Source organism: Microcaecilia unicolor, chromosome 5 (genome assembly GCF_901765095.1).
Source record: "Microcaecilia unicolor chromosome 5, aMicUni1.1, whole genome shotgun sequence".
Taxonomy (NCBI): Eukaryota; Metazoa; Chordata; class Amphibia; order Gymnophiona; family Siphonopidae; genus Microcaecilia; species Microcaecilia unicolor.
Window position 1 is genome coordinate 309,841,184 of NC_044035.1, and position 144,179 is coordinate 309,985,362.

General features: G+C 43.2%; 1 protein-coding gene across 1 annotated transcript; it reads left to right on the top strand.

Moving 5' to 3' along the window:
* Nucleotides 1-28,911: 28,911 nt before the first annotated feature.
* Nucleotides 28,912-91,917, top strand: N4BP1 (NEDD4 binding protein 1). The gene is made up of 7 exons (XM_030204363.1): nt 28,912-29,324; nt 59,037-60,796; nt 75,577-75,707; nt 76,610-76,706; nt 78,601-78,708; nt 82,744-82,851; nt 90,976-91,917. Exons 1-7 carry the CDS (start codon nt 29,037-29,039, stop codon nt 91,304-91,306), a joined length of 2,823 nt encoding a protein of 940 aa, XP_030060223.1. The 5' UTR covers nt 28,912-29,036; the 3' UTR covers nt 91,307-91,917.
* The last annotated feature ends 52,262 nt before the right edge of the window (nt 91,918-144,179 follow it).

The window sequence follows — 144,179 nt, forward strand, 5'->3', positions numbered from 1 at the left end:
TGTGATCAAGGTGCAGTGTTCAGCTAGCGTGTAGTATTTGTAGTATTTGCAGCCCTTTTTATTTTTTTCACTAGCTTGTGTACTGGTGTTTTAGAGCCCAGTGTAATTACAGTGCTGGCTTTCCATGCATAAAGTTGTAGCTCGTCCTATCCTTGTAATTAGTGCTGTTATGGTTTGGTAAGGTTGTGAGTGTGTTTTTGTACAAGTTTGTGTATAGTGTTTTGCAGTGGAGAGATTGTGTGTTGGCCTTATTGAGCTGGCACCAAAACATCAGAAAGGGTGTACAGCCTAAATCATGAACACTACCTCTTGAAGGATCTACATATGGTTGTTAATAAAAAGAGCTCATTGTGAACACTATCCACCCTAAAAGGGTGTTTTGTGGCTCTACATGAGAATTGTGATATTATGATCCTTTGTTTCATATAGTTGACGGTCTGCATTTTCCGTATGGGTGGTATATTGGTGTATTAGGTTCTGTCTAGTGTAATACTTATGGTACAGAAAGGTTCTGAGTGTGTTTTTGCACAAAGTTGTGCATAGTGTTTTGCAGTTGAGCGATTGTGGTTAGTTTATGCTTTGAGCAACCACTTTATTCTTTGACATATGATACATATCTAATATTATTAACATTTGTATAGTGCTGGAGGAGTGGCCTAGTGGTTAGAGTGGTGGACTCTGGTCCTGGGGAACTGAGTGAGATTCCCACTTCAGGCACACCTTTTGACTCTGGGCAAGTCACTTAACCCTCTATTGCTCCAGGTACAAATAAATACCTGTATATGTAAGCCACATTGAGCCTGCCATGAATGGGAAAGTGCAGGGTACAAATGTAACTAAACTAAACTACCAGACGCATGCAGCGCTGAACACCTGACACAAAGAGACAGTCCCTGCTCAATAGAGCTTACAATCTAATATCTAAATTTAATAAAAGGTATTAATTGTGACTATTTTATTTTTACTTATTTTTTTTCTGTGTGTTGTCAGACAATTATGGAGGTAAGCACCGCCCCTGGCCCCGCCCCTAACCCGACCCCCTTTAGCCTCCCCAAACAGTTGGGCCACCGACCGCCTATGGTGTCATCGTTGATGATACGTTGAAACCCTCTGCTCAGTGTGCTGCGGCGGCTAAGAAAGCAAATAGAATGTTAGGTATTATTAGGAAAGAAATGGAAAACAAAAGTGCGGATGTTATAATGCCTTTGTGTCGGTCTATGGTGCGATCGCACCTCGAATATTGTGTTCAATTGTGGTCACCGCATCTCAAAAAGATATAGTGGAATTAGAAAAGGTACAGAGAAGGGCAATGAAAATAATAAAGAGAATGGGACGACTTCCTTATGAGGAAAGGCTGAAGCAGCTAGGGCTCTTCAGCTTGGAGAAAAGATGGCTGAAGGGAGATATGATAGAGGTCTATAAAATAATGAGTGGAGTGGAATGGGTATAAGTGAATCGCTTGTTTACTCTTTCCAAAAATACTAGGACTAGGGGGCATGCAATGAAGCTACAAAGTAGTAAATTTAATACAAATCAGAGAAACTTTTTCTTCACTCAGTGTGTAAAATAAACGCTAGAATTCGTTGCCAGAGAATGTGGTAAAGGCGATTTGCTTAGCGGGGTTTAAAACAGGTCTGGACAACTTCCTAAAGGAAAAGTCCACTGACCATTATTAAATTGACTTGGGGAAAATCCACTGCTTATTTCTGGGATAAGTAGCACAAAATGTATTGAACTTTTTTGGGATCTTGCCAGGTATTTGTGACCTGGATTGGCCACTGTTGGAAGCAGGATGCTGGGCTTGATGGACCTTTGGTCTGTCCCAGTGTGGCAACACTTATGTACTTATGTAGGTACCCTCCAGGCACCTAAACATGCATGCACTCTTATAAAATTACCTCCTTTGCATCAGTGGCGTTCCTAGAGGGGCTGACACCTGGGGCAGATCACTGATGCGCCCCCCCCCCCCCCCCCGGGTGCAGTGCGACCCCCCCCCAGCGAAAGGACACCCCCCCCAATGAAAGAACCCCCCAGGTGCACGCCACTGGGGGTGGTGCCGCACGCATGTCCGCTTCGTTCGTTTCCCTGCTCCTTCTGCCCCGGAACAGGAAGTAACCTGTTCCGGGGCCGAGGAAGCACAGAACGAATGTAGCGGACAGGCGCGCGACACTCCTCCAGCAGCGTACACCCGGGGCGGACCGCCCCCACCCCCTTGGTACGCCACTGCTTTGCATATGCTTCAGTTATCACTTTCCTCACTATCATGCTTGCCACTCACCCCAAAAGAGTACAATACTCATTCATAGTGGATGAGTATATATAGGGCTTGATATTCAGCCGGCAGGTCTCAGCATTTTGCTACCACCATGTCCGAGCTTCAACATTGAATTTATGGGTTTGTAGAGCCAGCAATCTCATAGCCATTTAAGGTTTTCTTTTACAAAGCTAAATCGGGACTACCGCTAGCTCAACACGGCCCAAGCATGCGACATTTCTGGGTGAAAAAGAAAACCTCGGAAATGGCTTGCACGGCGGTAACCCAGCAGTAACTGGGCATATCCGCACACTGCCTAGTTACTGCTGAATATATAAATTTTTTACTTTTCACATATTCTATATGTATTAATACTCAAATTTTTAAAAAGATGTATGTCAATATTTTGCTCTGTCAGATTGTCAAAAGCAGTGTTATCGTATGGTGTGATATAGCAGTGGTTGGAGCCATTTTGGATCCAAATGAGCAGAAGGAGAGCCACCAAATATCTTCCTATGCAGGACTGCGAGACTGCTGGCCAATGTGTGTTGATGACATCCATCCCTTCCATCCTGCATTATCCTCAAGGAGGTGCACATTTCTAAATGAATTCTCTGCGTCCCTTTGAGAAATGGCTTGCTCTTCAACTATGCGGCCCTTCATCCCCATCTGTCGTGAGCTTGAGTACAGAAGCAGTGATAAATGGAAACAAAAAAAAAAGAGAATGATGATGGAGACCACTACAGAGGTCTCCAGGGGCCGCCATTGGTCCCTGGGCCTTGCATTGAAGAACACTATGATATAGGAATAGGCTAAGAAAACTTTAAGATAAAACTTTAAGGTACTTCTTTTGTTCCCTAAAAGGACAGTAGCTGATGATACATTTGTGCTACTAGTAACCCAGTTCACTATAGGCCAATTTAAATCCTGGAAATTCAGCAGAGTTCCACATTTATTATATTGCCATGTTAATTTTAGACTTGCAAAGGAAGATTTACACTTTATTATAGAACAGGAGGTCCCCAAACCACCTGCATTGTTCAGTTCTCTACAGCGTCCCTCTGTCCTTTTTTTTTTTTTGCCTTAATCTACTGGGCAGAGCCCAAATCTCACCATTTATCTCAGAAAGAAATGAACAGCCACATCAAATTTCTGTTTCTCTTATCTCCAGCAAGGAGACCATTGAATGAGTAGATAGTAACAGAGTCACCAGTGCTTTATGCCTCAACTGTTACAAGAATACTCCAGTATTTAGTAGATTCACCTACAGTGTGATACATCAAACGGCTATCCAAAGTCTCTTAAATTATAAACTTCTGAGTCTGCTTTAGACCTTTTTTTAAACTTACCTTTTCCATTTCCCCTTGTGCAGATAGGACATGGAAGGTCCCAAAAAAACACACAGGCAGGCGGTCTGCAAGATCCAGAACAGCAGAAAAGAAGAGCAGACCCACGTGATGAAATAAAACAAAATTTATTCAACGCAGATGAGTACAAACAACTTTCCTCTAACCGCTATGTTTCGCCCTCTCAAAAGCTGCATCAGGAGCTTAACATAAACCAGCAGGAACGTCGGGAATTCTTTATACACGCTGCTTGTAATTTTTGCAAATCTAAAGTTTCTTCTTTCTTCGACAGAGCTGCGAAATGCTGGCCACGTCAGATGTGTTTTCCTTGGATTCAACAGAGAAGAGTGACACTTTAAACAACGGAGTTTCAAAGATAAATAATAGTTTTAAGCCACATTTTGATGTTGGACATGAAAATTCACTTATGTTTATAGACTGTGATTGGTGTTTGGACATATTTTATGGAAAAATAATTTTTGCTATTTTTGATCATTAAAAGAGGATTTATTTTTGAGCCAATAAATGAAAAGAAGGGGGCAAGAAACCATGCTATGGTGTTAAAAGCTACCCATTTTTTTCTGAGGATTTTTCTTACCCTAATTAAGGGGCCCTTTTACTAAGTTGCAGTACAATGGACCCTGTGCTAGCAGCGGCAACCATTTTTGCCGCGTGCCAGGGCCATTTTTACCACAGTGGGTGAAAATAACCAAAAATGAAATGGCTGTGTGGTAAGTTCGCACTTGATGCATGCCATTTCAGGGGGGGGAGCACTTACTGTCACCCATTCAGATGACAGTAAGGGATCCCAAACTAACCCAGCAGTAACCCCCTGCAGAAATGATTTTTGTCAATATTTCTTCTAGCACCAGAAATAGTGCATGTGGGGGGGGGGGGGGGGGGGGAGGATCTACTGCCAGCACCCGCTTTGAGCAGGCAGTAGTTCTGGGTTGCCACGTGGCAACCCTTTAGTAAAAGGGTCCCTAAATTGCGCTATAGAGAAGAATTAGGAATTTATGATTAGTTAAAAAGATTACACCTGTCCTATGATTACAGTGGTACTTGGATACTATTGGTTGCTTTTATAAAATACATACATAATTCAAAGATTCTACTCAAACTCTGCCCCTGAGCACACTTACAGTGGCATAATCGAAAGAGAAGGACGCCCATCTTCTGACACAAATCAGGAGATGGGCGTCCTTCTCTCAGGGTCGCCCACATCGGCATAATCGAAAGCCGATTTTGGGCGTCCTCAACTGCTTTCCATCACGAGGACCACCAAGGTTCACGGGGGCGTGTCGGCAGTGTACCGAAGGCAGGACGGGGGCGTGGATAACAGATGGGTGTCCTCGGCCGATAATGGAAAAAAGAAGGGCGTCCCTGACGAGCATTTGGCCGACTTTACTTGGTCCAATTATTTTCACGACCAAGCCTTGAAGAGGTGCCCGAACTGACCAGATGACCACTGAAGGGAATCAGGGATGACCTCCCCTTACTCCCCCAGTGGTCACCAACCCCCTCCCACCCAAAAAAAAAATTTTTAAACATTTTTTTCCAGCCTCTATACCAGCCTCAAATGTCATACCCAGCTCCATCACAGCAGTATGCAGGTCCCTGGAGCAGTTTTTAGTAGGTACTGCAGTGCACTTCAGGCAGGCGGGCCCAGGCCCATCCCCCCCCCCTACCTCTTATACTTGTGGTGGTAAATGGGAGCCCTCCAAAACCCTCCCGAAACCCACTGTACCCACATCTAGGTGCCCCCCTTTACCCTTTAAGAGCTATGGTAGTGTTGTACAGTTGTGGGTAGTGGGTTTTAGGGGGGTTTGGGGGGGATCAGCACACAAGGTAAGGGAGCTATGCACCTGGGAGCAATTTATGAAGTCCACTGCATTGCCCCCTAAGGTGCCCGGTTGGTGTCCTGGCATGTGAGGGGGGACTCAATGTGGAAACTCAAACGCGTGAAACCATTCTTTCCAAGGGAAACATTTCGCAACTTGATACAATCAATGGTACTAAGCCATGTAGACTACTGCAACGGAATTTATGCGGGATGCAAAGAACAAATTATAAAGAAACTTCAGACCGCTCAAAACACGGCAGCCAGGCTTATATTTGAAAAAACGCTATTCAAAAGCGCCAAACCCCTCCAAGAAAAACTGCACTGGCTCCCAATCAAAGAACGTATTGCTTTCAAAATCTGCACCCTGGTTCATAAAATTATCTACAGCGAAGCCCCGGGATACATGACAGACCTCATAGACCTACCAACCAGAAACACAACAGGATCAACACGAACATACCTAAATCTCCACTACCCAAGCTGCAAAGGACTCAAATACAAAACAACCTATGCATCCAGCTTTTCCTACATAAGCACACAACTATGGAACGCATTACCAAAAGCTGTGAAAACAACTTATGATCACCTAAACTTCCAGAAATCATTAAAAACTAACCTGTTCAAAAAGGCATACCCTACCGACCCAACTTAAATGCCTGTACCCTGCAACACAATGAAACCAAAGCTCATAATGGACATATAATAACTCTTCCTCTCTATGATTCTCTTCCTCTCTACGATTCCCTAATGTGTCTGTAAACACGAACCTTATTCTACCACAACATAACTGTATTTGATCATACCGGAATTGGCGAATGCCTTTACGGTACTATGTAAGCCACATTGAGCCTGCAAATAGGTGGGAAAATGTGGGATACAAATGTAACAAATAAATAAAATAAATATAGGAATCCTATGTATCTATCCCATGCATTTTTTAATTCCATCACTGTTTCTATCTATACCACCTCCACTGAGAGGGCATTCCAGGCATCCACCCACTACTCTCTCTGTAAAAAAGTGTTTTCTGATGTTACTGCTAAGTCTACCACCCTGCAACCTCAAGTAATGTCCTCTAGTTTTACCACTTCTCCTTCTCTGGAAAAGGTTTGTATATAAATGAATAATACCATGCAAGCATTTAAACGACTGTATCATATCTCCTCTCTCTCTTCTTTCTTCTAGGGTATACATATTCAGGTCTTCAAATCTCTTCTCATACGTCTCTTGGCGCAATCCTGATATAATTTTCGTCACTGTCCTCTAGACTGCTTCAAGACTTCTTATGTCCTTAGCAATATATGGGCTCCAGAATTGAACACAATATTCCAAGTGAGGTCTCACCAATGACTTGTACAAGGGAATTAACGTCTCCCTTTTTCTGCTGGTGATTCCTCTCTCTGTGCAGCTCAGCATCCTTCTGGCTACGGCCACCACTTTGACACATTGTTTCATAGCCTTTAGATCCTCAAACTCTATCACCCTAAGGTCTCTCTCCCAGTGCATGCATATCAGCTTCTCTCCTCCTAGCAAATACAGCTCCTTTGGATTTTTACTCCCCAAATGCATCACTGCACTTTTCGTATTAAATTTTAACTGCCATATATTAGACTATTCTTCTGACATTTGCAGAGCTCTTCTTATGTTTTCTATTCCTTCCAATGGGTCCACTCTATTGCAATTCTTCGTATCATCTGCAAAAAAGATACACTTTTCCATCTAACTCTTCAGCATTGTTACTCACATATATGTTGAACAGAATCGGCCCCAATATTGATCCTTGAGGCAGGGCCGCAGAGAAACAAAGCTGGACCCGAGGCAAAAAGATCATCAAGCCCCTCCCCCGCTGATGCCCCCCTGACCACCACGCCCATCACTTTTACACCTCACCACCACCGCTGCTCTCCCCCCAGCCACTGCTGCTTTTCTCCCTTCTCTTTCTCCTCCCCATGGTCTTACCTACAGCTTCCTGCAGCTGGCAGCAATTTGCAGTCAGAGGCCATCTCCGTGGCCTTTCTTCTGCTGTGTCCCGCCCTCTCTACTGCAACTTCCTGTTTAGCATCAAAACAGGAAGTTGCAGTGGAGAGGGCGGGACGCGGCAGAAGGAAGTCCATAGAAACAGCTCTGTGAATCACTGCTGGCTGCAGGATCCTGTAGGTAAGACCTGCGGGGATGAAGAGATGTTTTACTATGGGAACAAAACTTTTTACCATTCCCGTGGGGCAGTAAAAGGTTTTTTTCCTGTATCCATGGTGATTGTTGGCACCCTTGAAGACCTGGTGCCGGGACCCCCTTGAAGACCCAGGTCTGGAGAATTTGCCCCCCCCCCCTAGGTAGCCCTGCCTTGAGACACGCCACTACTCACCTTTCTTTCCTCTGAGCAAATTACATTTCCCACCACCCTGTATCGCTGCTTATAAAATCAACAATAGTATATTACAATTATAGCAAATTTTAATTTCAGGAAAACAGTCAATGGGTCACCATGAGAGTATTGATGGAATTTGTGGATTATAGAAACTGAGCAGATTGTTTATAAATGTATTGTTGCTGGATAATGCATGTTCTTAATATAACCTGCTTACTTATGAGCAACCTAGAAGTTTTAAAAATAAATAAAATGCAAAAAGGGCCATCACCTACATGACCTGTCCTTATGTGGTAAGTACGTACCCAAACTCAAAGAATGCTTTCAGCATCATTTAGAAAGGTGGGCTAAAACTCTCAAAATTATACTAATTATTCCTATTATATGATGCATAGCCAAATCAGTGGTTACATTGTAATTTAGCTGATGAGCTTGAAAGGAGACTGAACTGTCATAGAACCCCACCCTTTGCTAATTGCACATTAACAGAAGGAAGCTGGACTGAGGAGGAAGAATGAGGCCAGGAAGAAATACATGAGAACATGCAAGAGGAAGTAGGGTTAGAGTGTATCCACTGCGGAAGCAGCAGTCCCTTCTACCACATAACAATCTAACAGTCAACAATGAAGTCTTCAACTGCTGCACTAATTTTTTTTTTTTTTTGTTACATTTGTACCCCGCGCTTTCCCACTCATGGCAGGCTCAATGCGGCTTACATGGGGCAATGGAGGGTTAAGTGACTTGCCCAGAGTCACAAGGAGCTGCCTGTGCCTGAAGTGGAAATTGAACTCAGTTCCTCAGTTCCCCAGGACCAAAGTCCACCACCCTAACCACTAGGCCACTCCTCCACTAATTAGAAAATATCTACTTGAAACTGATGGATATTAAGAATATGAGGAACTTTCTCAAAAGCTTTCTGAAAATCTAGATACACTACATATTGACATGTTTATTCACACCTTCAAAGAACTGAAGCAAATTGGTCAGGTAAGACTTCCCTTGGCTTAATCTATGCTTACTCTGTCCCATTAAACCATATTTATCTATGTGCTCCATACTTTTACTCTTTATAATAGTTTCCACTATTTTGCCCAGCACCAAAGTCAAACTTAGTGGTCTGTAATTTGCTGGATTACCACTGTAACCCTCTTTAAAAATCAGCATTACACAGAGGGCCGGTCCTAGGGTCTCTGGCGCCCCCCAGCTGACTATGAGTTGCCCCCCCCCCCAATCTCCTTTCTCTCTTCTCCCACCCTGCCCCTGTCCAGCGATTCTCCTTCGCCCCATCCCCCGCCATACCGCGCCGCCCTTGATACTTTAAATCTTTAATTTACCTCCGTTCCAGCAGCCACGTCATTTGAAAGCCCTGCCCTGTCTCTAGCCTTCCTTCCCTTCGTGAGTTTGTTCCCTCAGAGTCCCGCCCTCAAGGAAATGATGTCAGAAGGCGGGACTGCAGAACGAACTCACAAAGGGAAGGAAGGCTAGAGACAGGGCAGGGCTTTCAAATGACGTGGCTGCTGGAACGGAGGTAAATTAAAGATTTAAAGTACCAAGGGCGGCGCGGTATGGTGGCACCCCCCTGCGGTGCTTACCCTGTTTACCGGGTTTGACCGGCCCTGATTACACATTGGCCACCTTCCAATCTTCAGGTACTATGGACAATTTTAATAGCAGGTTACAGATCACTAACAGCAGATCAGCAATTTCATCTTTGAGTTCTTTCAGTATTTTATCTTATTTTTTGTTACATTTGTACGCCGCGCTTTCCCACTCATGGCAGGCTCAGGGTGGCTTACATGGGGCAATGGAGGGTTAAGTGACTTGCCCAGAGTCACAAGGAGCTGCCTGTCCCTGAAGTGGGAATTGAACTCAGTTCCTCAGTTCCCCAGGACCAAAGTCCACCACCCTAACCACTAGGCCACTCCTCCACCCTAGGATGCATGCCATCTAGTCCAGGTGATGTGGAGGGGCATAATCGAACAGCGCCGTCCAAATAGCTGGCCAGCCATCTTCGGGGCCGGCGCCATAAGCGGGCGGAGCCAACCGTATTTTCAAAAAAGATGGCCGGCCATCTTTTTCTTCGCTAATACAGTTGGACCCAGCCAAATGTCAGAGTTCGCCGGGTTTGAGATGGCCGGCATCGGTTTTCGGCCATAATGGAAAATAATGCTGGCAATCTCAAATCTGGCGAAATCCAAGGCATTTGGTCGTGGGAGGAGTCAGCATTTGTAGTGCACTGGCCCCCCTCACATGCCAGGACACCAACCGGGCACCCTAGGGGGCACGTCTAAAAATAAATAAAATAAAACTAGCTCCCAGGTGCGTAGCTCCCTTCCCTTGGTTGTTTAGCCCCCCCAAATCTCCCCAAAACCCACTCCCCACAACTCTACACCATTACCATAGCTCTAAGGGGTGAAGGGGGCACCTACATGTGGGTACAGTCGGCTTTGGGTGGGTTTTGGTGGGCTCCCATTTACCACCACAAGTGTAACAGGTGGGGAGGGATGGGCCTGGGTCCACCTGTCTGAAGTGCACTGCACCCACTAAAAACTGGTCCAGGGACTTGCAAACTGCTGTCAGGGAGCTGGGTATGACATTTGAGGCTGGCATAGAGGCTGGCAAAAAAGGTTTTTTGGGGGGTTTTTTTTGGATGGGAGGGGGTTGGTGACCACTGGGGGTATAGGGGGAGCAGTGGCGTACCAATGGGGGGGCAGTGGGGGCGGTCCGCCCCGGGTGCACGCCGCTGGGGGGGTGCCGCGCGCCTGTCGGCTCTTTGTTTCCATGCTCCCTTTGCCCCCGAACAGGTTACTTCCTGTTCCGGGGCAGAGGGAGCATGAAAACGAAGAGCCGGCAGGCGCGCGGCACCCCCCCCCCCCCCACCCCCAGTGGTGTGCACCCGGGGGGGGTTCTTTCGCCGGGGGGGCGTCGCGGTGTTCCGGGGGGGCACTGCACCCAGGGGGCGGGGCGCATCGGAGATCCGCCCCGGGTGTCAGCCCCCCTAGGAACGCCACTGAAGGGGAGGTCATCCCCGATTCCCTCCGGTGGTTATTTGGTCAGTTGGGGCCCCTTTTTGACGCTTGGTCGTGAAAAAAAAGGGACCAAGTAAAGCCAGCGAAATACTCGTCCATCCTGGCTTTTTTTTCCATTATCAGGCGAAGCCGGCCATCTCATGATCATGCCCCTGTCCCGCCCCATCCCACCTTCACTACTTTACTGACACGCCCCATTGATGTTTCGCCGGCTCCGTGACAGAAAGCAGTTGAACCCGGCCAAAATCAGCTTTCGATTATACCGATTTCGCTGGGTTCAGGAGATCGCCGGCCCTCTCCCAATTTGTGTCGGAAGATGGCCGGCAATCACTTTTGAAAATGAGCTGGTTACTACTCTGTCAATTTAGCTCAGTACTTCTTCCAGGTTCACACACATAAACATGCTAAGTGGATGATTTTAGTGCTACGCTTTATATTTCCACTTCATTTTCTGGGGCTTGCCTTGAAATGGCAAGTCAGGCTATTTGTTGTGGTTACAAAATGAGGTGGCAGAAAGTTAAAGAACTTTTCTGGTTTCCTGTTTAGAGAAAAGTGCCAGAGCTGAATTTTCTGGTGTTGCCCAACCTACCCTCACTCACCTCATGCCCTTCTACCTTTCTTATACTGTTTGCTTCTGGAGCAAACATTGATTTTTTTTTTTTTTGGCTGATTCACCAATTAGATAAATTTTGATTTCTTGCTACTCTCCTCAGTTAAGCCTCCTCGCCCTTAAATGACACTTCCTTGTTTAAGTTCCTTCTTACTGTTTCATAAGATTGCATAAATCACTTTTTTGTACCCAAATCTGGTCTAGGTGCCAGTTACTCATGATAGCTGAGGCAAACTTAGAGCCACAGCCTAATGGTTAGAGCAATTACCTACGATAAATGGGGCAAACCTTTTACATTTACTTGTTTTACTAAATGAAGTGTGTGTTGATGCAGAAAGCACCACATTAGATCTACTGATTATATGGCTTCTAATGTGAGCTTTCCACAAAAAATTACCTGTAGGATGCAGTATTTAATAGACATGCAAATTACTGATGCATTAAAATCTATACTTTGCAGTTCATTGTAAAATGTTCCCCTTCCTGTCAAAATGTGAATGGTAATTGGCTCATGCACTTACAGGAACAGGGACATTAAAAAAAAAAAAGCTGCCTAGGACTGCAAAATACCCGGTAATCTAGCAGCCCCCAACACAACCCGATCCAATCCCCTCCTCTTCCCCCTGACATTTAGCTTTCTGCATCAGCCCCCAATCCTTCCTCCACCCAACATTGAAAAATGCCCTGGTGTCTAGCAGCACCCTCCCCCCCCCCCCCAACTTGGAAAATAGCAGTGTCTAACCCCTCATGGTACATCCTGGGATGCACCAAGTGAGGTTATTCCCACTCATTGCATCCCAGGATGCACTCGAAGGAGTTAGGGACAGCCATTTTCTATGATGGCGGCACTGAGACAGAAGCAAGGCATTACTCCTGCCTCTTAAGGTATAATAGGGGGGGTTGTGGACCCAGGAGGAGGGGGTCAGGGTTGGGGGAGCTGCTACACACCAAGGATATTTTACTTTTAAACTGGGGGGAGGGTCGAATTGAGTCAGGGAATGGGATGTCACTAGACACCGGGGACTTTCAAAGTGGGGGAAGAGTCAAGGAGGGTCAAAGAGGGGAGGGGTACAGCTGGGCCAATGTAGAAAGCTTTGTCTGGGTGGGGTGAGGGGATCAATGGTCTATCTTTACCTTTCTATGCCAACTCAGACTTTGTGGTAGATCTCTCACATTGTGCTTGTTTGATAGACATCAGCGCACAGCTCTGCATTGCTCAGATTGATAATTGAATATGTTGTGTGGTGATGACTATCACACAAGTTAACTGTAGCATTTAAACTCTGACTACATGGTTCAGCCAGTAACAAGGAAGTAGACTGCTCATTAGCCATGTACTTCTGCCCACAGTAGCTTACTTCATCAGCCACTGAAAGATTTTGTGCTTGCTTGCTTACAGTGGATAGGAATAGGCTGATCAGTAACAACATGTGTAACCAAGAGGTCTGGTTAGTTATATTTTGAGATGGTGGTTCTGTTCTGTGTTTTGATATGGGATATTGTTGATGGGGTACAGGTTTGTTGTTGTTTTATGATTTATTTTTTAGCATGATTGATTTATTGTTTTGAGTGTATTTATTTTATTCTCTGGTGTTTTTAAGATTTTGACATGTTTATTTGCCTTATTGATTTATGCATATTTAGCTATACTCTACTTAGACATTTTTGATGAGTGGTTTATAAATCCTTTTAAATAAATAACTAAATATTACAAGCTTATATCAAAATCCTGAATAATCCCAGCCTATAAGCACCCACTTTCAACCTTCTCAGTCATGGCTTACTATTTGCCCTGTATGTCTGTCTGTATGGAAAAGCCAAGTAAATGCCTATTTAGGTGCCTATACTCCCCCAAATCCAAGGCAAAACTAGCAAACATACATATCTGCCTCCGAACATGCCTATACCCAAGTCATGTAAAAGAATGTGCATTATCATCACACATACTTTTATACAAAGAGTAATTTTTTAAGAAACCTTTCATGCACATATACTGACAAACGTGCGAAAAAAGCCTGCATAAAATTATCATGTGTATACAGGGCTGCATGAATTGATATAGAAACGCATCACCTAGATAGGATTTTAGATAGTGCTGAGGAGCAGCTGGCTGTCTTGGTACATGTGGGTACCAACGACATAGGAAAATGCGGGAGGAAGGTTCTGGAAGCCAAATTTAGGGGTCCTTTTAAAAAGATGCGCTTGCGTGATTAGCATGTCCTAAATGCTGGAGACGCCCATAGGAATATATGGGCATCTCAAGCATTTAGCATGCGCTAAAAATGCTAGCGTGCCTTTGTAAAAGGAACCCTTAGGCTCCTAGGTAGAAAGGTGAAGTCCAGGTGCTCCAGAGTAGCATTTTCAGAAATGCTCCCTGATCCACGCACAGGACCCAAGAGACAGGCAGAGCTCTGAAGTCTCAATGTGTGGTTGAGACAATGGTGCAGGGATGAGGAATTTAGATTTGTTAGGAACTGGGCAATATTCTGGGAAAAGGGAAGCTTGTTCTGAAAGGATGGGCTCCACCTTAACCAGGATGGAACCAGGCTGCTGGCGTTAACATTTAAAAAAGGAGATAGAACAGCTTTTAAACTAAAATGGCAGGGGGAAGCCAGCAGTCACCCAGGAGTGCGTGGTTCGGTGTGGAGTATCCTTGGAGGTTACTTTTGAAACAGGATCTTAAGGGAATCCCAATAGAGAGGTTTGAACAATGGTGAAAGATAACCAGGAGTGTTCAATGGGAGAACAGAGTAAAGGGTGCAAATTACCCCCATTAATTTCAAAGCAGTCTGTAAATGCAAGAAAAAAAAGACAATTTGAAGTGTCTATATACAAATGCTAACAGAATTGGAGTATCTAGCACTATATGAAGAGGTAGATCTAATAGGTATTTCAGAGACCTGGTGGAAGGGGGACAATCAATAGGATACGGTGTTAGCAGGGCAGGGGTGTGCTGGTAAATTTTTAACAACAGGCTCTTTCTCCGGACGTAGCCAGCTCTGCAGTTGGAAGGGCCAGAGGTGGCCGGGTGGGGGTGGGGGGGGAGCAACACTTGCCTCTCTCTCCTCCCTCCCTTCGTAAGGGGCACGCTAGGCATACCTTTGCTGGCAACCAATAAATGGACTGCCACCACTCCCAAGGTCTTGCTCTGAGCAGCATGCTGAAACTTCTCACACATACTGGAGAAGTCCCAGCCTGCTGCTCAGAGCTGGAAACAAGGAGTGGGGAGCAGCAGCAATCTATTTACTTGGCTGGCAAGGCTCAGCATCCCCACCAGCAAAGTAAAAGAGAATTCAGCAGGGGGCCCAAGCCCACATTTTGGGAGCCAGTTGTTAAAGTAGCCATGGAGGGCCCTACTTTAACAACCGGCTCCCAAAATTCTTAAAAAACTTAACAACCGGCTCTTGCGAGCCTATGAGAGCCTGCTCCAGCACACCACTGTAGCAGGGTATAAATTATATTGCAATGAAAGAGTGGATCAAATTGGAGGGGGGGGGCACTATATGGTAAAAAGGGAATTGAGTCAAACAAAATAAACATTCTACATGAAACAGATAGCAGAGTGGACTCTTTATAGATTCCAGGTGTGAAGGGAAGGAATATGCTGGTAGGGCTGTACTACCGTCTGTCAGGACAGAACAAACAGACAGATGAAAATATGTTTACAGAAATGTAAAAAGCTGGTAAATTGGGCAACATTATAATAATGGGTGATTTCAATTATCCTAAAATTGACTGGATGTTACATCAGGAAGTATTAGGGAGGTAAAATTTCTAGGGGGCCCCTTTTACAAAGGTGCACTGAAAAATGGCCTGTGGTAGTGTAGACGGATGTTTTGGATGCGTGCAAAATCATTTTTCAACGTAACTGTAAAAAATGCCTTTTTTTTTTAATTTTTGCTGAAAATGGATGTGCGGCAAAATGAAAATTGCCGCATCTCCATTTCGGGTCTGAGACCTTACTGCCATTTATTGACCTAGCAGTAAGGTCTCACATGGTAACTGGGCGGTAATGGTCTACACGCGTAAAATGACTGTTTTTTGAAGCAACTAATCCAGGAACCAACAAGAGGGGGAGCAATCTTGGATCTAATCCTTCGTGGAATACAGGGCTTAATACGAGAGGTAACAGTGTTGGATTCACTGGCAAACAGTGATCATAACATGATCAAATTTGAGCTGATATCTGGAGTGAAGTCACTAAGAAAATCTATGTAGCAGCTTTTAATTTTCAAAAGGGAGACTATGACAAAATAAGGAAATGGTTAAAAAGAAGCTGAAAGGGCCGGCTGCATAGGTTAGGACTTTAAATCAGGCATGGACATTGTTTAAAATTACCATCGTGGAAGCCCAAATCAGATGTATTCCATGTATTAACAAAGGTGGGGAAAAAAGAGCAAATGACAGCCAGCATGGTTAAAGGTGAGGTGAAAGAGGCTATTATAGCAAAGAGAACATCCTTCAAAAATTAGAAAAAGGATCCAAATGAAGAAAATAAGAAGCAACATAAGAACTGTCAAGCCAGATGCAAAGCACTGATAAATATGAAGAAAAACTTGTTGTGGAGATGAAAACTCATAGTAACACTTTTTTCAAGTATATCAGAAGCAGGAAGCCTGCAAGGGAATCTATGGGGCCGTTAGATCAGAAAGGAGCAAAAAGAGCACTCGGGGAGGACAAGGCCATAGCGGAGAGACTGAATGAATTCTTTGCTTCAGTCTTTACGGAAGAAGATGTAAGTGATCTGACTATTCTGGAAATGGTTTTCAGGGGTGACAATGCGGAGGAACTGAAAGAAATCTCAGTGAACTTGGAAGATACACTGAGCCAAACTGACAAGTTAAAGAGTGATACATCACCTGGACCGAATGGTATACATCCGAGGGTATTGAAAGAACTCAAACATGAAATTGCTGATCTGCTGCTAATGATCTGTAACTTGTCGTTAAAATCGCCATAGTACCTGAAGACTGGAGGGCGTTCAATATGACGCTGATTTTTAAAAAGGGTTCCAGGGGTGAACCGGGAAATTACAGATTGGTAAGCCTGACTTCAGTGGACTTCGGGTAGGGAGGGGGGGTGCACGGATGGGAGGGAAGGGAGAGAGATAGATAATGAACCAGGGGGTAGAGGGGAGGGAGGGAGAGATGCTAAATAATGGGAGGGATAGGGGAAGGACCTGGGAGCAGGAGTGAGGGAGATATTGTTCCTTTAATGTGTGTTAATTGTGCAATTAAAAATGTTAATGAAAATGCAGCCCTAATACAAATATTTTACTGATTAAAGAGGCAGATGCACCAAAGCTAAATGAGCCTTTAATGACCCTCCAACGAGGAAAATTTGATCCGTTGCATGCATCAAAGGGCTTTTACCGAGGAAGCCAGCAGCTAACGAAAACGGAATGGAGATGAGCAATTACTGTGAAAACCCCATTGAAACGACATGCACTAACCTTTTCCGATTGCCTTTACGCAGGAAAAAGGCAGGAAATCTAACGAGAGGTCTGGACCTCTCGTTAGGACAGCTCTGTGCCAGGAAAAATCATTAAGTGAAAAAATAAACAAACTTTGAGCCAATCCCAGCGCATTAGCAGAGCTAAAAGCGCTGTGATTGGTCCAAAGGACGTCAGAAAACACATCAAATAAAAAAAATAAAAAAAGGATCGGGAGGGGGCAAGGGCGCTCATCAGGAGCGTCCTGTATGGACGGCCTTGCCCCCCCCCCCCCGCTGCTCCCCACTTTCCACCGCTCCCCCCCCCCCCCCCGAAAAAGCAAAATGCTAGCTGCCCCGGTCCCCCTCCCTTCCTGTTCCTGTGTTCTGCAGAGCTAACTCCGCCTCCCGTCATTCTTTCGCCCCGTGCCCCGCCCCCGCTGCCCCCCCTGAGGTCGACTACGCCGCTCCCCCCCTCCACCGAGACCCCCCTCCCTATTAACGACCCGAGCAGCGCCTCTCACCTCTTTCTGAAGCGCTGCACGGGCAGGAAGATCTATTGTGTTGGTTGTAGTCTCCATGACGTCTCTTCTTCCCTGGCCTAGGCCCCGCCTCCTTCTGACGTAAGTAACCTACGTCAGAAGGAGGCGGGGCCTGGGCCAGGGAAGAAGAGATGTCATGGAGACTCTACAACCAACACAATAGATCTTCCTGCCCGTGCAGCGCTTCAGAAAGAGGTGAGAGGCGCTGCTCGGGTCGTTAATAGGGAGGGGGGGAGCGGCGTAGTCGACCTCAGGGGGGGCAGTGGGGGCGGGGCACGGGGCGAAAGAATGACGGGAGGCGGAGTTAGCTCTGCAGAACACAGGAACAGGAAGGGAGGGGGACCGGGGCAGCTAGCATTTTGCTTTTTCGGGGGGGGGGGGAGCGGCGGAAAGTGGGGAGCAGCGGGGGGGGGCAAGGCCGTCCATACAGGACGCTCCTGATGAGCGCCCTTGCCCCCTCCCGATCCTTTGTTTTGGATTTTGCTGACCAGGTAGCCACGTGTATGTGTTGTGGCTTTTTTGTTTGTTTGTTTTTACGTTTGCAGCATGCGCAGAGCAGCCAGCAAAATGCTTGGCTACTCTGCGCATGATTTAGGGGCCGATTACCGATGTGTATTGTGATTCTTTGATACATTGTACGTTTGAATACCGATCTGAGCATGTGTGACTTTTTTTTTGGTGCATTCTTCGTTTTTTAAAAATCGTTAGGGACTTTAACGATTTTGAATTTTTTACGTTTGGTTGCTGCATCTGCCTCTATGTTAGACAGATCTGCTATACCTCAACACAGAAACAAACTATACAACACACCAAGAATTGCCAGTCTTTCAAACTTTTGTTAAAAAGTATGTTTGCCAAAATATGTACAATATATGTGTTATGATTCCCCTGTGTGTAATTATAATCTTCATGCATCCGTGCGCTTTGCTGTTCATTTGGAGACTAAAGCCGCACTGAAAGTACTTAACCAGAAGATGGCACCAACAACAGTCTGGAAATATGTCTGCCTTAACCTTCCTCACTACTAAGAAGAGGAAACACAAATGTCCTTCAGAAAGGCAGCATTGAACAGTTCATGTAAATGTACGCATGCCTACAAAGCATTTCTAACTATAATAGAAGGTATTTTTTTTAATATCTACTACATACTGGGAACAATTTTCAAACTGTCCACATAAGTGAAAGGGTCTCATTGATTGGAACCATGGAAATTTGCACCTGCCTTTTGTACAAATAAACTTTCAGCTGCGAATACAATTTGGGAACATAATTTTCTGATCGTGCCTAAAGCACATCCCCAGAAATGCCTCAGTCCAATAAAAGTGCATGCACTATTGGAAGTCCAAATGTACTTTTAGCTGGATTCAGAGAGGGCAGTTTTCAAATGGCCACCTGAGACCACACCTTTGAAAACTGTCCTCCTTAAGCACAGGGTAGTAGTAGACTACAAGTTGCCAAGAATGTGGGGCTTTGTACTGAATCTTAAAAGAGACAGCCGGCTTCATATAAAGTATGCAATGATGCCAAGTTACCCAGCTCCAGGCTGGAGATGTTGAGGCTGTACTGGATTTCTGACCACCCCATCCTAGTGCATTATGACACTTATAGCTCTGATTTCTATGGGCAGGTTCAGGCACTACAAATCCCACACTGCTTTAGGATGCGATTCCAAAATTTGGACTGGCTAAAAAGTCTCAAGCCTAGAACTGGGTAATTTAACAGCTCTGGATATGCATGCTAAAAGCACCCATGCACTTTGCATCTGTAATCTGTGCAGGCCAGGGCAGAGAAGAGTAAAACAGCATGGGGAGTTAGCCGGGCTGCCTTCTATGGTCAGCGATGAACCCAGAAATTCAACACTAGGCTACATCTGGCAACTGGCATTGAATTTCTGGGGGGGGGGGGGCACTCTGCATATAGCCGGTTACGCCGATATTCATTGGCTGACCAGCTAAGTTATAGAAGCCAAAGACAGACCTGCTATTTTTGTGGGTTTATCCGGACACTAAACTTAGCCAGTCAGTCAATGAATGTTGGTGCTAACCGGGCTAGCCGCTAAGCGCTAATATTCAGCTAAGATATTTGGCTGGAGCAATCAACACATAACGGAGGTTTCTTTCAGCAGAGACATCGGATAAAATACTTATATCCGGTATTACGTAACACCAATATATCACAGATAATAGAATATACAAAATCAGCTATACACTATAAGACTCCTGAGGAAGGTGCTTTTTAGCGCCGAAACACAGCTGTGTCGAGTTTTTCACTGTGTAACTTGGAATAAAGGTTTGGTTTACAATATACGTCTTCCCCGGTTTCTTGGAGGAGCCTTCCCTTCCTACTCCCTGCTGTGTTCATTTATTTGTGACATTTAAAACCCACATTACCCCAAACAAGTTTTAGTTCAATGTGGCTTACACAGTGGCGTACCAAGGGGGGGCGGTGGGGGCGGTCCACCCCGGGTGCACGCCGCTCGGGGGGGGGGTGCCGCGCATCTGTTGGCAACGCTCATTCCCTGCTCCCTCTGCCCCATAACAGGAAGTAACCTGTTCCGAGGCAGAGGGAGCAGGGAACGAGAGTTGCCGAGAGACGCGCGGTACCCCCCTAGCAGGTAAAGATGCACCCGGGGGGGGGGTATCCGTCGTTTCACCGGGGGGGGGGGCGCATCGGCGTTCCGCCCCGGGTGTCAGCCACCCTAGGAACACCACTGGGCTTACAATAAACAGTATAGGATACATAACAAAGAATAATGCATAAGAAAATAATTTGTTGTAAGAATCCAATTTTACAATACAGTATCATAAATACACTGGGATAACTATGGAAGTTTAACATTTAGAAAATCTATTATGAATGAGAAATTGTACATGAAGCAAAGAGAAAGTTAATGGTAAATACAGTAGAGTAATAACCAATTCAGGTAATAATTAGTTGTTTGAGATATGGTTGTTCTTTGTGAGGGTTTGTTTGAATAGGAACAATTTGAGGATTTTATGGCATCTAGTATATTCCTGTATATATTCTTATTTTGGGTGGTAAGGAGAGCCACAATTTGGTTCCTAGGTAAGTGAAGTCTGCACAGTGGACAGTTTTGTAGATCACTTTTTTGCAATTTGGGAGGTGTAGTCTGTGATAGTTTAGTTGCCTCATATTTAGTGTTTCTTTGAGGTAAGTTTATTAATGGTACCAAGTTTATTAATGGTCTGGAGCTATGCCATTTAGGATTTGAAAGATAAAGGTACATAATTTGAAGGTGATTCTTGTTTTTGATGAGAAACTAGTGTAATTTGATTAATAAAGGGGAGGCACTTTCAAAACGAGAGATTTGGTATATGAACCTGGCTGCAGTGTTTTGAGTTGTTTGGAGTTTTTTCAACAGGTACGCTTACAGCCAGCATATATATTTATTATTTACCCTATTTAATATAGCGCCATTTCTGAGCACAGGTCACAGAAATTGTATGACTTGTTTATTAGTCATACAAGAAGTTTCTTGTATGATTAATAAAATAATTAGTCATACCAGAAACTGAAAAGAATTTCATTTAAAATAGGAAAGGACACGTTCAAACAAATTATAAATAAGGTAAAAAGAACAAGTCAGAGGTTGTACCAATATACAGGCCAACTGGGCATCACCCTCCAGGGGTTCCAAAAGCAGACTGGAAAAAGTGTGTTTTAAAAGGGCTTTGAATTTTGCCAAAGAGACTTCTGCAAGAATACGTGGCAGTGCTTATTCCATAAATACGGGCACTAGGAAAAAGAAAGCTGAATTTCTCATTGACTTGAAATGAGCCCATTTGGGTGAAGAAAGAACCAACCGACAGGCATCCATAGAATGCAGGGCACGAGATGGAGCACAGGGAATTGTCAAAGAAGAAAGGAAAGGTGGTGAACCTAAATGAAAAGATTTGAAAGCAATACAAAGAACCTTAAACATAGAGGAGTGGCCTAGTGGTTAGGGTGGTGGACTTTGGTCCTGAGGAACTGAGTGCAATTCCCACTTCAGGCACAGGCAGATCCTTGTGACTCTGGGCAAGTCACTTAATCCTCCACTGCCCCATGTAAGCCGCATTGAGCCTGCCATGAGAGAAAGCGCGGGGTACAAATGTAATACAAAATGAACAATACTTAACGGGCAACCAATGTAACTGCATGAAGAGTGGTTGTATTTTTTTGCTTTATATTAAAAAATGTGCTGCCAAATTTTGATCAGTTTGTAGACACTGTATTTGATAAGAAGAAATACCATAGTATACCGTATTATAGTCAGGGCTTTTTTTGAGGGGGTACTGAGTGCCGGCACCTTTTCTATTGTCTGCTAAAATTGACCCATGGTCCCCAAGTTTCAATGAAAGAGCTCAGGCTCTACACACCAATTCTGCCTTGTCATAGATTCTGTAACTGGTTGCAGGGGGTCTGGCTATTATAGGTGGGTGCCTCAGTGATCACCCCACCCCTGAAAAGTAGCCTAGCATTTGAGTACCGGCACCGTTTTTGCTAGAAAAAAATGCACTGATTATAGTAATCTAGGTGTGATATAATAAATGAATGAATCAAAGTGTATAAGGAAAGAAAATCCAGGAATTTACTGATAGAACGAAGATGATGAAGCCAATAAAAGCCTAGTTTGACCACTTGAGAAATCTATTTATCAAAAGAAAGATGAGAATCAATAACAACTCCAAGGTAGTGAAATGAATCAGCAGGAACAATTGGTATATTGAAAAGTATTGGTGTCAAAGTGGGTATACAATAAAAACCAATAATCCATCAAGCAGTTGTTTTAGATGGGTTTAGAACCAATTCGCGGTCAATGAGCCACCTGGAAAGGAAAAGAAGACTGAAGAGGAGATAAGTCTGGAGAAATGGAGGATACAAGGAAAAATCAATAACATGTCATGCTGACATCTTAAATTAATGCAGCCAGAGAACTCATAAAAATGTTAAATAGGAGGAGAGATAGAACAGAGACCTGTGGGACATCACAAGTCAGAGAGATATCAGCTGATCTAGAAGCAGGAGTAGAGACTTAAAAGATGTGGTTGGTAAGGTATGAGGAAAACCAATTAAGAACAGATCCAGCTAAACCAATAGAGTGAAGACGGGCAAGGAGAGAATGATCCATCAGATCGAAAGCTGCTGAAAGCACTAATCATTAGCGCATGCTAAAAACACTACCGCACCTTTATAAAAGACTCCCTAAAAGAATAATGTTACCAGCATCCAAAGAAGAGTGAAGATCACTAATATGAGTTGTAATAGTGGTTTTGGTACTGTGATTTGAGTGAAAACCAGTTTGACAAGGGTGAGGTATAGACAGTTGTTCTACATGACAAAGAAGTTGATTGAAGACAACTCTTTATGCAATTTTATTTATTTATTTATTGCATTTGTATCCCACACTTTCCCACCTTTTTGCAGGCTCAATATGGCTTATAATACATCATGAGTGGTGCAAATACATTAGAAAATAAACATCCAGTGTTACAATAGGATCTTGGGCAACAACACAATGAAAAAAACATGATAGTAGTGTAACAAGAAGGATCTTGGGCAGCATGATAATGAAAAATGTGATGGTAGTATAGCAAGCAGATAATGTAAGACAGTTCTGAATGTATGTGGAGGAGTTGTGTACATTCACATTGGTTGATCTTTGTGGTATGCCTTGTTAAAGAAATGGGTCTTTAGTAGTTTTCGGAAGTTCCTTAATTCGTAGATTGTTTTTAAGTTGCGCGGCAGTGCATTCCAAAACTGTGTAAGTAAAGTTTGACGCGTGCATTAATCTGTATTTTAGACCTTTGCAGCTAGGGAAGTGCAGATCAACAGGGCCCGATTCGTTTCACCCATAACAGGGCTTCATCAGGAACCACTCAGTTGGATCATACTGACAGGGGTATCGGTCTCAAGCTGACTAAACTTCTCTAAGTTGATGCATGCCATGCTGTAGCTTGAACAATTTTTGTTACTCAGTTATCTTTAATATTTGTGCTCTAGTATGGGCCTCTTTGTATAAAAAAAAATTGTGCTCTATTATGGGCAATTTTGCATGATGCTCCTGTATGGGCATTTTTGAATGAGTGGAGTAGGGAATATTTACCCCATGAAAGAAACTTGATCACGGGCACAAAGTCTTTTATAGATAATAGTGTCTTGTTGATTAGACCTTGGCAAAAGCCTTGGTTTCTGAGGGTATTTCCCACTTTCCTAATTTCTTTACATACATTCCACACAACCCTTTGGATTGTGTTTGGCTGTTTTTCAGTTCTCTGGGGTTACTCCCAACCACCACAACATTACGGTACATGGCCGAGTTATGGGGCCGCCCCTTACCAGCCCCGACAATCAGCCTTCTTGAAGGGCGCTGCCTCACTCCCATCGCCTGCATTGGTCCCGGGTACTCCTGACCCTGGCTACCTGTATCCCAAACCAGCTGTGGAGGGGAACAAACAGGCACCCAACAGCAATCAAAGCAGTGCCCCCCCCAGGCCAAACCCCACTGCAAATGAGCAAGGGAGAGTCGCGAGGCTTAACGGAGAACCCAGAGTGGAGATACCTCCCGTTGACGGTAACCACAGGTACGTCCAATGGGACTCACACGCAATACGATGCAAATGTTAATGTAAATGCTGGTGAGGGTGCAGGATGGCTCGAAGGGCATAGCGCAGCGATATTGGGAGCACTCATGGCCAAGGCAGACATCGAGTCGGCCTTCTGACTCCTGCCAGTACACCCAATTTCCCCATACTGGGCTTCGAGTTTGAGGGTCAATACTATTACGACAAGTGCATGCCCATGGGTTGCTCGGTGTCCTGCTCCATGTTTGAATGTTTCAGCACATTCCTGCACTGGGTCGTAGAGCGGTCCTCGGGGAGTAAGAACATCATTCACTACTTAGATGACTTCCTATTCATGGGGCCGGCAACCAGCGACGCATGCCAATCCACGCTTAACCATTTTCACGTGATAACAGAGTCATTCGGTGTCCCACTAGCAAAAGAAAAAAACCTGGGGAACCATGCACGCGACTGCAATTTTTGGGCATTGAGCTGGATTCCCGCGACATGGTATCTAGGCTCCCCATCGATAAACTTAATAAGCTAAGAACTCTCATAGCTGGGGCTTTAGAGAATGAAAAGGTCACGCTACGAGAAATGCAATCACTGGTGGGTAACCTCAACTTCGCGTGCAGAGTTATCGTAATGGGCAGGACATTCCTGCGAAGGCTATCCAGCTGAATGTCAGGGGCTCGAAAACCTTTCCACCATATTAGAATGACGAGGCCCCTGAAGGACGACCTCAGGGTGTGGGACATGTTCCTGAGCAACTTCAATGGCAGAGTAGTGTGGCTAGACGCCCGGATATCCAACGCCGATTTGCAACTATATACGGACGCAGCCGGGGACATCGGTTTTGGAATTTATTTCCAGGGAGCCTGGTGCACCGAAGTATGGCCGCCGACTTGGAAAGAAGGTCCCATCACGAGAAACATCACATTCCTAGAACTCTTCCCAATAGTAGTGGCGGTGTCCATATGGAAGGAGAAGCTAAGCAACAGGAGGGTAGTTTTTTGGTCTGACAACAGGGCAGTGGTAGACATAATAAATAGGCAATCTGCGCGCTGTCCCCAGGTAGTTGATCTGACGCGCGAGCTGGTACTTTTGTGTTTATTCAACAATATTTTGTTATACGCAAAGCATGTCCCAGGCGCAAGCAATCCAATTGCCGATGCTCTTTCTCATTCCAAGTGGGAAGTGTTCCGGAAATTGGCCCCGTATGCAGAGGCGGAAAGAGAGACTGTCACCGAATACCTTTGGAGTTTCGGAGCCCCAAAGCCTGGCGATTGTTGAGACATTCACTTGCGCCCCAAACATGGACGACCTACGCGGCCGGATACCAGAGGGTCAGCTCATTCCTATACACTCAAGGATGGCGAGGAGGCCCGGTGCCCAACAGCGCGATAGTAGAATACATCATACACGCCAAAAACGAGGGAGGGTCGCACGCCTCTGTAACCAGACACCTGACAGCATTTTCCTTTTTCACCAAGATAGCGGGGACCCAAAGAATAAGTTTATGGTCAGAAAGCTACTAGAAGGGTGGCGACGGGAGCGCGGTACTAGACCAGATAGGAGACTACCAATAACACATGACATACTGCTGGGAATCTGGCACGCTTTAGTGCTCTTGTGCAAATCACAGTACGAAACCCGATTATTCCGGGCAGCAATCACACTGGCCTTCTTTGGGGCACTGAGGGTATGCGAATTGGTAGTCCCCTCCAAGAAATCCCCAAAGGAGTGCAGGCTCCTGCACAGCAAGGTATCGCTGTCCGGAAATACCCTCCGGCTCGTCATACATAGATCCAAGACGGACCAGTTGGGCAGGGGGCAGGCCATCACGCTAATACAGGTAGACGCACTCCAGACTTGTCCGGTAGCAAACATTAAAGACTACCTAGCATGGAGGCCCATGGGCAGCGAAACTTTGTTGGTGCACCAGGACAGCTCCCCTTTAACCCTCTTCCAATTCTCAGCAGTATTACGCAAATGCTTACTTAAGGTCGGGCACGACCCAAGGAATTTTGGAACGCATTTGTTCTGGATCGGAGCCGCCACATGCGCAGCGGCTTTAGGTTTCCCACCGCCATCCATCAAAAAGTGGGGCAGATGGAAGTCAGAGGCGTACAAGGTTTACATCAGGGAAGGGCTCCCAGGTCACCCGAGTTACATTTAACCCTATCAACCACTATTTTATATTTGCAGGGGGTGACGCAGGGACTAAAAGTGTATGGATTGTCGGCCACTCGTTTATCAAATGGGCCGCTCGCCGGGCACAGGCAAGACCATATGGCTCCCACCTGGGCCTCGCCACAAGAGGCGGGCGAATACACTGGATGGGAGTTGGAGGTATGAAATGGGCCCAGTTGGTCCCATTACTCCAGCGACAAGCGGCCAACCTGGCCTCCCCAGTAGCCATGGTCATACACCTAGGCGGGAACAACATCGAAACCTTTCCCTGCATCGAAGTGATCTGTGCCGCTAAGCGGGATCTGGCCACAATTGCTAACCTATTTCCCCATACCATAATAATCTGGTCCGACGTAATTCCTAGATGGTGTCACAGACACTGGAAGCTGTGGGGCAGGCCTAAAAAGAAAGTGAATAGACAAATTGCGACATGGGTCATGGCCATGGGCGGTAGGCAAGTGACACACGATTGGGCAGAGGAGATGTGCGAAGGGCTCTTTCAGAGGGACGGGACCCACCTATCTGCTATCGGAAATGACCTGTTTAATAACGATTTGCAGAACGTGTTAGAAACTGTGATTTCGGCACAACAGGCCGCAGCTGATGGTGGGGGTGGCCCGGGGCAAGCTTTGCTATCCCGGGCTGGTGGCGGGGTACCCAAGCCTGAAGGAGTAAGCTAGGCAGCCGGGATAGCTGTGCTTACGGTTGAGCTCCCTTGCTGTGCAGCGGGGAGCTCTGTAGCTAGTTGGCCAGTCTTGCTAATAGCGGCGGACTGGGTCAGCTAGTAAGCCGGAAGGCTGATTGGCTTGGGTATACCCAGGGTTATTAATGTTTGTAATGAAAATAAAGCTGCGGCCAAGTTATGCCATTTCAAGAAATACCATGATTCCTGTTGTTATTTAATGTAACAAATACCATTAGACCCGAGGGGTCTCGGCTGCCTATGTTAAAGCAAGGCACAGTGCCCCCCTGGGTGCACGGAGCCGCCACTAACATGGCGCCGTGCCCCGAGGGCGCATGCACAAAGATCCCAGCGGGATGCGAGCGGGAAATTTTCCCGCCACACGACTGCACCCCGCTGGGGTGGGAGGGGAAACGAAAGGGTATATAACCCTAAAACGGAGCCCGGATTTCCTCTTTCGGCATCCAGGCATCAGACGGCACCCAAACCCCCCTCCCCAAAAAATAAAGTTGACGCGATCACATATGTACTATGTCGCAGCTTTGGCGGGGTACCCAAGCCTGAGGGAGTAAGCTAGGCAGCCGGGATAGCTGCGCTTACGGTTGAGCTCCCTTGCTGTGCGGCGGGGAGCTCTGTAGCTAGTTGGCCAGTCTTGCTAATAGCGGCGCACTGGGTCAGCTAGTAAGCCGGAAGGCTGATTGGCTTGGGTATACCCAGGGTTATTGATGTTTGTAATGAAAATAAAGCTGTGGCCAAGTTATGCCATTTCAAGAAATACCACACCTCTCTACTTAAGAAATACCATGATTCCTGTTGTTATTTAATGTAACAAATACCATTAGACCCGAGGGGTCTGGGCTGCCTATGTTCTTAGAGGTATGTTAATCAGGAGCAATTAAGAAAACACAGGGCTAGCAGGCAGCTCAGTTCTTAGTTTTATAACAGTGCTGGTCTGCTGGAGCATTTTAAACACTTTAAACATTTGATTTAAAAATCAAGAAATGTATTACGTTATGTCCAATAAAAAAGGTATCATCTTATTTTCTTTTCCATGTTTTATTTTGTTTGATTTCTATTGATAACATTTCAACTAAAAGGTGTCAGTGCTGTTGCTGGGCTGCCGAGACCTCTGTACCTCCCTGTCCTCTGCAAGACGCCTCTCCTCTCAGGTAAAAGGGGGGAAGGACGACAAGGTAAAGGCTTCTTTTTTTTCTATATTTACATCATCCTCCCTGATTCCTGAGGGAGGGGGAGAGTTATCAGAAGTCAGAAGCTGGTTTAATATTAATCTAAGTATGTCAAGCTGGTTTCATATTAATAAGTATGTCCAGCAATACTGACCTCCAGTAATCCTGACACACCTCCCCCCCCCCCACCCCAAATAAAAAAACACCCATCATTTTGAAAAATTGGCACCTACGACTGTCCTAAGCTAACCAGATGGCTATCCGGAAACTTCCACTGAATATCAGCGATGCCTCGGTAACTCCCAGCTGTACCCTAACGTCATCTCCAAGACCACCCTAGAAGTAGCCAGAGTGCTGCTGAGGCACAGTCAGATCAGAGCTTCAGCAGTACTTAACTAGTGAACAGAGCCTCTCTCTTGCTCTGTTAATCAACTCGTGCAATTGGCAGCCCTGGAAATTTAAACCCAGAACTGTTGCTGATTTACTCCAAAGTTTCCCAAAGTGCTTTGAATATCAACTTCCTTACAATATCGTACTTAGCACTCCCAGCTGAACCACCAGGACTCCAAGTTTTACAGTAGATGCCCCCCCCCCCCCCCCCCCGGTACTCTTATCTCAAAAGGGACCCTCACCCACCCTTGCTGGGTGTCCACTAATGTTGTGTCGAAAGTTTGGCAATGCTAATGTTACATCATATACTCTAACGTTCCGGGTTGTATCCCATTAGTCCGCCGGAGCCTATGTGCGTCATCATGTTTCTAACGTAAAAACAGAGACCTGGACCAACCCACTCAGCGTCAATCAACTAAACTTCCTTGGCTTGTGCGCTTCAGGTCTGGGTTATTTTACGTCGCACTGTGATGACGTACTGGGACTTTCCGAATTGTTGTCTTTTGATGTACAAGTAAGGCGGGGGAGAGAGCCATGGCTGGGGAGAGACCTGGCGGAAGCGGTAGTTGGAAGCACGGCAGTGCTGCGGCGTTTGACCCATGAGAATTCGATGCCCGGAGTGGGCAGAGCAGGCCGCTGCTAGCCACAGCATGTCCGGCGTGACCAGTGGCATCAGTGGGGCGGTGGAGGATGAGTTTGCGGTGCCCGCTGACAGGAGGCAGTACCTGGAAAGCAGCAAACAGCAGATAGAGCGGCTTTTCCAGGTGGTCTTCACAGTGCTTGGAGCCCTTGACCATTTTCCTGTGGGCAGTGGGGAAAGCAGCCAAAGCTCGGAGTGGATTTGGCTGAAACTGAAAGGGACGAAGGAGGCGGTTCGCAAGGCCAAGGTATAGTATTGGGAGCCCCCAGGGTCAGGAGAGGCCTATCAAGGTTCTGGGGTGGGGGAATGGACAATGCACAGAAGCGGGGTACGGAATGTATCTTATTGAAATGTATATTAGGGTGGAGGCTTGGAGGAAAAATCGGTTTCGTTTTGGTAGAGTAGAATTCAGCGGCTGTAAATAACACTTCTCCAGGCTTTTCTTCAGACCTCCCTGATCTGCTGAAAATCTGTAGGTTCATAGTTTCATTTATTTGATTACCCACTTAGACCATCAAAGCGGATTACATACAATAAAAAACATATATTGGAAAGAAATGACTTTGTACAAAGAAAAGTAAACAACAAAGTATCTATACATCTCTATTTCTGTTATATTCCAGTAGACCACAAAGTGAAAGCAGACTACACCTTACATACAAAATCTGGTGGTACCCCACTGGTGCAGGCGCTATTTCTAGCTCTGGGAACAAGTGTGGGGTGCCAGTGCATACTGAGCACCCCCAATATTGAGTCTTGAAACGAGTATTTTGTATTATGTTTTGCACCCCTGATAATTATGACATGTTGGTGTGTGTTCTGGGTCCTACTAGTGGCACATAAGTTTTGTTGTCATCCTTGGTTTTTGCTTTAAATACATGTTCTTTCTCTCTAACATTTCTAACTTGTAATACACAAATTAATTTTGTGTGTTATGTTTGCTCTTTCTCTGTAACACATAAACTTGAATTTAATACAAAACACATTTGTATTACATATTCTTTCTAATATTTCTAGCTTGTAATACACTAATGTGTTTTGTTTATAGTTATTAAAATGATAGGAAGAATTTCTCAGTTTCATGGTTGCTTAATTTAAATTTTATTAAACCCAGCATCTTAATGGATTGGATCTCAACACTCAAATTATTTTTCATGTAATACATGTGGAGTTAAGTAGTGTGCCACTGTGTCCCTAGTAATGGGATTGCTGCCATGTACGGATTAACACAGATGGCTCATCCCCGTTTCACATGGTGAGGATGGGAATATGTGGCATATCTGAAACCAATGCTACTGGTATATACTGGGGATCAGGTATCTTTGTCATAAGGATCAGATTACGGCAGATGTAGTAGTCCCTATTGTCTGTGGATTTGTAATTTCAATTTTTGTAAGAAAAGTAGGTTTAAAAGTACATAAATAATCTGATCAAGATAATGGTCATTTTCACCTGGTGGAACAATAAGTCATTATTTTATAAAAGTTGGAGTTAGAAAGTACAGAGAATGGCAACGAAAATGATAAAGGGGATGGAGTGACTTCCCTATGAGGAATGGCTAAAGCGGCTAAGGCTCTTCAGCTTGGAGAAAAGACTGCTGAGGGGAGATATAATAGAGGTCTATAGAATGAGTGGAGTGGAACAGGTAGGCGTGAATCGCTTATTTACTGTTTCCAAAAATACCAGGACTACGGGGCATGCAATGAAGCTACAAAGTAGTAAATTTAAAACACATCAGAAAAATTATTTCTTCACTCAACGTGTAATTTAAACTCTGGAGTTCGTTGCCAGAGAATGTAGTAAAAGCAGTTAGCTTTAGTGAGTTTTAAAATAGGTTTGGATAACTTCTTAAAAGAAAAGTCCATAAGCCATTATTAAGATGGACTTGGGGGAAAATCCACTGCTTATTTCTAGAATATCTAATAACAGGTGGCAAAGTTCTACTAAATTATGGTGATAAACCTCCAAACTATGAGAGTAGAATTTGTACGGTGTATGCAATCAGCAAGGTGTTGTTTTAGCAGGGGAGTCTCATAAGTCGCTGAGGTTAATTTTACTTTTTACAACCTTGTTTGCGACAGTTGTAATCATCGGCTCACCCTGCCAACCTCCTGCACTGTTTTTTTATAGATAATTGTTATAGTTTTTATCTTTAACTTTTATCAATGCTTAATGTAGCATACGCATTAGGAGCTACACAGTGAGACAATCTAATGCCAGGACAAGGCTGTGAGCATATTCAAAAATATAATTTGACTTAGCTTTTGATTTGAAGTGCGGAACTCTCCCCGACAGGTGCCTGTTTTGCACACTCTGCTTTCTCAAGGGGTTGTTGTTGCACCAATCAACGGGACAGCCTGTCTATGTTGTCTTAGACAGGCTGTCCTGTTGATTGGTGCGACAACAACCCCTTGAGAAAGCCGAAAACAGGCACCTGTCGGGGAGAGTTCCGCACTTCAAATCAAAAGCTAAGTCAAATTATATTTTTGAATATGCTCACAGCCTTGTCCTGGCATTAGATTGTCTCACTGTGTAGCTCCGAATGCGTATGCTACATTAAGCATTACAATACATCAAGCATTGATAAAAGTTAAAGATAAAAATTATCTATAAAAAAACAGCGAAGGAGGTTGGCAGGGTGAGCCGATGATTACAACTGTCGCAAACAAGGTTGTAAAAAGTAAAATTAACCTCAGCGACTTATGAGACTCCCCTGCTAAAACAACACCTTGCTGATTGCATACGCCGTACAAATTCTATTCTCATAGTTTGGAGGCTTATTTCTAGAATAAGCAGCATAAAATTGTACTGTTTTGGGATCTTGCTAGGTACTTGTAACCTGGATTGATCACCGTTGGAAACCTGTATGGTGATGCTTATATTATGTTCTAAGAATAATCCGAATTGTAGTTACCTGATGCTAGGGTCTACCTTGGGAGTCAGTACCCAAGAGAAATATCTAGGTGTCGTCGTAGACAATATGCTGAAATTTTCTGCTCAGTGTGCGGCTGTGGCCAAAAAAAGCAAACGGGATGCTAGGAATTATTAGGAAAGGGATGGTAAATAAGACCAAGAGTACTATAATGCCTCTTTCGCTCCCATGGTGTGACCTCGTCTTATTGTGTTCAGTTCTGGTCACTGTATCTCAAAAAAGATAGAGTGGAATTTTAAAAAGGTACAAAGAAGAGCAACCAGAATGATAAAGGGAATGGAACTCCTCTCATATGAGGAAAGGCTAAAGAGGTTAGGGTTCTTCAGCTTGAAAGAGAGATGGCTGAGGGGAGTTATGATTGAGGTCTACAAAATCCTGAGTGGTGTAGAACGAGTAGAAGTGAATCCATTTTTTAATCTTTCAAAAATTACAAAGACGAGGGAACAAATGTCCTCTCAGAAGACATGCTGGTAGCAGGAATGCATAGGATTGACCTCCTGTGCAATGTTTGGCCAGCACTTTTGCTTGTTTCTCCAAAAAATCATCTCTATCACTTGAATATAAATAACTATCTAATTCATTATCAACAGTCTTCAAAGGGAGGTATTGTTTTATAAAAATCACTCATAAAACTGCTAACATCCATTTTCAATTTGTTTTTTTGTAGGGGTGGGGGCTCTTCCATTGATGTGGTGCTTTCTGGGAATGTGGGTTGTGGAGGATCCTGAGTTGTTGGTATTGATAGTCTCGAGCCTTCCATTGTGATCTGGTTTTCATACAACCTTCTCAAAAGATCTGGTTGTCTGTGTTTTTACGTCATCTGGGAAGATAATTGGAATGTCTTTCAGACATGGTTGTAGAAGAGAACCAGCCTTGTGTAGTGGATGAACAGGAAAAGAAGTGTCAACAATGGATGAATCTATTGTAGTAACAAGTAAGATGCTTAAGCAACTGGGCACATGATGGAAGGATATTACAGATGGTAGGAACCTGTTCAAGGCTAGTCTCAAGCTATACATCTTTTATTTCCAGAAAGGGTGCAATTTTAATCAGTGGTTCTTTATTGATACGGGTGCAAACCATCTATTGTGTACAAAAACGCTGACTAAAATTATATACCATTTTTGAGTATAAAAACATTCATAATGATAAATGAAACATACTTATCAGAGACTAGTTTTGGGGTGCACTTAAGCTTTTTCTGGAAGTGATTTATACCAGAACTTTTAATAAAATCATCTCAAGCCTGAAAGGTGAGCTAAAATTCCAAAATTAGTATTATAATTGTCACATGTGAGTAATTTGCATACAGCTGAAAGTTCTTTCCTCCTGAATGCACTGAAAGTCATGACTAGCTTGCAACTAAAAAATATATTTAACTCTACTTCCTCTCGTTTTCTGATAAGCGAGTTATTACTCAGACATTAACAGTAATTAGTAAATCCACTTCCTTGGGTTTTTTGTTTTAATCATTTAGTCTTCATTTGGCTAAAACTGCTGACTGTAAGATATCTCATGCATTACTTGCAAATTCTTTTGTTATCAAGGTAGTTGTTTATCATAGACTTTCTAATTCAAGCACAAGTCTGTTTTAGGTAGACAGTGGTTTTATATTCTTCAGATTGTGGTTTTCTGTATACTAATCAGAAAAATTAAGACTATCAGATTTCTTGGATTTTCTTTGATGTTCCATTTTTAATTTTCAGGGTGGCAAAGTAGCATCATTATGTCATATTGGGTTAGTACAGTATTATAGCATATTAGCAAATTTACCTCATTCCCTTTGTCATTGCCAGACCAGCCCACAAATAGGTTATATCCCTTCCTGCCTTCAGATGGAGAGAGAACAAAACTGCTTTCTTCCATGTATACATAAGCAAAACTTTAAAATCAAGCATGGTACCAAAAGATTGGAAGATGGCCAATGTGTAATACCAGTTTTTAAAAAGTGTTCCAGTGGTCACCTGGGAAATTATAGACTGGTGAGCCTGACATCAGTACTGGACTAAATGGTAGAGACTATTATAAAGAACAAAATTATTGAACATATACATAGACACGGATTAATGGGACAAAAGCCAACATGCATTTAGTCCAGGGAAGTCTTGCCTCAGCAATCCGCTACATTTCTTTGAACGGGTGATTAAACGTGGATAAAGATGAGCCGGTCAATTATTGTGTACTAGTAAAAAAGGCCCGTTTCTGTAGGCAAGGAAACGGGCCTTAGGCGGGCAATTCCCCCCCCCCCCCCCCTTCCGCGAACCTGTCGTTCCCGCCGCCGCCACCACCGCCGTTGTTGTGCTACCTTCCCTTCCCGTAGGTTCCTCAATCATCTTCTTAGAAAGTTTAACTCCGTGCGTCTGACGTCAGACGCACGGAGTTAAACTTTCTAAGAAGATGATTGAGGAACCCACCCGAAGGTAGTGCACAACAGCGGCGGGAGGGGGGGGTGCGGTTTTCGGCGTTCCGGGGGGGGGGATCGACAGGTTCGCGGGAGGGGGTGGGTTTTGAGGGGGCCATAGCGCGGGGGGGTGACAGCTGATTCCGAGGCAGTAGGAGGAGTAGGGAAACACGCTGCACGTGTTTCCCTACTCCTCCCCTTGCCTTGGAATCAGCTGTGTTGACGTCAGTGACGTCCGTGCGTGTCTGCCTCGCAGACCACTTGCAGCCAGGGAGCCATGGTCCCAAGCATAGAACGTTGTAGGTGAGAATTATTATATAGGATCTGGATTTCAGAAGGATAAAGTACATCATGAAACACTCCTGAGGAAATCGGGAAGTCGTAGGACAGGAGGCAGTGTCCTATTATGGATTAAGAACTGGTTAAAAATAGAAAATAGAAATGCACAATATGGAGAAAGGTAAACAGTGGGTTCCCCAGGGGTCTATGCTGGGACTGCTGCTTTTTAACATATTTATAAATGATTTAGATACAGGAATAATGAGTGAGGTGATTGAATAATTTTGTGTTGTCAGCAAATTTTAAAGTTGTTAAATCATAAGAGTGTGAAAAATTGCAAGAGGACCTCATGAGACTGGGGAACTGGGCATCCAAAAGGCAGATGACATTTAGGGGGTTGTTTACTAAAGCTTAGCTTGTGCTATCTGCAGCAGGGCCCTTAGGAATAAAATTGGCCTTGCTGCAGATAACGCAAGCTAAGCTTTAGTAAACAGGGGGGTTAATGTGAGCAAGTACAAAGTGATTCATATAGGAAAGGAGAACCTAGACTATAGAGCTACATGATGCAAGGTTCCACATTAAGAGTCACTGCCCAAGAAAATGATCTAGGCATCATTGTTGATGATACATTGAAGCCCTCCGTTCAGTGTGCAGCAGCGGTTAAGAAAGCAAATAGAATGTTAGTCGTCATTAGGAATGGAAAACAAAACTGAGACTATTATAATGCCTCGAATGCTGAGTGCAATCCTGATCACTGCATCTCAAAAAAGATATAGTAGAATTGAAAAAGGTAGAGAGAAGGGCAGTGGAAACGATAAAGGGAATAGGACAAATTCCCTGTGAGGAAAGGCTAAAAATGCTATGGTTTTTCTACTTGGAGAAGAGATAGCTAAGGGGAGATATGATATAAAATACTGAATGGAGTGGAATGGGTAGACATATTTTTGGAGCGAGTAAACAAGCGATCCACAAGGACTAGGGGCACACAGAAGCTAAGTAGGAAATTTTAAAACCAATCAAAGAAAATATTTCTTCAATCGACGTGTAATTAAACTCTGGAATTCGTTTCCAGAGAATGGGTTAAAGCAGTTAGCAAGGTTTAAAAATGGTTTGGATAATTTCCTAAAAGAAAAGTTCATAAACCATTTGTACCCCGCGCTTTCCCACTCATGGCAGGCTTAATGCGGCTTACATGGGGCAATGTAGAGTTAAGTGACTTGCCCAGAGTCACAAGGAGCTGCCTGTGCCTGAGGTGGGCATTGAACTCAGTTCCCCAGGACCAAAGTCCACCACCCTAACCACTAGGCCACTCCTCCACTCAGGAACTTGGGAAAATCTACTGCTTATTTCTAGGGTGAGTAGCATTAAATCTGTTCTTATGAAGCAAATGATGGTGAACTAGGATTAGAAAAAACTGACCAATGAAAATAAATCACTGAGATTGAATAGCATACACCCTAGAGTATTAAAACAACTAAAATGAAAGGGCCCCAGGGTGATCCAGGAAGCTATAGACAGGCAAAAATAGTAAAAGTTAACCTGAAGAGTACAATTACTGACTGTATGGATAGACACAGATTAATAGAAAAGAGCTGATATATAGTTAAGGGAAACCTACATGGCTGATGTTTTGTTGTTGTTTTATAGGCATAAATACCTTTTTGGGCAAAGTTGAGTCTGGATGTAGTGTATGTGAATTTTCAGGTGTTCGATGAAGGCCCTCACAAGAGATGTCAGAAATTTAAAGTCATGGGATAGTGATCCACAACACGACACAATCTTCTAACTGGCTAAAAGATAGGAAACAGAATAGAACTAAATAGTCATTTTCCCCAAAATTATTCAAAGTAGTTATGTCAAAAGTCAATTATAAGAAATTTACAGGAGGACATTGTAAAACTTAAATTTAATACAGACAATTTTACCCCCTGTTGTATATTATGGGTATTATTATTACTACTAGTAAAAAAGGCCCGTTTCGGTGAGCAATGAAACCGGGCGCTAGCAAGGTATTTGATTTCTGCAATGATTGTGTTGAAAGAGGTTTATTGTATAATTGTGCAGGTTTTTTTGTTTGATTTTATTGAATTGATAGGTTGTATGAAGGGGGCTTGGAGGGTTGTTGATTTTTTTTTTTTTAGGGGTGTGGAGAGTGGGTTTTTCCTGGAATGGGTTTTTTTTTTTTTTGTAATGTATTTTTTTTGTGGGGGGGGGGGGGGGGGGAGGTGGTTCGGTGAATGTCCCTTGCTTGCAAAGGTTTTTTTTTTGTTTGTTTTTTTTGTGTTGTGCTGGCAAAGTTGGAGGAAGTGTTTTTGAACTGAGAGGGTTTTGCAGGGGGTTTGGATTTGGGTCAGCGTGTGTTTTTTTTACCTGAGCTGTGTGAGAGAGAGAAGTGCAGAGTCTGGACGCTTTGGACTGCTGCTGCCATTCGCCGTAACAGCGACAATGGAGGGATGGTGCCTGCAAGTGTTTTGGAGGGACGACGCAACGACCCTTGGGGGGGGGAGGAGGGTGGTGTCCTGTACGTCCGGAGGTGTATCGTGACGGGAGGGCGGAGGGTAGGAACGAATTGTTCGCCGATTCGAGAGGGAGTGTGTGGGGGAGAAGGGGGAGGTCCGAAGTCGTAGAGGAGAGGGCGGGAGCCCGAAGTTGAATGAGGGGGACGTGGTGAAGTGGCACCTCGGGAAGGCCGAGAGACAGAGGTTTGGGGGGGGGGGGGGGCTTACCGGCACTGCTCTTCTGTTTTAGCACCGTTGGCGGGGTTTTTTTTGTAATACTTTTTTGGTCCGCCGTGACTCCGCCCTTGGCGTCATGACGTTTTGACGCGAGGGCGGGGCACACAGTCATGGTGGAATTCCGATCTACACCATGACGGAAGTTGGAGATTAGAAATTTGGCTTCATTAGAATGTTGGAGTTGTGAATTATGTCCGGAAGGGGCATGGCTGAGGGCGGGTCTATGACTGAGGGTGAGTGGTGCTGACAGCCTAGCCTAGGAAGAGTAGATTCAGTGCTTCACTGAACGTTGGAGGTGAGAATTATTTATATATTACTATTACTATTATCATTTCTATAGTGATAGTTATGAACTATGAAATAGGACCCATGATTAAGACCTGTAAAAACAGGCCTTGAGTGTCTCTCTTAGTTGACCTTTTCACTGAATCTAAGCTCATGGTCTGCTAGCACCTAAGTAAACACTATAAACTTAAGTTGTCCACCCTAGAGCAGAGTAAAATATGAGGCCCAAGGACTTATGATCTGATAAGACATTCCTATGCGCAAACTGGCCTGGGAAAGGTGCAAGTAGGGATGAACAGAAGAATGTGTGATTTAGTGACGTGGGGATAGATGGTGAGAACAGAAAACAGAATGTATGCTGGGAGGAATAATCATGATGAACTATCATTTCTCTGTCTCTTGTGTTATTACAAGCTTAATTTTCATCTGGCAAAATAAGGGAATGATTTCATTGTTAATGATTAAAATGTTTAAATTTTGTGTATTGCATAGATATAACATTGAATACAATTTCCGTTGCTTTATAAGTGAGAACTAAACATCTAAAGATAGTAATTTTGTAAGAGGGTGCATATTTTAAGTGGTAAAGTTTACACCCAGTTCAGTGTATTGTGGTTGTTTGCATAAAGATGTGGCCATATACCTTTTATAAATATCGACCGCAACACAACGAAACCAAATCTTGTAATGGACATTTCCTTGTCATCAAGCAAATGAAGCCATTTTGTATGGGTTGTGTCCATCAACCAGCAGGGGGAGATAGAGAGCACTCAACTTTTCACAGTGCCTCATGGCCAGCTAGCTCCACTGCCTCTTCAGTATTCTCTGTCTCCCCAAGCAGGGTGGCTGCAGCTTCTTCGAGCTCCATCAAAATCTGCCTGGGGGTGGCTCCTGGCTTGCCAGTTGTTAGCTGGGGTGTTAGAGGCTATAGCAGCTTCACTTTGAAGGCACACAGGTCAGCCCTTTCCCTGCCTTACCCATGCCCCCGTGGATGTGGACATATTAGCTTGCTTTTCCCTGTCCTTTCCCACTCAGTGGATGCAGGCACATTGGTTCGCCTTTCCCTGCCTTTCCCACTTATCTGAGCCTCCGGAGTGTTTTTATTTACCTCTTTTGCCTCTGCTTTCCTCACAGCGTTAAAAATAAATAAATAATGAATTAATTAATTAAAGTCGCATCGTGCTTCAGCGCAACGATCTTGGGAAAGAGGTTTTTTTTCCTGAGATTCTTCTGCAGGACCGGAGCTGTGATACTCGATCTAGTGAGGTAAAAAGTGTTTTCTGACTCCTCCGGGGTGGACCCGCGATCGGGAAGTTTTTGGCGCGAACCGCCATTTTTTGAATTTACTGCCGTTTTCGGCGATGGCTGCGGACACTGTAAAGCACTGTTCTAAATGTGGCAAGCGCAAATCAGCAGCGGGGCTCTGTAATTCGTGCTGTACAGACGGTAGAGCCGGCCCGAGCATAGCGAGCGGCGATCTTTCGCGCTCTGAGCTGGCAGCGGATGCCATTTTGGATTTTCCACATGACGCGGCCTCCGTTGCGATGGAGAGCCCTGAATCCGGGGGGGTCCTCTGAGTGAGGCTAATAATAGAGCTGAAGCCCTGGGCAGGATCCGGGCGGTCAGGGAGCGGTTTCTCCCCTGATTTTGTTTTAATGCTGCATAGGGCATACGTGCTTAAAAGAGCTCTTCCACAGGGATCTTCGGACCCTCTGCCTGCCCCCCCCCCCCCCCCCCCCCCCCCCCCCGGTGGATCCTGGCCTTTTGGAGTTGGCTTTGCCTGTTTCTTATCCTCCTGATAAACGCAGAAGGATTCTAAGGGGTCTGGCAGAACTTCTTGGGCTGAGGAGCCAGAGTCGGGTGCAGAATTGCCACAGGAGCTTGATGATCGTCTGCGGTGAGGATTTCCACCGCGAGGAGCTGCCAGCGCTTATTTCAGATGCCTTACAAGCCCTCTCGATTGAAGATCCTGGGAGTGGCACAGCCTCCTCGGTTAATCCAAGGATGGCTAGTACCAGAAAGCCTGCTCGAGCCTTTCCTTTGCATGACTCCATCCAAGAGCTTATTTCGGCTCAATGGGCTAACCCCGAGGGACCTTTGAAGGTTGCCAGGGCTATGGGGCAATTATACCCTCTGAGTGAGGAACATTTGGCTCGCTTTGCAATGCCTAAAGTGGATGCCCTGGTCACGGCTATGACAAAGAGAACTACCCTCCCTGTTGAAGGAGGTGTTGCCCTGAAGGATATTCAAGACCACAGGCTTGATTCAGCTCTGAAGCGGTCCTTTGATTTGCCAGGTCTTACTGTTCGGGCGTCTGCATGCAGTTGTTATGCTGCTAGAGCCTGCCTGGCTTGGTTACAGCAGGCAGTGGAACAGCCCGGTGATGGAGCGGAGACCTTATCTGAAGTGGCTCCGCGGATGGAGTCGGCCTGTCCTTTTTGGCTGACGCCCTTTATGATATGGTCAGAGCTTCGGCTAAGCAAATGGCTGTAGCAGTGGCGACTCGCCGCACTCTTTGGCTAAGACATTGGGCGGCGGACATGGCCTCTAAGCAAAGGTTGGTGAAGTTGCCCTTTCAAGGCCTTCTCCTGTTTGGTGAGGAGCTGGAAAACATCGGCCTGGGGGATTCCAAACCTCAGCGCTTGCCCGAAGATAGGCTGAAGCCTTCCTCTAAGGGTCAGGCGGTCCACTCCTCTTACAGACCTCGCTTCCGTGAAGCTAGAAGGTACCGCCCAGGGCGTGCTGCTGGGTTCAATTCGTGTGCCCGCTTTCAGCAGAGAAACTCCTTTCGCTCGGACAAACGTTCCGCAGCTGCCAGTTCAAGGCCTGGAGTTCAGGGGCGACCCTTTCAATGATGGTGCACCGGTCCTCTCCTCGTTTCCTGTCATCAGAGGAAGACTTTCCCTCTTTTTCAAGGAGTGGGCTAAAATCTCCGCAGATCAGTGGGTCTTGGACCTGATCAGAGACAAATACCGAATAGAATTCAATGCCCCGGTGAGAGACGTGTTTGTGGAGTCCCGATGCGGTTCTGCCGCCAAATGGGCGGCGGTAGAGGAGACTCTGCACAGTCTGTGCCAGATAGGGGCTGTGACCCCGGTGCCTCCCGCCGAACAAGGTCTAGGCCGCTACTCCATTTACTTTGTGGTGCCACGAAAAGGCGGGTCTTTTCGCCCGATCCTGGACTTAAAAGAGCTAAACAAGTCCTTAAGAGTGCGGCATTTTCATATGGAAACCCTGCGCTCCGTCATTGCGGCGGTACAGCCAGGAGAGTTTCTCACGTCTCTGGACCTGAAAGAAGCTTACTTGCACATACCAATTTGGCCCCCGCACCAGAAGTTTCTGCGGTTTGCGGTGTTGGGAAACATTTCCAGTTTCGGGCCTTGCCTATTGGCCTCGCCACAGCTCTCCAAGGTAATGGTTGTAGTAGCTGCCTTTCTCAGGCGAGAGGGTATCTGGGTTCACCCGTACCTAGACGACTGGCTCATCAGAGCAGACTCAGAAAAAGAGAGTCATCTAGCTACAGCCAGAGTGGTTTCAATCCTTCAATCTCTGGGCTGGGTCGTCAATATGGCCAAAAGTTACCTGACCCCCTCGCAATCTCTAGAATATTTGGTGGCCAGGTTCGACACAGCCTCGGGTATGTGTTTCTTCCCGAACAAAGGCGGTGCAAGCTTCAGAATCATGTCCGTCTGCTCCTGAGGATGCCCCGCCCGCGAGCTTGGGACATTGTCCAGCTGTTGGGATCAATGGCGGCCACCTTGGAAGTGGTGCCATGGGCGACAGCGCACCTGAGACCTCTACAGTATTCTCTACTTCAACGATGGTCTCCAGTATCTCAGGATTATCAGTGCAGACTTTCTTGGCTCCCTGCCGCCTGCCTCAGTATGTAATGGTGGCTCTCGGACAGCATGTTGCAGCGGGGAATGCCGCTGGTGCTCCCCGATTGGTGCCTAGTGGTGACAGATGCCAGCCTGAAGGACTGGGGCGCACATTGCCAGGGGAAGCATGCCCAGGGTCTGTGGACGCCCGACGAGTCGGAGTGGTCTATCAACCGCCTGGAGTTGAAAGCGGTGTTTCTGGCTCTTCTGGCTTTTCAAGTGACCCTGGAAGGATTGGCTGTCCGAGTGATGTCGGACAACATGACAGCAGTGGCCTACATAAATCGACAAGGCGGCACTCAGTGCAGAGCTCTAGCTGCGCAGGCCGAACAAATTTGCCACTGGGCCGAGCTGCATCTACAGTCCCTGTCAGCAGCTCACATTGCAGGTCAGAGCAACGTGCAAGCCGACTATCTAAGCAGGCATCAGATCGATCCAGCGGAGTGGGAACTAGCAGATGATGTATTCCTGCAGATATGTGCCAAATGGGGCAAGCCAGTGATGGATCTTATGGCGACCAGTTCCAATGCCAAAGTCCCGTGCTTCTTCAGCAGACGGAGGGATCCTCGCTGTGCCGGGTTGGATGCCTTGGCTCAACCCTAGCCCCTGGGCTTGCTATATGTCTTCCCTCCGTGGCCCTTGATAGGGCGAGTGCTCCTGCGGATTCGGCTGCATCCAGGAGAAGTGGTGCTCATCGCCCCGGATTGGCCCAGGAGACCTTGGTATGCGGACCTCCGACAGATGATGTTGGAGGCTCCCTTTCCGTTACCTCTGGTTCCGCACCTGTTGTCACAGGGTCCGGTGGCCATGGAGGACGCCTGCCGCTTTGGTCTTATGGCATGGTGATTGAGAGGGCGCAATTGAGAGAGAGAGGCTACTCAAGGTAATTTCCACTCTCCTGCAGGCCCGTAAGCACTCCACGTCCGTGGCTTATGCCAGGATTTGGCGCCAGTTTGAAGTCTGGTGTGTTTCAAGAGCGCTTTCTCCGTTGCGGGCTCCTGTCTCGCCGATTCTGGACTTTTTGCAGGATGGTGTACACAAAGGCTTGGCCTATAATTCCCTGCGGGTGCAAGTGGCAAGGTTGAAGGCGTGTCCTTAGCTGCTCATCCAGATGTGGCACAGTTTCTTAGAGGGGTGCCTTGGCTCCGTCCTCCCATGCGGGCACCTTGTCCAGCTTGGAACCTGGGGTTAATATTGAAGGCCCTTCAGGGGGCTCCCTTTGAACCGCTTCGGCGTGCTTCAGAGAAAGATTTGACACTGAAGGCTGTCTTTTTAGTGGCCATTACCTCGGCGAGACGGGTGTCAGAGCTCCAGGCGCTGTCCTGTAGAGACTCTTTTCTGCAATTCTCAGAGTCGGGGGTCACGGTTCGGACTGTGCCTTCCTTCATGCCTAAGGTGGTTTCAGCGTTTCACCTAAACCAGCCTGTTTTTTCTTCCCTCCTTTGTTGAGGAGGAGTTTCCAGGTTCATTTGGGCAGTTGCAACTTTTGAATGTGCGCAGGACTCTGTTGCAGTATCTGCGAATTACAAATTCTTTCAGGACCTCTGATCATCTTTTTGTGTTGTTTGCAGGTCCTCGCAGAGGGTCTTCAGCGTCTAAAGCCACTATTGCCCGTTGGCTCAAAGAAGCTATCTTTTCAGCATATCTGCTGTCTGGCCGGGCTCCGCCTGAAGCCTTTAAGGCACATTCCACAAGAGCGATTTCCTCTTCCTGGGCGGAAACTGGAGCACTATCTCTTCATGAGATTTGCAGTGCTGCAACATGAGCTTCTAAGCTCTCTTTCGCCCGACATTACAGGCTGGATGTGGCTGCCAGGAGGGATGCGCGTTTTGGAGCACAGGTGCTAGCGCGTGGTGTGGCTTTTTCCCACCCTATTTAGGGATTGCTTTGTTACATCCCATACGTAATGGCTTCATCTGCTTGATGACAAGGAAGGGAAAATTAGGTTCTTACCATGATAATTTTCTTTCCTTTAGTCATAGTAGATGAAGCCATGAGCCCTCCCTGTATGATTGTCTGTATTGCAGTGATTCTGATTTTAGGTACTGTTCTTGTTTCCTGAAGTTATATTCCTTCCTTGGGGAGTCGGAAAACAGTCTTCAGGATTCTTGTTACAGTTATAGGAGGATGAGTTCATTCCCTCCAGTTCATGTTTTGGGAGGATGAGTTTATTCCCTCCAGGAGGATGAGTTCATTCCCTCCTTTGTTGAGTTCATGCCCTTGTTAAGGGGCCATCGTTCGCTGTGAGGAAAGTTCATGTTATTCCCATTGCGGTTTGCCATACTGCTTTGGAAGCTTCAAATACTGAAGAGGCAGTGGAGCTAGCTGGCCATGAGGCACTGAGAAAAGTTGAATGCTCTCTATCTCCCCCTGCTGGTTGATGGACACAACCCATACGTAATGGCTTCATCTGCTATGACTAAAGGAAAGAAAATTATCATGGTAAGAACCTAATTTTCCCTTACCTCAAATTTCAGAAGCAAAGATTCCTATTAGGCTTCTCAATTTAACCAACCTTAGGGAAACTTTTATTCCTGAGACTGGTTTTGAGTGAAGCTAATGTATGGCTAGATTGGATTCAGTATTTTTATTTTTGTTACATTTGTACCCCGCGCTTTCCCACTCATGGCAGGCTCAATGCGGCTTACATATTGTATACAGGTACTTATTTGTACCTGGGGCAATGGAGGGTTAAATGGCTTGCCCAGAGTCACAAGGAGCTGCCTGTGCCTGAAGTGGGAATTGAACTCAGTTCCTCAGTTCCCAAGGACCAAAGTCCACCACCCTAACCACTAGGCCACTCCTTCAGTCCACTGTTTAAATCAGTCCAGTGCACTGTTTAAACCAGTCCAGAGTTTAAAACTATTGAACCACACTGTTTTTTTTCTCAGCCTACTGTTCCCCGATTTACCTATGGGAGCAAAAACACCCCCGGTATTTAGACTACCAGTCCCTAGGATAACTTTTGAGACCTGTTTACCCCAAGAAAAAAAATTTGAATTTTTACTCAATTGGTAACCTTTCCCTATGTAATTCTACCTTAACCTCTACCAATGACCTTGACTTTTCTGACAGATATATGGTGATACTGTGGAACCAAAACCTTATACATAATGCTGCCCACCAACTGGCAAGGCAAATGTGGTGTAGTTTAATTAATAATTCATTTAGTAATCCAATCGATAATTAAGTTCTTTCTAGAAAGAAGTAAGAAATCCCTGGTTCTTTTGATGATAGAATTTATATTGACTCTATGGGTGCACCAAGGGGAGTGCCAGATGAATTCAAGGCCCACAACCAAATTGCTGCAGGTTTTGAATCCTCTTTGTTTTGGTGGTCCACTAGTAACAAAAATATTGATTGGATTAATTACATTTATTATCAGCAGCGCTTTATTAATTACACTCGAGATGCAGGTAAAGGTATTGCTGCTCAATTAGATGCTACATGAACTTGCTGAAAATTCTGATAGATACCACCTGAACTGGGTGGATGGACAATATTTTTGGGAAATAGAAAACTTTCATGGTATCTAGTTTAATCACAATGATAATCATTATTGCTGTATTTGTACTTCTTAGCTGCTGTATAACACCCTGTATCAGAAGTTTAGTGCAACAATTAATTGAAACTGCCTTAAGTAAAAGAGAATCTATAGGACATGAATATGTTCTACATGAAAGACTATGCATTAGCGCAGAAATTGAAAATGTTGAAGTTAATGTTTAATTTCTTTGTGATACTCTTGGTTTTGCATTATCATCTTCCTCTGTGATCATTTAGATGGGAGGTATTATAAGTAACATAAGGCCCAGGGAAGGTTAAAGAGGGGTAACATATCTCATTATAATCACATTCTTTTGTCACCTATAGCCCAATCCATGTAAAAAGGGTTTTCACATTGTGACTCACACCTATAATCTCCCTACCTAAATTGATGGGAACCTATGAGGGCCTATCCCTTAAATGGAAAAATGAGAGATCATCCATTAATGCTCATGAGGTCATATGGTAATGACGGGTAAGATCGGACAGCCTGCAACCTAAGACAGCCTGTGGCCTGGGCAGTAATAGAAACTTGAGGGAGCCTGATACCAAGGTTCCAAATAAGTGAAGCCCTTACTAAGGCCTTCAAGAGGGGACATGTATATTATGGGTATTATTATTACTATTACTTATCATTTCTATAGTGATAGTTATGAACTATGAAATAGGACCCATGATTAAGACCTGTAAAAACAGGCCTTGAGTGTCTCTCTTAGTTGACCTTTTCACTGAATCTAAGCTCATGGTCTGCTAGCACCTAAGTAAACACTATAAACTTAAGTTGTCCACCCTAGAGCAGAGTAAATCGTGAGGCAAAGGACTTATGATATGATAAGACATTCCTATGTGCAAACTGGCCTGGGAAAGGTGCAAGTAGGGATGAACAGAAGAATGTGTGATTTAGTGACGTGGGGATAGATGGTGAGAACAGAAAACAGAATGTTTCTCTGGAAGATAAGTGCTAAGGCTTTGCTTAACACAAAGGGTATAAAAACAGCTGTATCAGAGCATTAGGTTGGGGAGAGAAGCAGAGTTAGATCACATGTTTGGGTCCCCTGTACCCCCCCTAATGAGAAACTAGCATTTGTAATTGTAAATTACTCTTGGTAAAAAAAAGAATAAAGAATTGCCTTTCTCATTATCCTGTAGTTTTGGTTTCTTTTACTCCTTCCAGCAGAGAATGGCTGGTTTATGCTAATTTGGGAGGAGATACAAGCAGCCTAAAAACACTGTTTCCTTGTCATCAAGCAGATGAAGCCATTACGTATGGGTTATGTCCATCAACCAGCAGGGGAGATAGAGAGCACTCAAACTTTCACAGTGCCCTCTTGGCCAGCTAGCTCCACTGCCTCTTCAGTATTCTCTATCTCCCTTAGCAGGGTGGCTGCAGCTTGTTCGAGCTCCAGAAAAATCTGCCGGGAGGTGGTTCCTGGCTTGCCAGTTGTTAACCGGGGTGTTGGAGGCTATAGCAGCTTCACTTTAAAGGCACATAGGTTAGCCCTTTCCCTGCCTTACCCATACCTCTGTGGATGTGGACATATTGCCTTGCTTTCCCTGTCCTTACCCACCAACAGTGGATGCAGGCATATAGGTTCGCCCTTTCCCTGCCTTTCCCACTCATCTGAGCCTCCAGAGTCTTCAATACCTCTGCTTTCCTCACAGCTTAAAAAAATAAAAAATAAAAAAAAAAGTTGCGTTGCGTTTTTAAACGCAGAGACGCTGGAACAGAGGTTTTTGACCTGATTTTCAGCAGGATCGTAGTTGTACACTAGATCCTTTGAGGTAAGAGTGTTTTCCAACTCCTCCGGGGTGGGCTCGCGATCGGGGCGATTACCGCCGTTTTTCGGCGATGGCTGCGGACAATGTAAAGCGCTGTTCCACTTGTGGCAAGCGCAAATCAGCAGCAGGGCTCTGTAAATCGTGCTGTATTGGCGTAGGAGCCGGCCCGAGCATGGCGAGCGATGTTTCTTCCCGCTCTGAGCTGGCAGCGGGCGCCATTTTGCTTACACCGCATGGCTCGGCCTCCGTGGACACGGAGAGACCTGAGCCGGGTGGGGCACCTCTAGATGAGGTTATTTCAGGAGTGGCTAGCACCGGACAGGATTTGGGTGCCCAGGGTGAGATTTTCTCCCCGGATTTTGTGCTTTTGCTGCATAAAGCATACATGATGAAAAGAGCCCTTCCTCAAGGGTCGCCTGAGGCTCCTCTGATTGCCCCCCCCCAATGGATTCTGGCCTGGGACTGCCCAGTGAGGCTTTTTTCCCGGATGCTTGGCCTAAAGATAAGCGCAGAAGGGTTAATTCCCCTTCAGATTGTGGTGCACCTTCCCCCCCCCCCCCCCCCCCCTCCCCTGTGGTCGGGGTGTGAGGATTCGGAGAACTCTGACAGACGTTCTTGGTCTGAGGAACCAGAGTCAGGTGCGGATTTACCACAGGATCTGGATGATCCCTCCGCGGTGAGGATTTTCCACCGTGATGAGCTGCCAGCGCTTATTTCAGATACCCTGCAGGCCCTCTCGATTGAAGATCCTGACAGTGGCATGGCTTCCTCGGGTAATCCCAGGATGGCTAGTACCAAGAAAGCTGCTCGGGCCTTCCCTTTGCATGACTCCATCCTAGAGCTTGTTTCGGCTCAGTGGGCTGACCCCGAGGGACCTTTGAGAGTTTCCAGGGCTATGGGGCAGTTATACCCTCTGCGTGAGGGACATATGGCTCGTTTTCAAATGCCTACAGTGGATGCCCTAGTCACTGCGGTGACAAAGAGAACTACCCTCCCTGTTGAAGGAGGTGTTGCCCTGAAGGACGTTCAAGACCGTAGGCTGGAAACAGCATTGAAACGGTCCTTTGAAATTGCAGGTCTCACTGTTCGGGCGTCTGCATGCAGCTGTTATGCTGTGAGAGCCTGCCTAGCTTGGCTGCAACAGGCAGTGGCTCAGCCCGGAGATGGAGCGGAGCCCTTCTTGGATGTGGCTCCGCGGATGGAGGTGGCCTTGTCCTTTCTGGCTGATGCCCTTTATGACCTTGTCAGAGCTTCGGCTAAACAAATGGCAGTAGCAGTGGCGGCTCGCCGTCGTCTGTGGCTACGATACTGGGCAGCGGACATGGCCTCTAAGCAAAGGTTGGTGAAGTTGCCTTTTCAAGGACTTCTCCTATTTGGTGAGGAGTTAGAGAAAATTGTGAAAGGCCTGGGTGATCCAAAACCCCAGCGCTTGCCCGAAGATAGGCAGAGGCCTTCCTCTAAGGGCCAGGCAGTCCACTCCTCGTACAGACCTCGCTTCCGTGAAGCTAGAAGGTACCGCCCGGGGCATTCTGCTGGGTTCACTTCACGTGCCCGTGGTCAGCAGAGGAACTCCTTTCGTTCGGACAAGCGTTCCGCAGCCGGTGGCTCAAGACCAGGAGTTCAGGGGCGACCCTCTCAATGATGGTGCGCTGGCCCTCTCCTCGATGCCTGTCATCGGAGGACGGCTTTCTCTCTTTGTCGAGGAGTGGGCCAAGATTTCCTCAGATCAGTGGGTTCTGGACCTGATCAGAGATGGATACAGAATAGAATTCAACGCCCCAGTAAGAGACGTGTTTGTGGAGTCCCGATGCAGTTCTGCCGTCAAACGGGCGGCGGTGGAGGAGACTTTACAAGGTCTGATTCAGTTAGGGGCAGTGACCCCCGGTGCCTCCCGCCGAGCAAGGCTGCGGCCGATACTCCATCTACTTTGTGGTGCCGCGAAAAGGTGGGTCCTTTCGCCCTATTCTGGACTTAAAAGAAGTGAACAAGTCCCTGAGAGTGAGGCATTTCCACATGGAATCCCTGCGCTCCGTCATTGCTGCGGTTCAGCCAGGAGAGTTTCTCACGTCTCTAGACCTGAAAGAAGCTTACTTGCACATACCGATTTGGCACCCGCACCAGAAGTTTCTGAGATTTGCGGTGTTGGGAAAACATTTCCAGTTCAGGGCCTCGCCTTTTGGCCTCGCCACAGCTCCCTGAACCTTTTCGAAGGTAATGGTGGTAGTAGCTGCTTTTCTCAGGCGAGAAGGTATCAGGGTTCACCCGTACCTAGACGACTGGCTCATCAGAGCAGACTCTGCAACAGAGAGCTTACAATCTACAGCCAGAGTGGTCTCAGTACTGCAATCTCTAGGCTGGGTCGTCAATATGGCCAAAAGTCACCTGTCCCCTTCACAATCTCTAGAGTTTTTGGGGGCCAGGTTCGACACAGTCTCGGGCTATGTGTGCCTACCCGAGCCAAGGTGGTGCAAGCTTCAGAATCAGGTCCGTCTGCTCCTGAGGATGCCCCGCCCGCGAGCTTGGGACATTGTCCATCTGCTGGGATCGATGACAGCCACGATGGAAGTGGTACCCTGGGCGAGAGCGCACCTGAGACCTCTACAGTATTCCCTACTCTGGAGATGGTCTCCTATTTCTCAGGATTACCAATGCAGACTTACTTGGCTCCCTGCAGCTCGTCTCAGCATGGAGTGGTGGCTCTCGGACAGCATGCTGCGGCGAGGAATGCCGCTGACGCTCCCCGTTTGGTGCCTAGTGGTAACAGATGCCAGCCTGAAGGGCTGGGGCGCACACTGCAAGGGGAAGCATGCCCAGGGTCTATGGACACCCGAGGAGTCGGAGTGGTCCATCAACCGCCTAGAGTTGAAAGTGGTGTTTCAGGCGCTTCTGGCCTTTCAAGTGACCCTGGAAGGATTGGCTGTCAGAGTGATGTCGGACAACACGACAACGGTGGCCTATATAAATTGACAAGGCGGAACAAGGTGCAGAGCACTAGCCGCGCAGGCCGAACTGATTTGCCACTGGGCCAAGCTGCATCTTCAGTGTCGGCAGCTCATATTGCAGGTCAGAGCAATGTGCAGGCCGATTATCTGAGCAGGCATCAGATCGATCCAGCAGAATGGAGTCTGGCAGACGAAGTATTCCTGCAGATCTGTGCCAAATGGGGCAAGCCCGTGATGGATCTAATGGCGACAAGTGCCAATACCAAAGTCCCGTGCTTCTTCAGCAGACGGAGAGATCCTCGCTCGGCGGGGTTGGATGCCTTGGCTCAACCCTGGCCTCCGGGTCTACTTTATGTGTTTCCCCCATGGCCCTTGATAGGGCGCCTGCTCTTGCGGATTCGGCTGCACCCAGGAGAAGTGGTCCTCATCGCCCCGGATTGGCCAAGGAGACCTTGGTATGCAGACCTCCGACAGATGCTCCTGAAGGCTCCTCTGCCGTTACCTCTGGTACCGAACCTGTTGACTCAGGGACCGGTAGCCATGGAAGACGCCGGCCGCTTTGGTCTTACGGCATGGCTATTGAGAGGGTGCAATTGAGGGATAAAGGTTATTCCAATAAAGTTATTTCCACTCTCCTGCAAGCCCGCAAGCGGTCCACTTCCATGGCTTATGCCAGGATTTGGTGCCTGTTTGAGTCTTGGTGTGCTTCCAGAGCCATTGTTCCAATGCGGGCTCCTGTCTCGCCGATTCTGGACTTTTTGCAGGAAGGTGTACAAAAAGGCTTGGCCTATAATTCCCTGCGGGTGCAGGTGGCAGCGTTGGCCTCCCTTCGTGGTAAGGTGGAAGGCGTGTCTTTGGCTGCTCACCCAGATGTGGCACGGTTTCTTAGAGGGGTGCTTCGGCTCCGACCTCCAGTGCGAGCATCCTGTCCAGCTTGGAACCTGGGGCTAGTTTTGAAAACCCTGCAGGCATCTCCTTTTGAGCCGCTTCGGCGAGCATTGGAGAAAGACTTGACACTGAAGGCCGTTTTTCTGGTGGCCATTACCTCGGCGAGACGGGTGTCAGAGCTCCAGGCGCTGTCCTGTAGAGACCCATTTCTGCAATTTTCAGAGTCCGGAGTCACGGTTCGGACCGTGCCTTCCTTTATGCCTAAGGTGGTTTCAGCCTTTCACTTAAACCAGCCTATTTTCTTGCCCTCTTTTTCAGAGGAAGAGTTTCCAGAATCTTTTGGGCAGCTGCACCTTTTGGATGTGTGCAGGACTCTGCTGCAGTATCTGCGAGTTACTAACTCTTTCAGGACTTCTGATCATCTGTTTGTTTTGCTATCCGGTTCTCGCAGAGGGTCTCCAGCGTCTAAAGCCACTATTGCCCGCTGGCTCAAAGAAACTATCTTTTCAGCTTATCTGCTGGCCGGCAGGGTTCCGCCTGTAGCCTTTAAGGCACATTCTACTAGAGCGATTTCTTCCTCTTGGGCTGAAACTGGAGCACTCTCTCTTCAAGAGATATGCAGTGCAGCAACATGGGCTTCTAAGCTCTCCTTTGCCCGACATTACAGGCTGGATGTGGCTGCCAGGAGGGATGCGCGTTTTGGTGCACAAGTGCTAGCGCGTGGTTTGGCTTGTTCCCACCCTATCTAGGGATTGCTTTGTTACATCCCATATGTAATGGCTTCATCTGCTTGATGACAAGGAAGGGAAAATTAGGTTCTTACCTTGGTAATTTTCTTTCCTTTAGTCATAGCAGATGAAGCCATGAGCCCTCCCTGTATGATTGTCTGTATGCTGTGAATCTGTTTTTCAGGTTCTGTTCTAATTTCCTGAAGTTCCTTCCTTGGGAGAAAGTTGGAAAACAATCTTCAGGATTCATGTTCCGTTTAAATTTAGGAGGATGTGTTCATTCCCTCCAGCATGTTTTTTTTGGAGAATGTGTTGATTCTCTCCAGGAGGCGCGTGTGTTCCCCTCCAGTTCTATAAATAGGAGGATGAGTTTATTCCCTCCAGTGTGTTGGGAGGATGTGTGTTCCCCTCCACTTATACAATAAGGAGGATGAGTTTATTCCCTCCAGAAGGATGTGCATTCCCTCCTTTATGAGTTCATGCCCTTGTGATGGGCCATCGTTCGCTGTGAGGAAAGCTCTTGTGATTCCCATTGCGGTTTGCCATACTGCTTTGGAAGCTTCAAATACTGAAGAGGCAGTGGAGCTAGCTGGCCAAGAGGGCACTGTGAAAGTTTGAGTGCTCTCTATCTCCCCTGCTGGTTGATGGACATAACCCATACATAATGGCTTCATCTGCTATGACTAAAGGAAAGAAAATTACCAAGGTAAGAACCTAATTTTCCCTTACTAAGCTGCCTGCTAATGCGACACAGCCCATTCACTCTGACTAGCAGAGTAGAGTGGTATACAGGCTAAAACAAAGAAAATAGGAAAAACTCCATTAAAAGACAGAAAAGCATAACAATCACACCAGGAGTCTAAAGGGTAGGGAAAAAATAGATATAGGTAGAGTGGGTAGAGGTATAAATATTTAATCAAAATTAGAAAGCGTGGTGGATTAAAAATGGGTAGCTAGTGCTAGCAGTCAGTCTCTCCGAATGCTTGCATAAAAAGCCTAGTGTTTAGTTTAGTCATAAAGTTCTTGAGAGAAATGTTACCACAAAGAGAAAGGGGGGAGAATTCCAGATGTGTGGTGAGAGAATGAAAAAAGCACTATGTCGTGTAGATTCCAGATGGCCTAACCTTGGACTGGGAACCTGTTGATGATCGTTGATGGACCGAAGGTTCCTAGAAGGGCAGTAAGGGATAGTTATACAGGGCAAGATACCAATTTGAAAAGCCTTAAAGGTAATCAAAGCAGGAAGCTGATGATAATTTTTTAAACAGAGGTGAAATGTGATCTGATCGGTGGGCATGACATAACCTAATGGCTGTATTCTGGAGTGTTTATAATCTACGAAGTGTAGAATGTGGTAAACTTGCATAAATAATATGCAGTAATCTAGACAGGGCATAAAAAAAAAAGAAAGGATTAATGCATGGAAGTTTGAAATATCAAAGAGATGCCAAATTGCTCTAAGTTGACAGAAAACCAGGAAACTAACCTTAGTTAAATGTGAGACCTGTGGCAGGAACGAAAGAGAGGCGTCAATAATTATGCCCAAATATTGAAAACTGGATACTGGAATGATTGATGTACCAAAAAGAGTAACAAGGGATGGGGGAGGCAGAGGTGCACCAGAAAAGCAACATGCAATTAGTTTTGTCAGTATTGAGTACTAATTGATGTTCCTTGAGCCAGTTAGCAACTGACCCAAGACGAGCATAAAGCGGAACAAGAGAGGGTGAGGATGGGGAGGCGGGGTGTAATAGTAGAATGTCATCCGTGTAGAAGTAAACTGAAATTCAAAAAGATTGGATGAGTGCAGCAAGAGGACAAGATAAAAAAAAAAAAGAGGTGAGAGTATTGAACCTTGAGGTACCCCCGGTGCAAATCCTTGTGTTCAGAAACAGTATCAGAAAACATAACCTGGAATGAATGGTGAGATAAAAAAGAAGTGGACCATGTTAGGATTATACCAGAAATAGCAAGAGAAAACAAGTGTTCAAGTGGAAAAGAGTGATTAACCAGAGCAAAAGCTGCAGAGAGATCTAAGGAAATAGCTAAGACCGTGTTGATCAAACTCACTAATGAGGGCAGTCATGATGGTTTCTGTACTGTATTGTGCTCTTAATCCTGATTGCCGTGGATGCAGGGCCAATATTTTTTCGGAAAAAGAAGTAAACTGGATGATTACAATTTTCTCAAGAACCTTAGACATGTAGCAGAGGTTGAAAACAGGGTGATAATGACCAAGAACAGTAGGATCTAAAGAGGGGTTTTTTCCCAGGATGGGGTGGACTAGAGCTTTCTTCCATAAATCAGGAACCTGACCTGAGGATAAACTAATGTTAATCAGGGATAACAAAGTTGGAAGCAGATCTAACTCTGGCCAGGTTGTGTATATAGGAAATAGTAATATAATCTATAGGTACATGGTACTAGGTTCCATATTAGGCATGTCACCTAGGAAAAGAATCTTGAGGTTATTGTGAAATAATATGTTGAGATCCTTGGCTCAATATGTGGTGTCAGTCAAAAAAGAGCAAACGAAGTACAAGGTAGTATTAGGAAAATAATATATATTTTAAAAAAAGGTATATTATAATACCATTGTATTAGATCCATAGTGTAGCTACACCTTGAATATTGCATGCAATTCTGATTGCCCCATCTCGAAACCGTTGCAGAGGAACTAAAAAAGGATTCTGAGAAAGGCAACCAAAATAAAAGGGATGAAGGGGACTATTCATGGAACAGCTAAACAGGTTACAGCTAGAGAAGACTGCTGAGGGGAGACATGATTGAGGTCTATAAAAATCATGCATTTGTTGGAATGGGTATAGGGTATACATAAAGAACACAGCGAAGATAACTCGAGGATAGAGTCTTGAGACGATGTAGAAAAAGTCCAAATTATGTAGCTCGATAGACACGTCCAAATCAATTGTGCGACTCAAAAAGACTCAACACGGCGGCCTGCCTCAGGAGTCTTTATGGTCTAAATAAAAATGCATAAAAAGCATATTTATGCATATACAAGCAAATTTAAATTTAACACAATCAAATGTACAAACATTTTAAAAAAGTCATAAAAAGAATACAACATATTGTAAGATCTAAAAATATATAAACGGAATAAAAAATGTAATAGAGAAATAAGAAAATATTAAAATAAAAAATATTGTGCAGTAATGAAAAATGACTAATATATAATGTTCAAAAATCAGACGTCACATACATTCTTACATTTATATTTCATTAACATAGGTAAACAAATGTAAAAAACATATATGAAAACATAATAATTAAGACAGTAGTTTGTCTAGTGGACATTGAGTATATTAGTACCATCACTAATTAAGGACCAGTCATCTAATCTCCACCCCTACGAGTGGACATAATTTATTTATTTTATACTGAGGTATCATGAATTTAAAGAGAGACCAATCAGATATTATATATCTATATCATGATAACTCCATAATGTATAAGAATAACAGAAAATGTATACCTGGCATAAAAAAAATGATGGTAAAAAACAAAAATGTGTCTACACTTGAGTTAACTCATACATAGTACTTTATAACAAAAAGAAACATACTTTAAGTTTACTTAAAACAAAAATGGTACTTGTATGCTGAAAGACTGAACTGTTTCTTAACATGTGTGAGTTAAGATTTCTGTCCTTTCTCCTCTTCAGGATCTAAATGTTTATGTGCCTTTTGAGATTGTCCGTGGAAGAAATCTGTGTCTGTCGGTCGGCTATAAGTTAATAACGTTGTATATGGAACTCTGATAAAAAAGACAAAATATACTGATATACTACTGTATTAGAAAAATAATAATGGGCCTCCTAATGTCCTAATAAATGTTCAATGGGAATGTGTCGAGTCTTGATCAAATAATTGAGGATCAACTAAAAATGAGTAGGAATGAGTAAAAAGCAAAAAGCCAGTAATATATGAAAAAAAGGAGGGAGTAAAAGTCTTTACAATATGGCAAAGCTCAAGTGTACGGCATGAAAAAATGTTTGCTGAACTTACCTATGTGGCGGGATATTTAAAGAATACGAATTGACTGCAATGGACTGTAGAAAACTATGTTTCATAATGCTAGAGGTTGCAACTGTACAAAAACAATTTTTGAATGTGGATGACGAGGTCTATTGATATTTTGTGTGAAGAAGAAAAAAAACTATGATTGGATCCAAAACATCTTATAGAAACCTTTAATGGAAATTGCCACTGTAAATGGTGTATGAGGTTGGTTTGAGGAAATTGCACTTTTTATAAACAAAACAAGAGAGAGAAGGAAAAACTGCCAGAGTGAAATGTGGGTGGTGTTGCGGTAAGTGATGTCATTATGCATGTAGTGGAAGCCGAGACAAGGATATTATCTTTATTTTAAACTGCCTGGTCATAAAAAACAAAAGGAGAAACAAAGAAATGTGGAACCAAGATATACTTGGAAACAATTCTGTAGTAGACAAAAATGTTTGGAAGCATAATTACATAGATCTCTGCTATGGTGGGAAAATAAGATATACTCCATGAAGCTAATTGTGCTACAGACCCAGAGTTGATTTCTGACTGTCTTGTTAATAATTCATTGATCAAATTAAGGGCCCTGTTTACTAAGGTGCGTTAATGTTTTTAGCGCGCCTATATTTAGCGCGCACTCTAGCCATGAAGGCGCCTATAGGGATATTGTAGGCACGTACATGGTTTACGTGCGTTAAAAACATTAAGGCACCTATAACGCTGCTTAGTAAACAGGGCCCTAAATCACATGGGTGCATCTTAAGGCAAGAATCTCAAAACACTGGTAGTTCCCAATTCTGTAAGCTAATGGATTTAAGTAATCTTTGTCATATATATTTTTTCTAAAATCTCATTCATCGTTTAAAATACTATGCCATACTTTGTATTGTTATTTGAACATTTTTACAGCTGTAATTGTCTATTGCTCAGTAATCCATTCTTACTGTACACTGCCTTGAGTAAATTCCTTCTTTTTGGTAAATAAAAAGGTGGCAAATAAATCCTAATGTGTTATAACATATATTCCATATCTATCATTCTTTACAGTTGGACTAGTGAAAACCCAAGTACAATGAGGCTTCAATTAATTAACCTAATATCTGAAAGGCCTACATCTGTTACAGCTGTAAACTTGAAGGGAGAAGTTTGACTTATGTATAAGATTTTCTACCATTGTCAAGTTGTGGTGAGCAAGCATGTAGATGCATAGCACAAGTTAGATGTTTCACACCCCTACTTCCTATTCTAAGACACAAATTCTTCCCCCACCTGCAGTGTGCCATACATCCACTAAATTTTCTGGATGCAGAAATTGTTTGCGTGTAATTTTTACGATGGGTACACCATGTTTCCTTCCTTAAATCTTCTCGTAAATGTAATTTATATATTTTGTCAGCAGTCAAAATAAGGCCATTCAAAATAAGATTTGTAACAAGAACTAGGAAGTTGCATTCAGGGGAATTTTTGGAAGGGAATATCCTTTACTGTTCTTATCTGCTCCTTAGCAAGAAAATAGCACACCATAGCCAGACCACTGCTTTTGAATGTAACACTAATCGGTGATATTTTAGTTCTTATTCAATTATAAAATGTATAACTTTTATTCTACTTTTTATTCAGTCCTCTCTTGAAAATTTTAGTTCTTAAGTCTTTCAGTACATGCATATATATGTGTAAAAGTTTCATTCCTCTTAAGCCATTTTTGTTAAGAAAAATTATTATTTCTAATTCTTATTCTGTTCGGGACAGTACATTTTCTATTCCTGTTCAGTTTTTTTTGTTTGTTTAACGTATGCTTCTAGTTCTTGTGAACTAATGGTCAAAAACTTTAGTTCCGATTCTTATTCTCGTTGATGAAAATGTCCCCGACACTAATATCTCTTTGGCTTTTTAAAGTTCATTTTTATGTAACTTTGCTGTATGTTTTTTTTTTTTTTTTAGTAGATCTTACACAGGTGCACAATATCTAGTTCCTGGCTCTCCCCTTGTCAGTTGAAAAGTCAAAATTGGGTACTGGCTTACCAGTACTGCCATGGTTCTCTAGTGCAGCCAGCCTTCCAGTGAGTGAGCAGGCAAAAGTATTTCTATATCATTCATCAATGCTCTTAGCCGTTCTTTCCAAAACCATGAATCTTTTAGTATAAACATTCATGATACTTTCTGTATAACAGCAATCACTATTTATATGGAAGGATGACCCCTAGTAATGGTAGCATGAGACTGCTGCTAGAGATCAGGTTGGCTGTTTTGAAACCCAGAGCCAGGCAGAGGGGGTACAGCTCCCTACCCATGTTGCTGCTCTACCAGGGAATCTCCAGGTGAATATTGGGTGGGCATGAAGAAACTGGGAGATTGGGCATCTAAATGGCAGATGACATTTAATGAGAGTAAATGAGTGTGGGAAAGAGGAACCCAGACTATAGCTACATGATGCAGGGTTCCACATTAGGAGTCACCAGCCAGAAAAAGGATCTAAATGTCATCGTTAATAATATGTTGAAACCTTCTGCTTAGTGTGCAGCGGCAGTTAAGAAAACAGGTAAAATGTTAGCAATTATTAGGAAAGGAATGGAAAAGAATATTATAATAATGAGTATTATAACTTTCTCTCTTGTCCTGCGGCCTGGTCCCGTTGCCACTCCAAATATTTCTGTCTAGAGACACCACTGGATGAGAACTCTAAAATGTAAAGTCCAAAATTCCCCTTGCGCATTCCAAATGGGGTAATTGTGTAAAAGTCAGTATAAACAGATAATGTGCACCAAAATGGAACGTGGACATTTAACTAACTGCACATCATCCTAGGCATCATGAGGCAATTTGTTTGAATTAATATGTCTTGACAGTTCCTCGGGCTAGTAATTGCTTTTCTAGGTTCTGATTTTTTTTTAAACTGCTTTGTTTTCACATGCTTAGATTGTTTTCATTTCCCAATATTCCTTGGGCAGAATAAAAACTTCTATATAGGATTACTTCAGTATTTAACAAATTTGCTGATTCCCCCTATGGTTCAGATCATATTCTGTAGTCAAAGGACCAGAACAACCTTGTTGTTACTGCACTATTGCAGCCTAGACTAGATTCCATACGTGAATTGGATTTTTTTTTTTTTAGCGTCTTCATTGTAGAATTCCCTTCCTCGGCTCCTTCAGATGGAACCACATTTGACGAAGAGACTCAACTTTTTTTTTTTTTTACACTTTTATTATTATGGCCTTTTTGGGGTCATTAGCAGTTAGGAGATTTTTGCAGTCTCATAATGATATTGACACTTTTTTTTTCAGTTGGTTATTAATTGCTCTGACATAGCTGTATTGTACTTGTAATTTTATGATATCTGATTTTGTGGTTGCACAATTCACTTTTCTTTTCTTTTTTTTTTTTCTTTTTATTGCTGGACAATTGTAAATCACTTTGATTTTATTGCATCAGAAGGGCGGTGAATCAAATATATGCATATGTAAATAAATAAATGTGTGTCTGGAAGTAATTACATTCAAATGAACTGTGTTCTTACCAGGTTTTTCTTTTCTGATTTCAGGAATATGTTAAGGGACTATGTGAACCTGACCTGGAAAAAAAAGAGCATTATCCAAAGGACATGCATTGTATATTTGTTGGTGCCCAACGGTTATTTCTCAATTGCCTCATTCAGGCTACCTGTGCTGATGTGGCTGTACTGGACACCGGAGTCCTTAGTATTAAAGGTGACATAGCAGCTGTAGTTATGGCTCAGAGTTGCATACAACAGTTTGTAACACTCTTTGAGAACAATGAAAGCCTTCCTAGTCCTAAGGAATCTGAAGTGAAGAAAAAATATAAGTACTTTGTTGAAAGACATGCAGACAAATATACCATGGACTTGCTACTTTTACCCAGTGCATTAAAAGAAGAGTTGCTAAATCTTGTACAAGATGATAGGTGTTTGGAAACTGAAGCTATTGTTGGCCTTCAGAGTTGTAAAGTGCCGAACAGACAATTACAGAAAGCTAGCAGTAATGCAGAACACACAACGTTTTTGGAAGAATCTAGGAAGCAAGCTGGGACTCCTGTAACTGAACTTACAAAGCAAATGGATTCTGTGCTTTCTGAGTCATCTGAGCAACATTTTATTCCTATAAATAATGTGACTCCACCTCAGGACCCAGCTTCCTCCAAAGGAAGACCATCCTGCAAAAGAAGAATTTCCGAAACAGAAGACAGACATGTCAAGAAACAGTTTTCATTAGAAAATGCTCAAGAGAGCAGACCCACAACTTTCAACAGCACCTTGAATTCAGGTGGCTTTATTGATTTGTCAGATAATTCCGTTAAACGGGATGATTCAATTATACTCATACGTGATACTGATGATGATGATGATGTGAATGAGGAAATGGAATACAAAATTCTCGTTGACTTTTTTAGGACCATGGGGTATTCTCAGGAAATTGTAGTAAAAGTAATTGGAGAGATGGGACAATCGGAGGAACCATTAAAACTCCTTGAGAAAATTGAAAAGGAGTATAAAAAATTACAGGACAAGACAACGTTAACATCTTGCAATAGTAATTATTGTGCTGTCCAGTTGAATAGTGGTGCAAAGACCAATATTTCTCAATTAAGAAAAGAGACTGCAGTTGCAAGTGGCAAATTAAGTGAAAGTGGGTGTCGGCTGGACCAGCCAGTAAAGGAAAGAAAAGATCAGAAACTGCAGAAAACAGCAGATTCCCAGTGTGTGCCAGCTAAAACCGAGGAAAAAAAATTGTCTTCTATTTCTATTGTAGCATCAAAAGACTGCACAAATAAAACACGTTTAAAATGCTCTCAACCAGGCCACAATTCCAGCTCAACTGAGGATCTAGACACTGATGGGGGTATGCTGTCCGGTCACACTGTGCAGAAATTAGTGCTTGACAAACACATGTTGCAAGACCATGACTTCATAGCTAGAGGTAGTTCTGATCCTCCTCCTCCACATAAGCCAGTTATGAAAGAAACATTGATACTGCAACAAAAATCCGCTGAAGGCCCTGTTCAGCAGAACAAAAATCCTATTTGTCACAATCAAGCAGGGCATTCCCCTCCCTGTCGACCTGCACCTTGCAGCAACAACTCTGTTCAAAAACCTGCTCCTATACCAGCTCTGGGTTTTGATATAAATAGTGGAAAAACATTCAGTAACCATATTGATGTTTCGGTGACTGGGGTTCAAAGGTTTCTTAATTCTCTAAAAATTCCTTATCGGCTAGAGTTAAAAAATGAACCTGGGAGAACTGATTTGAAACACATCATAGTTGATGGCAGCAATGTTGCAATGAGGTAAAAACTATAGCTCTCTTTGTTTTTTTTTCTTTTCTATACTAACTGAATCATATCCTTTTAGGACAGAGTTGTCCCACCTTTTTTTTTTTTTCGGGGACCACCTTTTATATTTTGTAGTATTGAGGGGCAAAACATGTGTACACTCATACTGTCTGAGAATCACATATGTTACCCATTCTCTGTCTCTCTCATATGTGCCCCCCCCCCCATACCTTCACCCATCTGTGATTTATTTTTATATCTGTTGAGCATAAAGTAGCAGAGGAAGAAAAAGCTGAAAAAAATGAATCACCTCTTTTGTTTTAATTGGCCTCCTCGTGTCTCACCTGGCTTCAGCTGCAGTGTCATCTGGCGAGATCCCTGCTTTCCTGCCTTGATGCTAACTGCGAGCTTGAGCTGCATGGCACTGGAAGTTTAGGTTCATCTTGCAGTATCAAGTCTTGTGAAACTTGAAACCGCGGGACCAACCCGAGCTTCCGGTGCCACGCAGCCCAAGCTCATGGTTAGAGGAAGTTGCAGCAGGGATCTCATTGGAGAAATCTGAGCTTCTGCAGGCCAGGAAAATTAAGTTGGCAGACCGGGCGTTGGCCCGCACGCTGTGGGTTGGACAAGTTGAGGCCACTGTCATTCACCTCCTGATCTGTAAGTTAGGGCTTTTCTGTTCTCTTTCTATGGAAATGATCTTCATTGAACAAGGCCCTTGATTTATATCCCAAGTGCTGCTAGTCTAGAAAATAATTTAATAGAAGATATGAAGAAATAAGACGGTACACTGGTTGATGAGCACTCAAAATACAAGGTTTGCAAAAACAAATCATAGTTTTTGTTTAAAGCTCTAATTCATGCAGTATTCACATGTACAGGAAATTAATTTTTATTTTGCACAGTTTACTGAGGGGGGGGGGGGGAGACAAAGGAAGAACTCCTGTTCTGAAAACACCTGTAGTTTCATCACCACACGGGACATGATATGACTCAACTTTGCCAGCCTTACTGAAAGATTGCTAAACTTGAGATCAGGTTACTGTACACTGCAGTAATTCTTATAAATGACTATTACTGTATTTTTCGAGGGGAAAAATATCAATGAGTGATACATTTCCAATATAAATTGGTTTCGATTCCAATCTAGCTGCCAATCACTTCACATAAACAAGGGTTTTCCATGGTTTTTACAGTTAAAACATGCTTTGCTTTCATTTAAGACTCCAATCATATTAGTATACAGAGTTTTTGAAACTTCTCTTTTCTTCATGCAAAAGCAAAGATCTTAACATTACATAATGAGGCTGTTTCAAAAAAGGGCTCGACTTGACACATTTGAGGTCAGCTAAATGCAAAGAAAGATCTCAGGAGCTAATGCAGAAAGCTGCTGCAGCAATGCAGAAAGGGGTTCAGTGATCAAATTTAACTCATGCAGTAGACAGCACACAACCTAGTAAAATGCATGATAAATAGGCTATTCAGCTAATCTGCAGCAGTGCAGAGAAGCTTATAACCTTTGCACTGATGTCTGCAGCATGAGAAATCTGCCAGATCTGAGGTGACATAGACTGGTTAGGAGGAGCCCCTGACCTGAACCCTTATTCCCTGTAGTATTCTACATTGTTCCCTAGTAGTCTGGTGAACCTTCCCCCCCCCCCCCCCCCACCCCTCCACATAACCAAAATGCCCCAGTAGTTTAGTGCCTGCCCCCACGCACCCTACCCCGATAGTTAAAAACAAAAATCCTGGTGTCTAGCAGCAACTCCTTCCTGAACCCCCAAACACATACTTCAAAAGAGGCAGGAGTGATGCCCATTCACTTCTGCCTCTGGTGCCACTATCGTGAAAAATGGCATGCCTGGCCTAATGTGGTGTATTCTGGTATGCATCCTATGTGTTCATTCTGCCATATAAGGGAATCTTTCTCTTATATAGCAGACTGACCCCACCCAGTGCATCCCAGGTTGTATTATATAGGTCTGGGCGCCACTCTTTTTCAAGATGGTAGCACCAGAGGCAAGATGCCCCTCCCAGCATTCAGATCCTGAGGAACATCGGATGCCACTCAGCAATTTCAGATACATCCCTCCGTTTTGAGACATAACTGCACAAGAATTTTCATTAGAAAAATGTCTGCGAGCACAGCCACAACCCCAATAGCACCATGTCTGCAGGGGACCTTGATTTATCAGATAATTCCTTTAATCAGAATGATTCAGTTACACTCATATGTGATGATGATGTGAATGAAGAAATGTACAGCAGTAGAAGTAGTAGGAAATGGAATTCAAAATTTTTGTTGAGTTTTTTTTAGAACCATGGGATATTCCCAGGAAAGAATGGGGACCCCCCCCCCCCAAACCCCCAAATCTGAAATAGAGCAGATTATATATTCTGTTTAGTTGGACACTAACTTTCAGATGTGACTGAGATTTGGTCTGCTGTTCAAATGGATCTGTGTGAGAGATCTGTTGTGTTATAATGGTAGTATGTTGGTTTCTCTTAAAAGTTCTCCTTGTATCTGTCATTCACTTAAAAAAAAATCTAAGTAAAGGAAGAATCATCTATTTTTGGAGTTTGTTGTATTTTTTTTTTTAAGTAAATGCTGTCCTATATTTATTTGGTATGCAGCCTATAAGAAAACTAAGCAGTTTAGACGAAAGCTTTTTCAGTTTCAAATACCCCTCCCCAAGCCATCTGAATAGTGGGGAAGTGGGCATCATGGGGGTACCAGTGTTGACTGCTGAAAGCACGCTGAGTAGCAAATCTCCTGAATCGGATGGTATTCATCCCAGAGTACTGATAAAATTGAAAAATGAACTGGCAAAACTGTTGTTAGTAATATGTAAATTATCTTTAAAATCGAGAGTGGTACCGGAAGATTGGAGAGTAGCCCATGTAACGCCGATATTTAAAAAAGGTTCCAGAAGGGATCTGGGAAATTATAGACCGGTGAGCCTGACGTCGGTGCTGGGCAAAATGGTAGAGACTATTATAAAGAACAAAATTACAGAACATATTCAAAAGCATGGATTAATTAGACAAAGCCAGCATGGATATAGTGAAGGGAAATCTTGCCTCACCAATCTATTACATTTCTTTGAAGGGGTGAATAAACATGTGGATAAAGGCGAGCCGGTTGATGTTGTGTATCTGAATTTTAAAGAGGCGTTTGACAAAGTACCTCATGAAAAACTCCAGAGGAAATTGGAGAGTCATGGGATAGGAGGTCGTGTCCTATTTTGGATTAAAAACTGGCTAAAGGATAGAAAACAGAGTAGGGTTAAGTGGTCAGTATTCTCAATGGAGAAGTTTAGATAATGGGGTTCCCCAGGGGTCTGTGCTGGGACTGCTGCTTTTTAACATATGTATAAATGATTTAGAGATGGGAGTAACTAGTGAGGTAATTAAATTTGCTGACGACTCAAAGTTATTCAAAGTTGTTAAATCGCGAGAGGTTTGTGAAAAATTACAAGAGGACCTTAAGAGATTGGGAGACTGGGCTTCTAAATGGCAGATGATGATTAATGGGAGCAAGTGCAAAGTGATGCATGTGGGAAAGAGGAACCCGAATTATAGCTGCATAATGCAAGGTTCCACGTTAGGAATCACCGACCAAGGAAGGGATCTCGGTGTCGTTTTTGATGATACTTTGAAATGCTCTGTTCAGTGTGCTGCAGCAGCTAAGAAAACAAATAGAATGTTAGGTATTATTAGGAAAGGAATGGAAAACAAAAGTGAGGATGTTATAATGCCTTTGCATCAGTCTATGGTGCGACTGCACCTCGAATATTGTGTTCAATTCTGGTTGCTGCATCTCAAAAAAAGATATAGTGGAATTAGAAAAGGTACAGAGAAGGGCGACGAAAATGATAAAAGGGGATGGGACAATTTCCTTATGTGGAAAGGCTGAAGCGTCTGGGGCTCTTCAGCTTGGAGAAGAGACGGCTGAGGGGAGATATGATAGAGGTCTATAAAATAATGAGTGGAGTGGAACGGGTAGATGCGAATCGTTTGTTTATGCTTTCCAAAAATTCTAGGACTAGTGGGCATGCGATGAAGCTACAAAGTAGTAAATTTAATACGAATCGGAGAGAATTTTTCTTCACTCAACGTGTAATTAAACTCTGGAATTCATTGCCAGAGAATGTGGTAAAGGCGGTTAACGTAGCAGGGTTTAAAAAGGGTCTGGACAGCTTCCTAAAGGAAAAGTGCATAGACCATTATTAAATTGACTTGGGAAAATCCACTGCTTATTTCTGGGATAAGCATCATAAAATGTGTTCAGCTTTTTTTGGATCTTGCCAGGTATTTGTGACCTGGATTGGCCGCTGTTGGAAACAGGATACTGGGCTTGATGGACCTTTGGTCTGTCTCAGTGTGGCAATACTTATGTATCCCCTCCAGCCATGGTATTCATTTTTTTAACATAGGTAGGTGGAAGCAGGGAGCTGGGGGGTGGAGAGAAAATGTGTGGGTCCACCTGTGGACCCACCTGGAAATTCAGTTCTGATTACACTACTGTTGCACACCCACTATCCTCCACCCCAACAACACACATGCGCTTTGTATGTTTCCCCTCTTGTTTTTTTTAGTACTCTAGATTCTGTGCACTTTTAGCTCTTGTGTACTGTGCATCTCAGTACTTTTTTTTTTTTTTTTTTACTCAATTTCATATATAATAAGCAAGTGAAAAAAAATCTGCACCAAAAATGTATATAAAATAAGTTTCATTTCACGCTTACATCAGCTTCAGTGAGTGTCTGAGAGTTAATAATATTGTCTGACTAGAACCAGTTTGTGAGTATTGAAAATGATCTGGTTTGTGGGGGTGGGGAGGGAAGAGACTTGAGTGGTAGGGTTGTAGGTTCTCAAGTCGGGCTAATGTAAACCATTAAACAAAGTTAAACTAAACTAAAATAAAATCTTATATCTGGGATACCAAATAGCAACAAGAAGGTTGGAATATTGGAATATTACACCTGTACATGTATGGGCTGAGGTCATCCTGTATCTTACAAAAGGCTCTGCTGAATGTAGTCGGCATATAAACAAGTATTTGCTGGCATGTCCAGCAGGAACAGCAATTTAAAAAAACAAAAAAAACTAAGTCTATAATCTTAACAGAGCATCCCCCACACTACTGTTAGCATTGCTACCACCGGTTCCTGGCTAGAGCAACGCAAAGAGGGAGCCTCAAGTGAGGCCGTGCTGCCTGTTTAAAGGGGCTGGTGATGTGATCAAGTTACCTTTTCCCCCATCTCTTATGGGAAGCCTTCTTGGCGTCTAGTATGGGTTGCATATCCTTGTTTGGTACTTAGTAGTGGGGGACGGGACGTTGAGGGCCTCATGAGAGCGCAGTGTGTTTTTTGCACCCACCCCATTCTTTAGACTTGAGGTCTAAACAAGCAGCTTACATATGGGTGTGCCTTTGACAAGTACAAAAACTGATGGGGAAATTGAGATGCACTTCATATTTTACAATGGGATATACATATCTATTTTGTGGCTACACCCAAAGCACTTCCCTTCCACACACCCTGGAAAATCTCTGGATCCCGGGGATGTACATGTGCAAATAGCAACTTAAATCGCTATTTGCATGTGTATGTATGATCTAGACATGTGAATATTGCTGTTTCCAAACCTGCATGCTTTTATAATGAAGACCTACATTTTTCTGTGTCCACCTAATATAATCCTGGGTGCAATTTGTTTTAGTTTTGCAGGTACTGAAATATTACTGTTCATTTATGCAAGAATGGCAACAATATATATCTATATCTGTATATCTATCAAATAAGTTTGAAGAGCTACTTGGGTGTTGGACGTTTTGTCTTGCACAGCAAAAGACAGAAATTATTCTGGAGTTTTTCATACACAAAAGCAATTTTCTTGAAATTGGCATGTAGTGCCGAAACATACCACAGGCTACTAATTTTTATTGGTTGGATATTGAACCATTTAGTTTATATGAGCTGAGTTCGTAAGGTTGTCTGAAATCCTTTTCCTGTAGTATAGTGGTATTTTGTACATTTCAGACGTTTTTTTCCTGAGTGATAGGAATGCAGGTATCCCAGAAATTAGCATAATAGAAAGGAAATACGTGTGCTGCAAGAGATGAAAGCAAAATTTTGTCTTAGGTTGACGTTCACTGTTGCCTTTTTAATCAGCTTCACTGTTCAATGCCTTTGTCAGAAATTGAATTTCTCAGTTGTTTCATGGATCTCTTTCAGCATTCAGGATATAAATAAAATTCACTTAAAAGATCTAAACAAACTCCTAAATTGGCACATATGATATTTTAGATAGACCTTCTGCAACATTTAAAAAAATCTAAGGGCTAATGCTGGAGACACCCATATATTCCTATGGCACCTACAGCGCGGCTTAGTAAACAGGGCCCTAAGTATGTTAAGAAGAGCTCTTTGAATCTCTGCCTTGCAGAAAGTGGTGGAGCACCCACACAATGTAAGTCAGAATAGTTTGTATTGTCCCAACATACTCCTCAAAGTTGTGCATTAAATTGATAATATTCACAGTCATTTTCTGCTGATAAAATAATGCTTTACCAGTGTCCATGCATGTTGTCATTTCACACATGCTTTTAACCCACCTTGTGGGGGTGGAGTTGGACTGGGATGTGGAACTATATGTATACTTCAGAATTTCCAGAAGCGTCTACATCTTTTTACTTAGAAGCAGTATCTGTTAGTAGGTGTGACGATGTGGGGGGAAGTTTTGCTGGTATAATTTTCAAAGTGGAAATAAAAGTGTACTTTTACTTTGAAAATCCCTTCAAGTCCCCACACTGAAAAGTAATGTATATGCATACCTTACACTAATGTCATAAGTACATAAGTAATGCCACACTGGAAAAAGACCAAGGGTCCATCGAGCCTAGCATCCTGTCCACATCAGCGGCTAATCCAGGCCAAGGGCTCCTGGCAAGCTTCCCAAATGTACAAACATTCTATACATGTTATTCCTGGAATTGTGGATTTTTCCCAAGTCCATTTAGTAACGGTTTATGGACTTGTCCTTTAGGAAACCGTCTAACCCCTTTTTAAACTCTGCCAGGCTAACCACCTTCACCACATTCTCCGGCAACGAATTCCAGAGTTTAATTATGCGTTGGGTGAAGAAACATTTTCTCCGATTTATGTCTGAATGTGCAGACACATATAGTCATAAATCCCAGGTTTCTAGATCCTTCTAGGCTTGAAATTGCTACCAACAGGATAAAATTAATGAAGAGAGGAAATGGGGCAAGAGCTTTGACATGATCTCTAGTGTACATGGCATGTTTGGGACTTTCTGCCCCATTTATGTGTGTTAACTACACACAGTTTCTCTTATAGATTGCACTCACAAATTTACTTTACAAAAGGCCCATGCATTTGGCCATAATTAGTTTGATGTAAGGAATCGGCTTAGTAAGCAAAGTATAAATGAAGGGGCTCCCTTTACTAAAGCACGCTAAGCACTTGGCATGTGAATCAGCACTTGCTGTTAGTGCATGAGAGCAATAACAGCTATTGAGCTGGTATGATGTGCTCCAAGATAACAGAAAATTTAAACGTATCCCACTAAATATTATACTCGTTGCCAAAATCTTGATAAAGATTTTTTGGTTAGGAAGGAAAAAGGCCTTGAAGAGCTCTTTTGAATAACTTTCTTCAAATGAGCTAACTGGATCAAGTTGACCCTCTTCTTCATCATTGGCCGGAAAAAACCTTCCAAGTCTTTTAATGTTCCTGCTTAGGATATTTCTATCGTTGCTTGTTATGGAATCTTATGAATTATTTAAACCAAGCAATAGATAGTTCTCAACAAGACATATTGATATTCTTGGCAAGTATTGAGAGTACTGGTAGTGTATTGTAGAACACTTATCTTTCTTAGTGTCCAAGTTCCAGGTCAACGGCTTCCATTTACAGTGCCGCTGTCTCCATGTCTTCAGCACTATATAGTTCCTGTGCTGACAGTTGCCCACTTCACCCTTCTACCTCCAAGCCGACGGTGGCCAGCGTTTCGCGCTGCTGCTTCAGGGTTCTTGGCGGCAGGGTTGGAATCAGGCCAGCCGCAGGATTGTGGTACAAGATGCTCCACTCGATATCGAATTTTCTGTTATCTTGCGATTATTGCTTCCCACGCCCATTAAAATACGTTTAGATGATGTGTTCCAAATCGCACGCTAACTGCATAGCCTGGTATAGGGCAGGAAACAGGGAGGGAATTGGCATGGACTTTGCAGTTAGCACACCGTACTTGCCGTGTGTTGTGTCTGTTTCAGTTTAGTGCATTCACCCTAACCAAATACAATTGCTGTGTAGTAACTGTATGGGAAATATGCTTGGAACACCCTCTGCAGTTAATGTTCAGGCTTTGCCCTTACTGTGTGTTAATCTGTGCATCTAATATGTGATTAATATAAAACTTACCATACTTCAGTAAAGAATAAGCCTAAACAGGTATGGCAAAATATGTAGAAAACTTAAGAACCAGCAACAGATTTGTCGGAGGATTTGTTTTTGCTTCCTTTTTTGTGTGTGTGTGTTTTCTTTGTGCTCTGTTCCTCTCTTCCAGGGTTTCTTGTGCTCCCAGAATTTGATTCTAAAACTCAAGTTTTTGGTTTCTTTTTAAACACTAAGGGGCCCCTTTTTTACAAAAGCTTAGTGTGCGTTAAGTGAAATGTGACCCATAGGTATGAAATAGGATGTCCAGCATTTAGCATGTTCTAAGTATTGTAAAAGGGCCCCTAAGTAACTTGGCTCGGAATTCATTTCTGTGATTTTAGGCATTCCAGCAATGTCCTCTAACGTGCATTTCCAAGCGCTAGCTAGCTTTAGTTCTTTGACTGATGGGATCTTTAACAGTTTCTTGATCTTAGCAGTCTACTAGGCAGGTAAAGTGCTATGTTTTTACCATGATAAGATGCGCCCAGTCCCTCAAAAGTTTTAAAGAGCATAGGGGCCCTTAGTGCATGAGAATCTGAGCTTAACACGTAATGCAGGATTTAGCACATACTAAGCCTAGACTTAAAGCGACATCTTTTGGGGGGGGGGGGGGCAATCACAACATTTTATTTATTGCAGGTCATGTGCTGTTACCATTAGGGTGTGGTACCTGCAGAGAGTTAGCATGGGAGTACTTATCACCTCCTGTTTAGGAGTTCTCCTATGTTAACTCTGCATTGGCCAGTCAACATGCAGTAAGTATAACATGCTAGCTGGCTAATGCTTCCATGTTCCCTCAGAGAAAAATGCAGTAATGCACAGCAACAGGCAAACTACTATACAGCCCCTTAACATGTTTGTGCAGTAGTCTGTTAACCATGAACTAACTGCTCGTTAAGTGCTCAACACACTTTAGGACAAGGGCCCCATAATTACAAGCCTTAAAGAAAATTCTAAACTTGGTAGGAAGCCAATGAAGAAGTGTCATCAAACATAGTAACATAGTAGATGACAGCAGAGAAAGACCTGTACGGTCCATCCAGTCTGCCCAACAAGATAAACTAATATGTGCTACTTTATGTGTATACCGTAGAAGTCTGCCCAGCACTAGCCCCGCCTCCCAACCACTAGCCCCACCTCCCACCACCGGCTCTGCCACCGAATCTCTGCTAAGCTTCTGAGGAGCCATTCCTTCTGAATAAGATTCCTTTATGTTTATCCCATGCATTTTTGAATTCCGTTACCGTTTTCATCTCCACCACCTCCTGCGGGAGGGCATTCCAAGTATCCACCACTCTCTCCGTGGACAAATACTTCCTGACATTTTTCTTGAGTCTGCCCCCCTTCAATCTCATTTCATGTCCTCTAGTTCTACCGCCTTCCCATCTACGGAAAAGGTTCATTTGCGGATTAATACCTTTCAAATATTTGAACTTCTGTATCATATAACAGTTGTTTCTCCTTTCCTCCAGGAGGGTATACATGTTCAGGTCAAGAAGGTAGCTGTGTCCCTTTTTTATCACTGACCACGTGTTTTGAATTAATTTGAAATCTTGCTGAGGTCTTTTTATGTAGGCCCAAGTACATTGCAAGGCCTATTATCAATAAGAAATAGTAATTGCCAGAAATGTTTCCCAATATATGTTCAGCTGTAGAAGGCCAGCATATCACGTGTGCTTTGCTTGAAGTTTGCTCATTTTTGTACATCATGTAGATGTTTTTGGTGTAGGATATGCCAGAAACATGAGGAATCATGTTAACTTCAAACTTTCGTAGGGGATTTTCAGTGGTAAATAAAGGAATATCCCAAGTGTGTGCTTAGCATCTTGGTATTTCATAGTGTAGTTTAGACCTGAAGCTTGTTGATAAGGCTAGATAGAGAGTGGAGTGTAGCTTTCCACAAACCTGTATGCCTGTGAGGTAATGTAAGTATGTATCTTAGTTTTGCCAGAGGATATAGTATACTGGGTAGCCAAGGTAAACCAAAATATTTGATAAGACATTCAAAAGAAGAGGAGGTTTTTTTAATTTGTCTTTATTTTTTTTTTTAGTTTGTCTGCATTTCTAGCAAGTAATTCTCTTATCTAAGTAGAGAAACTCTGACTTCTCTCCATTAAACATTTCTCTTGGATTTGAGATTTTAGATTTAATTACTCAAGTTTCTAAATCCACACTCAAGGTAAGTTAGATTCAGGTGTTATAGGTATTTCCCTGCCCCAGAGGGCTTAAAATCTAAGGGCTTCTTTTACAAAGCCTTGCTAGCAATTCCTACAGGGCAACTGAGAGGAAGCCCATAGGAATTTGCTGTGCAGGAATCCGTTAGCATGGCTTTGTAAAAGAAGCCCTAAGCTTGTACCTGTGACAATGAAGGATGAAATGATTTGCCCAAGAGAGAGGAGCAGAATTTAAATCCTGGCTCTTAGCCCACTGCTCTAATCACTAGATAATGCCTCCACTTCATGAATATAGTTTTTCTAGTTAGTCAAACTTTTATATATAAAGTTTTTGAAAAAAGGTGATGTGATATGTACATGTGTATAATCTCTTATATATATATATATATATATATATATATATATATATATATATATATATATATATATACACACACACAATCATAAAATATAGGTTTAAATCCACAATTGGTTGTATTATATGTATATTATTATTGAAAACAACCGTTCACATTAATTAAATTCAATACACAACCTTATTAGCTCAAAACTTCTTATAACAAATCAGCTTAGAATAAATCACATGCACACTCAATCTTCCATTCATTCACACAATTTTGATATATATATATATATATATATCTGCCAAAGCTTCAGATAGCATTGCATTTTCTTTTCTTTTTTTTTTTTTTAAGGAAAATCATGAGACGAAAAAATACCAAAAATATAATTAAACTGTACAGAGAGGATGTGAAAGCTGCATGTAGTATTAAAACTATTGATATATAACATTTCCAGGGGAAGTCCTAGAAGCAGCATATAATCATGACATTAGCTAGGTAAAGTACAGCACATGTCATTACTGTAATATCTCTTTAAAATATAAATAGTTCCTCATTTAAACTACAAGAATGAGGAAGTCCATTATGTAAAATGCAAGTCACTATTGTGAATCACATTGTTTTTCTTTGACCTTTACAATGGTTACTGAGTTTAAAAATGAGTCCCTGTGATAAGGTAAGGTAAATTTGTTCAAGGAATAGACTTAGTATTTTTGATTAAAGTAGGTTTTTATACCCTATGGAAGCTGGTGATGGCTAAACTTTGAAATAGAAGGGAGTGTGATACTTGGTCATTACAACATGCTGGTTATTCACGATTGAGGCAAGTAAATCAGCCACTTCCATGATGTTGTAATAGTTACCACCTTGAGTTTTAAAATGTTTAATTACTTCTGTGATGTGCCAGTGTGTTCATCTGGGGAATACAATGTAAGTTGCAATATCACCCAAGTAACACTATCACTAAGTTGTTTGTATTTTTAAACACCTAGTATTCAAAGCACACTTTAACCAACTTACTAGGAATTGGAAACTGGACTAATTATAGTACTTTTTATTTTGGTTTGAAACCATGAGAGATGTCATATTACCTCATAATTGGTTATGCTTTTGTAGAGTTATTTGCCATGAAGCAATATAACCAGGAATGATCTGCTATATTAATTTTCTGTATATGTTTTTTGAAGTGAGTTTGCACAACGGAACATTTTGAGGTCCTTTTACTAAGGCGCACTAATGGATTTAACACGTGCTAAAGGCTGCGCAACCCGTTATAGACCTATGGACTGCATGGCACTTTAACAAACACTAATTCTTTAGCGCACCTTAGGAAAAGGTCCCCCTTTTGGTTTTTTGCAGTAAATTTTGTAAGGAAAATAATACCATTAAACTTCAAAATATGGTCTGTGAATACCGTTTTCTGATTCATCCAAAGCATGCATTTCCCCTAAATGCAGCCAGAAGTATGTGTATTGTGGCTTACTGCTTGTACTTCTAGCCATTTTGAGGGAGAGCAGTTTCAGGCAGCTAATTTATGGGGTTAATAGAAAGTGCAATGGTGAGAAGCAAGAAAACAACAGATCGAGAAGAGGTTGCAGCAGTGCAGTAGGAAGGCGAAACAAGTACATTAGATGAGCCCTAGCAATCTTTATTTGCCATGTTTCTCTTTCTGTTTGAAGTTCCCTTGTGGATTTGTGAAGATATAGAAAGCTGTTTTTTTAATATTATTTGAATAAACAGGAAACATCTTCATTTCCACTTTGAGTGATCATCTTGGCGCAGTGTAGTCTAGTTTAATCCATGTACTTCAGTACAGTTCTTAGTAATGCAGCCTTCTTTACCTATTAATTCTTCAGGTTCCCAGAAAATTAGTTTTGTCATTGAGGATGAGGAAACAAAGGCATGGATGAAAATACATTGATACAGTAGTTAGGTGTGAAGGCACCAAAATCAGTCTTGGTTTATGTGCTTAATTGTGAGGATAGGCTAAATAATGAATGAACCTGAACAGTTCAAACTCCTCTTATTGACCTATAAGAGCATTCACTCTGCTGCTCCTCAGTACCTCTCCACTCTCATTTCTCCCTACATTCCTCTCCGGGAACTCCGTTCACTGGGTAAATCTCTCTTATCTGCACCCTTCTCCTCCACTGCTAACTCCAGACTCTGTTCCTTTTATCTTGCTGCACCATATGCCTGGAATAGACTTCCTGAGCCGGTACGTTAAGCTCCATCTGGCCGTCTTCAAATCTAAGCTAAAAGCCCACCTTTTTGATGCTGCTTTTAACTCCTAACCCTTATTCACTTGTTCAGAACCCTTATTTTATCATCCTCACTTTAATATTCCCTTATCTCTTGTTTGTCCTGTTTGTCTGTCCTAATTAGATTGTAAGCTCTGTCAAGTAGGGACTGTCTCTTCATGTTCAAGTGTACAGCGCTGCGTACGTCTAGTAGCGCTTTAGAAATAAGTAGTAAGTAGTAGTAGTTGTTTGGAATAATGCGGGATATAAATGTCATAAATAATAAATAAATACTTACCCATTAACTCTTCTACTCAGTCTCTAAGGGGCGGTATTCAGACTGGGAGTTAGCCCGGCTAATTCCCGCTGTTGGTGGTAATGCCAGATATTCAATGCTAGGCCGTTTCCGATGACCAGCATTGAATATCTGGTTTATTTTTGGCCGGTTTGAACTTAACCAGCCAAAGATATTCCAAGTATACATGCAGCCAAAAATGGCCACCAAACCCATGCTAAAAATCGGCAGCCGGTTATATCGCATGGTATAACCGGCTTTAACTGGCAAAATTCAGTGGGAGATAAGCCAGCCATCGAAGTACCATTTAACCGGCAAGGTGCCGTTTCTGTCTGGTTAAATGATTTTGAATATTGGGTGCTGTATCTTTCTTTATTTCCCGACTTGAGCATTAAGCTAATGCTGAGCTCCCTTTTCTGAAGCACAGGGCAACATCCTTTGGTCCTCTGGTAACTTTGAGAGCCCCTCTCCAAAACAGCAGCAGTGGCCAAGCAGTCCCGTCCCCCCATGACCACACGGTACCTTTTCTCCAGACTGTGTGTAGCAGTCTGGCTTGACTTCCTTGCCAAAACATAGCCTTGTCGAGTCCTTTTAGACCTGTGCCACAGATTACTGATGAACTGTAAGCCCTGAAGTGGACTACCAGGATTTGGAGTCTTGGAAACCAGAGGCTTTTGGAACATGCAAGGGCTCCTCAAACCTAAGGGTCATGACAGTTAATCAGATTGCACAGAAGTGTCCTGACACTATACCACCAATTAACCCCCTGGTAAGTACCTGGAGGATACATTGCCTAATGCTGGTGCCAGAGAGAATTGGAGGGGGCCAATGGTTGGTTGTGTGATGCTCTTAGGGAGGTACAATTTATTATTGGGTATTCAGGTTGTGATTGAGGGAGGAGGGTTGGGTTGGTTCGCTAGGAATGGGATTTTCTTTTGGGGGGGGGAGGGGGGCAGCAGCTTATAGCAACAACTACTTCTAAACAAATGTATAAAAACAAAGCAAATGAAACTTGTAAAATCAAAAAATTGCAAATGACCACAGAAAACAAACAAAACAAATATTCTTTGTCTGCATATCCCTATTGACTGTGTGTAGTGGGACTGAAATAATGCATGGTTTATTAAATACTGTGGGTGGCGGCATTTAAAGTACAAAAAAAAATACACGGATTACCAGGTATGAAAATAGATCCCTCTTGATTTTTGTAACTTTTTGGTTTATTTTATGACTAATCCTATTGAGAAAAAACGTTTAACACTCTTTGTTCTTTATTTTTGCAGTCATGGCCTGAATAAGTTTTTTTCTTGCCGAGGAATTGCAATAGCTGTTGCATACTTTTGGAGGAATGGCCACAGAAACATTACAGTATTTGTTCCACAGTGGAGGACAAAACGTGACCCAAATATCACAGGCAAGTCAGACTGTGATGTCCATATCTGAAACAGAGTTCTTCTGTGTAGTAATAGGAATATCAAATGTATTTTGCTTAAGACCTGATGTGTGAGGATTCAAAAATACCTTGTATACTTGAGCATTCTTAGAGGAGCATGTTAACACCCAGAGGCAGAAAACTGGTTATGCTAAAACTTCCCCTGTATGTGAAACTCATCATAACAAACAATGGGGTCCTTTTAATAAGGTGTGCTAAATGATAAGAAGCCCATTATATTCCTGTGAGAGTCTTATCATTTAGCACATGCTAATCATTGGCATATGCTAAATCTGTTAGCGCATCTTAGTAAAAGGACCCCAATATGTTGTTCAGACAAACTATCATTAACAATATTTGTATGTCTTTTAGCTACCTCTCTTTCTGTACAAAGTGATGTATACATTGGTGGTATGTCTGTATGTTTTTCAGTAATTGCTCATGGTTGATCCTGGTACAAGACCCCTTTAGCTGACGGTGTTTCATCTGGTTTATATAGACTCATATTACCCGATGTACTATACATATCTTTGCAGTCTGTGAGAGTATTATATACGACCCCTGAAGCAGGTGGGCACACCCGCCGCAACACGGCCCCGTGTCAGGTCCTCTGTTGGTGCCTTTAATAAAGAACTGTTTGCATGACACTCATGTGGAAGTCAGTGTGTTATCCTGTACTTTCTTGTTTATTTCAGTAATTTGCTGCCAATTTTTACATATGAGCTCTAAACATAAACATTCCCCAGCAACCTGTATTCAGTGGGATGTCAGTATTGTGATGGGTTGTTGTAGTCATTTAAGGTTGAGTTGGGGAAGAAATAACCCAGGACAGAATAGAAATCTGTTTCATGTCATCACTGAATGTTTGTTCATTTATCTTATAGAGCAGCGTTTCTTAACGGAGCTTCAGGATTTAGGAATCCTGTCATTCACGCCTGCAAGAACAGTATTGGGAACCAGAATTGCTTCACATGATGACAGGTAATGTGAGGGGTATTATTGTCTTACTTGGTACCTGTAACATCAATGTGCTTTAACAGTAGAGTACAAGAAGGCAATATAGTGTTTTACGATGGATGTAGGCCCTAAAATTTCTGTTTTCCAGATAGAATGGAACTTGGTTCTTCCATTCAGCATTGTTATGTGACCGGACTGATCAAAAGCATTTTGAGTGATTCCTTAGGTACTTATCAGAAAACACAAGTTTGAGGATGGGGGCTACAACTAGAATTGCTTAGTACAGTCACAATCCAGACCTGTAAAGCAGTGCTTCAGAGAGAAAAATCCTACAATAAATTCTGTATTGTTTTCATGACATTTGGCTGTTACCGCTTATCCTTTCTATAGCACTGCTAGACTTATTCAGCCTTGTACAGATAGATTTTAATGTTTAAAGCAAAACTTGTTATATTGCCTGTTATAAATTGGAATATCAAATTGTAGTGTATTCTGTACAAATGGGTGGGTGAAAAAACACCAATAATATGATAGGACTGGGGAGGGTACAGAAAAGAATAAAAGAAGCAACAAAGAAGACAAATTGGAGGCGCCAAGAAATGTTATTACTACTTAAAACATTTCATGTATCAGATTTATACATATAATTTTTTTTTGTTTGACCTTTATTTCTGAGAAAACATGGCTAACATCGGTAAGGCTATATTTGTTATCTGTTGCTTCCTTAACTCTCATCTAGTAGAAAACAAAACATTTTGTTTGTTCTAAATGGATCATTCAGTGCAAGAGAGGCTACTTGATGAGGTATATTCTAATATGGTGATATTCACTATTTATTTTTTTTTTAAATAAGCGCCTCTTTGGTAAAAATGAAAACCTCAATATATGAGCAAGGATTTTCATCAATGTCTAGTTCCCTGAATGAACTTGATCAAGAAATGGTGAGAGAACTGATGGCGCCGGTTCTGTCCCTATTTCTTCCATGTCAGCTCTCCCTGCTCATAATTTAATACCCCAACCTTCTCTGAAAACTTACTGTTGATGCTATCTCTGGAATAGCTGGTCTATGTTCTGGTACCATCCAGCCATCAGTGAATTTGCACCATGCAGTAGAAATGGGCAGCACAAAACTTTTTGTGTCGTTTCCCATGCCATTTACAGTATTGTTTTGGTTAGTCTTAATTGGGGCAGTGTCGTTAAGTGGGCTCACTATTACTGGCAAATGAAAAAACACAAAAAACGTTTTGCTTTTTTCTGCTCATTTTTGTTTATTAATGACATGCAACAGCATGAGATGCCATTTAACATTTCTTGTGTCGTTGCAAATGATAGCCTATCCCTACCATGCAGTTACCTGAACTCCTGTGCTGTTCTTGCGAGACTGAGAATAGTGCAAAAATGTGTAGGCATTGTACGGCTCAAGCTCACTGAGAGCCACATGAAAACAGAACAGTTGTTCTGGAGTTGGTAGCAGCAGCAGGCCTCTGGAGAAAGTAGGAGAAGAGTACGAGTCACATTTTAAGGTTGATTGGAACTGCTCCTGCGCTTTGTAGTGCAGATCACTGTCTTAAGATAGCCGAGACCCTTATGGGCTGGTTTGTATCTGATACTCAAAATGTTTAATTACAAGTGTGATGACAACTAAAGAGTTTCACTTCTTTTCATACTTTGCTACCTTTATCTTCTTGTTTTTATCAGATCTTCAGTTTTCTGTTTAGTATATGCAGGTAATACAAGGAAGCACTCCATGGTGTCCATGTTAACATACCTTTTTTAGGGCCCTGTTTACTAAGGCGCGTTAGCATTTTGAACATGCCTACAACACGGCTTAGTAAACAGGGCTCTTAATGAAATTGAAAACTGGCATCTAAAACCATATAATATTCAAGCATTAATTGTTTTACCTGTTTTCTTGCAGATTTCTATTGCATCTTGCTGAAAAAACTGGTGGCATCATTGTAACTAATGATAATTTCAAGGAATTTGTGATTGAATCACCAGTTTGGAGAGAAATTATTAAAGAAAGGTGATTGAAGTGTATGATTGGGGTTTTTCTCTGGTGGGAAGGGGAGTCCACTTTAGATTGTCCCCTTAGAGTATCTCTTATCTTCACAGGCTATAGTACAAAGCTTAGGCACATTCCTTTTTGCTATGGAATACCTAGGAGCAGGTCTCTGCTTCATATGTGTTTACCTGTATAATTGTCTCTTTGTTAAATCATGCTATATCAGTACAAAACATGTAGTAAGTTTGTTCATTCTGCCTTCCAGGGTTTCCTGTTACTTCTATTTATTGTAGCAAAGATAGGGTTAATTGTGCTCACTATGCTGCATATATTTTCCAAGTTCAGGCAACTGGACTGGTTGCAGGGACCCCTTCTGCTCTCTGTGGGAGCTTTTCAGCTGATATTTTACCTCATTTTCTATCAGAGCTATCTAATCTTTTGTGGGTATTTTGGGCGAGTAGTCTTTCTCCCATCTTATCACAATCCTGTCAGCTTTTTTATTTTGGGGAGAGTATATGCCGTGGACTGTAGATTACAAGACTAGGGCGCTGCACAGATCACTTCAGGCTGCTAGTTAACTTTAAATTTAAAAGAAGGAAAATGTCTGAAAATTAATTTAAAAAAAAAACAGCTTAGGGCAAGGCCAATGGAGTCAGACAGTGTATAGAAAACAAATTAAACTCTGACCAGTCTGCCTGTCTGACCATTTAACATTTATATTATGTACTTTTCAGATGTACATCAGGTTAAGGAAGGAGATGTTAATCAGAAGTCAATAACTAAACAATAGATCATTTGTGAACACCTCAGTAAATTGCAGATGTAAAGATGAAATTTAGAATAACATTAAAATTCATAATAATTCTGCCTTTCACCATGGTCCCCCTCCTGGCTTTGCATTTGTGAGGAAGAGCTCATTAAAACGATTTTCCATCTTGTATGGACTCCTAGTCAGTTGCATTATTCAGCAGAATATCTTGCACAAGGAGGAATGGAATGGTATAAACTCACCTGATTCCTTGTTAAATCAGAAAGCTTAAGCAAACTCCCTGGGTTTTGAACTAGAGAAAATCTGCATTAACGTTTTGCCTCATCCTAAACAAAGCTTAATGAAAAGAGATGCCGAACCAGTGCTTTTCATTTCTTTGCCCTGTTCCTATGAAAGGTTATGTAGAGTGGTTTTCGGACTTTCAGAAGGGTTGGCAGCTTTCAAAATATTGTCTTCTAAATTTTTTTTCTTCACTGTCTCTACTGCCAAAGTGGAAATGTGCCATACAAGTGATCATAATCTGTCCACAGTATAAAGTCTGAATTATATCCTACTGGAACAATTCTGTACCTAAATAAATAAATTCTGTGTAAAATGGCTTTATATTTTTGCAAACTTCTTTATACTTTAATAATCCAGTCACAGTTGATACTCAGACATATAGAACTAAAAGGTTTGGTTCAGAATTCCTACAGGAAAACTGTAATATAGTAGATCATAAGTCAAGGATGCCCGAGTTCAGCCTTTGAGAGCTGCAAACCGGTCAGGTTTTCAGGATATTCCTAATGAGTATGCATGGGAGAAGTCTGCATGTATACCACCTCCATTGTAAGCAAATATAGTTGTTAGGAATAGTCTGAAAAGCAGACCTGTTTCCTGATTCAGCCCTCAAAGACTGAACTTGTTCGTCTTGTGTTATAATAAGTAGAGCTTCTGCCTGATTATAAAGGAGAGGAAAAAGGTTCCATTAAGAATGGTGGAGCAGTAGCCTAATGGCTAGTGCAGTGGCCTGAGCACAAGGGAACTGGGTTCAGTTCCCACTGCAGCTCCTTGTGACTCTGGGTAAGTTACCTAACCTTCTATTGCCCCAGTAACCAGTATATCAGATCCCACCCCCTTTCCTATAATGAGTACCAAGAACAGTAAACAGAAAAGCCATCTTTCTGAAAGCTAAAAATAATTTTAAAAGGGGCTCTCTTGCCACCTCTTTCTTTTTACTTTTTATTTCTTTGAATCCCACGTCTATATTTTTTTTTACCTCCATCTGTCTTCCTCCCAGTTATTGTAGTTGTGATCATATTTTTTGTAATTTGCATCTTCAGTTATAGATTAGCACTTGCAAATACCATTTCTACTTATTGGTTTTCTTTTAAATAATTTGAATTCCAGTTTGGAATAAAAGATGCACTTCACACAAAGACAGAAAACTATTGCATACTGACAGTATTGAGTTTATTATATTTTTGTTTTAAATGCAGCAAAATAATTTGCCATCTGCTATGTAATAGTTGACTTGTTTCTGCAGGTTGTTGTTGAGTTGAAATAACTACAGCATTTATTTTGCATAATTGGCATCTGAATCATTGCACTTTGACTATTTCTGAAATTAAGATTGTGAAACTTTTTCACTGTTTGTATCCATTTAGCTCCATTTTTTTAAATTAAAGGTTGATTCTAGTTGTGTCTGTTAGATACCCAATACTGATATTGTTTATAGTACACAAACCATCACTTATAGCTGACCTATTCAGTCTACCCTGTTAATTGGCAGATGTTTATCGCAAAATGTCTATAACATTTGTGGTCTGTCTTTTTGGAGACTTTTTTTTTTTTACTGTATTTTTGAATATTGGGAAACATGTATTTACCTTTTCCATTATAGACTTAGTTTTTTTGAATGTTTTCTGATAAATGTCATTTGCATTTCATATTGAAAATCCCCTTCCACGAGACATGGCAGATAAAATTTAATGTGGACAAGTGTAAAGTGATAAACATAGGGAAAAATAAGCCCAACTTATAGGCACAAAATGCAAGGTTCTGAATTAAAAGCAGTGTTGTGGCTACAGGAGGCCTTGAGGGTCCCAGCTCCCCCCCCAAAACCTGGTGGCCACTCACTGTTTCAGCTGTCATGCCGTCTCCTGTTCTCAATCTAACCGCCTTGGTCAGCTGGCTCCTCACTCCCTCAGTTCCAGCTCCCTGCAGTGCTGTCTTCTTCAATTTTCCGGGCCGCCGGTAGCATTGGTGAGATAAGCACGCTGCCTTCAGTGGCCCGGAAGCTTTCCCTCTGCTACAGATTCCTGTCCTGCATAAGCAGGGCATTGCAACAGAGGGAGAGCTTCCAGGGCCACTGAAGGCAGTGTGCTTATCTCACTCACGCTGCCGGTGACCCAGAAAATTGAAGGAGACAACGGTGCTAGGAGCGAGTAAGAGAGATCTGACCAAAGCGGTTAGATTAAGATGGCTGTGCCCTTGATGTTTGTCTCCCGTTCCCTGTTCTCTGTGCTCCCATCATCCCCATTACCCAAACAAAGCAAGTAAATCTATGAACATCTCTATCCACATTGCCCTTCTTTTTATATATATATATATATATATATATCTATATATACACACACACACACACATGAGATCAAATAAAAATGCCACAACAATAAAGAAGGACAATGTGGATAGAAGTCACAACCAAAGGAAAAGATCTTGAAGTCGCGAACGTTTTTTAGTTGTTTGGTGTTTTTGTTTTTTCATCCCAGAGTACTGTAAATGATCAGCAGATTGAAAACAAATCGTAGAGAGAAATTTTTTTCATGCACTACATAATAATACTGTGCAGTCTTGCCAGATGATGTAGTCAAGGTAACTAACGTAGTGGGATTTTAAGACGTTTGGACAAGTTCCTGGAGAAAAGGTCCATAAAAAAAATGTTAGCCAAGTTGACCCTTTCTTTGTTTTATATTGGATGAATGGTTGAAGATGTTTTTCTTGTACATGATTGGAATTCCTTTCTTTTATTGATATGTTTGTAAATCGCCTAGATTTGACATTGCTGTAGATTGGTGATTTAATTAAATTCTGAAATATACATAAACATATGAGCTGTAAGAAATAGATCTGCTTTTTGAGTTCTGCTGGGTACTTGTGACCTGGATTGACTACTGTCAGACAGGATTTTGGGCTCAATGAACCCTCTGTCTTACCAGCGTGGCTTTCTTGTGTTCTTAGTCAAATATATATTTTTGCCATATCTCCTTTGTAGATAATCTGTTAATCTTTTTCAAACACTATAGGTTATTACAGTACACTTTTGCTGGTGACATATTTATGATTCCTGATGATCCACTGGGAAGACACGGACCCAAACTGGAAGATTTTCTTTGCAAACAACCTTCTATTAGGTATGGTACTTTAAAAAAAATTTCAAATTCACAGGGCTTACATTTTTGCAGAATATTTTAAATTAAAAAAAAAATAGGATTTGGATTTTAGATTTTATTATTCACTTGCTCAAGATGAGTCACGTTCAGTTACATAAGTTATTACTAGGGCTGCATGTTAATTGCAGTTACCGCGATCAACACGTTATGTTAATTGCAATAAAAAAAATTAAACACAACTAATAAAATTAATTGCCCCCCACCTCTGTCAGTGGCACATTTGGCATCTCACCCTGCACTTACCTCCCTCACCCGCTCCCAACAGGAAATTGTATCAGGGGTGGAGATGGGACAGAATGGAACAGGTCAGAGGGAACCTGCAGACCAGTCACCATATAGATATTGCTGTGCTGCCACATTGAAGGTATTAGGGGAGTGCGCATGGGAGGAAAGTGTAGGGAGATATATTGATTATGCTGCTGACAGGAGCGGAAAGGAGGAGAGAAGGAAAGATGTTCGACCCGAGGCAAGGGAGGGAGAGAGATGGACACCGGGCAGAAATAAGATGCTGGCAGGAAAGAGCAAGATGCTGTTAGACTGAACACCTGGTGGGGGTGAGGAATGATATGCTGCCAGACATAGGAGTAGCAAGAGGGATCATAAGAAATGGAGGTATGAAGGGGTGGGAATAAGATGGGGATTCCCTGAACTTAGTCCTGTGGTAAGGGGGAAATATGCTGAACATTGGAGAATAGGGAGACGGGGTGGGACATTGGACATAGGGAGAATAGAGAAATGCTAGATTGGGGGCAGAGAGAAAGAGAGGGGGAGGGCGAGTAGATTTAGTGAAAGGCTGGGTAATAAGGTTGAGGATCACTAGAAAACCCAGGGGGATTGTTTGAGTTGCATGTAGGAGAGAAAGTGAAGACAGGAGGAGAGAAAAGAAATCACACAATTTATTTATTTTTGAAAAACTTCTGTTCTGCATAATCCTAGAGTTATAGGCAGGAGACCCTGGAAACAGAATTTTAAAAAGATAAGAGGGAAGAAGAAAGCAGTTTAAAAATGTAAAAAAGCAGAGCATGTGACCAACAGAATTTTTTTTTTTAATGGCCAAAGGTAGAAATAAAGATTTTTATTAATTTTATATTGGAATGTCAAATTTTGCAGTGTATATCTGCTGTCTTTATGGTGCTGTACAGTATTGTTTTCTCTGCTTGCTTCTGATATTGAATTTTAATTGTGTGATTAATGGCAATATATAATCCAAGTGGATTTACTATCTAAGCGGTCCCTTTACTAAGGAGCGCTCATGATAAGCGTGTTCTAAATGCTATGCAGCCCATTGAAACAGTGGGCTGCACAGTATTTAGCGTGTGCTAAATCCATTAGCACACCTTTGTAAAAGAATCCCTAAGTTAGTAGCTGAGATGGTGGAGGGTAAAATGACTTGTGCAGTGTCACAAGGATATGAGTGACAGAATCATGATCTGAACCCTGACCTTGTAGATTCTTAGCCTTCTGCTGTAATAGCTAGGCTACTCCAGTGGAGTGTAAAAACGTATCCAGATTGTGTATGTTTGTTAGTGTCCTTGATCAGCTTATATTCATAACTTTCAGATTTATATGCATAGCTCTGTGTTATACATATACGTTTTTGTGTGTGTGCAGTTGGGGGGGGGGGGGGGGGGGGAGGGGGGAAGGCAGGTAGATAATGAGTCAGATGCACAAGGTATTCCACCACATGCCTAACTGTAAAAAAAATAGCTGGCTGAAAATGATCCCAAAAGAAGAAAATCTTATTTACTATTACTACTACTGGTGGTCCGGTAATTTTTTTTTAATTGGGTTAAATGTTGGAGCTATTCAGTTCATAGCATAATAGGTTTGGCAGGACAGGCTGAGCTGTAGTGGGTAGAGATCCAACAGACACCTTTTTATTACCATGATTTGTGTGGTGCATTCCTATACTGAAACACATAGGGATAATTATATAAAACTTTTTTTCTGTATGTAAAGAGTGTTTTATACATATAGAGAAGCTCTTCTAAAATTGCAGGTGGGTTTACATGTTTTAAATTTATGTGGGCCCGATTTTCAGCCTGCTGTGGTCAGTGGATTTTAAGCCACTGGCAACTGTAGGCTGAATTAAGACTGAATACTCAGTGCTGAACTATGTCTAGCCTCCATCATTGAATATCTTGGTATATGCTGTCACCCGGAAGTTAGCTGGGCACTGCCCGATTTCCAGTCCGGTGTCCAGTTAGCTCGGTGGATAACGTTAGGGCAGCCTTTTTGCCGTCCTAACTTTATCCCCTCACTTAACTGGTTAGTGGACTGAATATCGCAGGTAACCTAAAGTGCGGCTCCACCCCCAGACTGCCCCAGTACTACAGGCAATATTCAGTGATTAAAGCTCCATTGAATATTGCTCAGCAGGGTTTAACCAGGCAGGAGTCTCTTCTAACCAGTTTAAAGCCTTTAGAATATCAACCCCATGTATATTTTATTTATTTATTTATTGCATTTGTATTCCACATTTTCCCACCTATTTGCAGGCTCAATGTGGCTTACATAGTTTTGTTATGACATTGTCATTTCAGGATATCAGATACAATTATTAGTATGCAGAGATTAAGTAAGGAAGTAATTAGGGTTGCATATCATCATGCTGATCAATCCATAGACTGGTGGGTTGTGTCCATCTACCAGCAGGTGGAGATAGAGAGCAATCCTTTTGCCTCCCTATATGTGGTCATGTGCTGCCGGAAACTCCTCAGTATGTTCTCTATCTCAGCAGGTGGTGGTCACACACAGCAGCAGCTCTGGCTAGGTCTCCAAGCCTAATTCTTAGGTTTTGTTGAGTACCTGGGGTTGTGGGCTCTTCTTGAGCAAGTGCAAACCTGGTGGTGCCAGGTCCCTCCTTTTCTCCCCCCTCCCGCTGGCTCCGTAAAAAAAAAAAAAAAAATTTTGAACGTCCTTTAAGGGCGTTTATTTTCAACGTTTATATCAGCGTTTATTGCAGCTGCTCACTGGGACACCAGTTCGTTACAGCTCGGAGCGAGAAGCAGGTAATTTTTACCTTTTGTAGCGGGCAGGGGGTTCCCCGTTCGGTCTCCACGTGGCTTATGGCGTCGGAGAGCGAGGGCGCGAAGAATCGCTTCCCGGACCGCGTGTGCGGGGATGCGGGGGTTTCAAAGCCTGAATCGCCTTTTTTGGGAGTCAGTTTGGAGTCCGGTCAGTGTCCCGGTTCTTCCTCTGGTGCAGCGGTTTTTCCCGGCATAAGCGCCCATCCCCCGCTGCTCCCCCCCCCCCCCCCCCCCCCCCCATTTTGGCCGGCCACTCTGCTCGGACGGCTTCTTCTTGGGCCGCCCTCGAGGTGGGAGACGTTAATGCTATGGTCGCCCTTGATTCGGGCGACAGCAGGAAAGCGGCAAAAGTTAAGTGCCGTTCTTCCCGCACAGCTCCTTCTCGGAGTTTCGCGCCGGACGCCATTTTGGATGCGCAGCATGTTTCTCCCCCGCTCTTGCAAGCGCCGGTTGAGGGTGCGTCTAGGGCCGTGGCCCAGGCTGCAGAAGTGCACAGTCTGGGGGGTTTCTCCCCTGAGTTCATTTTGCTGCTGCATCAGGCTTTTCTTATGCAAAACGCTGCCCCTGCTCCCCTGTCTGATAAAGGGGTTGAGGCCTCCGGAAGCAAACGCCCTCGGGTGGATTTCCAGGCCCTAGAGGACTCTGTCTCCTCTGATGTAGATGAGGGCAGCGTATCTGAGTTCTCCCAACAGTCCTTTGGGGATTCCTTGGAGGAGACGGATTCCCGCTCGGATGGAGCGGATGACCCCTCTGCAGCACGGATCTTTCGCTCCGAGGATTTGCCCAACCTGTTAGTGCAAGCCATGAGCATTTTGAAGATTTCCTCTCCGGAGGACATCTCTCCCTCAGCCTCTGCTGGCTCTGCCATTATGCTGGGGACGAAGCGCCCGCCTAGAACCTTCCACGTGCATGAAGCCATGCACACCTTGATTTCGGCTCAATGGGATTTCCCAGAAGCGAGCCTTAAAGTGGCTAGGGCTATGTCCCGCCTCTATCCTCTGCCTGAAGGTGAACGGGAGGCCTTTCTTTGGCCTACCGTGGATTCTTTAATCACTGCGGTGACTAAGAAAACGGCGTTGCTGGTGGAAGGTGGCACGGCCCTAAAGGACGCCCAAGACAGAAGATTGGAGGCGGCTTTAAAGTCGTCCTTCGAGGCGGCTGCTTTAAGTTTGCAGGCCTCAGTTTGCGGTTCCTATGTGGCCAGGGCGTGCCTGACTATTGTGCAGCGGGCTTCCCCCTCGGATCCTTCCTTGAGGGCTGATTGGCCGGCCCTGGAATCGGTCTTGGCCTACTTGGCAGTCTTGCTGTATGATGTCTTGAGAGCCTCGGCTAAAGGTATGGCTCAGACAGTCTCTGCACGGCGCTGGCTTTGGTTGAAGCATTGGTCTGCTGACCACGCCTCTGTCGCGCCTGGCTAAGTTGCCTTTTAAAGGCAAGCTGCTCTTTGGGGTCGAGCTGGCCAAGATTGTGGCCGATCTCGGCACGTCTAAGTGCAAGAGGTTACCGGAGGTCAGGGCTCGGGCCAGTGGTGCCCGCCCCGGTTCCTCCAAAGGACGGTTTCAGGAAGCCCGTCTGTATCACCCGGGCAAGTCGGGCTCCTCTGCCCCCTCTTCCTTCAAAAGGAACTTCTCCCCCAAGCAGCATTCCTTTCGCAGAGACCGCCGTCCCGGAGGTGCGTCCTCCGGTCCTCCCCCAGGGTCTCGTACCCAATGACGGGGCCCTGGTCCATGGCCCATGGCCCAGTGCAGATTGGAGGACACCTATCCTCGTTTCTGGGCGAGTGGACCAGGGTAACTTCAGACGCTTGAGTGCTGGAAGTCATCAGAGACGGCTACAAGCTAGAGTTCTGCCGACCCTTAAGAGACGGGTTTGTACACTCTCCCTGCAAGTCTCCGGTCAAAGCTGTGGCAGTGCAGCAGACTTTGGACAATCTGATCCGCCTGGGTGCGGTCGTTCCGGTGCCAGAAGATCAGCTTGGCAAGGGACGTTACTCCATTTACTTTGTGGTACCAAAGAAAGGAGGTTCTGTGCGGCCTATCCTCGACCTCAAAGGGGTCAATCGGGGCTTGAAAGTTCGACACTTCCGAATGGAGACTCTCCACTCTGTATTATAGCGGCAGTGAAGGCAGGGGAGTTCCTGGCATCCTTGGACATCAAGGAAGCTTACTTGCGTATTCCCATCTGGCCTCCTCATCAACGCTTTCTGCGTTTTGCAGTCCTGGGCCGACACTTCCAGTTCAGAGCCCTCCCGTTCGGGTTGGCTACTGCTCCGTGGACCTTCTCCAAAGTAATGGTGGTCATCGCGGCCTTCCTACGCAAGGAAGGAGTACAAGTCCATCCTTATCTGGACGATTGGTTGATCCGAGCCCCCTCTTATGCAGAGTGCGGCAAAGCTGTGGACCGGGTGATTGCTCTTTTGAGCTCCCTGGGGTGGATCATCAACTGGGAGAAAAGCCAGCTGCGCCCGACTCAGTCCCTGGAGTATCTGGGAGTTTGTTTCGACACCCAAGTGGGCAGAGAGTTCCTGCCAGACAATCGGATTGTCAAGCTTCAGGCACAGGTGGACCAGTTCCTAGTAGCCTCTCATCTTTGGGCTTGTGACTATGTGCAGCTGTTGGGCTCTATGACGGCCACGATGGAAGTAGTGCCCTGGGCCAGGGCCCATATGAGACCTCTACAGCACTCTCTGCTGCAGCTATGGACTCCAGTGTCGGAGGATTACGCTGTGCGCCTTCCCTTGGCTCCAGCGGTGTGCAAGGCGCTGAGCTGGTGGCTGAGGCCAGACAAGCTGTCCACAGGAATGCCTCTTTTGACCCCGGAGTGGGTTGTCGTCACGACGGACGCCTCTTTGATGGGCTGGGGAGCCCACTGCTTGGGAAGGACAGCTCAGGGGCTCTGGTCTCCTGTAGAGGCAAAGTGGTCTATCAACCTCCTGGAACTCAGAGCCATTCGGTTGGCACTTTTGGAGTTTCTCCCGGTACTGGCGGTGAAGCCAGTACGGGTCCTGTCAGACAATGCCACGGCTGTGGTCTATGTCAATCGCCAGGGAGGTACCAAGAGTGCCCCTCTAGCCAAGGAGGCCATGAATTTATGCCAGTGGGCGGAAGCGAACCTGGAACAGCTGTCGGCGGCCCACATTGCGGGAGTCATGAATGTCAAGGCGGACTTTCTCAGTCGCCATACCTTGGATCCCGGAGAGTGGCAGCTATCGGCTCAGGCGTTCTTGGACATCACAAAGCGCTGGGGCCAGCCGAGCCTAGATCTGATGGCGTCATCGGCCAATTGCCAAGTGCCGCGCTTTTTCAGCAGAGGACGGGACTCTCGAGCTCTGGGAGTAGATGCTGTTCTCCAACAGTGGCCGACACAGGAGCTTCTCTATGTGTTCCCGCCCTGGCCCATGTTGGGCAGGGTGCTAGACCGTGTGGCAAGGCATCCGGGCCGGATAATCCTGGTAGGTCCAGACTGGCCCAGACGTCCCTGGTATGCGGACTTGATCAGGCTGTCAGTGGACGGCCCTCTGCGGCTGCCAGCGGAGTGGGGCCTGTTGCATCAGGGTCCCGTGGTGATGGAGGATTCCTCCCCCTTTGGTCTTACGGCCTGGCTATTGAGCGGCAGCGTCTGAGGAAGAAGGGCTTCTCAGACAAGGTCATCGCCACTATGCTGAGAGCGAGGAAGCGCTCTACTTCTACTGCTTACGCCAGGGTTTGGCGTACCTTTGCATCGTGGTGTGAGGCAGGCTCTCTTTCTCCCTTCACTGCTCCAATTTCTTCAGTATTGGCGTTCCTGCAAGAAGGTCTGGAGAAAGGCCTTTCGCTCAGTTCCCTTAAAGTCCAGGTAGCGGCTCTGGCTTGCTTCAGGGGTCCCAGAAAGCAACAAGGCAAACGATCTGCAAAATCCAACGTGGAAAACAAACCAGCAGATCAGTATAATATCCAAAAAGACTTTATTGAGGATACCGTGTATGAAACAAATGCCCAACACAGGCCGTGTTTCGCCCAACAATAGGGCTGCGTCAGGGGCTAGTCTGTATCTTTCTTAAATAAGATCGGTATCAAATTATATGTCAAAACAAGAATATAAGGAATCTTCTTCATAAAAAACCAGCATGAGCAGCATAAAATAGAATATCCTGGATGACGCCAGATAGACAATGATTAGCCTGCTAACGAAGGCTGGAAAAAAAAATGTGAATGTGAACCAGTGAGGCCCACTGGGGATTGTCAGAGTTTGCAGTCAGCAGCCCTCTGCAAGGGATTATTACCCTCCAGTCGCAGGAACTGCAGGCACAGGCTGACAACTGGGAGAGCCATTTGTTGTACATGCCATTCCATGTAGGCCATATCCCCTCTACCTCTTTGTTTAGGGTTATACCCTCCACTCTCTTTAGAGTTCACCCCCCCCCCCCCCCATATGCATTTTCTGAAGTATGAAAGTATATGAGCTTCACTTTGATTCCATCCATTTGCTGTATTGGGATCCTCTGTTTCTTCTACATCTTTTTGAATTCTGGCACTGTTTTTATCCCCACCACCCACTAGAAAGGTATTCCAGGCATCCACCACCTTTTCTGTGAAAAAGCATTTCCTGATATTTCTATTAAGTTTACCACCTCACAGCTTCATTTCATATCCTCTGGTTCTGCAGTTTCCTCCATATTTTGTCCATTGATACTTTTCAAGTATTTACATGTCTGTATTTACATGTCTGCATCATATGTCCCCTGTCCCTTCTTTCCTCTTGGCCCACCCAAGGGACTGTCAGTGGGATTTTGAACCCTGCCTTCCATGGTTCTCTGTTTGCTGCTTTAACCAATAAGCATACTGTAGTTGGATGATGTAATGTACACATACAAATTTACACCTTCAGAGCAGGTGTAAATTGTGTGAGAGCATTATCATATTTTTGACTGGTTCTATATGCCTGTTTTATCAAGGTGATTAGCCACCTAGTGGCCAGTGTATAACTGTTTAAATATCAACTCGTATTTATCTTCTGTGGGATAAAACACTCTTCAACCATATTTCTGAAACCTATTTTTTTTAAATCTATTTTGTAGAAATTTTCCAAAATTACACTTTCACCAGCAGGGTGAAAAATTAAATCCATTGAGACCTTTCTCTGACATGTCAGCAGCAATGCCAACCAACGTTGAGCTTCGCCCCGGAGTCGGACCACCACAAGGTGATACTGTGTCTCAGTGGACTCCAAACATACAGCGTGGCCTGACTGTTCCTCCACCAAGGTCTTTTTCAGAAACATCACATTTAAAAGAAGAACTTCTAAGAATATTTCCAGAAGCTCAGCAGAGACAAAAGATCAATGAAATACTAACTGCACATCCTTACATGAGAGATCTTAATGCATTGTCTGCCATGGTGCTTGATTAATGATCATATTGCAACCTTGAACTGTAGCTGCTGATCCAAGGCTTTGAAGTGGCACACTTCAAAGTTTGTCAATGGGGGAAATGTTTACTGTGAACTGCATACTGAAAGCAAACCTTGGTGTGAGGGACAAGGATTGGCTTCTTGCCCAAAAGCATGTCTTCTGGAGGTGAAGAATACAACACCAGCTTGAACCCTATCAGTGCACAGAGAAGCAGACTAGCTCATTATTAACCAGCATTTTACTCAGAGACAAAATGGGATAAAAACCTTTAATACATCAAGCCGAATATTTGTATAAAGTTACACAAATTTGGTTTTTATTATTTGTGCACACTACGGTGTGTTTGAGCCCTTGTAAATTATATTGCTGCTATAGATGAAAATAACTGTTTCTCACAAAGAGAAGGACATTATTACGTTTTTTTTCCTGCTTGAAGTTGTTTAATAAAATTTCAAAAGTTAAAGGAGCTTTTGCGAAATGTACAGTAAAATGTCTAATATATTTTTTTATTTGCCACATTGATGGTACAGACATATGCCAAGTTTATTTGTGGAGGAAGATCATAAAACTAGAATGGAATAAAGAAATACAATTTACACTGAAAATTAAATGCGTTTACCTGGTATGTGACTTGAGTTGTTTGGATTCATGTTGTGTAGGCTTGTATGTCTTCTACAGATATTGCCACTAGATGGCATTTCAGTTTTAGCGAACCATACGAGGAGGAGAACTTTATACTGAATTGTTGTTTGTTTTGCTTTGTAAGTTCTAAAAATACATTCAGAAGCAAAATAAAATGGTAGATACAAATCAAGGTCAGGTATACATATAAAGTAGCGCATATGAGTTTATCTTGTTGGGCAGACTGGATGGACCGTACAGGTCTTTTTCTGCCGTCACCGACTATGTTACTATAAGGTAAATAACTGCAATTACAATAATGTGCGATCAATGCAGAAATAAATACAAGAACTATATTCTAGGCTATTCAACTGAGGAGAAGAGAAGCAACATAAGGCAGAGAAAGTTGAGAGAGATTAAAGGCATTCCTGCTATACATTAGACTTGGGTGTTATTCAGTATACCATACTTTAAGCTTGTCTGTCAACCAAGAATTGTTCCAGCTGTGCAAAATCAAACAAAATATAATCTACACGATTATGTTTAAATGTTTGCAAGGGAATTTCAATGAAAGTAGCATCTAAGGAAAGCAATCTAGTCTTTATTTGAAGAAACATTTTGCAATTCAGTTGAGTGGCTCTCACCACATCTGGTGTACAAAATAACAAATCCTTTATCTCGAAATAAGACCTCCTAACTAATAACTTATCCCATTCAGATGGTGATGATAGTAAGAGGGTCTTGCATTTTGATATATTGCCCTTCTATGGTACAACAAAAGCTGTTTACATATTAAGTGCCATATTGGGAAAACTCGTGGATGTCGGCATCTAGACATTTTAAGCAAAATGTCTAGAGCCTGTGATGCATTTTACAAATGTAGAAGCCTAATGTAACATCAATATATTTACACCCTCTGCTGAAGGCATATTAAAGGTATTCAGAAACATAGAACATCAACGGTGATCTCTCAGAATGTGTTAACATAAAACACCTGAAAAAAAGTGTACGCATGGCATGGGTGCCCTTGAAGCTAAAAATGGCCAACATGAGCTCACATCATCTTGCCCAGTCCCCAAGGACATGTATATACTGTCCGTGAACTCCCTGCCGTGTGCCTGGTGTCCATTCAATGCCTGCAGGGGAAACTGTCTAGTGCCACCTATGATGGTGGTACAGAGGGCCAGATGCATCAACCAAACGTTAAAAAACCTAAAACGTAAAGTCCCTAACGAATTTTAAAAAACGAAGGATGCACCAAAAAAAAAGTCGCACACGTTTGGTGCGGTACTGTAAAGTACAATGCATCAAACCTGTGTAATCCCCGTCGGTAATCGGCCCCTAACGCATGCGCAGAGCAGCCAAGCGTTATGCTGGCTGCTCTGCGCATGCCACAAATGTCAAAACTACCAAAAAAAAACTCAGCGGGAGGGGGCAAAGGCGCTCATCAGGAGCGTCCTTCACGGACGGCCTTGCCCCCGCTCCACCCGAATTCGCCACTGCTCCCCGCTTCCCCCCCCCCCCCCCAGCTTCAAAATAAAAATAACTTTTAAGGCTGCCCTGGCCCCCCTCCCTTCCTGTCTCTTTCCCAGCCTTGCCTCCCGACATCCTCCGCCCTGTGCCCCGCCCCCCTCCTACTGGGCCCGTGCAGCACCTCTGCCTCTGTGTGAAGGCGCTGCACGGGCCCGGTAGGAGGGGGGGGGCCGGTGGAGGGGAGGGAATGGCAGCGACGACGACCCCAGGAGGGGGCGGGGCACAGGGCGGAGGATGTCGGGAGGCGGGGCTGGGAAAGAGACAGGAAGGAAGGGGGCTGGGCAGCCTTAAAAGTTAGTTTGATTTTTATTTTGGTTTTGAAGCGGGGGGGGGGAAGCGGGGAGCAGCGGCGAATTCGGGCGGGGCGGGGGCAAGGCCGTCCATGAAGGACACTCCTGATGAGCGCCTTTGCCCCCTCCCGATCCTTTTTTGTTGTTAGTTTCATGTTTATTTTAGGCAGAGGGAAGCGGGGAGCTCACTTTTCTTTTTACACATGATTTTTTATGGTGCAGGGGCCAGCGGGGAGATGACAGCTCAGGCCTTAACGACAGGTCTGAGCTCACGTTAAATTTCTGACGGTAAGTGATTCGTTGCTATCGCCGGTATGGTTAGTGCATTCCGAATTGTCAACATTTCAATGGTAGTTTCTCGTTTGCATTCCGGTTTCGTTAGCTACTAGCTTCGTCGGAAAATGGCCTTTGATGCATGCTACGTTAAGGGTCAGTAAAGGGTCGTTAAAAGGGTCGGTAAGGTTTAGTGCATCTGGCCCAGAATGTATAGTGTGTGCAAAATGTTTGTTTAGATTTTGCTCACACTTTCAGCAGTAGCTAAACACGTGTTGGGCTCACAATCTAATTTTATACCTAAGACAATGGAGAGTTAAGTGATGTGCCCAAGATAAGGAGCTGCTAACTGTTTTGCACTGCTCTGAGGAGGATTTAAACCAAGCACCACAGGATGTCAAGCCCAACATTCTAATCATGAAGCTACTTCTCCAACTCCAAAATATTTAGCCCTGCTCTGGGGTGCAATATGTTTTGTATCTCCGAGCAGAGCAAAACATTTAGCAGCGTGTATTTTGAACAAAGTCGATTTACACCATTAGCTAACACAATATAAAGGCCATCAAATCACGAAAAGCAATTGAAATAAAGGACACAATATAAAGGACATCAAATCATAAACAATTGAAATAAAAGGAATTTTGTACCACTAAAATCTATAAACAAATCTGGCTCACATTTCAATACTGAGCCAGGGAAGCTGCCGGCTTTGTAAAGTGGCACGCATAGATGTTTTGCAGCCATAAACATTTAGAGCTGCCTGTAATTTCAGAGACTTGGGTTTACCAAATAGCAATGTTTACAGCCCTTCCACCTGGATTTCTTTTTAAGGCATATGTAAACATCATTCTTGACATTTTACAATCTCTGGAAGAGGCTGCATGGGAAGATTTGTACTGGCTCCAAAGCAGCAGTTCCTGTCCTGCAAGGCAAACCTCAGCTCAAATGGTACAAGGGGCAGAATGATGACCATGCTGAGAACCAGGCATGAAGGGAGCAGGGTGGAGGAAGGAAAGGGAAAATGCCACACTTAAAAGTGCCACCTGAAGCCCCCACCTCAGGTGGCCTAATGGTCGGGCTGCCCCTGCTTTCATACATCCATTTTGGTCTCTACTAATGCTGAAAACATGTCTTTTTATGTGTCAACATTTTTATTGATGATTCCACCTGGTAACACATCCATTAGAGTACATACATAAATTGTAAAGCTATCGTTCTTATGTACATTAATCTTAAGTTGCTATCATCAGTTTTTGTTTTTATAACAGTACCCTATCTTATCCCCCTCCCCCCTTACTACCTTCACTTTTGCCATGTACACTGAAAGAAACAATAGTCAGCTTGTTACATTAAACTCAAACCGTAATTCCAATAGTAACACCTTACATTATTCCGTATTTGAACCTACTACTATTATTCCCCCCTCCCCTCCCCTCCCACTCATCCCCCTCCCCCCCCCCCCCAATCTTTTTAAATACTCCATACTCATTCGTAATCCGTTCATGGTCTAGTCATAGCGAAAACATGTCTTTTTAATACGACAGTCTACAGCTCAAATCTCAGAAATTGCATTCAAATTTTTAATTGTGCAAATTTTTACAAGACAAAAATGACATACGAAAAAGCTTGAGAAATAGTATTTTAGTTGTAGAATGTTTGTAAAGATTTTTTGTATTTCTTTAGTTGCCTGTTTCTTATATATAGAATGATTATAAGATCCTTTTAGAAGTATGAATGAAGGCAGTATGGCATTTTGAACCAATCCTAGATTATTAGTATCTTCTGCAATTAGAATTATGTTTTAATTGTACAATATAGAATGGTACAGTGTTTTTGATAACCTGTATTGAAGAATAGATAGATACCCTTAATTCAAGATGTTGTGTAATGACTTACCTTAGAAACTGGGATATTCCAACAAGACCCCTCCACATCAAATCAATAAGACTGCAGGAACTGTGGGAATAGGGTTGAAGGTTTAGTCACAGAGGACTGCCCACCAAACTGCCAAACACCTCTCTTAAGGGTTGCTAGTTGCCTCCAGGCCTCCTGAAACAATTCTTCCTTTTTCTATCATTTAATTTTAAACAGGGCTTGCATCTGCTCCTTCTGAGAATCTACAACCCAAGCCTAATAATGCCTACTAGTAACTTATCAGTCATTGCTGAAAGGCCTATTCTTTCCACCCCACCCTCTGCAGTACTCCATAATGATAAATTACCATGTGTATTTTAATTCAATGCTTTTGTTTGCCTCTAATTCCATGACTTAGACCTGGTGGAATCATGGCTTACAGTCAAGGTTGATGATTACTCAGAGTGATATATACTTTGGACAATGGTTGCAGTAGTCACACTGAATGGTCACATGAGTGATCAAGAAAAGTTTCTCACATTCTTTTGAAATCTCACAAAATTCTTATGCTCTAATAAGCATTAGAACTGTTACGGCCACATTTTCTTAGTGACGCAATCAAAGGAAACTAACAATATCTAAAAGGGCATGTCATGTAATTTTAATAGAATACTTTCTTTTGAGAACAGCAGCTACTGTGTTGTAATTAAATTAAAACACTATCTTCAGAGGGAAGCAATTACAAGTAATTACCCCATCTCCAAAGATAAGAATTCCTAATGCGATCACCTAATGGGAATAGCTAGCTACAGGTTGAAAGAAACCAGTTTTGCAGGTGCAAGAGAGAAAAACTGTGAATACAATAGAAAGTGTTACTATACCAAATATTTTTAAAGGTAATCTCACAGATAAACCACAAATTTAAAAAATGGGCCTAAAGGGGTAAAAACTGGGATCAATACGAAGCACTATCACATCAAACCAAGAGCCACAAAGAGGAAATGGTTAAAGCAAGGCACTGAAACCAATCTAGCGACCTCCTCCCCCAGGTTTTCAGCATATTCCTAAAGAATATGCATGAGATATCTAAATGCACTATCTACACTGAAATATATGTGCATACAATGGAGCCAGAATACCCGATTGGCTGGTGAGGGGGAGGAGTGATGGGGACCAGATTCCAGACTGATCACCTCTATTTTAGATAATGGTAACAAGCTGCTGACAATTTAAGGAGGAAGAGTGATGTGACATTGGCTAATTGTAACAGATTCAGACCGTCCTTGTTTTAATCTGACATATCAGCAGAAGCCTGTAGAAAAGAATATGAGTGGGGGGGGGGGAGGGGGGAATGGAAGGGTTGGATGTAGTGCTCTGTGCTCATTGGCATCCTTAATTGGGGGGGAGGGGGGGGAGGGAGTTCCCTCCATGTCCTTCCCTTCCTGACTTCTAAGATGATACACTGATCATGAAAGGTCAAGTTTCACTTGTGCTATCATGTACTGCAAAACTTCAAATGCGTAACTATGCCATGTAAACAATTCCCAAAGTCCTTCTAGTGATGAACAAGATCGTGTTTGAGACACTATGAAGTATTGATGCCATAAACTTCGATTTTTTAATAAGAACTGTTTTATGCTGATCATTTTGAATTTTTTTTTTTTGGGGGGGGGGGGGGGGTTGCTATAGTTCTGTTCACTACTACTACTTGACATTTCTAAAGCGCTGTTCAGTGCCTCCTTATCAAGTATATTACTAAAAGTACCTTTGAGGACTTTACCAAATGCTTCTTGTAATAAAAGTATTTTTTTTTTATTATTTCGGGAGTTGTGTGTGTGTGTGGGGGGGGGGGGGGGGGGGGTTCTTCATAAAGAATGCCTCCTCCCTGGCGACCTTTAAATGGAATGACTTGTATATCCCGCACCCTTGATTAACCCACAGTGGGTAGTCACAGGAGGTAAAAATTTGTATAACCCATAGGTTTTATTTGCGAAAATACGGTGTATATATATCGGCTCTCAAGCGCTATAATGATCTTACTTTCGTAGAAGTTAAAAAATATGCATGTTGTAAATTAATTAGGGCTTACATGGCTATGTGTTTATTGCATTTATTTAGTTTCTTTAGTCATAGTACTTTTTTCCAGAAGGAAAGGTACTGGTAACTAGCTGCAGGGTTGTGCTTAAAGGATGGGAGAATTAGGGTAACTGCATACTATTCCTCACTTCTTGCAATTGGCTGCCCGCCCTCCAGTGAAGTCCTTCCAAACCTAAGCTGACATCCATTCCAGGGCCAACTTATGGAACCAGCAAGTGAGGCATTGGATCAAGACACCAAAAATTTAAGGGCATCAAAACCCCTGTCTTACTGACTCACCCCTGCATCAAGGCAAAACACAACAGGTGCTTGTTTGTTTTTTTTTTCTTTTCATTCCCACCTCTGTGCTCTACAGCCAACCTTGCTGCCAACACTGTGAGAGGATTTAGAATATGAAGCTAGATACTTCTTGTATTCTCACAAAAAAAAAACAGAAGTGCCTGTTCTCACATTTCATATCCTGCTGTGATAATGCCAGCAGTCAGTCAGCTGAAGAATGACAGAGCAGCAGGAGCAAAGGCACAAATTGAACATAGATTTTAGGGCAGAGAGAAGAAAGGGCTGAGGCTAATGCTGGGGCTGGAAGAAGGGAATCCCATTTAGAAGGAATGGATCCAAATCCAAAGAAGCTTAATGGAGATTAGGTGGCAACACTGATAATTGGGAAACAAAGCCAGTGCTGGGCAGATTTCTACTACCTCTGCCCTGATCGTGGCTGAATAGATTTGAATGGGTTAGAAAGAAGCTTTCCAGGGGCTTCAATGACAATTTCAGAAATTTTAGAACAAGGAACATGCCATGCAGACGTCTATGGTCTATGCCCTGAAAATAGCAAGGACAAATCAAAATCAGGTATACATATGAAGTATGACATTATCAAACATATAAATGGCAAGTGACCGTACTCACTTGCAAATGCGCAGTACAGACTTCCCTCTCTGTCCCGCCCTCGCGTCAAGACGTCATGACGTCAGAGGGCGGAACAGAGAGGGAAATGGAGTCGAATTGTCGGACGCCGCCTGGAAAGGAACATCGCGTGAAACAACCTCCACCCTCCCCCGCCATCCCCGCCGCCGCTCCCGCCCCCCTCCGTATCGGGCCCCCTGCACTGACCTGACAGCACCTCTCACCTACGAGGCAGCGATCTGCTGCTGCCTGTAGCGCTTTCACATGGAGGTGAAAGGCGCTGTCGGGTCAGTGCAGGGGGCCCAGCACGGAGGGGGGAGGGAGCAGCGGCGATGAGGGTAGCTGCACATGGGGGAGGGCAGGGGGAGAGGCCATGGTTGCTGGACTTGGGGTGAGAGCAGGGCACAGAGGAGGGTTGCTGGACATGGGGGGAGGCCAAGGGAAAGAGGAGGGTCGCTGGACATGGGGGGGAGGATCGGTGGACGGGGGTGAGGCTGGCTGCAATACTCACCCGTTTTTACGGGCTTAACGGCTAGTACCTTATATAATGAGTTTATCTTGTTGGGCAGACTGGATAGACCGTATAGGTCTTTATCTGTGACCATCTACTATGTTACTATGTAAGGGGGCTGATGCTGGCAGATGCATATCAGACTGAGATGGGAGACATGCCAGCTTATTTTCGAAAGAGAAGGACGCCCATATTTCGACCCAAATTGGGAGATGGGCGCCTTTCTCTGATGGGTGCCCAAATCGGTATAATCGAAAGCCGATTTTGGGCGCCTCCAACTGCAGTCTGTCGCGGGAACGAACAAAGTTGACAGGGGCATGTCAGAGGCGTGGTGAAGGCGGGACTGGGGTGTGTTTATTGGCCGAGGAGAGATGGGCACCCTCGGCCGATAATGGAAAAAAGAAGAGTGGCAGTAGCAAGAATTTGGGCCACTTTTTTTGGACACTTTTTTTTCCACAAACAAGTCCCCCCAAAAGTGCCCCAACTGCCCAGATGACCACTGGAGGGAATCGGGGATGACCTCCCCTGACTCCCCCAGTGGTCACTACTACTACTACTACTACTACTTAGCATTTCTAAAGCGCTACTAGGGTTATGCAGCGCTGTACAAGTTTAAACATGGGGAAGGACAGTCCCTGCTCAAGAGAGCTTACAATCTAAAGGTAACAAACTATGTAGTCAGTGTAGGTATCATGAATGGGGAAGGTGGTTAGGCACCAAAAGCAAGGGAGAAGAGATGGGCTTTGAGTAAGGACTTGAAAATGGGCAGGGAGGGCGCATGGCGTATGGGCTCGGGAAGTAGGTTCCAGGCATAAGGTGATGCGAGGCAGAAGGGGCGGAGTCTGGAGTTAGCGGTGGTGGAGAAGGGTACAGATAGGAGTGATTTGTTCTGAGAGCGGAGGTTACGGGTGGGAACATACGGGGAGAGGAGGGAAGAGAGGTAATGGGGGGCTGCAGATTGAGTGCACTTGAAGGTCAATAGGAGAAGCTTGAACTGTATACAGTAGCGGATCGGGAGCCAGTGAAGCGACTTGAGGAGAGGGGTGATATGAGAGTATCGGTTCACGCGGTAGATAAGACGTGCGGCGGAATTTTGGACAGATTGAAGGAGGGATAGGTGGCTAAACGGGAGGCCAGCGAGGAGAAGGTTGCACTAACCCCCTCCCACCAAAAAAAAGAACTTAAAAAACTTTTTTTTGCCAGCCTGTATGCCAGCCTCAAATGTCATACCCAGCTCCATCACAGCAGTATGCAGGTCTCTGGAGCAGTTGTTAGTGGGTACAGTGGACTTCAGGCAGGTGGACCCAGGCCCACCCCCCCACCCTACCTGTTACACTTGTGCTGGTAAATGGGAGCCCTCCAAACCCCCCGAAAACCCACTGTACCCACATCTAGGTGCCCCCCTTCACCCATAAGTGCTATGGTAATGGTGTAGAGTTGTGGGGAGTGGGTTTTGGGGGGGGATTTGGAGGGCTCAGCACCCAAGGTAAGGGAGCTATGAACTTGGGAGGTATTTAATTTTTTTTTTACTTTTTACAAGTGCCCCTTAGGGTGCCCAGTTGATGTCCTGGCATGTGAGGTGGACCATTGCACTACGAATCTTGGCCCCTCCCATGACCAAATGCCTTGGAGTTGTTTGTTTTGGAGCTGGGCAGCTTCAGTTTCCATTATCGCTGAAAACCAATACCGCCCAGCTCAAATCCACCCAAATCCGATGCATTTGCCTGGCACCAACCGTATTATCGAAACAAAAGATGGACGCCCATCTTTTTCGAAAATACAATCTGTCCCATCCCTTCGCGGACCTGTCCTCGGAGATAGTCGCCCATGGAGATGGGCGTCCGTGTTCGATTATGCCCCTAAAGGTCAGATACTGTTGGAGGGACAAGGTGGAGAGGGAGGGACAAATGGATGGATGCTGGGGTATGGGGAAAGAAAGACAGGGTGAATAAATATTGGAGAAGTAGATGGGTAGATACAATTGAACTGAGCTTGCATGGAAGTGCCAGCATCAGTGGCTGAAGCTCACTGCTGTCCTGAGCACTGCTCTGGCAGCAGGGTGGGGATTCACAGAGGAGACATAGAGGCATATTTTCAAAGCACTTAGCCTTCCAAAGTTCCATAGGTTTCTATGGAACTTTGGAAGGCTAAGTGCTTTGAAAATATGCCTCATAGTAACATAGTAGATGACGGCAGAAAAAGACCTGCATGGTCCATCCAGTCTGCCCAACAAGACAACTCATGTGTGCTACTTTTGTGTATATAAGTCTGCCCAGCACTAGCCCCGCCTCCCAACCACCGGCTCTGGCATAGACCGTATAAGTCTGCCCAGCACTATCCCCGCCTCCCAACCTCCAGCCCCGCCTCCCACTACCGGCTCTGCTATCCAATCTCGGTTAAGCTCCTGAGGATCCTTTCCTTCTGAACAGGATTCCTTTATGTTTATCCCACGCATGTTTGAATTCCGTTACCGTTTTCCTCTCCACCACCTCCCGCGGGAGACCTCTTTAGTTGGCAGAGCTTGGCATCCCCGTCAGCAAAGGTATGCAGTGGCAGCAGCTGGTGGGGGGGGAGAAGAAAATGCCTGGCCTCCCCAGTCCACCTCCCCCCCCCCCCCCCCCAAAAAAAAAAAAAAAAATTAAAAAAAGCAGACTTCTGGCTATGCCCCTGCTTTATACATTATTGTGTATTTAATTTTAACCTTTTTCAACGTATAAGACTATTTTCAATTGAGCAAATGTATTATGGTAACCACTTGTAATTCTCATTATTACACTTGAGGTTTGTATACTTTTTCTCAGCACTGAATCACAGACCAATGAAACCAGGAAACTTAGGTCATGTTCTATCATTTTCACATACAGCATGTGAGCAAAGTATTTGAAAAATTAAAAACAGGTCAGTGTAGCAGTCCACATTTGGAACTCCAATCTAGTGAGGCCAATTGGCCCTGGGCATGGCTACAAAAGAAGTGTGCTTGGGCTCTGGAGAAAACAGCTTCCACTATAGTGGGACCCCTGCCAGCTCATCAATGACACTGATCAAAGGCTCACTTCCAGTCCTGAGGCCAGCAAGACTCACTTGTGTCACCCAGACAGTCCACACGGGGAAGGAAGGGTTGGAAATTTCAGGAATACAGCCTCAATCAAGGGTAGTAAATAAAACAATAGCTTTATTAAGTTCAAAGGAAGGATCTTCCAAGTCTGTTCTTTCCATGGGCTGGATACTCTAACCAATCACTTGGAACTTTGCTATAGTTCCTTTGAGCCCTGCCCATGACAGTTCAGGGTACGCTACTCACCTTTCCTTAACTCCAAGATTCCTGTAGTGTGTCTCTGACACCACTTCACAGATTTAGCCAATACTCACTCTCTTAAAGTTCTAAGGAAACTTGTCCTACCTCACTGAAGCTTCTGCTTCTGACACAGGATATTGAGGTCTGTTGAGGGCCGCCTCTCTTCCCTGAGCCCTCCTCAGATACTGCTGCCACTAGAAATACCCTGGGAGGATTCCTTTGCTCGGGGCCTCCCTATTCTGTTCTGCTGTGGGGCATTTAACCTCTCCTTACCTTAGCCGTGCCCCCCCACCTCGACCCAGCAGGTTAGCTCCACCTACCCTTAGATGTCTCATTCTCAGCATCAGTGAGGGAGTGTTTTTAAGAAAGCCTGCCTTACTACCACTCACTCCCTCACAGGGGGCAATTCTGAGTGCCTCTATTTAGGCACCTCAAGGATGTTTGGTGGCAGCCTATTCTGTAATGGTACTTGAGTGCCAGGTTCCACTATAGCAGTGGTGAACTGGAGCCAGCTTGCGAGAGCCGTTTGTAAAGTTTTAAGAAATTTGGGAGTTGGTTGTTAAAGTAGCCCCCCCCCCCCCCCCCCCCCCCATGGCTACTTTAAAAACTGGCTCCCAAAATTTGGGCTTGGGCCCCTTCCTGAGCGCCCTTTTACTTTTCTGACAGGGATTCTGAGCCCCGCCAGCCAAATAAATTGACTGACGCCACTCTCTGCTGCTTGTTTCTGGCTCTGCGCAGCATGCACTAAGCATGCACGAGAAGTCCAGGCAACAAGTCTCAGCTTTCTGCTTAGAGCCAGAAACAAGCAGCAGGGTTAGGCAGCAGTCCATTTATCTGGCTGGTGGGGCTCGACATCCCTGCCAGCAAAGGTATGCCTAGTGCACCCACACCATGGGGGAAGGCAGAGAGAGGAATGCGTCTTCCCCCCCCCCCCCAATTGCAGGACTGGCTAGGCCCAAAGAAAGAGCCCGTATTTAACAATTTGCCAGCACACCACTGCATTATTTACTTTACTTTTCTGTACACTAGACTTGTATCTCACTAACACCGTACATAGTTTGAAGTGGGTGACAAAAGAGAAAGAGTGAAGTGCTACTACTACTACTACTATTTAGCATTTCTATAGCGCTACAAGGCGTACGCAGCGCTGCACAAACATAGAAGAAAGACAGTCCCTGCTCAGAGCTTACAATCTAATAGACAAAAATAAAGTAAGCAAATCAAATCAATTAATGTGTACAGGAAGGAGGAGAGGAGGGTAGGTGGAGGCGAGTGGTTACGAGTCAAAAGCAATGTTCAGGAACCAATTGTTCAGGATAACATCATAAATTCAAAAAGGTACTGTCAAACTATAAACATCTATTTATTTATTTTGGATTCTTGATATACGGCTGCAAGGCCTACACATAGGCATCTACGTGGATTCCACACTAGTGAAAGTAACAAAAATCAAGTGGTTACAGGAGAAGAAGTAAAAATACAAATCAAAATCATGGGAAGTTTAGGAGACAGTGAAAGAGTCAGGAAAGAATAATCATAGACTGCTGTCAAATTGTGGTAAGAAAGAAAAGAGAAAAAAAAAAGATGAGCTTTGAAGGTTTCCTTGAAAGTGGGAATGGAGCATTGGTTTCTGATGAGTGATGGACCCAGAGTTTGGGCCAGGGGCGTAGCCAGACAACAGATTTTGGGTGGACCTAGGCAAGAAGTGGGTGGGCACCAAGTGGTCTCCCCCCCCCCCCCCCCCAACCACCACCAAAATAATATCTCAGCTGACGGGAAAACGCTTCTTTCCACCTTAGCAGGCTGCAGCAGGCATGAGCTGAAAAATGAGCATGCTCAGGTGCCGGTATCGTGGAGAGTAGCACTTTTGTTACCATCAGGGGGCAGTCTTCAGCTGGCCAAGCTTGGGGTCCCCACCAGCTACCGCTAAACGTGTGTTACTGTTGGGTGGGCCTGAGCCCTAAATGGGTGGGCCCCGGCCCACCCAGGCCCACCTGTGGTTTAGGCCCATTGTAACAGAATGCTGAGTGGCGGGTACTGGACAGTCGAAGCTGCGTGTTTTCTGAATAGAAAAGTTTTAAGTAACTTTCTAAAAAAGCAAATTGCTATTAATTCTACAAAGTGGCAGTGAATTCCAAAAATTGAACTGCCTGGTAAGAAATAGTAGTAATCAAAAACAGCGAAGATGACGCAAAAAAGGAAAAGAAAAAGAGAAAAAAAGAGAAAAAAAGAGAAAAAAGCAAAAACGAGAACAAAATTAAGGAATAAAAAATAGAAAAAATAGATGAGGAAAGAAAAAACTAAAAAGTGAAATGGTGGATAAAATATAAAAATCAGAAAAAAGACGACACAAGCAAAATGAAAAAGATAAAAAAATGATGGATTTATTAGGGTGATATGACTCGACACAGCTGTGTTTCGGCCCAACTGGCCTGCGTCAGGAGTCTAAATAAAACAAATTAATTTTAATTTAAACATGTAAATATACAATAATATATTTTTAAACAGTGAAGTAAAATAAACAACAAAATAAAAGATGTACTACACTCAATGGTACAGAATTTCTTATAGGACGTTTTTGTAAAAGAAGAAATCTAACTTAATACGATATAAAAATCACAAAGAGTGAACACAGAAAGTACATGTTATAAAGAAACTGATAAATGAGTACCAATGACTGTACTTTAAATTTGTCTATCAATGAATTTCATATTATCAGCATGAATTTGTATCCTTAACAGAAAATTTTTATTTTAAAATTTATCTATCAATGAATTTCATATTATCAGCATAAATTTTATCCTTAACAAAAAATTTTTCTTAAAAAGAACAATTTTTGTATTTTGCATTTAAATTAACAAAATTTCTAAATATCTTACAAACCTAAACGTTCTGTACATATATATGTATTATAATGCAAATTGAGGGTCAAAATAGTATTTAAAAAAATATTATATAAAACCTTAATATAGGGTGCAAATTAAGAAAAAAGAGGATGATCTTAATGTCTAGTTTTAAATTTTACCTGTTACACCATATATGTATTCTCTGATAATGGAAGTCCTTGTGAAGTATTCAATTAAGCACGCTTAAATTCAGTAACACTCTACCTTTAAAAAGGCTGTGTGCACAGTTTAAAAAGAGTCTGTGTAACGAAAGAAAAAGCAATATGTAAACTATACAGTAAAAGCAATATGTAAACTATGAAAAAAAATATTGAAACTATGGAGAAAAAATATTTTCAATTTTGCTAAATTTATTGTTGTGCGTTGTTATAGATGATATGTCACATATCTGTTGTCTCCCCGCTTCAATGAGATTCTAGTTTTTAAAAAAACATTTTTGGAAATAATGGTGGGACACGATGTTTTTATAATGTAACGAGCGGAAGTCTCTCAAGCAAAGTAGTATATCTATAAAGAGAAGTCTTTTGAACATCACTGGTGCCTAATTTCAACTGAATATATTTATTGCAAATCTATCGGCAAAGTAGGGATTATGAATGATATGAAATATTTTTATATTCAGCTACATGGTCTGTGCTGTATAAATATTTCTTATGGTCAGATTAATAAGATCAATTCTAGCCGATTTTAATTCCTCAGGAAGTGTATCTAATTTATATAATATATACGCATTACTATAAATGTATATGATGTGGATAATATATACTCTAAATTTAATCTCTTGTCTCTTACCGTTGTAGAGGACTCTGATGTTGTTGATATATATATATCTCTCGTCAACAGAAGTTGTAACGATACTTGTGTTCGCTGGCAATCAATTATAATGGTGTGTGCATTTTTCTTTTATAGAGATGTTAAGTCTACTACACACGACGCTGCTCGCGTCATATCCGCATTGTTTGAAACAGCATCTCCCGCCAAAAGTAAACTGTAGCTATTGTTTGAAACATCATCTCCCGCCAAAAGTCAACTGTAGCTGTTGAACGCCACTTCCTTTATCTTAAACTATTTAGATGGTGATGTCTATTAACTCAATCAAACTCACAAATGACTATAAACACAGATAATATATCTATTGATGAAATCACTTACATGTCGTAAATAAAGTGAAATTAATAAGACAATATCCTTAAAACCTGTAATATGATTTCTATTAAATAGATACCTAAGTTTATACATCAAATCTTGATAGTTCAATTTGTAATTAGACATATTGTTTGTGTTCATGATTTGAGATTGAATAATGAACTTGAAAGATTGAACGTCATTACAAAAAACCAAATATATTACTAATTGAATTTTGATTGTGCAGTTGGTAATTTAGACAAACTGATTATACTCGTGATTTGAAGTGAGATAATGGACTTGCAAGAATGTACGTCATTGTAATGATACCAATGTATCGCTGATATATTGCTAATTAAGTCAATGCCCTTGTGAATTAGACAATAATATATGGTTATTTGGTTGAAATAAAAATCAAAAATTAAAGATTTAACTAACTTAATCAAATATAGTTAAGTCTTATAATATATATTTAATAATACTGGTCAATTGTTTTATCTATTCTCTTCTGCTATTTTTTATTTTTAATTTTAAAACACCTTGTCTAACAATGACTAATAAAAAAATTTTTTGTCATCTAAAACGTATAGTGGATAATGAGATATTATTTTTAATCCTTAATTTTGTTGACTATGTACAATAAGTTTAGAAGTAAACTATTTTCTAATCTAAGGATATCACTTTAAATATATCTAATAGAATATTAGGAACAAAGTCACTTCTCAAAATGTTTAATCACAAAGTACTTGTATTTTTTGATGTTATATCAAATGAAATTATATATAAAAATGTTATATACCATCTTACATAAAAATTATTTATATTTGTAAAATAAATGTACGTTGAACATTTTAAAATTAAAAATCGTTACTTAAAAATGTTTGAAATGTCGTATATTACTCTTATATAGAATGTTATGAAAATAGTAATCTATGTGTTATGGTTAAAAACTTCCGTTGGAATTTTGAATATAATGAATTCCATGATAGAGTAGATAAAATTCATAAAAAATCTGTATGTCAGTGTCCTACAAGGAAAATATATTTTATAGAAGCAACAGATTATATTCTGAACAAAGCTAATACACAAAAAAATTTTTTAACAAAACTTGTGGCCAAGAAAAATTAATACTGAATGTTGGCAAAAAGAATATTTTGGGACCCCTTTCAACAATTGATATCTTAAAATAAGAATATAGCTACAACTGACTCATATAAACTAGCTATATTCTTATTTTAAGATATCAATTGTTGAAAGGGGTCCCAAAATATTCTTTTTGCCAACATTCAGTATTAATTTTTCTTGGCCACAAATATAAATAAATATAAATAATTTTTATGTAAGATGGTATATAACATTTTTATATATAATTTCATTTGATATAACATCAAAAAATACAAGTACTTTGTGATTAAACATTTTGAGAAGTGACTTTGTTCCTAATATTCTATTAGATATATTTAAAGTGATATCCTTAGATTAGAAAATAGTTTACTTCTAAACTTATTGTACATAGTCAACAAAATTAAGGATTAAAAATAATATCTCATTATCCACTATACGTTTTAGATGACAAAAAATTTTTTTATTAGTCATTGTTAGACAAGGTGTTTTAAAATTAAAAATAAAAAATAGCAGAAGAGAATAGATAAAACAATTGACCAGTATTATTAAATATATATTATAAGACTTAACTATATTTGATTAAGTTAGTTAAATCTTTAATTTTTGATTTTTATTTCAACCAAATAACCATATATTATTGTCTAATTCACAAGGGCATTGACTTAATTAGCAATATATCAGCGATACATTGGTATCATTACAATGACGTACATTCTTGCAAGTCCATTATCTCACTTCAAATCACGAGTATAATCAGTTTGTCTAAATTACCAACTGCACAATCAAAATTCAATTAGTAATATATTTGGTTTTTTGTAATGACGTTCAATCTTTCAAGTTCATTATTCAATCTCAAATCATGAACACAAACAATATGTCTAATTACAAATTGAACTATCAAGATTTGATGTATAAACTTAGGTATCTATTTAATAGAAATCATATTACAGGTTTTAAGGATATTGTCTTATTAATTTCACTTTATTTACGACATGTAAGTGATTTCATCAATAGATATATTATCTGTGTTTATAGTCATTTGTGAGTTTGATTGAGTTAATAGACATCACCATCTAAATAGTTTAAGATAAAGGAAGTGGCGTTCAACAGCTACAGTTGACTTTTGGCGGGAGATGATGTTTCAAACAATAGCTACAGTTTACTTTTGGCGGGAGATGCTGTTTCAAACAATGCGGATATGACGCGAGCAGCGTCGTGTGTAGTAGACTTAACATCTCTATAAAAGAAAAATGCACACACCATTATAATTGATTGCCAGCGAACACAAGTATCGTTACAACTTCTGTTGACGAGAGATATATATATCAACAACATCAGAGTCCTCTACAACGGTAAGAGACAAGAGATTAAATTTAGAGTATATATTATCCACATCATATACATTTATAGTAATGCGTATATATTATATAAATTAGATACACTTCCTGAGGAATTAAAATCGGCTAGAATTGATCTTATTAATCTGACCATAAGAAATATTTATACAGCACAGACCATGTAGCTGAATATAAAAATATTTCATATCATTCATAATCCCTACTTTGCCGATAGATTTGCAATAAATATATTCAGTTGAAATTAGGCACCAGTGATGTTCAAAAGACTTCTCTTTATAGATATACTACTTTGCTTGAGAGACTTCCGCTCGTTACATTATAAAAACATCGTGTCCCACCATTATTTCCAAAAATGTTTTTTTAAAAACTAGAATCTCATTGAAGCGGGGAGACAACAGATATGTGACATATCATCTATAACAACGCACAACAATAAATTTAGCAAAATTGAAAATATTTTTTCTCCATAGTTTCAATATTTTTTTTCATAGTTTACATATTGCTTTTACTGTATAGTTTACATATTGCTTTTTCTTTCGTTACACAGACTCTTTTTAAACTGTGCACACAGCCTTTTTAAAGGTAGAGTGTTACTGAATTTAAGCGTGCTTAATTGAATACTTCACAAGGACTTCCATTATCAGAGAATACATATATGGTGTAACAGGTAAAATTTAAAACTAGACATTAAGATCATCCTCTTTTTTCTTAATTTGCACCCTATATTAAGGTTTTATATAATATTTTTTTAAATACTATTTTGACCCTCAATTTGCATTATAATACATATATATGTACAGAACGTTTAGGTTTGTAAGATATTTAGAAATTTTGTTAATTTAAATGCAAAATACAAAAATTGTTCTTTTTAAGAAAAATTTTTTGTTAAGGATAAAATTTATGCTGATAATATGAAATTCATTGATAGATAAATTTTAAAATAAAAATTTTCTGTTAAGGATACAAATTCATGCTGATAATATGAAATTCATTGATAGACAAATTTAAAGTACAGTCATTGGTACTCATTTATCAGTTTCTTTATAACATGTACTTTCTGTGTTCACTCTTTGTGATTTTTATATCGTATTAAGTTAGATTTCTTCTTTTACAAAAACGTCCTATAAGAAATTCTGTACCATTGAGTGTAGTACATCTTTTATTTTGTTGTTTATTTTACTTCACTGTTTAAAAATATATTATTGTATATTTACATGTTTAAATTAAAATTAATTTGTTTTATTTAGACTCCTGACGCAGGCCAGTTGGGCCGAAACACAGCTGTGTCGAGTCATATCACCCTAATAAATCCATCATTTTTTTATCTTTTTCATTTTGCTTGTGTCGTCTTTTTTCTGATTTTTATATTTTATCCACCATTTCACTTTTTAGTTTTTTCTTTCCTCATCTATTTTTTCTATTTTTTATTCCTTAATTTTGTTCTCGTTTTTGCTTTTTTCTCTTTTTTTCTCTTTTTTTCTCTTTTTCTTTTCCTTTTTTGCGTCATCTTCGCTGTTTTTGATTATTATTTAAGAAATAGTAGTAGACATTATAGAATACTAGTGTAACCTAATCTCAGCTCCCGCAGTTACATCAGCCATAGAGCTGGCATAAGTGAAGGTCCCTAAATGTGGCAGAGATCCATGTAATTACAGTACTCTGTAAATTATCCACTTAAGTGGGAGCCCCGCCAATGCTCCATCCATGTGTACGCCCTCGTGCACATACACACTATGGAGCCCTTCTACTAAAGGGTTGCCGTGCGGAAACCCAGAACTACCGTTGGCCCAAGGCGGCCACTGGCAGTAGTTCCTCCTCGAGCACATGCCATTTCTAGCATGGCACTAACCTGGTGGTAAGAGGCGCTGCCCAGTTACTGCCGGGTTACCGCAGGAGCCCTTACCACCATCTCAATGGGTGGCGATAAGTGTTCTCCCCCCCCCCCCTCACGCACACACATACCTGGCCACACATTAAGAATAATCTTACCATATGGCCATGTCTTTTTTTAGGGGCTTTTTACCTACTGCAGTAAAAAGGACCCTGGTGCTATCGTAGGGCCCTTTTTACCGCGGCTTGGGAGAAGTACCCCTCTGTAAGTTACACAGGTATTTGCCGAATTGCACTTAGGGAACCTGCTGGCACTTTCATGCAGGGGTGTAGCTAAGTGGGGCCACAGGGGTGGGGCCACAGGGGCATGCCCCCCAGATTTAGCCCTAGCCCCCTCTACCTTTGACCCCCCCCTACCGCCGACCCTCCCCCACCACTGTCGACCCTCCCTCCCACCGCTACCAACCTTCCCCTGCCACCGCTCCAGGTACATTTGCTTGCAGAGGTCCCCAACCCCTGCCAGCCGAAGTCTTCTTCAGCACCAGTCTCTGGTGCATTTGCTAATCTGTTTCTGTGAGTCCTGACTCTTGACGTCCTGCGTGCACACGTGCAGGATGTCAGGACTCAGAGAAACAGCTCAGCAAATGCGCTGGAGACCGGTGCTGAAGAAGACTTTGGCTGGCGGGGGTTGGGGACCCCTGCCAGCAAAGGTACCTGTTGGCGGTGGGAGGGGGGGGGGGGGGGGTCGGCCGACTAAACTGCGCCCTCCCACCTCAGGCTCTGGACCCCCCTCCCGCTGAGGTCTGGCTATGCCCCTGCTTTCATGGGTATGTGTACACATATGTGCTTAAGTGCTATTATTCTAGAGCGTAAATGTGGATATCTAGATTATAGAACTGACCAAAAAGAGAAACATATTCAAAAAGAATAATTATTTAGCACTTGCATTTCTTTATGCTTCCACCAGTGGTGTCTGTACTTTCTAATTAAATCTGTTTCTTTGCATGAAATATACAGCCACCACTGATGGAATTACAAAAATATAGAAATCAGTGGCATAACGACAGGGGGCCTTGGAGGCCTGGCCCCCCCAAAATTGGATCTGGGGCCCCTGGTTTGGTTGGCGGGGGTCCCCAAAATCCGCCAGCTGAAGCCTTTCTCCAGTGCTGTTCTCTGCGTATTGCCTGCCCTGCTTCCTCTCACATCACGCGCATGCTCAGTTTCACTAAAACCAAGCATGCAAGTGACCTGATTGGAAACAGGGCAGGTAATGCGCACAGAACAGCACTGGAGAAAGGCTTCGGCTGATGGAGTTTGGGGACCCCCTGCCAGCAAAGGTATGTGAGATTGTGGTATGGCAGGGGTTGCAGCAGGGAGGCGGGCCAAACTGTGCCCCCCCCCCCCCCCCCACACACACTTTGGGCTTTGTGTTCCCCAAACGTTGAGGTCTGGCTACGTCCCTGATAGAAATGCTAACATACTGAATTGGGTAAAGGAAAGCTTTAATGGAAAAATGACTTTATGGAAACAAAATAAAAGGATTTCCTTGGCACAATAAATCTAGTATAAAGAGTGTATTTTGTTAATTATTTTTATTGTTCTTTTTTTAAATCCCCTACTTTTTGCTCCCTTGAGTGATTGCATTTCTGAAACAGGATAAACAGGCTTACGCATTGGGAAATCAATCAGCAGTGTTTCTCAATTTAGTTTAAAGGACCACACAGCCATTCTGGTTTTCAAGATATTAACAATGAACATGCATGAGATATTTGCATCCCATTGTATGCAAATGCACCTCATGGGTATTCACTGTGGATGGTCAGGTGATCCTCAAGGACCAGGCTGAGAAAAACACTGGGTGAAAGCATTCCATGCCTGGGAGGCCAGAAAACTTGAAATGGCTTTTTCTGTGCTGCTCCCTCCCTTTGGAATGCACTCCCTCCAGATGTCTGTGCTGAGCAGTCCTGGAAAAACCTCCCCTCCCCCCCCCCCTTTTTTTTCCTCCTCTTTCCATATGCTGTCCCTGTTCTTGCTGGTAATGGAGTTTCCTTCCTTCTTCAGTGATTTTTCTTCTATTGTATATTGCTCTGATATTTCTTGAAGGGCACTATCTCAAGCCCATAATAAAGTAAACTAAAAGCTAAACATGTATGTTTGTCCTGTTTGCGTTTATTTAGCCTCCCATACCAACTCTGCTGCAATTTTGAATAACAAATACCTATGGGGGTCTTTTGCTAAGCCACACTAGCATTTTTAGCTAGCGGTAGAAATCGACGGTAAAAGCCGAGGCATCCATAGGAATTTAATGAGAGTCTCGGTGTTTACCACCAGCTGATTTCTACCGCAAGCTAAAAATGCTACGGTGGTTTAGTAAAAGACCTCCTATATTTGCCACCCATTCTAAACAGCTATTCACCCAGGTCTCCTTTCTGGGTGTAAAATGGGTGGGTCACCCCTACATCGGTAGGAAATAACTTTTCATAACTGAAAATGGCTTGATTAGTACCTAAGTCTTCTCAGAAGAAGCAGATATTCCGTTTTTATGTACTTAGACTATTGCACATGTTTTTACAGAAAGCCTCTGCTCACATTCAGGGTCAAATTCAGGGAAGGAATGGGGGGAAAAAAACAGCTTGCAGGGTTATGGACTTACTGGCTTGATGTTTTATAGGCTGCCTAGCCAAAATATGTGTGGTGTTTGGCAACCAGCCACACACACAATTAAAAGCGATCTGGGTCTACAGAAAGGGAAAGGGAAATGGGACTTGATATACTGCCTTTCTGAGGATTTTGCAACTACATTCAAAGCGGTTTACATATATTCAGGTACTTATTTTGTACCTGGGGCAATGGAGGAGAGCTCATGGAGTCTAGTTTTCATTATTGTTAAATAGTGAAAACAAAGTTAAGAGTGAAAAGATATTATTGCGTGATCCTTGGACTGTGAACCAGCAGTACAGGAAATCCGCCAAACCCTAGTGGCAGAGTTCTAAAGCCATAAAGCTGTGACCTATCTCAGGTTTCCAAATCCACTTCTTAACGGAACCCTGGGTGACCTGGTTTCAGCACAACCTGAACAGACAAATCTAATTTCTGTTAATCATATGAAAGAAGATCCTAGATCTATCCATTGTGTTTAGCCTAAAGACTGGATCTGTCATCTGTTGACTTTCTGAATGCTGCAGTGTAATCCTCAGGGTTGATGCATCAAATCTGCTCAAATATTATCTTGTAAATTAGTTACAGGATATCAGGAAACTGGTGCAAGACCAGTAAGGACACAATATTTTAAAATATAAGGAACTAGATTTGTAAAACATAGTAATGTAGTAAATGACAGCAGATAAAGACCTGCACAGTCCATCCAGTCTGCCCAACATACCCCAACCCCCCACACAACCTGACAACCTGAGGAAGGTACACTCCAACCTCCACCCACCCCTGAGCTCAGAACTATGAAAACGCCTCCTTCCCAGCACTTCCTTGGTTCCGAGCGAGCGGGAAGCCTCCTCGATGGGCAGACTCCTTTGGACTCTTGCACTTCACGCTGATATGCAGTGTCTCCACCTGGGAAAAAGAAGCAGTTAGTAGCTCAAAGACCCTCTTCTCCTCCCAGGAACTGAATCTCTGCTCCAAATCTCCTGTGGGATGCAAGCTGGCAATTAGAATGGCCCCTGAGAGCCCTTGGTTCCCAAGGCACTTTCCAGGATTAAATCACTCCATAGTACAACAGGTTATGCTACTGAACTTTTATTAACTTCTGCAACCAGCAGCTCAGAAAGTTCAAACCAGTGAAATAGATAGCAGTCCAACATAAACTTGGCTTGATTTTGGCAGAGATGTACAGGAATGCAGATCTGAAATATATATATATATATATATATATATATATATACTTTATAAAGCACCTCTTCTTGTCCATCCCTTCCAATTGGCAATCAGCCCCACAAAGGCTTTGCACAGGTTCCAGACTCTGATGTTCCAGCTCCCCTAGAAGATGGAACTCTCCCCAGTTCTCATTTCCAGCTCCTGGAAGTGATCCTCTTGATCCACTCTCCAAAGCTCACTGACAGTCTCTGTCCGTCTGGACTATGACTTCTCTCCTTCTCCAAACCCACAGGTTGCCAGTTCTATCTAATGGCAAGGGACTCTTGGACCACCAAAAGACCATGTGTGCCAGCATATGGTAATCCTTTTATCACCTCCTAGCTCCTCCCGCATTGAACCTGCTTCGAGTGGGAAAGTGCGGGATACAAATGTAATAAATGTCACTCACCCCCTTTGCTGCATCATCTTGCTGCATTTTATTTCCTAACCCATCCTCTTGGGCTGGGCTTACTCCCCGCCCAGGGACCTCCAGGATACTGCCCCCAGTGACCTTCTACCAGGGCTCTATCCTCTCAGTAACCCCATACAACAGGGGGTGTTACAGCTGTATCTTCCATTCTGTGCAGATTATATTCCTTCATGAATAAACAAAGGCATTACAAACAGGGCAGTTGGCAATTTCCCACCATGCCTGTTCCAAATAGGCAGTTATATATGATGCAAGCTTGTACACAGTAACAATACTATATAATGCCAATAGTCCTTTTATTACTATGGCCTCAGCATAGTTACATACATGTCTTGCCCTCCCTCATTGAGATAAACAGCACCCTCAATCTTAGCATGTGGCATGGCTTTGATATAAAATATGCATACTTGATCCAGATCTGTCTTTGCCATTATTGGGACAGAGACTGTAGAAGTCTGCCCAGCACTGGCCTTACTTCTCAACTTTCGGAGTGGAGGAGTAGCCTAGTGGTTAGAGCACTGGTTTTGACATCCAGAGATGACTGGTTCAAATCTCACTGCTGCTCCTCCTTGGGCAAGTCACTTAACCCTCCATTGCCTCAGGTATAAAATTAGATTGTGCACTTTCCAGGGACAGAGAAATACCTGAATATAACTCACATTGAACTACTACTGAAAAGGGGAGAGCAAAATCTAAATAAATATTGGAGTTGCCATGTCAGCCCACTTCTTACTTCCCAACCACTGGGGTTGCCATTGCAGCCCACTCTTGCCCATAACACCTCCAATAGCCATGAGGTCATTTAAGTTGTAATTTGATTTGATTCTATCCTTTTCTATTTAGGGATCCTCTGTGTATATCTCACCCATTTTTTAATTCCATCACTGTTTTTGTCTCTACCACCTCTATCAGGAGGCTATTCCACGTATCTACCACCCCCTCTGTGAAAAGGTATTCTCTGATGTTACTCCTAAGTTGACCACCCTGCAACCTCAATTCATGCCCTCTGGTTCTACCGCTTCCCTGTCTCAAAAAAAGATTTGTTTGTATATTAATACCTTTTAAGTATTTAAACATCTGTATCATATCGCCCCTATTCCTCCATTCCTTTACATAAGTACATAAGTATTGCCGTACTGGGAAAGACCAAAGGTCCATCAAGTCCAGCATCCTGTTTCCAACAGTGGCCAATCCCCAAAAAAGTACAAAAAACATTCTATACTGCTTATCCCAGAAATAGTGGATTTTCCCCAAGTCCATTTAATAATGGTATATGGACTTTTTCTTTAGGAAGCCGGCCAAACCTTTTTTAAACTCCGCTAAGCTAACCGCCTTTACCACATTCTCTGGCAACGAATTCCAGAGTTTAATTACATGTTGAGTGAAGAAACTTTTTCTCCGATTCGTTTTAAATTTACTTCATTGTAGATTCATTGCATGCCCCCTAGTCCTAGTATTTTTGGAAAGTGTAAACAGATGCTTCAAATTTACCTGGTTCACTCCACTCATTATTTTATAGACCTCTATCATATCTCCATTCAGCCGCCTTTTCTCCAAGCTGAAGAGCCCTAGCCACTTTAGCCTTTCCTCATAAGGAAGTCCCATCCCCTTTATCATTTACGTTGCCCTTCTCTGTACCTTTTCTAATTCCACTATATCTTTTTTGAGATGCGGTGACCAAAATTGAACACAATATTCAAGGTGCGGTCACACCATGGAGCGATACAAAGGCATTATAACATCCTTATTTTTGTTTTCCATTCCTTTCCTAATAATACCTAACATTCTATTTGCTTTCTTAGCCGCAGCAGCACACTGAGCAGAAGGCTTCAATGTATCATCAACGATGACACCTCTATCCCTTTCTTGGTCTGTGACTTCTAACATGGAACCTTGCATGACGTAGCTATAATTCAGGTTCCTCTTTTCCACATGCATCACTTTGCACTTGCTCACATTAAATGTCATCTGCCATTTAGACGCCCAGTCTCCCAGTCTCGTAAGGTCCTCTTGTAATTTTTCACAATCCTCCCGCGATTTTGTCAGACTTGTGAGTTCTTCTACCAAGTAGAGCGCTGCTGAGCCTGGTACTCGGACCAGGTTCTGCTCGGCGGCCGGACAACCCTGGGTTTCACCTGCGCTGACCTCTGTTCCCCAGAGGTTGAGCCCCTAGGTGCGGGTGGCCTGCAAGACTTACGAGACGGAGCTGGAAGCGGGGGAGTGAACTTATCGGACAGACAGGCAGCAGGCAAGAGAGTGATCCAGGTACAGGCAAAGTCAATAGGCAAAAAAGAAAGAGTGATCCAGGCACGGGTAAAGTCAGTAGGCAGGCAGCAGGTCAAGAGGGTAATCGAGGTACAGGCAAAGTCAGTAGGCAGGCAGCAGGTCAAGAGGGTAATCGAGGTACAGGCAAAGTCAATAGGCAGGCAGCAAGCAAGAGAGTGATCCAGGTACGGGCAAAGTCAGCAACGAGGGACAAGTAGATAATAAGCAAACTACTGAGCAAGTAACACCTACCAAAGTAGAAGCAGAAGCATGGAATCCAAGAAGAGCTCGTCTGATAAAGTGCTGGCATCTGACATCAGCAGGAACCAGCTGGGAGAAGGAGCACAGCCATAGGACAAGAGCAGGGGAAGGAGGAACCGGAAGACCAATAGGAGAGAAGCAAGGGAAGCCAGGCAAAGAGAGAGCAGACACAGGTGCATGGAAGCAAAGCAATTAAGGAGCCTGCAACCACCACTCTCTGAACAAACCCAGAGAAGAACTACATACACATGGCTCGGGGCAGTGCCAGATAAGTGTGCGTGTCGACGGGACCCCGCGCAGCCCAAGGACGCCACTTGCGTTGAGGTAGGGGACATGACAGATTTAACAACTTTGAATAACTCTGTGTCTTCAGCAAATTTAATTACCTCACTAGTTACTCCCATCTCTAGGTCATTTCTAAATATGTTAAAAAGCAGCGGTCCCAGCACAGACCCCTAGGGAACCCCACTAACTACCCTTCTCCATTGAGAATACTGACCATTTAACCCTACTCTGTTTTCTTTTAACCAGTTTTTAATCCACAATAAAACACTACTTCCTATCCCATGACTCTCCAATTTCCTCTGGAGTCTTTCATGAGGTACTTTGTCAAACGCCTTCTGAAAATCCAGATACACAATATCAACTGGCTCACCTTAATCCACATGTTTGTTCACCCCTTCAAAGAAATGTAGTAGATTGGTGAGGCAAGATTTCCCTTCACTAAATCCATGTTGACTTTGTCTCATTAATCCATGCTTTTGAATATGCTCTGTAATTTTGTTCTTTATAATAGTCTCTACCATTTTGACTGGCACAGACGTCAGACTCTCCGGTCTATAATTTCCTGGATCTCCTCTGGAACTTTTTTTTAAAAATGAGCGTTACATTGGCCACCCTCCAATCTTCCGGTACCACCCTTGATTTTAAAAGATAAATTACATATTACTAACAATAGCTCCGCAAGTTCATTTTTCAGTTCTATCAGTACTCTGGGATGAATACCGTCCAGTCCAAGAGATTTGCTACTCTTCAGTTTGAAGAACTCCCCCATTACATCCTCCAGGTTTACAGAGAATTCATTAAATTTCTCCGACTCGTCAGCTTCAAATACCATTTCTGACACCGGTATCCCACCCAAATCTTCCTCGGTGAAGACCAAAGCAAAGAATTAATTTAATCTCTCTGTTACAGCTTTGTCTCTATCATCTGACAGTCAATCAGTTTCTAATCCAGTTCACCACTTTGGGTCCAAACCTCAGCTCACTCAGTATATTCATAAGCCTCCTATGAGGAACCATGTCAAAGGCTTTCATGAAATTCAAGTAAAGAATGCTTAATTAGAGTGGAGGAGTAGCCTAATGGTTAGTGCAGCAGACATTGATCTTGGGGAACTGGGTTCAATTCCCACTGTAGCTCCTTATGACTCTGGGCAAGTCACTTAATCCTCCAAATAAGTACCTGTAAATACTATGTAAAGTGCTTTGAATGTGGTTGCAAAAACCACAGAAAGGTGGTATATCAAGTCCCATCCCCCCCCCCCCCAAGTTCTCTGGGAATTCTATATATTTATTTATTGCATTTGTATCCCACATTTTCCCAACATATGGCTGGTTCAATGTGGCTTACATATTGCTAAAAAGGCGGTTACAAAATATATGGCATCTAATATTCGGCACTACTTCTGTGCTGTGTTTTCAGCATGGCAGATCTGCACAAAAACACACTTAGATGCCCTTTATAGAACACCACCTAAGGGGTCCTTTTACTATGGTGCGCTGAAAAATGGGCTGCGCTAGTGTAGGCATGTGTTTTGGGTGCGCGCTGTTCCATTTTTCAGCATGCCTGTAAAAAAAGGCCCTTTAAAATTTTTTGCCAAAAATGGACATGCGGTAAAATTAAAATTGGCACACGTCCATTTTGGGTCTGAGACCTTACCACCACCCATTGACTTCACAGTAAGGTCTCAACACGTTAACCAGGCGGTAATCATCTAGGCACGTATAATGATGATTACCGCCCGGTTTCTGCCGCACATTGTAACATAAAAATTATTTTCTGGTGCGCATAGCGGACACACATTAAAAAATGAAATTACCACCCAGGCCATGCGGTAGCTGGGTGGTAACTCCAAATTGATGCACATTGGGCGCACATAGTTGCCTACACGGCTTAGTAAAAGGGCCCCTAAGTTTTTCTACACACAGATCTACGAAATACATAAGTATTGCTATACTGGAAAAGAACAAAGGTCCATTGAGCCCAGCATCCTGTTTCCAACAGTGGCCAATCCAGGTCACAAATACCTGGCAAGATCCCAAAAATGTACAAAACATTTTATACTGCTTATCCCAGAAATAGTGGATTTTCCCCAAGTCCATTTAATAACGGTATATGGACTTTTCCTTTAGGAAGCCGTCCAAACCTTTTTTAAACTCCGCTATGCTAACCGCCTTTACTACATTCTCTGGCAACGAATTCCAGAGTTTAATTACATAACAATGGGTCAGGGGCATTCCCTTAATATGTACACAGTATTATTATAGAATAGTCCAGAGCTGCACTCAACTTGTACACTGGTATTTACACCTGGTTTCAGTTGGTGTCTCTTGTGCCCAAAGTTAAGCTTGGATCCGGGTGCTACTCACCATTCCATAAAGGGTGCCCATCCCAGAATGCCCCTTATAGAGGCACCAAATTCTGAACACCATTTCTGAATCCAGCCCCCAGGCAAAAAAAAATGCATCATGAATTAATTTTCAGCTACAGATTTGAGTAGCACTTAAAATAATTTCAGCCATAAGTCATTTGCGGTAAATGCTGAGTAACCCTGAGGTAAGGCTAACTGAAAATGGGTCTTATTTCCTTCATTGCATACGTCTGGCCTGCTAAAACAAATGGAGAAAGAGAGAGCATATGGGTAAAAAGAGTAAGTTAGGCCTCTGACAGAAGATACCTGCCTATAATAAAGAAGTGGTCATTTAATAGAGGTTACCTTTGGAAAGCCAGTGACAATTGTCACTCAAAGTTGTTGACAGTGTGAAGAAACAAAATTGTGTTTCTTTCTATAAAATGTGAATTCCTGTTACTATGTTACATGATCCCTTAATATTTTTTTTTTTTAATTTTATTTATTTGCATTTGTATCCCACATTTTCCTACCTATTTGCAGGCTCAATGTGGCTTACATAGTTTTGTTATGACATTGTTATTCCAGGGTGTCAGATACAATTAATAATGTGCAAAGATTAAGTAAGGGAAGAAAGAAGGAAAGTATTAAGCGGGTAAGTGTAGAGGTGGACTTTCATATTTATAACTTTACTCTGTTTGTGATGTACACATGAAGTGATCTTCCTAAACACTGCTTGGTTTTTTTTTTGTTGTTTCATTGGTCTGTTGCAGTCATGTTTACTTCCCTGTCATGCTGGTTTGCACCAGGCAAAACAAACTGCCTGGTTTCCTCTTTTGGTACAGAAATTTCCATATGGTTATAACACGTGTTCTGTGAATTTATGTATAATAAATATATTATTAATCATTAGGAACTTTTTTCCTTTGAGATAGGCAAGACATAGAATCAGTCAGTGACCACATGCTCTAATCCAAGGTACAGCAGCTTTAACAATGAACAGTGGCATTATTACCCTGTGCCCTGGCTTTTCAGAGATTTCAATTGAATTAAACTGAACTGCCTGTTTCCTTGCAAGAAACAAAATGAAAAGAAGACTTTAACAGGCCTATTTATTACCTTGTGGTAAATTTAAAGTGGTTTGCGAATTGTCCCTATTACATATAGAGAGCAATTCTGATACAGCCTAGAAACAGGCGCTCAGAGGGCACCTGGTAAGACCCTAATTCGTATAAAGGAATATAAGCAGCTACTTTCCATTACAGAATGCTAGCCTAACCAGGCATATACATGTGCAACGTTTAGGCACAAGCACTTACACCAGCCATAAAGCTGGTATATTAAAACTTAAATACAGACGATATGCACATTAATGATAGCATTCAATAATTTATGTGCGTAAGTGTGAGCCTCACTCAAGCTTCACACTTCCTATGTCCATGTATATACACACCTTGTAAAAATATGCACTATAGGGTAAATTCTATAAAAATAGTGGCTAAAAATTTGGTGCAAACTCCTCCCCCCCCCCCCCCCCCCCCCCCCCCCCCCCGCTTAAATGGTATTCTATAATCTGTGCTTAAAGGTCAGAGTGGTTTACAGAATACATGCTTAAGCGGAGAGTTGCATGTAAATTTAGGTGCGGCCATTTGCACCAACAAAAACGTGGTGCAAATGCCCGTGCCTAAATTTATGCACGGAGCACCATTATTCCAGACCCTCCCATTTCCACACATCCCTTTTTTGGAACACACGTAAATTGTAGGTGCAGATCCCATGCCTACCTTTATTTGCATTGGTCCCAGTTAAATCTAATTAGTGCCAATAATTGCTTGTTACTAGGCCAATTAGCACTGATTGACTTGTTATTCAATTAAATGGCATGCGCAAATTGGGAATTCACCTAAATTTGCGCACACAATTTTTGGCAACCTTTACGAAATTGGGAGTATGTAAGTTTAGAGGATATATATTTAGAGTAGTGCTTACATAAAATTATGGTATTTATGCACCCATGTGTACAGATAGGCACATAAATGAGATTATTCTAAACATTTTCACATGTAATAGGCAAGTCAACGTTAGTGCCTATGTTGTAGAATTGCCCCCATACCCCTAGCATTCCACGTTAAAATCCAAGCGTATTCTATAGGCACTAGGGTGTCAAGCAAGCATATTCTATATACCGCACCTAAATCTAGGCACTTCTTATAGATTACACTTAGGCAGAAATGTTTTCAACACAGATTTTTTAAAGTGCCGTATATAGAATCCCCCCTATAACGGGCCTGTAGCAATTAGTGCGTGTTGACATCTTTTAAATTTGATATGTGTTTCATGCATACGACAGTGAATCAAAGAACTACAAAATATCAATAGGAAAGAGATGGAAAAGAATGAGGAAAAAAGGGGGGAAAGGTGGAGGAGAGAGAAGACATTACACACAGTAGACAGCTGATAATAGATGATGTCCCCTGAGAAGCCCGAGAAAAAGTGACCTGGCTACCTAAATAATCAGATAGCTTTCCTTCAGATTAAGCGAGAAATGCATCATGGAATAGAAATGTTTTCAGTGCTGTTTTAAATAGTGAAGGGCAGTGACGTAGCCAAGGGTGGGCACCCCACTTTGGGCTCAGGTCCATCCAGTAGCAGCACCTATGATGTGGCTGCCAGGGCTCCCCAAGCCCCACCAGCCAAAAACTCACAACAACTGTCTCTCCTGCATACCTTGTAAATAGCAGATCTTCGCCTGCAGCGAGCAGTGACTGATACATACTATTCACACCAGCCCCACAGCCTTCCCTCCGATGTATTCCCACCTATGCAGAACCAGGGAGTTGCATCAGAGGGAAGGCTGTGGGGCCAGCATGAGCAGTGTGTATTATTTGCTGCTCGCTGCCAGTGAAAATCTGCTATTTAAAAGGTATGCGGGGGAGGGGGATGTTTGAAAGACCATATGGCATGCAGGCGAGAGAGGGAGAGACCAAATCATTTGTGGGATAGGGCTGAGTTCTGCCCACCCATCTTGGGCCCAGGCCCACCCAAAATTGGGTGTCTGGCTACGCCCCTGGTGAAGGGGAGGACTCTGATGTAAGTGAAAGGGGTGGGGAATTCCATAAGGTGGGCACTATAACACTAACAATCCGAGAATGGATAGTGTCAGGCCTAATGAAGTGAAAGAAAGGGACCACTAGGATTTGTTGCTATGATGACCGAAGAAAAAGTGAGATGGGGATCACAGGATGCTCTTATATCTCTGATACAGATATGAATGAAATTGGATGAATGATCTAAAGGTTACCGGGAGGAGGGAAGGACAGACATAATGGACCCGATATTCAAAAGGGTTTAACCAGGCAAGAGAGGCTCCTACCTAGTTAATCCTTGCTGAGCAACCTGGCACCTAATATTCAGCAGCACTTAACCGGTTAGTGCTGTTAACTGGCTATCTCCTAACCAGTTAGGTTAGGGCAGAGCATTAGCAGAGCACAATTTTCAGTCCACTAACCAGCTAAGTAACTGCATAAATTTAGGGCAACAAAAAGGTCGTCCTAACATAGTAACATAGTACATGACGGCAGAAAAAGACCTGCACGGTCCATCCAGTCTGCCCAACAAGATAAACTCACATGTGCCATTTTTTGTGTATACCTTATCTTGATTTGTGCCTGTCTTTTTCAGGGCACAGATCGTATAAGTCTGCCCAGCACTATCCCCACCTCCCAACCACCAGCCCTGCCTCCCACCATTCCAAACATTCCAAGTCACATGCATTCAACGTATGACACACGCATTTGACCCTCTTCTCCAGCTCACACGCTAAAGCACCTTTTTCTCCAGTATTTACTTCTCTCCTTTCCTCTCCTGCCCACCCCCAAAACAAAGAGGTAGAGGGGTATGGCCTGCATGGAATGGCAGGCACAACAATGGCTCTCCCAGTTGTCAGCCTGTGCCTGCAGTTCCTGCGACTGGAGAGTAATAATCCCTTGCAGAGGGCTGCTGACTGCAAGCTCTGACAATCCCCAGTGGGCCTCACTGGTTCACATTCACTGAAACCAGGTGATCAGCTTTGGCTGACATAGGGGTCCTTTTACTAAGCCGCTGTAAAAAGTAGCCTGTGGTAGCGTAGGCGCGTGTATTGGGCACACGCCGGGTCAGTTTTTACCACATCTACAAAAAATAGGGGGGGGGGGGGGTAGTGGGACGGGAAAAAGGCCTGCGGTAAAAATAAAATCATCGCACGCCCAAAACCAGCCTGAGCCCTTAATGGCACCCATTGATCTAGCGGTAAAGGCTCAAGTGCTACATGCACAGCGACCGACTGATGCACGCCAAGTGCCGATTACCACCAGAACCAAGCGCGCCTAGGAGGAAAATAAATAAATAATTCATCCAGGCATTATGGGCACGTGCCAAATCTGAAATTACCACCGGGAGGGGGCACGCTGGTCTGGCAGTAGTTTCATTTTGGCACGTGCTGCACACGCATAGAGCCTACCGCGCCTTAGTAAAAGGGCTCCTTTATGCGCTGAAGTTAACCAGGCACTGGTCTGAATATTGGCTGGTGCCCACTTAACTCCAGTGTGACCACTGATACCCAGATATTCAAGCCGCGCATGCCCCAGCATTGACTATCCAGGGTCAGGTCATCAGCAATTCCAACACCGCATACTACCATGGGCTGAATATAGGGTGCTGTGATCTTACACCGTTTTTCCTATAAGGAAAACTGAACCTAAGAGAATACTGCAAGGAGCAGGTGACAAAAAATTACTTTTGTATTCCATGAAGGCAGAACTACCTTGCTAATTGTCTTTAATTAAACACTTCTCAGCATTCCAGAATAACAAATAGATGCCTTAGTCAATATTTGGTTCTCCTGTAAGCCAATCTGGCTGCTAAGCTTGAAAGAATCTTTTCACCTGCCAATTTTCCATAAGAAAAGTACTTGCAAGGTCTTAGCTCCTTGTTCAGTGCCTTAATAGTAATCTTTTTGCATCCTGATTAGTCAGTGTGCAAAGAAGAATTAAAATATGTTATGTTAAGGCAACTTCCATAATTTGTAACTATATAAACTTCTCAAAAGAAATAAATGCAAATATCTATTGCTTGAATCAAGCTTTGAATTCTCACAGTTTCCTGAATCGCTCCAACATGAAATCATGCAATTGGACCACTTCCCTGGGGTCAGTGCAGTCACATCTTCTCCTGGAGCAGGGACATTGGCATTTTGCTCATAGTGTCCAGTGGTGCACATCATGCATCACCAGCTTCAAAAACCACATCTCAAACTTCTTGATTTTCAGCTCCATTGCAGCAGCAAATGTTTTGGTGCAGCACCAACTTAGTCCAGGGAAGGGTGACTCCTTGGACAATCAAGCTACTTCTGGGGGAGTGGTTTGGACTTCCTGCCACACATCCTGGTATTTGTGAACAAATGTAGAACTGGCCAAAACTGAAGTCAGAAATGACTTCATTAGGGAACCTCGCTTGTTCCATTGTGTACTGGTACCAAATAAGGTAGCTGTGAACTTGTGTATACTATGTTACATTACTATTGTATCTGATTCTGTTTTGCTGAGCATAAAATTCTATGAAAGGCCTGGCATTTAAACTGATTGACCTGAATATTTCTGTTTCAATTAGTGTTTTAACGGTTAAGAATAACTTGGTAAATTTTTTGCTGCTGATCCCTGCACTAGCAGGATGGTTGATTAACGCTAGAGCAAACATCGTACAAGTGGTCTCTTCTGAACACTGTCTGAGAGTGTGTCACAAATTGACAAATGCATTTTAATAAGAGCAAATGCGTGGTGATAAAAGTTGTATTTCAGGCAGAGGTATTTAAAAGATTCAGGATGCAGATCTCTAGTATCTTCTCCTCCTGTTTCCACTCCCTTAGAATCTGACGATTAAACCTTGACTGAACAGGGAAGGGGGCAGAAGATCTCTCCGCTGCTGGATGGTTCTGCACATGCACCTGATTCATATACCAAATAAATGCAGATATGTGCTGGTGCCTAGTAGTGGTGTAGCCACAGGTGGGACTGGCACTTTGGACTCAGGCCCACCCAAAATTGTGACACTCTTGCTGAGGCTGGTGGGGATCTCCAAATCTTGCCAGCTGAAGATTTTCCTTCCTTGGGCATCCAGCAGCTCTTTTGAGCTGACGCTGAGACCAGCCCTTCTACACATGCTCAGTTTTTGCATATGCAAAAGCACTGAGCATGCACAGCCTGCCGGCAGAGGCATCAGTTTGAGGCAAGTGCTGCCGGCTGCTCGAGGAGGAGGAAATCTTCAGCTGGCAGGGTTTGGGGATCTCCGCCAGCTCAAACATTTAATATTTGGGGTTTGTGTGAAGGGAGGGGTGGAGAGAGGAGCAAACTGGAGGAGGGCCGAATACCATGCCCACCCACCTTGGCCATCTGGCTATGCCCCTGGTGCCTAGCAATAACACTGCTAAGTTTTGACTGGCAGAGCTGTACTAGCCTGCTTTAAAACAAATGACTTTTGTATAGAGAACATATACCATATATGTATAAGACTAGATTCTATATATCACGCCTATAAAATCAGCGATGAAAAAAATACGCTTAGGTGTATTCTATAAAGTATGCCTAAATTTCTGCATGGTGTACAGATTACACCAACGCCCACATACATGACTAAACTTAGTTGTGGGCAGTTAAAAATGCTGACACCTAAATTAGGCGCAGACAGGGTGTATTCTATAACTATGCGCATAGATTTTAGAAACATGAATGACCCGCACATTCTGTGCGGCCATGCCCCCTTTCAACTATGCTATATAGAATCTGGGGGATACTCCTTAATTCTATATATGGCGCTCAAAAATTGTGCATGCAAATTGAGCATGTGCCCAATTTGTGCATGCAATATAATTTGGTAAATGAGCCAATTAGTGCTGGTAATTGGGCACTAATTGGCACTAATTAAAATTAAACTATATGTAGTGTCCCAAACAATAGAGCTTCAACTATAAATCTTGTATCCTCATAGGTATTTTATAGAAATTGTAAACAAGAGTAGCATGAAATCAATCTTATGTCACCTTTATCAGACTTAGTAAAATATTCATCTATTTTTATGGGGATCATTAGATACAACGGCAGCTCACACCATAGGAACTCAGTGTTCCTTCTTCTATTGAACAATGGTTGTGGCGCAAATCGTCATAAGATCACCCTTAGGAATTTTCTAATGTGCATGTGCGGCCATTTTTTTCTATGCAGGAGCGTGTGTACCATGGAGCGAGAGCCTCTTCCCTGAGGAAGTTTTTTCGAAACCTGGCCAAGTCGACGGAGGTTCTCCTGTGGTTAAAAGTCGTTGGGCGGAGGTTCTCCTGTGGTTAAAAGTCACTGCCGATTAAAAAAAGATAAGTGCTGATGTTCCATTATGCATATTTTTGGACAAAGATAAAAGATGTTGCTTTACTATGCACCTTTTTGGATAAATGTTTTATATTGAAAATGCACATTAGAAAATTCCTAAGGGTGATCTTATGACGATTTGCGCCACAACCATTGTTCAATAGAAGAAGGAACGCTGAGTTCCTATGGTGTGAGCTGCAGTAGTATCTGATGATCCCCATAAAAATAGATGAATATTTTACTAAGTCTGATACAGGTGACATAAGATTGATTTCATGCTACTCCTGTTTACAATTTCTATAAAATACCTATGAGGATACAAGATTTATAGTTGAAGCTCTATTGTTTGGGACACTACATATAGTTTATTTGTATTCAAGTCCCCACATATAAAATATATGGTCCTCTAATTGGAATTTCGGACTAATTAAAATTAGGCACCAGAATCCACACATAAATTTAATGCATGGATCCAATAGAGGGCATGGCCTTGGAAGGGGCATGGGCAGATTAGGGGCATTCCTGGAATTTGCACACAGTTTTACTGAATAAGGGCGATCCGCACCTGATGTAGGCACAAGAACTTACACTGGGGTTCAGTTGGTGTAAATTCTTCCCCTTAAAAGTTAGGCACAGATCCCGGCACTAAGCAGTATTCTATAAACAGTGCTCAGCTCGGTGCACCGTTTATAGAATAGCATTTAGTGCTCATTTTTTTTTCAGCGACAATTTTTTGGCGCCACTTATAGAATTGGGTCCATACTGGTGAAGCTTTACCAGAAACCAGAAGTAAAATATTGATCTCCACATTATTGTGGAGAGTTAGTACACAGCCAGAGGGCCTCATTCATTAAGGGTTTTTTTTTACTAAGCCACGGTAGCATTTTTAGCTCGCGGTAGAAACCAGCTGGCGGTAAATGCCCAGACACCCATAGGGCAAAACAAAAAGTTCCAGGAGCCTTCAAAAAAAGGGGGAATAAAACCTTTAATCATGTGTTTTGAGGAACAAATCTTTGAATGGACCCGACACGGTCCGTGTTTCAGCACCTGCGTCAGGGGTCTGCATTGAACATAAAAATAATTTAAGAATCTCTTTGCTGCACGACAGACACCCATAGGAACATAATGGGCATCCTGATTTACCACCAGTTGATTTCTACCTTGAGCTAAAAACACTACCGCAGCTTAGGTCTTTTTCCATCTAACACAGCGTGGTCACATAGGGATGTGTAGTGCATTTAAATGACATGGAAAACACCAGTGACCTTTTGGTTTTGTTTATGACAGGAAAAAAAACCAACAAATTTTCATTTTCTTTCAGTTTGGTGTTTCTGCATGTACTAAAATGCAGAAATAACAAAAACAACATAAGGGGGCAATGGATGTGGTAAAGGTAAGTTTTGATTATTGATTTATTGAATATATTCTCTAATATGTTGTACGTCACATCAAATGTTGTTCATAGCTGTGAAATACAAAATGAAAGATGCGTGTTTTCCATTCACACCCCTAACAGAATGGGGGGGGGGGGGGAAGCTTTTAAAAAGAGGCCCATGGACAGAGTATAGAGCCATGCCATTAACATTAAAATGAGCTGTAACCTGATATGTAAAGCAACAGGCTAGTCTGGGACCATTATCACAATTAACTATGAACTTTTTTCCTCTGTGGGTGGGCATGAGTATGTTTATGTGTAGGTGAGCTTACTAGTTCAGTTTTAAATTCAACTTTTATTAATATTCAGTTGAGATGAAGGGGGGGGGGGTGCGCTGATAAGAATGGACACCTGATCCTTCAGTTCTCGTCTCCTGATTCATTAATCCTGGGAATCAAGCAATTTACAACAATCATTCTGAAACTTCAACTTCAGAGCACTCTTAAAAAAAACCAACATGGCAAATCAAAATCAAAAAATACATGCTAGCAACGTACCTTTACCTGCATCTAAGAGACTCAAGCAAAATGCCACAGTCCCCGGTGAAAGCGCCTTCAGATCCAGACACTGATATTACCCTCTGCACTATTATGGAAGAAATCCTTTTGTTGAAAACACTCCTCCATGATAATCACAATACTATTACCAAAATGAAGCAGGACATTCCTGATTTGAAAACACATCTCTCTGATGTGACCACTCGTCTTGAAACGACAGAAACCATGTGTAATAAGAACATGGCAGCGACCTGCAATGGAAAACTCAGGAAATCGACTCCTTACATAAGCAACTGGAGGATCTAAACAACCTATCCCGAAGAAATAATCTCCACATATTTGGTATTCGCAAAGTAGCTGAGGTTCAGACCCTATTGCTATTCTTGAAAAACTCCTTCTTAAGCTCCTAGACATTACTTTCTCTACTCCTTTTGAGATCGAAGGAGCACATCGTGCTCCCTCAAAGCACTCCAACAGTCAAAAATATCCTCTACCATTCGTGCTTAAGTTGCTTCAATATCCACAAGCTCTGACCATTCTTCAGAAAACAAAGATAAAATCCCCGCTCACACATGATGGAATGAAATTAATTATCTTTCCGGATCTCAGCAAAACAACGGCTCAGAAACGCAAAATCTTCCTTGCATTAAGAGACCATCTCAAGCAAGCTGGAGCTCAATTTGGTCCCACCATCATGAGAGTCACGCTGCACAATTCTATTTGCTCTTTCGCTGATCCTGTTGCCCTTAAAAATTATCTTGACTCTTTACCACAACATGTATAATCTTTTTCCTAATGCTTGTTATTACAACCAAGACGACATTTTGATGCACAAGTTTGCTTTGCTCACTCGACGTCTTTTACTAAGGTGCACTCATGTTTTTAGCACGTGCTAAAGTTGTGGGCACGCTAAACGTTAGAGACGCCCATAGTGTGAGACTTTATCGCTAGGTCAATGGCTGGTGTTAAGGTTGCAAACCCAACATGGACACATGGCAATTTTGATTTTGCCGCATGTCCATTTTTGGCAAAAATTTTAAAAAGGCCTTTTTTACAGGCGCGCTGAAAAATGGATCGGCACACGCCCAAAACCCACACCTATACTACCGCAAGCCATTTTTCAGCGCACCTTAGTAAAACGACCCCTTAATTGGTCATCATGGCATAATTGTGGCATTCTATCTATATCTCAACTTCTACTTAACAGCACTTTACAACCTTTAGACATCCTGAACTCATTACACAATCTACCTCTTGACCAATACCATTCATGGACACAACTTAAGGATTGCATATCCTCCTTTCTTACCACTTCCTGTACACCTCCCTCAAAATCTGAAATCTCCTCATATTGTCAATTTCTTTGTATGGGTAATTAAAAAAAAAAAGCTTCTAGTCTTTATAAACAACTTCATGAATGTCTAACTAATCCCTGTAAAGAAAAAACACAACAACAAAAAACAGAGTTTGCATGTGAAAGCCATTTGAACCTGCCAGCGGACACTATAGATTGAAAAATACTTTGGTCCAATATAAATCGTCTATTCTTATCTGCTGGAATCTCACAATCATCCTTCTTTACTAGCCACAATGCCTACTGGACTCCAACAAAAATATCTAAGGTAACTCGCAATCACATCTACCTGCTTGTCATGCTTATCTTCAGATGGCACTCTTGAACATTTACTTTTTCTGTGCCCCAATGTTAACTCTTACTAAGTATGAGGTATAGCAAAGAATATCCTCAATTCTCTCAATAGACTCTAAACATAATATATCATACAAAATCATCATTCTTCATTCCACTACCCCAGATATTCCTATTCCAAAACCCTCCTGTAAACTTTTTCACATAATGATGGCTGTAGCCTCTCATATGATTGTACTTCATTGGAAAAGCAACAGGAACCTCAATGTTCATGAATGGTGGAACCTACAAAGAATCAGCTGCAATGAAGTCTCAATGCCGTCAACATTTTCAGAAGTTATGGCTTCCCTTTGATAATTACCAGAAATCTCAATAATCAGCTTCTTTTCACATAATTCCATCACACTCCAGCTGTTTTATCTGGACTATATGCACTGCATCTGTTGATGTTGCTACTTTCTTTGATTTTGTTAAAGTTTTTTTCTCAGTTCCTCTGTATATTACTCTATTTTTGATACATGTATGATATAAAAATCTAATCAAATAAAAAAATAATTAAAAAAAAAATTTATATATATATATATATTTTGTCATCACGCCTCCCTCCCGGGGCTGATGTCACCTCCGCTTTGTCCTAGGCAATTCCACGACTCAACTCCAACATGCCTGGCTTGGTGAGATTCTTTTTAATAACTCCAAGGTATGGTCCATTTCCAAACACAAATATTTATTTATTTAGATTTTGCTCACACCTTTTAAGTGTTTACGGGTGCTGCAATTCCCCTAGTTCCTTTAAAACAGGTTTCCAGAATACATCTTCTCCTTTATAGTTCAGTACAGTCTCTCTGGATCTGGAGCCAGGAGTTACTGACTCCCTCTAGTCACTGACTAGGGCAGCGCCCAGTAAGCAACAAAAACCCCCTTCCCTACAGTCTACTGGGTCTAATTTGCTTTTCAGTTTTTAATGATTGAAGTAAGTCCACCCCCCCCCCCCCCAAAGCTCATTGATTCCCACAGAATGCAGTTCTTCTGGAGATTAAGTTTTTTAAATACCACAGTTCACTGTTTCAAGCTCAAACCTCTTTTCCTTCACCTCTCAAACATACAGAGGTTGAAGGGACCCCCTCCCTTACTATCAGCCTCTAACGCCTGGATTCCACCCACATGGGTCAGGTTTGAGCCATTCAGCACAAATACCAGCTTCAGGCACCGCTTCTGTTGAGAGAGCTCCACCCAGACTCCCCTTTTCACAGGTCCAGAGTTTCTGCTATCAAGCACTCTTACACTTCCCACCCAAGTTAGAAAACAGGGCTGTTATAAACCCTTTTAGCCTTTTCCCTTGTACCTGGGCCACTGCAGAGATATCCATAGGCATAGGTTCAATCCCAGCTGCTTCTCCCCCTTGGGACAACTCCTCAACTCCTGCCCCTGGCTGCCAGTCCATCAACTCCTCTCCTCATATATCTCCCAGCTGTCCCAAATCCTCCTGATTAGCCTCTCTGAACCAGTCCCCTCCCTCCTCACCAGGAGCCTGGAACTTGTAGTTCTTGCTTCCCTTCCTAATAGAATCTGCGGTTTTACCCAGAGGCTCTTGGGAACTGTAGTCTTCCTCAATGTCAGAGGAAATAAGCTGCTTGTATCCCTGAGGAGGGGCAGGCCATCTACCCCGGGAAACCTGGGATTTGTAGTTTTTTAAGTTTTCAGGAGTAAATTTTCCCTTCCTGCTCCTTTCCCTGGCAACTTCCTCACCTATTACCCTGGAATCCTCACTATATATATATATATATACTAGCCGTTAAGCCCGTAAAAACGGGTGAGTATTGCAGCCCTCCTCTCTCCCCTGGCCTCACCCCATCTACCGATCCTCCCCCCCCCCCCATATCCAGCAACCCTCCTCTTTCCCTTGGCCTCAGGGCCGTGCTAACCCGGTAAGCGGGGTAAGCACGGCAGGGGGGCGCCTCATCTTCAAGGGCGCCGTCAGACGCCAGTGTTCTAAAAATTAAAAAATAAAAACAAACCTCTCTCGCGTTGGCGCCGCGCCACCCATATGCGCATGCGCTGCTGGCTCTGGCTGCTGCCTTCCCGTGCGCAGCGCTCGTTGGTCTGTTTAGCTCTGCCCCAGCTCTTCGACACACGGCGTGACGCTGCTCCTGGAGCCTCGCAGGCAGTCTGACACTCGAAAGGACCTGGGGCTGGGGTGTTGCCACGAGCGCCCCCGCCGCCGCGTTGGAGTCTTGGAGTGTAGTGCTGAGAGGAGAGCGCTGCTGATCCGCTGTTGCCCGCTCCCGCAGCGCTCCTCCATTAATTTTGTTTTTGAGAGTGAGAGACTGTGGTGGACATCATTGGTAAGGTTTTGTTTCGCCTTAAACTTTTCATAAAGAAAGTACATGATTTGAGGCTGCAGGTTGGGTGGGGGAACTGGAACCAACTAGGATATCAAGAAAATTGGAAGTAAAGAAATTTCTGGGGGGGGGGGTGGGGGAGAGAACAAGCTAGAATCAGGGAGGATGGAAAGAAAAATAAGAGCTGATGGAACAGAAAGGCAGAGGAAGATAAGAAAAACAAGGCAAGGAAATTTCTGCATGTTGAGGGGGTGGGGGGAAGAGAACAAGCTAGAATCAGGGAGGAAGGAAGGGGCATGAGGGCTAAGGGCATGAGGAAAGGAAGATAAGCTGATGACTAATAAAATGGATTGTAAGTGTGACAAAGTATAACAGTCATATTTCCAGTACTAGTACTACTTAAGATCCAGCAACTTCTATGTTGTAAAAAAAAAACAAAGTAATAGACTTTAAAATCATGGCTCAGAGTAAATGTAATGACAAGGATGTCACAAATTGTAAATTCTTGATAGTGCTCGGAAGCACAGTTTCAGTCTCAGTTCAGTGCTTAAAATCTTGTGCCGGGGGGGGGGGGGGGGGGCGCCAACTGATAGTCTGCAGGAGGGCACCAGAGACCCTTGGCACAGCAACCCTCCTCTCTGCCCTGCTCTCACCCCATGTCTAGCAACCATGCCCTCCCCCCCATGTCCAGCTACCCTCCTCGCCGCCACTCCCTCCCCCCTCCATGCCGGGCCCCCTGCACTGACCTGACAGCGCCTCTCACCTCCGTGTGAAAGCGCTACAGGCAGGTCAGTGCAGGGGGCCCGATACGGAGGGGGCGGGAGCGGCGGCGGGGATGGGGGGAGGGTGGAGGTTGGTTCGCGTGATGTTCGTTTCCAGGCGGCGTCCGACTCCGTTTCCCTCTCTGTTCCTGACGCGAGGGCGGGACAGAGAGGGAAGTCTGTACTGCACGTTTGCAGGTGAGTTGGTCACTTGCTGTTTATATGTTTGATATATATGTATGCATGTATTCAGTTGAGATAATGTTGAATGAAAGGAGCAGAATCAAAAGTTAAAATTGCTTTGTGGCCTAAATACACAAGGGATATATAAAAGCAGAAATCATATTTGCTACTTCGACCAGACACTTTACATTGACTTCCAATATGTTATGGGGCTTTTTAAAGTATTTATTTAGATTTTGCTGTCACCTTTTTCGGTAGTAGCTCAAGGTGAGTTACATTCAGGTACAGTATTTCTCTGTCCCTGAGAGCTTACAATCTAAAGGCCCTGTTTACTAAGGCACAGTAGTGTTTTTAACATGCCTACAATTAGCGCTTGCATTAACAGTGTAGGCGCCTATAGGGATATTATAGGTGTGTACATAGTTAACGCACATTAAAGACACTAATGTGCCTACAATGCTGCTAAGTGAACAGGGCCCTAATTTTGTACCTGAGACAATGTAGGGTTGTGACTTGTCCAAGATCATAAGGAGCAGTAGTGGGATTTCAACCAGCCACAGCCTGATATCAAGATTGGTGCTCTAACCACTAGGCTGCTCTCCCACTCCACAATATGCTTTTCAAAGGCAGAAGGGAGGGGTGCATTGGGAGAGAAGAGAAACTTGAGACCCCAGTTGTTAGTACATGGAGTTCTTTTGTTTTGGTGTTCTTTGCTTCTTTATGCTAATCAAATACATATGTTTTCTTTCCTTTGTCAATCACAATTGTTTTCTGACTCAGACCATGAGGTTTTTTTAGTCTGTGTATTTTTCTGCAGCTCCTTGTGACTCTGGGCAAGTCACTTAAGTTAACCCTCCATTGTCCCAGGTACAAATAAGTACCTGTATATAATATGTAAACCGCTTTGAATGTAGTTGGAAAAACCACAGAAAGGCGGTTTGTAAGTCCCGTTCCCTTGCCTACATCAGATACATACTGAAGACCATATTACTTGCCTCAATGGCAATGCCAGCTCCATATTACTGTCGAGTCCTATGTAGCATCTTGTGATACTCAAGGCCTACACACAAGGAACAACAATCATCTTATTGTTACAGGTTACTTGAATTCTTCTCTCTGCTTTCTGATAGGATGTTTTAGAACAGACCTGTCCAAGTTCAGTCCTTGAAAGCATGCATCTGGCATGTTTGCAAGCTTACTTTAGAAGGCTGTTTTAGAATAGTGGCCATTGTAACTTATAAATCCATACAAGCCAGTTCTAAAGCAGAAATTGGACTACTACAGTGGACATACGATACAGAATTCATTCATTCATTTTAGTATTTATATACTGCTTAGACCTAAGCACTTTACAGTTTCATTTTACAGGTATTGGGTCTGTCCTTAGTGGGCTCACAGTCTAAGTAGTACATTGTACTACTGTTGTACTTGGGGCAACGGAGGGTTAAGTGACTTGCTCAAGGTCACACAGAGCCGCAGAGGGAATTGAACCTGGTTCCCCAGGATCTCAACCCACTGCCAACCATCAAGTAACAGTGGGAACTGAACCTAGTTCCCCCAGGTCCACAACCCACTGCTATAACCATTAGGCCACTCCTCCACTCTTGAAAGATATTTATAAACAAACAAATCTTTTTAAAAGAGGAGGAAGCTGTAGAACTAGAGGACATGAAGGGGGTAGTTATTAAAGTGCATTAAGACATTAATGCACATTATTTACCCCTTAACACGTTAAATAGCAATAATATGTATTATATTACCATAACACACATTAGTTAAAATTACCACAAGATACATGAGATGGAAAGCATATAAATGTATGCAAGAAAACTCATTATTATGTAAACCAAATATAGCAGCTTTTGGTAGACTCCACAAGCTGTGTTATTCCTGGAAAAACAATGCCTTATATATGACAGACTGTCCTCTAGTGGTAGTACCACAAGACTGCTGCTAGGAGTCATTGCCACCATTATGAACCTGGTACCAGAAAAGGTAGGAGCCACTGGGGATTGCTCCTGCCCCCTCACTCCAGATGCCATAAAGGAAACCCTATGACGGGTTAAGTAATGTTTTCAGGGGGTGGCGGTAGGATGAAAGGAGGTTCCTCTTTTCTTTATGGGAGTGGGGGGTACAATGGCAGTGGGAGCTCTCATGCCTTCGGGGGGGTGGGGGGGGGGGTACAAGTGATGCGTGCCATTTATTTACCAACAGCCCTTTTAAGAATGTTTTCTGAAGCATTGTGCCAAGCATTTGTGGCTCAATTCCCTGGGAAGGAAGAATAACGCAGCTTGCAAAATTGATCCTCCTCTATCTCAACCCCCCTAATAGCAGTGCCCCCTTCCCTCTTGACCCCCAAACATCAGGGAAACTCCATTCCCACCCCCTGTAAGCCCCCTCCCAGGCTTACCTTTAGCAGCCATAGGATCTCAAGGGTAGGAGCAATGCCGACCCCAAAATGACTGCCGTGATCTGTAGTAGCAGCCTCATGCTACTGGAGATCATTGGCACCACAATGAGCAGGAGTGGGCATCAGGCCTTCCTTTCAGACCCTACAGTTACTAATGTTAGTCCCAGGTGGCCTAAAGAGGGTGGGGTAGGGGATTCTGGTTTAGGCTTCCCTGTTGTTTGGGAGATTGAGAGGGAGGGGGCACTGCTGTTCGGGGGGGGGGTCAGAAGGGAGGGGTTTCCCTGCTGTTTAAGGGAGTTGGGAGGGAGGGGGCTCTGCTGTTTGGGGGGTCAGGAGGTGTGGTTTTCCCACTGTTTGAGGGGATCGGGAGGGAGGAGTTTTATTTTTATTCCTATGGGCCCTGCTGCAGATAACTCGAGCTAAGCTTTAGTAAACAACCCCCTTAGAAGCATAACTTTCAGCAGAAAGTTCATCTTAATTAATGCTTATAAATTTAGGCCTGCTATTTATTTGCTTAGATTTATGAGCTTACTACTGAAAATCAGTGCTAAACTCCTACATTTCTTTCTTTGCATTAAATCTGCACTTGTTCCCAACAATTTTTATGCTCTTGAATATAGGAGCTTAGTGAAATTTTGAGTATAGAGTTATGCACTCAACCCCAGGGCCACCAAGAGGAGGGGCGGGGGGAGGGCAAGATTCTTCCAGACCCGGCTTCCAAATTGACTTGGGGTAAAGTTCAATACATTTTATGCTGCTTATTCCAGAAATAAGTAGTGGTACTTATTTCTGGAATAAGCAGCATAAAATGTATTGAACTTTTTCGGGATCTTGCCAGGTATTTGTGACCTGGATTGGCCAGATGCTGGGCTCGATGGACCTTTGGTCTGTCCCAGTGTGGCAATACTTATGTACTTATGGGTCTGTCTCTCTCCTGCTTCTGCTCCTGCATTAATACAATCACCTGGATCTCAACAGGAGCAGGAGAAAGACAGGCGCTGGGCCCCTCTTTGAGGCTAGGGAGGTGAATACAGGATTCCAAATTGGATTTGGGGCCCGTGGTTTGGCTGGTGAGGGTCCCCAAGCCCTGCCAGCAGAAGAAGCCTTCCTCCAGCACTGTTCTCCGCCGCATTGTCTGCCCTGCTCAGTGCTTCTCCTCACGTCACGCATGAGCTCTGTCTCTCGGTGTCCCTGCTCAGTCCTAGTAAGTTTTCAAAGACACCAAGAGGGGCATAATCGAACGCGAACGCCCATCTCCATGGGCGTCTATGTCCGAAAACGAGTATGTGAACAGGTGGGACAAACCGTATTATCGAAAAAGATGGGCGTCCATCTTTTGTTTCAAAAATACGGTTTGGACGGACCAAATGCCATGGATTTGGTCCCTTCTGAGATGGGCGTTTTTGTTTTTTTTTTGCGATAATGGAAACTAAAAACACCTAGCTCAGAAATGTCCCAATCCAAGCCATTTGGTCATGGGAGGGACAAATGTACAACACTACCATAGCTCTTAGGGGTGAAGGGGGCTACATGTGGGTACAGTGGGTTTTAGAGGCCTCGCATTTATCACCACAAGTATTACGGGTGGGGGGTGAGCCTCGGTCAGCCTGCCTGAAGTGCACTGCAGTACCCACTAAAAGTGCTCCAGGGACAGGACTTGTTGCTGGTGTATAACCTTGGCACAGCAGTTGACACCTGAAGACTAATCTCGCTGAAAAACGTCCTTTATTTGAATAAGCACGTTTACTCACAGTTAACTGCAGATCAGAGGTTGTGCCCCACTGGCAACGAGTCTCGCTGGTACTGAGATTAGCAGTAGGTCCGAGCTGGCAGAATGGTGTACCATGCCCTCTTTCAGCAACATTCAAGGTAAGAACTAAGTGCTGTAACATGGCTAACACATGAAAGGGATCTAAAAGTGTCTTACACAAATAGCCACTACCTCATGGACTACCGGAAACAAAACAGGGCACACTCTGACCCAGTAAGCAGAGGGAAAAGCACCATGGGAGTAGAGCCTACCAACTACCAACAACGTGAGCATTTAACACAAGCTAGTGGAATCACGGAGCCCAATACCCTACACCCACCACAATGCATTGCTGATGTGACTCTGCAGTGCCCTTAACAGAAAAGGTGTCACACTCACCCGAGACCCACATCAGAACCAGGGAAAGGCTGTCAGAGGATAAAACACGTTCTGCTGTCATGGAGGTGGGTACGGCATTTGAAGCTGGCATACAGGCTTGGAAAAAAGTTTGTAAAGTGGGGTTTTTTTGGTGGGAGGGGGTTAGTGACCACTGGGGGAGTCAGGAGAGGTCATCCCCAATTCCCTCTGGTGGTCATCTGGTCAGTTGGGGCACATTTTTGGGACTTGGACCTGAAAAAAAGGGTCCAAATAAAGCGGACCAAATTCTCGTCAAAAACGCCCTTCTTGTTTCAATTATCAGCTAAAGATGCCCATCTCTCCTCGGCTGATAACCACGCCCCAGTCCTGCCTTCGCCACACCTCCGACACGCCCCCGTGATCTTTGTTCGTCTCCGTGATGGACTGCAGTTGAGGACGCCAAAAATCGGGTTTCGATTATACCGATTTGGGCGCCCATTTGAAAATAAGCTGGTAAGTCTCAAAGGGCAGTGCCACCAAGAGACAAAGCAGGGCCTGGGGCAGGACCGGCACCACTGCTGCCCCCCCCCCCCCAAGCACTGGAAATATCATTCACTGGGGGTGGTGCCAGCTGTAAACTGGTCACCCTTCCAAGACCTGGCCAGGGCTGACCCTGCTTAGTTTCTTTCACAAACGTTCACCAACACCAGGCTTCTTATAACCAAAGGTTTTATTAGTTGCCATTTAACATAATCTTCAGGGCTTATTTCTTCTTTAACTCAAACATTTCTTCTTCAACTCAAACATAACAAAAAGGCATTACTCAGAGTCTTCTAATTAAACCCTTTCCAGACTTAAAGCAGTTCCTCAAACTTTCACAGTTCAAATAGTCAAACAAAAGCATTTACTTTTCATTTAAAGACTTTCTCAGATGGTAATGCAGCTGTCACCTTTTCAGCAGAGAGTTTCAAAAGTCCACAGAGTTCAGCCAGTACCTTCAAGGGGATACTCTTCCTCTTCTAGCTGCCAGGTCTCCAGCTCCTCTTTCACTACTTAGGCAGGTATAAGGTGGTTAATTAGCTTCACCACCCTTTTAGGCTCTTCCCCCTAATTCCAGGCAGGACCCAGCCCACAACCACCTACACCTGTTTCTAGCCCAGGACTCTCCTTGGTCCTAGCAACCTCCACCTGGCCATTCCTCCTACTGGCTCCCTCTAGTGACTCCTCAATAATGACATGACCTGGACATTTTCCCCTCATTTCTATGGGACCAGCGCCCTCTAGTGGCCTACCCTGGATAGGACAGCCCCTTATTCTTCACACAGCATTGGGACAGCAGTAGTTCTGTATTGTCACACGGTAAACCTGACATGAGCTAACTGCTGCTTTATAAAAGGGTCCCTAAGCATCCTCAACAATATTTCATGACTGACCAGGTCAAAGGCCGCTGATAGATTAAGATGAAAAATACCAAAATAGGCTTCATATGTCAGTGAATCATGTTCCCTTTCTGGCCTTATTCAAATCCAACTGAGAAGTCCGCCTTTACAGTTTGCTTTCACATTTTAAACCCATATTACTTGTTCGTACTCATTTTGCTTTTAACTGTTTAAAAGAATAAATGAAACACTCCGACTCTTCTATTTGTCCTGTTTATCTGTCTTGAATAGATTGTAAGCTCAGTGGAGAAGGGAACTCTCTCTTACATGTATGTGTACAGCTATAGAAATAAGTAGAAGTAGTAACAGTAGCAGTGAGGACTATTAAGAACCATTTTAAGATCTGAGCAGGGGTATATTGTCTGTTCAGCATTCAGGCATGCCCTGGAGGGCCAATGAATGCTGGGAGTCAGGATCAGGGAGCACCAGCAGCATACACATAAAGGCCACCCTGCAGCTGCGGAAGCAACGATGACATTTTTAAAAATGTGTGGAGCAGGGGTGGACTGGCAGTGATCTGGTCCCTTGGGCACCAAGGGTCATAGGCCCCTAATCATCTAACAAAAATGATTAAAATAGAAGCTAGGGGAAAATGGACCCCCTACTGCTGTGGCCCTAGGGCACTGCCCTGATGCTTTAATGGTCAGTCTGCGCTTGGTGTGGGGCCTCTGAGCCCTGCTGCTGTCTTCCTCTCCCTTGGCATAGGAAGCCTATGCCAAAGGAGGGGTGGGGATGTTGTAGGGGCTTGAGCCCTAGGGTGACTCAAAGGCAGAAGAGGGGAGATATGATTGAGGTCTACAAAATCCTGAGTGGTGTAGAACAAGTAGAAATTAATTGATTTTTTCACTCGTTCCAAAAATAGAAAGACTAGGGGACACTCAAGGAAGTTACATGGAAACAATTTAAAAAGAAATAGATGGAAATATTTTTTCACTCAACAAATAGTTAAGCTCTGGAACTCTTTGCCAGAGGTTGTAGTAACAGCAGTTAGTGTATCTGGGTTTAAAAATGGTTTGGACAAGTTCCTGGAGGAAAAGTCCATAGTCTGCTATTGACAGACATAGGGAAGAGTAGAGGAGTGGCCTAGTGGTTAGGGTGGTGGACTCTGGTCCTGGGGAACTGAGTTCAATTCCCACTCCAAGCACAGGCAGCTCCTTGTGACTCTGGGCAAGTCACTTAACCCTCCATTGCCCCAGGTACAAATAAGTACCTGTATATGTAAGCCGCATTGAGCCTGCCATGAGTGGGAAAGTGTAGGGTACAAATGTAACAAAAAAAAAAAGACACTGTTTGCCCTGGGATTGGTATCATGGAATGTTGTCACTATTTGGGTTTCTGCCAGGTACTTGTGACCTGAATTGGCCACTGTTGGAAGGAGGATACTGGGCTAGATGGACCATTGGTCTAAACCAGTATGGATGTTCTTATGTATTTATGTACTGTGAGCTTGGCCACTGGAATTCTTCTGGCCATCTGCAAGGTGAGGAGATGGGATGGAAAAGAAAGATGGGCTAGAATAAAAATAATCCCCCTGGCCAGCGTTTATGTACAATCTGCCCTTGGGTCTGAGACAGAAAATAAATGATTGTGAGGTATGAATTGTTTAGGAGGAAGGAAACACTTGGTTGACTGATGTGCTAGACTGGTTTAAATAGCAACAGGGAGGAAGAGATTTCACACTTGATGTCTCCTCCACAGCTAGCCACACAGTGCTAAGTGCTAATGGTGGAAAGAGCATTCCAGGTGTTTTTCAATAACATTCTGAATTCTCTTTGACACCGTAATTTGCTTTTAATTCTTAAACATTCCTTGACACAGTGAAGTTGATTTTCAAAGGGATTTATCTGGCGGTTGCCTATTCATCTGAATATCAGCCTCTTTGTTTACTAAGGATGTTTCATTGTTTCAGGTTGTTTTGGTTTGATTATAATTCACATTGCATGTCTGTGATTTAATCAGCCAACGTGGAAATAGTTCATCTGTATGGTTAGAAATGATTTGTTGCATCACTGCATTCCAGTTCCAAAGGAGTGCTTATAGTTTTCAAACCGAAGACATTTATGAAAAGAAGGCCATCATTCCTTCTGTACCCCAGATCTACCTCTTAGATTTTGTTTAAGATATGCAACAGGTGTAAATTAAAGTCTACTGTACTGAAAACTGCAATCTATTGTATGGTCACCGGATGGCACTATTCCCTTGTAGGGGTTGAAGTAATCTGTGTTAGTTTCTGCTGAGCTTCTTTTATCATTGATCCTGTCACAGAGGGGATGCTACTCACTCCCTATCTCAAGATGTAACAAAGCCCTATATACTAAATAAAGTTATATTTCAGGCTTCTGCTCCATCTTGTTTTTAAGTATGTTAGAACGAACTCACTCTATAACAGATTCAACACTGGCTACCCCTAGGCATGAACAGCCAGTGGCCTCCTAGAAATCTGCACCCAGAAGAAGTTCCTTATCAATTTCATGAGTTTCAGTCAGCCTAATGAGGAGAAGGGGTCTTCCCTCAATTGCAGGAGCTACCATCAATGATGGGGCAGCAGGGGCGTAGCCAGACTCCCAATTTTGGGTGGGCCTGGGCCCAGGATGGGTGGGCAGAATAACTTTGCCCTGTCCCACAAGTGATTTGGTCTCTCCCTCTCTCGCCTGCATGCCATTTGGTCTCTCAAACATCCTTCCCCCCTCGCATGCAGCAACTAATACACACTGTTCATGTTGACCCCACAGCCTTCCCTCTGATGCAACTTCCTGTTTCTGCATAGGTGGGAATACATCGGAGGGAAGGCTGTGGGGCTGGTGTGAATAGTATGTATCAGTTGCTGCTCGCTGCAGGCGAAGATCTGCTATTTACAAGGTATGCAGGAGGGACAGTTGTTGGGAGTTTTTGGCTGGTGAGGCTTAGGGATCCCTGCCAGCCAAATCATAGGTATGCTGCTACTGGGTGGGCCTGAGCCCAAAGTAGGTGGGCCTGGGCCCATCCAGGCCCACCCTTGGCTACGCCACTAGAGGTCTGCCCCACAGTGGCGTAGCCACTAGAGGTCTGCCATCGCAAGCTTCTGCAACGTCTTCACCAACTTGAGCTCTCCTGAACAGTACAATTAATTAACATATAGTAGATGTCCTGTCAAGTTACATCCATAAAGAAGCAGAAGCCACCTCCAAAGTTCATCTAGCAAACACAAATTTTTCCGACTCCAAAACTCCTTGCAGTTACCCTCGGGTGCTCTTTCTTTAGGGGTTTGCCTTATAGGTACCAAAATCCAGCTAGTAAATTGTCTTTCTTCTCTGCATCAGAATAGGATAACGCCACCCTCCATGTCACACTGTTCAAGACATGTTATGCCACTCTATAGATGCAGAAACTCTTCAGCTGCAAAAAGACCCATCAGTTCTGCTCTTAAACACAGACTCACTTCTCTCACTCTCTACTGGAACAGGGCATATGGAGAATATTCCTTTCCACTAGAGATTAACACCA

Coding starts and splice junctions, on each gene's coding strand:
- N4BP1 (XM_030204363.1), top strand. CDS start 29,037: ATGAGAATTCGATGCCCGGAGTGGGCAGAGCAGGCCGCTGCTAGCCAC. Junction 29,325..59,036: donor AGGCGGTTCGCAAGGCCAAG/GTATAGTATTGG, acceptor TTCTGATTTCAG/GAATATGTTAAGGGACTATG. Junction 60,797..75,576: donor GGCAGCAATGTTGCAATGAG/GTAAAAACTATA, acceptor TTATTTTTGCAG/TCATGGCCTGAATAAGTTTT.